We start from the raw sequence: 119,191 nt of genomic DNA on the forward strand, positions 1-119,191 counted from the left end.
AAAGGGGTATTTCGTTACAGTTACTATGAACATTGCAATTGTACAGTTGTATTCTCAATAAACGCGTTGTTAAATGGACTGACGCCAGAAGAGCAAACCACAGGCACCAGTATCGGACCTGGGACAAAAATATGTTTGTTTTCATCCTAAATGAGTTAAAAATGAAAAATATGTAGTGAAATATGAGCCCCCATCAAAATATACATATGTCTACTGAAGGCCAGAATCTCGAGAATCGAGCCTGCGAGCAATGGGTTCACTTCTCGGGCCGTTGTGAAATAAATTCTCTAGACGATTAAACAAACTACCTATCACCATTTCATGTGTACATTTAGCTACAAAATGAGACCGACCCCAAGTCTCTAGCCCTACCCATTCATGAAATATCTATCAGAAAACGAGTGCCTTTCTGCTGAAAGTTCCAGGTAGACAGAAATGTGGCACAACGAAACAGTACGAAATCACGGACTAAAAAATGTTTGTCAGCCAAGCAAGGGTCAGATTCAATAAAAAATACTAAATAGTATAAATAAATACATAAACTAGGGCCACTCACAATCCTCAGTAGCTCCTCAAACACGCGATATTGGCGTTTCAAATTTTTCGACGGTCTTTCAATTGAATGCTACGCCATTGAACAGAATTCGTAAGGTATTTTTAAACACAATTTCTGATTGGCCAATAGCGACACACCTCCGACAGAACCGCATCGTTTCGCACAAAATTACTCTGATATTATCGTATCGGTTTCAATGGCGGATAATACAATTGAAAGACCGACGGAAAAATAAAAAAGTAAATATCGCGTGTGAGTGGCCATAATTTGCATATTTAGTAATACTTGTTATTAATGTCAAATGAATTTGACCCTTGCTAGGCTGACAAACATCTTTTAGTCCGTGATTTCGTACTGTTCCGTTGTGCCACATTTCTATCTACCTGGAACTTTCAACAGATAGGCACTCGTTTTCTGATAGATATTTCATGAACGGGAAGGGCTAGAGACTTGGGGTTGGTCTCATTTTGTAGCTAAATGTACACGTGAAATATTGATAGGTAGCTTGTTTAATTGTCTAGAGAATTTATTTCACAACGGCCCGGGAAGTGAACCCATTGCTCGCAGGCTCGATTCTCGAGATTCTGGCCTTCAGTAGACATATGTATATTTTGATGGGGGCTCATATTTCACTACATATTTTTCATTTTTAACTCATTTAGGATGAAAACAAGCATATTTTTGTCCCAGGTCCGATACTGGTGCCTGTGGAGCAAACTGGTTTACACTCAGAAACGTTGTACGGCAGATAATCTATCTAGTTATCAAATATCATTGAAAAACTTAAAAGTTATGAAGAATGTAACGTTTTGCACCTGTATAGACGTTCGCAAGGCGTCAAACACTTTTGAGAGATATTCAGTTTAGTGTAAAATAGAATCCTGTCCATAAAACATGCTGTGCCATCCTCTCTCAATGGACCATAAATGCAGTAGAAATAGCCACAGAAAAATTCCTTCCTTTAGGCCATAATAAATTAATTCCTAGATTATCATCCAAATTTTGTTTAAAAAGGGGGCGTTGGGGGAATTTTATTTTTTTTTATTTTTGCACATCAAACTTGTTCATCTGTGAAAGTTTGAAGCAAATCAGCTTATAGGTTGGCAGGAGTTGGACACACACGATTTCGGGACGTACGTACGGACAGCAGCAATGCAATATGCCCCCACATATATGTGTGGGTGCATCATTAATGGATGGTGTATATCTAAAATGGCATGTGTGGGACCACTAGTAAGACTAACTTTTTTTTTCATTTCCACCCGAAGTCAACACTGAAAACTTATTTACTTTTCACTCTGCACCTAAATAACGCAAGAGCTAGTAAACTCAATTTTCCATTTCCACATAGATCAGCTCTTGCATAATGCATGTGCAGAGTAGCACCTGTAAGTTCGGAAAATGCGTTTTATGAAAATCGAGCTGAATGCAATAGAAAAACCAATAGAATCTGAGTAATTGTTAGAATAGCATACATATTTCAAAGATAGGAGGTTGTTATTTGAAAACGCTATCTTTGTAAACAGAGATTTAAGTATACATAGCGATACATAACTTTTTTTTTTGTTGTACTGTGCATTAACGAGACTCTAATAAGAAAATAATAAATTATATAAATGGCACAGGCTAGCATATTGTTAACCTTCGAAAAACAGTAACGCCCGGCCGGGTGGACCTGAAAACAAGTTTCACAACTTAGAAGTGTTCGGAATGTAGTATTCAAAATAAATCCATATTGGGTCTATGCAAACTTTACAACGTTAATTAGTTAAGGTATAATAATACAGACTGTACTGGTATTTGTATTATATAAATAACAGATTCATTTTGTCGACATGAGAAAAGCAATAACACCAGAGGTGCTAGCGCGTGTTTAACAGTCATTTTTCGAAGGCTGACAAATTCCGATAGCAACCAAGCTGGTCAGAGCTATTATTATGATTATTCCGAAAATCACACCCTGGTCTAAAAAACAGAAGTTAGCTTCAACAGTAGTTTAGTTTTTTTTTCTCCAAAACAGGCTATAAAACTTAAATAGGAAGAACTCACTATTTTAGTTGGACTCTAGGTCTTTGTTTTGAAAAAGATGTTTATCTTAGTCGCCAGATTAACCGATTAGAATGCATGTCGCTTTCTGGTTTTGAAACAACTTACAGCTAGGTCAGGGCGTTATTAAAAATTTACTCAGAGGCTGGATCAAAGATTGGAATACTTGTCTGTACGTTTTGGAAACAACTGACACCCTGTCGGGTAATAGCTGGTATTTTTCTTTTAAAATAGTTTATTAACAAGAGGACCATGATGGTCCTGAATCGCTCACCTCTTCCCACATGACCCAGTTTTGAGTATGACGTCGTTTTTTTATTATTTGACATAGTGACCTAGTTTTTGAGCTCACGTGACCCAGTTTTGAACTTGACCTAGATATTATCAAGATAAAAATTCTGACCAATTTTCATGAAAATCCATTGAAAAATATGGTCTCTAGAGAGGTCACAAGGTTTTTCTATTATTTGATCTATTGACCTAGTTTTTGAAGGTACGTGACCCTGTTTTGAACTTTATCTAGATATCATCAAGGTGAACATTCTCACTAATTTTCATGAAGATCTCATGAAAAATATGGCCTATAGAGAGGTCACAAGGTTTTTCTATTTTTATACCTACTGGCCTAGTTTTTGACCGCACGTGACTCAGTTTCGAAAGTGACCTAGATATCATCAAGGTGAACATTCAGACCAATTTTCATGAAGATCCATTGAAAAATATGGCCTCTAGAGAGGTCAAAAGATTTTAATAAGTTTAGACCTACTGACCTAGTTTTTGACCGCAGTTGACCCAGTTTCAAACTTGACTTAGATATCATCAAGATGAACATTCAGACCAACTTTCATACAGATCCCATGAAAGGTATGGCCTCTAGAGAGGTCACAAGGTTTTTTCATCATTTGACCTACTGACCTAGTTTTTTAAGGCACGTGACCCAGTTTCAAATTTGACTTAGATATCATCAAGATGAACATTCTGACCAATTTTTATGGAGATCCATTCACAAGTATGGCCTCTAGAGAGGTCACAAGGTTTTTCTATTTTTAGACCTACTGACCTAGTTTTTGACCCCACATGACCCTGTTTCAAACTTGATCTAGATATCATCAAGGTGAACATTCAGGCCAATTTTCATACAGATCCAATGAAAAATATGGCCTTTAGAGAGATCACAAGGTTTTTCTATTATTTGACCTACTGACCTAGTTTTTGATGGCACGTATTCCACTTTCGAACTTGACTTAGATATCATTAAGATAAACATTCAGACCAATTTTCATACAGATCCCATGAAAAATATGGCCTCTAGAGAGGTCACACGATTTTTCTATTATTTGACCTACTGACCTAGTTTTTAATGGCACGTAACCCAGTTTCAAACTTGACCTAGATAACATTAAGATGAACATTCTGACCAATTTTCATGAAGATCTCATGAAATATATGGCCTCTAGAGAGGTCACAAGTTTTTTCTATTTTTAGACCTACTGACCTAGTTTTTGACCGCACGTGACCCAGTTTCGAACACGACCTAGATATCATCAAGTTGATCATTCAAACAAACTTTCATACAGATCCCATTAAAAATATGGCCTTTAGAGAGGTCACAAGGTTTTTCTATTATTTGACCTACTGACCTAGTTTTTGACGGCACATGACCCAGTTTCGAACCTGAACTAGATATCATCAAGTTGAGCGTTCTGACCAATTTTCATGAAGATCTTGTGAAATATATGGCCTCTAGAGAGGTCACAAGGTTTTTCTATTTTTAGACCTACTGACCTAGTTTTTGAAGGCACGTGACCCTTGACCTAGATATCATCAAGGTGAACATTCAGACCAATTTTCATGAAGATCTTTTGAAATATATGGCCTCTAGAGAGGTGACAAGGTTTTTCTTTTTTTAGACCTACTGACCTAGTTTTTGAAGGCACGTGACCCAGTTTCAAACTTGACCTAGATATCATCAAGATGAACATCTGACCAACTTTCATAAAGATCCCATGAAAAATGTGACCTCTAGAGTGGTCACAAGCAGAAGTTTACGGACGCACGCACGGACGCACGTACGGACGACGGACGACGGACACCGCACGATCACAAAAGCTCACCTTGTCACTTTGTGACAGGTGAGCTAAAAATAAATCTCTGTTGCTCTACGGAAATTGTACATCGAGTGTTTATTTGAGGTATGATAAACATATTTACGGCCTGGAGTAAACTGAATCACCGTGACTTTACTTTTATTTACAATAATTACAAATAAAAGCACGTTCTTAGGTTAGACAGAAAATATAAGAATCGGGAATAAATGCACTAAATTCATGTCCACAACTTGGAAATATTCAGATACCATAGCTGTCTTAAACTAGATATCTTGCAATACACACAACTAGACTTTCTCGTCTTGGTCATTTTGTCGTTTTTACTCCTTGCAAAATCAGACTGAGTATTTTAGACACATATTAGCACTTGAATTATATGTTATTGTATGTGAAAATTAAGCTACGTTTCTTTGCGGATATCTACTGTTATTACATCTCCTTTAGCATATACACCGGTGCCATCCTCCAGTGCAACACATGGCCAGACCACCTCGAAAACACTATCTTTTTCCATGTCCGAAGCTTCTACATCATCTTGTGTAGAAAACTGTTTAAAACGTTCTTTGATAGTACCAGTATATGGCTGACCAATGACGTCAAATATTAGCAGCAACTTTGGATGAGATATTGTCATAAGCCAACATTTGTCAATATATATCTGCAAAAATCCTTCAAGTTGTTTCATCGCCTCATCCTTATTTTCTTCAGTAAAAAATACTTGCGTCCTCTTTGGGTCAAGAACCTTACACATGACTTCCTGAAACAAAATCATTTATATGAAGCAGTGTACAGCTTATAACTTTACTCACAAGAACTCGAAGATATGAATACATACAGTGTGACATCGGCCATTGAGCAATGGGTCTGGGAGTTGCACATTGCATATGGTATTTACATTGGAAATAAGTATGCCAAGGCCCTAGGTAACACTATTTGTTCCTCCAACATGGAATAAACTATATATTTTAATATTTGCTTTTCTGTCAAGTTAGTATCTGTTTACAAAGAAATAAATAGTCAAAATGCATCGTTTGTATGCAAATAAATCAAATGGCAGACTGGTTAGCTTTGTATAAAGCCACTTTTCTTTTATTGAATATCTGTTACCTTTATAACTGAATCTCTTGTGCCAGGTTGTTGACCACTAAGTCGTCTGATTTTGAACAGTGCAGCTTCCTAGTAATACAAAAGTTTGACATAGAGTTCAAAAGAATTACATGCACTCTAGAAGGAAAATGGCGATTTTATTTGGTATTTTATTTGAAGTTTTCTATACGATTATATTATGATAACGGCGGTCTACTGGATAAGGTGTCTACTAAAGGTCGAGAGCTCAAACTCTTTCTTGGTCACAATTGCACTTCCTAATTCGATATGTGTCCGTACAATGACACAGGCACAGTGATTTGAATTTTTTTAAGCTTTCTGAACAATGCAGTTAAGATTAATAAATAACGAACTAAAGTAAAGTAAACCATAAGAAAGTATGTTAAATGAACTTGCCTCTTTAGAAGTAGGAATTTCATCCTCCTTGTTTAGAAACAGGAACCTGCGTAACTGTTCGTCCGCTAAACGCTGGCACTCCTCGTACGCATTCTGAAATTTGATAAAAGAAGTAATAGTAATGGTTACATTGCCCAATTGCTGCAAAGATCCATGTCGAGCTTTCATTGCCAGATCGGGTTGATTTTTATGACCAGCTATAGAGTGAGAACTTCTGTTCTGTTTATATTAGAACGACTTCTCAGAAGTCTCACCTAAGATACAGTATGCCATCCTACTGGATCGCTCACCTGAGTAATATGAGCTACATGTTTCAAATGTCAAACTGATGATAAAATATGAAAAAAGTCAGTAGATCACATTCATGGTCAATGAAATTCAATTTAACGATTTGTCACATTCATGGTCAATGAAATTCAGTTTTACGATTGGTGTGCAAAACTGTGTATGTCATCAAAATTTCAAGGCTGTATCTTAAAAAACAAGAAAGTAGGTCAGTAGGTCAAGATCACAGTCAAGTGACATCATATTACTTGGGGTCATCAGGTAATTATAATTAAACATTCTTGGAAATATGATCAAATGATTTTTTTAAGTTTTTTTTCTTATATAACTCGCATAGTAAATAAGTGACCACAGGGCGGGGCCTCTTTTAATCCCAGGGGCACAATTTGAACAATTTTGGTAGAGGACTACTAGACAATGCATCATACAATATAAAAAGCATAGGTTGTATGGTTTCAGACAAGAAGATTTTTAAAGTTTTTTCCTATATAAGTCTATATAAAACTTAGGACCCCCAGGCCAGGGCCTCTTTTCACCCCAGGGGCACAATTTGAATAATTTTGGTTGGGGACCATAAGACAATGCTACAAACCAAATATCAAAGGTCTAAGTGTTGTGGTTTCAGACAAGAAGATTTTTAAACTTTTTTTCATATATAAGTCTATGTAAAACTTGGGACCCCCTGAGCGGGGCCAGATTTGACCCTAGCGGTATAATTTGAACAATTTTGGTAGAGGACCACTAGATGATGCTACATACCAAATATCAAAGCCCTAGGCCATGTGGTTTTGTACAAGAAGATTTTCAAAGTTTTCCCCATATAAGTTTATATAAATCATATGACCCCCGGGGCGAGGCCATATTTGACCCTAGGGGTATAATTTGAATAATTTTGGTAGAGGACCACTAGATGATGCTACATACCATATATCAAAGCCCTAGGCCGTGTGGTTTTGTACTAGAAGATTTTCAAAGTTTTCCCTATATAAGTCTATATAAACCATGTGACCCCGAGGGCGGGGCCATATTTGATCCTAGAGGGATAATTTGAACAATTTTGGTAGAGGACCACTAGATGATGCTACACACCAGATATCAAAGCCCTAGGCCCTGTGGTTTTGGACAAGAAGATTTTTAAAGTTTTTTCCTTTTGGTTGCCATAGCAACCAGAGTTCTGCATGGAATTCAATTCTTTGAATAATTTGAAAAGGGGCCACCCAAGGATCATTCCTGTGAAGTTTGGTGTAATTCTGCCCAGTGGTTTTCAAGAAGAAGATTTTTTTAGAAAATGTTGACGGACACATGACGGACGACGCACGACTGACGACGGACATTGAGCGGTCAAAATAGCTCACCATGAGCCTTTGGCTCAGGTGAGCTAAAAAGACTGCCACACTGTATGTTTGGCCAAGTGTTATCATTTACAGCTTCAAAATACAACATTGTTGTCAGCATCTTTCAACATCCTGATATAGAAGGGTGCTTATGCTTTTCTGGTCATAATTTATTTAGTAATATCATATCAGAAAGTATAATTCAGAAATGAGATTATTTTACTCTTGAAATGGTAAAACAGGATACTAGTATATGCTACAAAGTTTACAAAAACTTCCGACTTCTAATCAGCGTTTTATCACTGGGAGAAAAGGAGAAGGGAATGTTGTGGGTGTATGGTTTTGAAAACAAGAATAGCTTGTAAAAATGTTTTGAGGTGGCTACTTTGATGCGAATGATATTTAATTTGAGACAAAAATACCAACAAATTTTAATTCAAATAGATCTACGTGTCATGTGTATTTCCGCATTTCAAGAATGTATTTCATTTAGAACTTTTTTTATCCATTTTGACACTATTTTCATATTCAAAAAGATCGTCTCTAAAAACCAAGTGTAAACATTACCTTCATCAGACCTGTAATACTTTTTATTCTCTCTAACTCGTTTAGATCAGGTGTGTTCTCGTCAAACCATTCCGACAATTCCGTCCACTTGTTATCATAAAGCTTCTCAAAAGTTTTCGCTAATTTTGTATTAGCAAACTCATCATTGACATTCTCCAGGTCACCCTTAGTTTCCAAAATGTTGGCCATGGCGGAGGTAATCTCCTCTGATCTGTACAAATCAAGACGTAGCATGTAACAGAAATCACTCTTACTAATTAAGTTCTTATAACAATCGACAACAGTACATGCTGTTGCAAGCATAATTAAGACTATTGACAAGTGATGTATACTTACTATAAGATCAATTAAAATGTGGTATATTGACTTTGACTTTGCTATTCAGGTGTCGTACATGAATAGTCCACCTCTTAGCATCCATGGCATTGGCATTAAAATCATTCGTGAGTTCAATAAATGTCACTATGATTAATTAAAGCACGACATACGCAAAGTATGCAAACATTATATGGGTCAAGTAGGAAAGTTTATTGAAAAACCTTTTTTGGATGGCGGTATTTTCTTTACTAAGACGCTCATTTTCTGCTAGAGTCTGATTTAGCATTTTAAACATGCGATCATTCTCATCCTGAAATTAACAAACGAGTCAATTAATTATCATTCCATGGCAAACAAAAAGAGATCTTTAAGATTAAAACATTTCCAAGCACATTCTTGGAACTGGCCAATTCTTCGCTTCTGCACTAAACTCCACTTTATTACATGTAATATAGTCTCGGGAGCATATCTACATTGTATATTGCTTGGAAGAGACGCATTCGACTGGAATTTGCGGCATGAAGCTAGTATTCGACCCTAAATTGTTTCCATCTTTATGCAAATACAGAGAAAAAAATGCGTAATAAACAATTGCGACATGCTGGTTTATGACGGAATAAGTAAATCACTAACAGACGAATTACATTAATAATTTAATGAAGATTTACCTTATATTTAACACACCCTGTGCATACAGGTTCTCCTTTTGGCTCTTTCGGGTCTCTGTAACCGAAAATCATACAATATTAATCTGTGTAATATATCTGATGCTCAAAACATATAAACATGGTCAGTTTATAAATAAATATTCAACGGAAGAAATTGACAATAATTCGGGTTAAGGTTTTTCGTTTGACGTTTTAGTGACCAGGGTTAGCGCGGCGATGGCTTATCCACCCAACCAAGCATCCCTCAAAGTTATACGCTTTCTCTATCGTATAGCATTAGGAGGACTTTTTTTTAAACCCTAACCCTGCTAAATTTCTATTATGAACTTGTCCATCTTTCAATTTGGACAGTACCATTAACTGTTAAAAGGGATGCATCCCAAAAAGACAGTGACTAAATGGCGAACAGTGCTGGTAATATCAGACGGCACGGATGTGTAGGCTGTGGAGTAACAGTTGAATGAATGTAAACTCATTTACTTTTTAGAAAAATTTAAACAAAGACGTTTTACAAGGGTCAGCCAACAACTGAATGGATGTGTATTAATCAATCAAACAACTTAAAGAACAGTTGAATAGCTGTATATGTAATAAACAACAGTTGAATAGATGCTGACCGTTTCTATATTCAAAAAGAAATTAAGGAAGCTAAACAACAAGTGTGTAGCCCTGCGCATGAACATTAAAACACAAAGAAATAACTCCAAATTCTAGCGGTATTTTATTAGATCTACTTCCCGGAAAAATGCTCGTGCACATACATCTACTAGCACTTTGCCAGTTTTTCGCAACATATTCATACTTCGGAACAGAATTTAATACAAACAAGACGTGCTTAGAATTTTTGAATTTATAAATAGCATCTAGTAATGAAATCGAAAGTAAACATTATAGGAACAGTGGTTTGCTATTGGTCTTAAATTTTAATAAAATTATTTAAATTCTAACCTCCTACAGCAAGCCATGATGAATGTAGACAACGTAACCCATACACTAATTAGCAATCTTTTTGTAAATATTAAAACACGTCTTCCAATGTTGAAAATCATTTTACAGCAATAAACTGAAACTAGACAAAAAGTTAAGAAGATGGAATGTTTTAATAATATACAATGGAAAAATGACCCTATGAAATAATGTCTTGCGTGTCTTTCGTGATCAACAAATATCTACATCGTTAAACCTGCTCGACAGACCATGTTTATGAAGAGACTAGTTGCATTCATTGGCCACTAAATTTTCAGTTCCTTTTTGTATTTTTTTTTCAGAATCTTTTATTAAGAGACCATAATTATGTGTTCAAACGAAACACTTTTTTCAGCACAGACAACCTGAGGTCATGTCGCCGCCACCCTCCTCCGTTCTTACCGAGAGCGGAGGAGACGGACAGGGTCCTGACCCAAAGTGTCTGTGTTTTTGCCCTTCCTTAGGTGGACTTTTAATGCAAGCTTTGCTGTAGGTTCATATTATAACGACAACTCGTAAGAGAAATCACCTCTCCACAGCGGCCAATATATTCTGTCTAATCAGGATTTTAAAAATACAATAAAATGTTGTTGTTAGTATGTTAAGCGACCCATTCAAACGTCTTAGGGGTCCGTCTCTAAATAGATAAATTGGTGAATTGCTGGGTTACAAACGTAATCGATATAAGAATTTGCAATTTTTCTAATAACTTAACAAATAATAATACAGAAGGCTGTATATCGTTGTAACGTTTAAGAAATAAATGAGAACATCAACGTAATTATTCTTGCTTTTTTTTGTCAACATCTAACACTATCTTTAACCCACTGTATCGTCTTTCAGTGTCATATGATTATACCTTGTAAGCCAAACGTAGTGTAAACGAGCATGTTGAGAAAACAAAGAAACTGTGCTAGGCGCCCTCTTCGCTCAGTACCGAGGGCAAAAGGTCTACGGATCTTACGGTCGTGAGTTCGATCCCGATTGAGTCGTATGTTCTCTGTGACGATTTGATAGAAGGCATTGTGTATAAAATTAATCACCATCCACCTCTGAATCATGTAAGAAGAAATAAGCAGTTACTTACGGAGAACAACAGGTTAACTGCCCGCCATTACACAACTGGAATACTATTGAATAACGGCTCCCCAAACTCCCCCCCCCCGCCCCTCCCCCCCCCAAAAAAAAAAAAAAAAAAAAAAAAAAAAAAAAAAACACAGTGAGCGTTTTAACCTCTCAGAAGCAATAGCATTATGTACGCAGTCTTTTTACCTACGTTCCCTATTCAGAAGTTGCAATTTATATAAAGAACGGTCACTACATGGCGGTAGAAGTATCAAAAATGTATGAAAAATTTAATAAGAGGAATATTTTAGCAATAGACGGATAGTCGTTTAAATTCGCGTTGAATAAAAATGCGGATTATAGGAAACACGTGGATGTGAGGCTACATGGAGATGAATAAAATAATAAATATGAAGGAAATTACAAGTGGCAAAACAAAAACAGTTATAGAAATAAATTGGTGTAAAGGGTAAAGCATAAGAAAACCCCTACTTTATGACTTAATTAACCAACACATACTTACACACTTGATTCTCGTCCATCTTTGTTTATACCATGTGAACTGTCTTCGCAAGTTTCTGGAGGATTCGACTGAACTTTTGCAACATCTGAAAAACGTTCATATGTCAAATTTCAAATATTTTTTTTCATGTCAGATTACTTCATACCATTAAAACACATTTTATAAAATTTATACTGGGAAAAAATCAAACATTTCTGCATGTTTAGGAATAAAGATCCAAATTTCTTGAGTATTACTAATCTAGTTGTTAAAAAACAAAAAAAAAAAAACAACAAAAAAAACAAACAAATTGCATATCCTCATGTTGTATATCATATACCTTGGATGAATAAAGTATCTGTCTGTCTGTCTGTCTGTTACGCTCTTTATGGTATATTTGTTACAATGTATATCAAAAGAAGCATCCCATCATAGTGCCCCCCCCCCCCCACTTGATAACTGCCCGATAATATTGACTGGTATATGTTTGAGCATACAGAACATAGAAACTTTTTTCAATGGTGAATTTCAAGTATGTCCTTTAATTTGTGAACAATTTAGCAGATGTGACAGTATACATCAATTTCTTCTCTCCAGTGTGATGTTATCTTTTTTATTCAAATCTGGAACTATTTATTATCTTATGGGACAGACTTTCTTTTTTCTATGTATCTTAATTGTCATGAATGTATATTTGTGAGGCATAGAATTCTTTTTAAACTAGTTATGTTTATAATTACGTTTATTTAAGACTTCTTGATTGGAGACGTGTTTGTCGTTGAAATTTAAGAAATTCTGATATGTGTATTTTTGTATAAATGTTAAATTATTAATTGACTGTATGATTGTGTGTATGTGTGAATGTATTCAGTTGAGGCCATTATGGTAAATTAGTTGTAAAATATATGTATTTGTACACTTAGTATGTCACCTTCAGAAAATAAAGTTGTTATTATTATTATTATAAAAATATTTATTCTAATTGAACATCTTCTTGCTATTGGTTTAAATCACTATTTTATTAATCACAAAATGTTAACATACATGGGTATATAATCAAAAAAAAAGCATTCTGGAGTGTGTTGGAAGCTGAATGCTTATTTGAAAAAATCTCTCCTGAAATATTTACGTTTTGCATGTGAAATCACGGTAAACTTATAAAGTGATTGTATGATGTTAAATTGATTGCAGTTTATTCATTACATTTGTTTTGTTCTTATTATTAGGTTTTTAGTTATAACCACGTTACGTGTATGAACGCAAAAAACAAAATAGGAAATAATTATAACTTAAAGATCATAGGTTGGCAATATATTAATTGTTATAAAATGTGAGTGTCTATGTGGCATAGAAAAGAGGATATAGGAGGCGAAAAAAATAGGAAATTAGAGAAGAAATGAGTTTGAGTGGTCGCTTAGAGACTAGCTGGATTTGAACTTTGTCTGTATACCGGGTGTAAATATATATGGGTTAGTATGGCAGTGCATAGTAATTATGTTTCGAATCTCCTTGTTTTTTGTATGTACTTCCCTCTTGTATGTGCATTGAATATTGTGCTGTTGTGTGTGTTTGGAATAGAGGTGTCACATAAAGCAGTGTGTGTAAAGTAATAGTTGGTAGTGGTCTGATATTTTAAGCGTTCAGTGCGTTCATGATATATTTTGGACAAGAAAGAAATAATGATAGTTGGCTTCGCTTCAACCGCATGAGCATAGAGGACTGTTGACAATATTTTTGGAAGAGGTGTTCGTTAAGAGGGGCTACAATGCGTCGAAAGCCTACAGTTGCGTATTTGATTTTTGCGATTCCTATATAGTAATGACAAGGAGGTTTGTGTATTTCAGCAATAGTCTTCTTTGAGGTTGACAAAGTTGGACAGTTCGAATGTCTGTTGGTAATTGGTTTCCAATCAGTTATAGTTGATGGAAGGAAAGAGTTAGCAAAAAGGTGGGTATTCATTGAAAGTTTCTGGTATTGCTTGCATTTCTAGATTGTTGCAGAGGCCTGTCCATCCGTGTGAGGAACAAGTGTGTTAGAGAGATACTCAGGAGATAGAAGATTATACATTTATAGATTAGAATGAGTTGTGTTTTTGTTCTTCTGGTTTTTCAAGAAAAGCTCGAATCCAGTGTCTGTGTAGAGATTTTCATGAGGACTAGCTTTGTTGCGCCGGTGATAATTCGACAGGCTTCTAACTGAATTTCTCAGTTCTGTCTCTGGTTGTTTGAGTTATATGCTCCACACAACGTCCGAATACTCCCAGAAGTGGCCTTATGATGATAGATAAATAGTTTAGTGCCTTTCTATCTAAAACGAATTTAGGGATTCATGACGTTTATTCGTTCAATGGCCTCTCTTTGGATGTGTTCTTGATGTTCGTGCCAGCTTCCATCGTGCGAAAATGTAACTCCAAGATGCTTATGGGAATCAACTTCGTTTATTTGGAAACCATTTTCATAGAGAGGGGAGGATGGATAGGTTTGTTATGTTTGCGTGATATAAGAAGAGTCTCTGTTTTTCTTGGATTTGAAATCGACCAACCAATCATCCGCCAAGTTGGTGATTTTCAGAAGATCATAATAAGAATATCCGCAGCTTGCAGTTGGGTTTAAAACAATGATGTATAGGCTTGTGTCGTCTGCAAACAGTTTGATAGTAGGAGTTAATGCTGGACAATGTCGTTGATGAAAACGATGAAGAGAAGAGGACCAAGAATAAACTTGAGGGACACCAGCAGAAATAGCAACTGTGTCGGAAGAGCACCAGGAAGGGACCCACTTTCTGACTTCTATTGTAGATAGTCTCGGAACCCATTCCAGGAGACTTCCAAGAAATTCTGTAGACTCGAGCTTATGAGAGAAGACCTCTATGCCAAACACGGTCAAAAGCTTTGGAGATATCGCAAACAGACTGCCACGGGACTTCTTTCCCTTCGTCTAGAGCTGACAAGAATGTATTTGTATTTGGATACTAATTGTTTGTTGTTGAATCATTAGGTACCAATCCAGACGGAAGAGAAGAATTGTGGTATTCTGTAAGAGAAATTGAATACCCGCTTATGATAATTTTTTCATAGTGCCGTGCTAATTGTGCTAAAGTAAGATATTGGTCTGTAATTTGAAACTATTGAGGGTCAGTTCTTTTTGAAACAGCGATGACATGTGCTAGTTTCCATTGTGAGACTCTGCCGTTGCTTAGTGATTTGTTGAAAAGTTTGCAAAGTGGTTGTGGACAGTTGGTGCGATAGTTCCTTAGAATTCTATTATTTACATTGTTCCGGTCAGAAGCATTTCCAATTGGATAATGATTATAATGTAGTAGCTATTATCTTCTGTTATTGTGATTGATCTGAGTTGCGGATGATTTGATATGTTATGTATAAGTGGCAGTTGCTTTGTTAGTGTCATTTAAGATAGTTTGTGATTGGAAGAAGTTTTTTAATATATTAGGCCTTTTCTTGAGTCAGAGGTGATAGCTTCCATTGTGGTTAGAGTTTGTACGTTTGTATTTGGCGTTTGTTGGTGCAATGAATTTTTTTTTAAGATTTTCCCAAAAGTTGATGTTTTATAGGTTTTCATTTTTTAGTTGATCTGACAGGTTTTTGTGAGAGCTGTGAATTTTGCGGTTTCTGAGTAGCTGGGTTTTGTTTTATTTCGTAGTTGTTGTATTGTGCCAATGTTGTTCATTTTGCGTTTGTTTTGCTTTGTCATATGCCCGTTTTCTTTTTCTGATGTATTTGCGTTTGTCGTTGTGCATCATGGCGGATTGTTTGTTTATTGTGGCTATTTTGTTAGGTATATGCTTGTTTTGAAATAAATAGTATGTGTGCAGTCAGATTGTGTCATGTGCATTAATGTCATGGTGTTCAAAGGAAGTCCCAGTCAGTAGATGCAGCCTTTGTCTCAGATGTCATAGTCAGCCGGGTCAAAATTTCCCATACCATTCGTTATAAGACCCGAGATTTAGGTTTAGAAGCAGCTCTAGACAACAGAAATAGGACAGTGAAATCTAACATGTGGATCAAGGAAAGGGATCACCAACTCTGATGTGTAAAGACACTACACGGAAGAAAGAGACAAGAAAAAGACAAAGAGAGAGTTAGAAGATTCAGTGTAATGAGTAGGTCAGAAATCCTTGTAGTCATATTATTATTGTGCCGCGATGTCGTGATTTTTTTTTGTGTTGGAGTTTTTCTTCATGTCTAGATTGAAGTCCCCGGCGCTGACAATATTGTTTATGTTTGTGTCAAAGGCAAGTCGATTGCGTTTTCTATACTAGTACAAGAAAGAGGAGAGAATTTGGGGACGCATAGAACGTTCCATAAAGAACTTTTTATTATTAATTCGGAATTTCTACCAAATGCACTCAACTCCGTCGGGTCAAGATCCATGTGCTTCTCTCAGCGGAAATATAGTTTTTCACGTAGACAAGAAACACCGCCATGGTTATCTCTGGTTGTCTTTCTAAACGGAGGGCATAGTTGTGTTTTAAAGTCAAATGATTCGGATTGGTGTTGGTGGACCGAGCCAGGTTTCGTGAAAGAAAATGACGACACATGATTGAGTTCACCTTGTAAGGTGTCTGTTTGTTAGTGAAGCTTGAAACATTATAGTGTTACAAAAGATAGAGATTGACTGAAGTTTTCCATGATATCAGAAACCGAAGAGGCATTTGATGTCGCGTTGTGGAAATCAGGACCAGGATTTTCGTGAATATCTCCGGCTTAGCCAGATGCGGAAATGCATCCAGGTTATAGTTAAGACCGTTGCCAGGCCCTTTGTTTTCATTTGACAGATAGCAAAAAGTCCAATCCTCACCGTACGTATAAATATCAGCTGACTAGGTTATTCCAGGATGAAAAAGTAATTGGGCGAGGATACCAGAACCAGAGCCTAAAGTGACCAACTACTGAGATAGAGTAGAAAAAGTAAAAGAGAGGATAGTAGTTGAGGTAGAGGATTGAGGTATGTGCGAACTCTTAATGTGTTTGGTATGTTTGTTTGGGTCATAACACCCGACCAGAACTAAGATTTATATTTCAAGTGTAATAAAAAAAAAAATTTTCATACAGTTGTGTAAATCATGTTTTTCTTATGGCGATTTTTTTTTTGTTCCCATGAACCTATGTTACTTAATATGACAGTTCATTTTAGTTGAAAGTCGGGTTGATTGAGTATGTATATTTATTGACAATAAAGTGACAGGTCAGTTGAGGTAAAGCGATGATTGGTCAATAAAAGCGGGTATCACAATAGATAGGTGGTTATTTCATTGATTGTAACGCTTTGGATTAATTAAGTGAATTTTTACACATAATTGTGAATGAGTATTTCGATGGGATGATTTACTATTTCATTTACTATGCGTTCACGTGTTTTAGTAAAAGTGTATTTTAAAAATACTGTTCTTGACAGTTAATTCATAAATGGAGCTACTTAATTTGGAACATGGGAATTTATGTTTTTAATTCGAACGTCGCATCAATGTGGACTTAAATAGCCAAGTTTTCGTGTTAGTGTTGTTCGAAATTATAGACGTACAGTGTTTTGGTTACTATTGACAACTTGACCAGTGATGCAATCGTTATGTATATTTCATTTTGTTTACAAGTGGGATTTACTTTTGCGAATTTCTATGCCTAAAAGAGTAACTTGGAGAAGGAGAATTCTTGAAGATGTACAATGGATAAGCTTAAAAGTAAGTGTATAGAATTTTCATATTTTGTCCGTTTATTTTGAGAAGAATATAGGTAGGTGATGTGTAGTATCTAAATATATGGATTATACTATTCTGTCAGATGCGCAGTTGAGAAGACCGCACGGTCTTAAGACCACACGGTCTTGATTTTAGAGATTTTACTAAACTTTTTCAACAATTAAAATTGGTGGTGAAATCTATAGGCAGCTTAAAGGCGGTATTTTCTTTACAATCAAGTTGCTGTAGGGATGGAGTTTGATTTCTACTCATACAAGAAATGCATGCATTTTAAACATTGGTATTGTTCTTGAGAAAATTTGTTATAAATAATTACGTACTTCAATGTAATAAGCAGCGACAAATTTAGATTTACTAAATTGAAGCATAGCACTGTTACTATTGTCCTAAGACTGATACCGGGTATATGGCTACTGTATGTTTGTAGTACTTTAAATCAATTTGAGAAAGTTGTTTATAAATGTGTGGTAGTATATATAAGAAGCAGAGCAGTTATAAATAAGCTGTTACATAGTTCCCATGCTGACTTATTTCTTTTAACGTTACTTGTACACAAAACACTTATACACATACAAACTGTAGCAAATTACAAGAATTCTAAAATTTACATAAAAATGCATATTTTCACAATTGTTTTGATTGGATTCTGGTACATTTTTATCCAAATATATTCGTAATCCTGTTTCTTATAACTCTGAAAGCATAAAGGTTGCTTTAGCTTGTGGTGAAAAAACTTTTTCAAATTTGGCTGGTATACAAATGTATTTTTCAATGGAAAAATTGATAAAATGTGACAACAGGTGCATGAAACAGAACAGGATGGATTTTGACCCATGGTAGGTTTGGATGTTGATCTAAATTTGATACTATAGGAATTTAATTTGAAGCTTGTTTCTTATTTATCCCAGTGGGCAGGTATTTCAAACAAAATATATTTTAAGTTTAGTGTAGGTATTACTGCCAAATTATTTAATTAGGACTATGCTCTGTGTGAAATTTAAGTATCTATGCATGTAGATCAATTACGCAAAATTGCCATCATACAGACAGCTAGGAACATGTAGGTAAATTACAACATTACATACACTGCAGTAATACTTATACAAAACAGAGTAACATTGCAGTGTAGATCATTGCATGTTACATCAATACCAGTTGGAAACATGTAGGTCAATACGTAGTAATACACTGCAGTAAATAACAGGTACAAAACAGAGTACATTGCCTTGTGTAGATCAATTACAATTGGATCAGTACAGATAGGAGCATGCTAAGGTCAATTACAAAATAACATTTACATCTGCACTATAACAGATGCCCTAAACAGAGTAGCACTACAGTGTAGCTCAATTACAAATTACATCAATACACATGGTAGCATGTAGGTCATTGCAAAATACATAAAACAGTAGTAATAGCATTGGAGTGTAGATCAATTACAAAATACATCACTACATTAGGAACTGTGGCATTTACTAAATTATTATACATACAGTAATGACAGATACAAACAGAGTAGCAATGTAGTGTGGATCAATTACATATTGCTTCACTACAAATAGGAAAGTGTAGGTCTGTTACAAATTACATGCACTGCAGTAATAGCTGTGTTAGTGTGATCAATTACAGAATACATCACTACAAATAGGGAACATGTAGGTCAATTACAAATTACATGTACTGCAGTAATAGCAGTGCTTAGTGTTAGATCAATATACAAATCATCACTGCTGATTGGAACCATGTTGGTCAATTACAAATTAATGCCTTCAGTAATAGCAGGTGTAGTGTAGACAAAAATACATGACTACAGATAGGAGCCATATAGGTTAATTATAAAATACATTACATGCAGTATAAATAAGATTCAAACATATGGGTCCCCCCCATTTAGAATTTTCACTTTTGTTTGTTATGTGTGGGGTCAGTTACATTAATATATGTTTTAAACATAATGACTGAGAATACATGTTGTTTAAAATACCTGTAATTGCATCTTTTAATTCATTTTCATTAAATTGTATATTCATTTAATTTATTAACTCACATAATACACATACATATATAACATATGGACAGACTCAGGTACATGTCAGTATCTAATATACACTGAAATTTAAATGTCATATTAATAATACTGTATAGAAGTATATTTGAGTGATATTAGTGTCTGACCAAGCCAGTTAAGTAGCTTGAACTATCATCATCATCTATATCCATTTTATACTTGCATCATTATCATCATCATCCCCATCATCCTCATCCATCATCATCAACATTATTCATCACCATTATCAGTGTTTCAGATGTTTATGGACACATGTGCCACATGTGTACATGCTTGTAAATTATTGTATTGTCAGAGAGAGTGTTGAGTGTTAAGTCATATTGCTCATGTTATTCAACAAAATTATAAACTTTTCTAGAGACTGTCAGACTGACAGTTTTCTCAATTTTTTTTTAATATATAATTATTTTCCCTATATGTGGTTATTAGGAACATTTGATCACTTTGCCATGATTACAGTTGGCCAATATGAATATGAGTTGTTTGAATCACTCCTTTTGTAACTGTCTCAGATTATTATAGTTTATGGGAGACTTTATACTTTTTAGTTTGATAGAACAGTTTATTCTGATTGTTTCATCTGACTGGGTGAGGATATAAATATTTCACTGAATATCCAAGTACTTTTTGACATCTGTTTCATCTTTATTTCATGCAGCCTTGCTTGATAGGCTATTTCTCTCCTTTTCTTTGTCACATCCTCTGTTAGATATATATTTTCTTTCTTATCTTTCAGAACTTTTCTGCCTTTATTAAATTCTGTTCTGGCTCTATAACTTGTGAACTTTTACAATTGAGTCTCTATCATGTCCTTCTTATTCTGAACCTAATCTGAGAAATTGTCAATATCATGATGTTTATATTTGCCCCACACTTTTTGCTACTCTCGAACTATATCAGCTGGCTTTTCATCTTTCTTTTTTTCAATATTCCTTTTCTAACACTATTTTTTTTCTATATACTGCTCAGATTCATCCTGTCTTTGTTCTAACTTGTATTTTTACTTTTCAATTTCTAAATTTCTCCTTAAGTTCAGATAATTTCTGAAGTTATTCTTTTCAGTTGCTTCTTCAACTTTTGCAGCAAACAAGCAGGTTGTGTTTTTTTTTTTTCTGCTCTTTATTTCTTCTTCACAGCTGTCTATACCTATAGCGCTAGCTTCACAAGCTCATGATCTGGGATGCTGGCTGAGACAACACCTGTGGAGCCAGGGGTGGCATAAGGCCATTGTGATCCAAAACATTGATGCATGTGAAAGAGTGGCATATTGGGCTGAATGTGGAGAAATTTCATTACCATTGTTGTTCCATGTAGAGACATTGGATCACATTGGATCAGTCATATTAGTCATATCAGTCATAGGATCAGGCTCACTTGTTTCAGCTTTATCAGCAATTTGTTCTACTGCTGCCATTTTGTGACTATCTGTATTTTTTTCTTTATTGACTACTTTAATCTCTTCAGGATCTTTACCCTTGTTATTCTTTAATTGTTTATGTTTCTTGCTATTAAACGTGTCACCATCACTTACATTGAGCTCTTAGCAACAACAACAACAACAACATTACATTTATTAAACTCAAATCACAAAGTGACACAAGAGTATACAGTAAGACATTACATGTATCTGAAAAATGCGACATGGTGTATAAAAAAAGAGAAAATTTACGTTGACTTGAAATATAATATACAATAGAGAGAGAGAAAAAAAAGAAAATGCAAAAGTATTAAAGAGCGGATTTCAAGGAAAGGAGGGGGAATGTGTACTTTGACTTTTTTTTAGCGAAAACCAATACTTTCCTTTTAGAGGCGCATATTCAGGTGTTATTAACTTTATAAACAATATCTATTTGGGTCGTTCCATGAGAATACATGTATTAGTGACATGGTATAATGACTACATACTAAATAGTTTAAAATAGCGGACAATTTTTGTTCTTGTTATGTTCATACAGAAACTAGTACATTGTAATTCAGTTACCTAACGTAAATAAAAGTTTAGTATATTTTACACAAATAAATGTTATCTGTGTTCACACCCTATAAACGACTGTATTCTCCCTCTTCCTGTTGCGACCGATCAAAACAATAAACTGGCCGCTAAAAGTTGAAAAACACCATTTTAATGCGACTGGTTTGTTGGTACGTATATTTATAATTTATTGGAAGTTGAACATACAGTATGATTTGTTTCTTTATATAATATGTTAATCTGATTACAGGTAAAACTCATGATAGCAAAAAACTCGATTGATCTCTGATTTTGTCCAGAAATTATACATTGTCGGCGTCGAAAGTGCATGTATTCTTGCTTGAAGAATGATCTACATGTAAATCCCACTGTTTCATCGATAAAGAAACTAGTTTGGTAAAACAAAATAAAATCATTGCTCAAATTTGTTTATAACCGTCAATGAAAGAAGATTCGATGTGATGTCCTAACTGTATGCATATTTGCTTGCAGTACTGTACAAATGTTTGCGACTTTCGTAAAAAAGACTGTATGCCTGTTAGCAACTGACTTATTTATAAAATATCGGATTTTCCCTTGCTCCTGTAGTATTTCTTCATAATTAGAACCCGCAAACGAAGTTTGAATGAGGGTAGAATATAGGAGTCACCATGCGGTCTGTCTGTTCGGTCTGTTTGTATGTGTGCCCTCATAAATTTGTTAATGCAATTACTTGAATTCTATTACACCTACCTCTCTCAAACTTCACACACAAGCATCGGCAATATGTTGTAAATGCCGGTCCTAATCTTTTCCTTTTCTCTTTAAAGTCAATGTGACACTTAAAGGTAAAACAGGGTCAATTCATTTTTCGTGCCCGTGCCATAACTTCTTTATGCATTAAGGGATTCTGAAATAACTTGGCATAAATGTTCATCATCATGACCCGATGTGTCGCGCACAAGACTATACTTTCTGGATTTCCAACCCATTGAAACCGATATATCATTACAAACTAAAATCAATAAGCTGTCAAAATATTAACAGAAAATGGGGGTGATTTGTAGCAAATGAAATAAGCCCCCATTGTACAAGCAGACGGAAGCAACTACGATGCATTATTATATTATAACCTACAGGGGGTCCATCTGAAATCTGAAATCTTTGTGCAGACTATTTAATGCTTCTCACACTAATTAATGTTTTTACCATTATTAACACTTTTACTGTACTTCATGTGTATTTTAAGGGGGTCTGTGATACAATCTGACTACTGTGCACAGTCGTCTTGCTACACGATGATTTAGGATATGACTTTAAGCAGATTGCAGAGGGTACTGTTGTAAATTTAGCAGCTAGTCTTATTAAAGTTGATTTATTGATTGATTCTACTGATGTGAAACTTTGGCCTCTGCTACTAGAGATGTCATTCACCAGTTACCCTCATAAATTGCTTGGGTCTGGAGTGTGTATCATTTTGTATCATTTTATCTGGGCATGTTGTCATCATGTACCATCGTAAACATGTCTGGTTTGTTAGAGTTAGAGGTGGCTCCATATTTGGGATGGTACCATCAGTCAACGGTTATCCTCATAAATATTAGGGGTAATCTTTGTCTTTCATCACTATGATACACTCCAAATATGGGAGGGTACCTGCTTTTGTATATAAGCCTAGGTCAGAACTTGGGAGGGGGGGATTCTTTACTTTTGGCTCGGACTTTGAAAATGTGAGATCATAGAAACAAGAAATGAAGTATTTTACAGTTATAATTATAAGTGACTTTAGACCAGAGGAATGAGAGAATTATAATTTTGACAACATTATTTCCATCATTTAGACTATTTATCCATCACATAATAAACTGATGTAGTAAACTGGATTTTAAGTGTATTTTATCTATGGAGTATAAACACCCTCACCCGAACCTACGTTTTTCAACACTGGTGGCAGCGACGGAAACGGACTTACACACGTGCTTATCAGAAATTTGGACATATATTTCTATTTAATATATTTGTGGTGACAATTAAGTGACAATCATGGGACCTAAAAAGCAACAAGAAAAAGATTCTGTCACAACTGAAGATGATGACAGTCATGAACATGCAAGGGGTGTCAGACTTGTTTGAAGAAGCACGATTCCTGGTCAGATTTTGCACAATTCAATGACGTTGTTCCATTATTCGATAAAAACTTGAATATGGGGAATCAGAGTAGGCCAGTCATATTACGAGTGAAGGCTCAAAATAGTGGATTTTGGAGCAGTATTTTTGTGCTCATGCAGCTGCAAATCATGAAGTTGATAGGTTGTTTCAATACACTTTTCCATGGATTAAAACAGACTGGGAAGTACTTCCGAAATCGCGTTCAAACGACTTCGATTCCATAATAGTCTGGATTTAAATGGTGTACAAAGTGGAAATAGCTTCAACTATGGTGACAATAACGAGGAGGTGTTGAACAAGGACGTAAATGCTATACTGGATGAACATGTTGCATTATCCGAGGATGCAGCACAAACATCTAACTTAGGTTGTCTCAAACAGTTTAACACAGTTAATTGTTCACCTGTCAAAATGGCCAAATTACAGAGAGCAGACCCAGATTTAGGAATTGTGATACAGTGGCTTGAAGAAAACAGACGACCCCTGAGAGATAAGGTAGCAGGGAATTCACCAAGTGTGCGGAATTATTGGCTAAATTATGACCTGTTAACTCTGATTGATGGAGTGTTATTTAAAAAGTACATTGTCAGTGCGAAGAACCATCAGCTTTTGTTGATAGTGCCTAGAGTACTATATAAGGAACTTTTGATATCTTGTCATGATTCAATTACTGGAGCACATTTAGGAATTTCAAAGACATATTCAAAATTACATCTCAAATATCACTGGTATAAAATGAAGGAATACATCCAGTTGCACATCAAAAGTTGTGAAAAGTGTGCATTCCGAAAAAGGCCGAAAAACATACCGAGGGCACCACTAACGGAGTACACAGTTGGCCATCCTATGGATCGTATACAAACGGACATAATGGGGCCACTTAATGAGACAGAATCCGGAAATCGGTATATTATCGTGGTCATTGATGGATTTACCAAGTGGGCTGAGTGTTATGCAACCAGAGATCAGCTAGCAAGTACCGTTGCTCATAAGATTGTATATGAATTTTTGTCCAGATATGGTATGTGTTTGGACATACATTCTGATCAAGGGACAAATTACCAATCCAAGTTGTTCAGTGAAGTCTGTCGGATTTTGGAAATTAATCAAACTAGGACTAGTGGATATAGGCCAATGGCAAATGGTGGACCAGAGAGATTCAATCAAGTTTTGCAAAATATGATATCTACTTATGTAAACTCCAATCAAACAAACTGGGATGAAAATCTTAATTTAATCACCTCCGCATACAGAGGATGTGTCCACCAGGCGACCGGATTCACGCCAAATTATTTAATGATGGGACGTGAAGCTATTATCCCCGGTTGACATTTCACTTGGCTGCATTTTAGAGAACAAGATAAGTTCAGTGGACTATGCCATTCAACTACAAGAGAAGTTAACAGAGGCGCATCATATAGCACGAACTAATTTGCAAAGAATGCTGTCAGACAGAAGCGTGATTATGACACCCGGATTTCAAAAACACATTTTAGTAAAGGACAGTTAGTTTTGTGCTTAGAGAAGTCTAGACATAAAGGAATCAGCAAGAAAATTGACCCTAATATTTGGAAGGGGCCTTATGTTATTACAAGGAAGATCACAGACCTTTTTGTATGAGATAAGACTTTCCCCCAAATGGCAAATCAAGAATAGTGCATCATGACAGATTGAAACCGTTTCATGGAAATAAAACGACCCATTGGCAATCAAACATGGTGAAGTCTAAGGAAAATAACCATAAATCAAAAATGAAAGGGTTCCAGCAAACTTCCAAATCCTGCCTGGACAGTACCAGTCAACAAGTGAGGAGAAGTTCAAGGAACAGGACACAATACAGACCATACCAACATGGTACACAATAGTAATAAAATATTAAAAGTGTTAATTGTCCTTCATCGTGAGGGTACTTCAAAGGCTAAGTGTTGGTATATATAAGGGACTTGCACATTTGGGCAATCATTTCTAGACATTTAGCATTTCTGAAAACACCAAAATATTGAAAAATTAAACCTGGATTTTTAAATTTTAATGAACACGTGCACAAGCTGCAATAGGAATTTTTTCTTTTCGTTCGGGATTAACCAGGCATGAAAGGCAGTGTTCATACGTCATGAATGACAATATTTTTGAGAATCTCACAGGGGGACAGAAAAGAAGTTGCATCGTCCAGGATTCGTGCCAATTTCTCCAATACCCACCGGAGCAGTACCACAACCACCATACATGATGTACCTACCACCTCCAGGACATACAACATTAAAAATCCGCTAGCATGCACTTCCAGCAACCATCAATTGGAAATGTGGACATACCAAGTGCGCCTCTTGAAACAATGCCAGCAAATGCCAAGCGGCCAAGGTCAATGCCAGAAAATGAGGACATTTCTTCTATGTTACACCGACTAAACGATCACCTAGTAAGCATAGACAGGAAGCTTGACACTATGTCAAGAGACATACACGTCATAGCCCAGAATGTACAGGGGAAGGATATACCCTCAGATCTACTTTCTGAGCTGGATTGTCTCCGGCAGAAAATTCTGGATTTTAAGAAATGAATTTGTATCAAGGTCACTTTTGGACTTACTTCAAATTCCTTCTGGATTTTAAGTGCTAACTAATATTCATCCTGGATTATAAGAGTGTAATTATTAATTTCATTCTTTGTATGGATTTAATTAGTGGCTGCATTGGTAATAATAATCCCATTCAGCCTAAGTGTATACAAATGGATTTATTATTCTTTATATGGATTTAATTAGTGGCTGCATTGGTAATAATAATCCCATTCAGCCTTGGTGTATTCAAATGGATTTATTTGTGGGTTTCATTTTCAGATATGAAAATTTGTGCCATTTATTAAAACCATTTGTTGTATAATTAGATGTTCTTGGCACATAGGACTTAAAACTTTGGTAGAGACGACTACCATAGCCATATAAAATCAAATATTGTGCCCATTCCTTTCTTTTTTCAAATTAATTTAAATAAATTAAAGGCACCAGGACTTACATTAGTAAATGGTAAAGACGACTACCATAACAATGAAATTAATCAAAATTGTGCCTATTTCTATCATCATACTGTGTTAATGTTAAAATAAATAAAGGCACCAGGACTTAGTGTGAGTGAAATAAACATTGTGTGAATGTACTTACAAATATATATTCACCTTATTAGATGAACTGAATTCAACACTGGACTTTATTTTACATGTGTTTTACTAGGACAGTTGGCGATTTTTTTTACACTTTTAATGTTTAATACATACATTAGTATAATAGTCATTTTACATGTATACTACTTTGAGAAGTATTTAGTCACATAGTTCTTCCGAACTATAATCATGAGTTTTATTAAAACATAGAGTATATAGCATGTTTGCTACTATACATGACACTTAATCATTTATATTGAGGAGCAATTTCAATGATATAATAGTTTAGGTATTCATATTCTTATGTATCTTCTCATAGTATTTGGGAGTAAGAGTCTGGCTCAGTAGTCACTTATATTTTAATGTTAAAACTTAATTGGGGACAATTAAGAAGCTAAGGGTGGGGGAGTGTTGTAAATTTAGCAGCTAGTCTTATTAAAGTTGATTTATTGATTGATTCTACTGATGTGAAACTTTGGCCTCTGCTACTAGAGATGTCATTCACCAGTTACCCTCATAAATTGCCTGGGTCTGGAGTGTGTATCATTTTGTATCATTTTATCTGGGCATGTTGTCATCATGTACCATCGTAAACATGTCTGGTTTGTTAGAGTTAGAGGCGGCTCCATATTTGGGATGGTACCATCAGTCAACGGTTATCCTCATAAATATTAGGGGTAATCTTTGTCTTTCATCACTATGATACACTCCAAATATGGGAGGGTACCTGCTTTTGTATATAAGCCTAGGTCAGAACTTGGGAGGGGGGGATTCTTTACTTTTGGCTCGGACTTTGAAAATGTGAGATCATAGAAACAAGAAATGAAGTATTTTACAGTTATAATTATAAGTGACTTTAGACCAGAGGAATGAGAGAATTATAATTTTGACAACATTATTTCCATCATTTAGACTATTTATCCATCACATAATAAACTGATGTAGTAAACTGGATTTTAAGTGTATTTTATCTATGGAGTATAAACACCCTCACCCGAACCTACGTTTTTCAACAGTACATGTGTCATAATTTTGTGATCTTATAGTGAGAATTCTTGTTTTGTCGGTTTCAGATCAAATATATCAAAAAAAGAATATCAATGCATAATACTGTGAATACGCATCACACCACTTCGATTTCACAATAGATCATGTGATTGCGCATCATCCAGATGATAACCTTACAATAAAAATACGAACCATTATCATGACCTACAGGGGGTCAATTTTAAAGTCGTCAGGTAACATTTCTTCACGTGACTTCCATAGGGAATCGACAGACGGTCATTTCTTGTGTGACACAGTAGGGGCCCTGTCTATACTTTCAGTTTCTATTTCTGTATTTTTGTATTTTATGTTAGTATATGTCTGTAAAACCAACATGAAATACTTGCATGTAAACGATTCTGAAGCATTCAATTTATTATATAATTAGGTAGGATAGCGAGTCACAGACCCTCAACCCCCATCCCCAATGGATTAGTTCATGCATAGCACGAGGGGTTCGACATTAAATGACATTATATACATGAAGATTGATCAATAGAGACAATTTGGTATCTATTTTCATTTCATTTACGTCCTTACAGGACATAAATCGCCTACTGCGGTCGCAAAATGAAACAGTGTCAGTCGCAAATAACAGTTCAGATCAAATATCAAAATTGGCAAGTCAGCATACAGTGAATGTTTAGATAAAAAGTAATTTCTTTCAAAAACGCAACAGCTATGCAACATCTTATTTACATAAATGTATGGAGTATACATGCTTATTTCAGAAAACAACATGGATTATTGGATTACATATCAATATGACGTGTTTTTATCAGTTTCGTGACTTGGTCGAGTGAATTTTCATGCAATGAGTGTGACCAGTCAACATTTTGTAAACATTACTTGTCTATTTCATCTACTACATCACCATATACACACATCTATGTTCGACGTATCGTTAAACTTAAATGCACACACCGTGTAAAGCAAAATAATTGATTTTAAGACGATTTCTGATCGGTCGCAACTGGAAGAGGAGAAGTACAGTCGTTTATAGAATGTGGTGTTGGCTATTGCAACTGAAATTCCAAAGCGCCCGTGCACCATATGAGAATATAAAGGTGTATAGTTACACTTTCCATCATGAAAACAAATATATAGTTAGACAATTTTTCAGTAAAATCATTTTTAACTGTTTCTGAATATTCCAATTATGAGGTTTACTAATTCTCCGCGCTCGCTGTCCAATCAACGTTTGTTCGGCAAACACATATACATGTTCATCGCCAATTACAATGTGGCGGTACATACACATATCACACATGTACGGTATGACTTGAATGAGCAATCAGCTATACATATATTTACCATATTAGATGAACATATAAGCACATGACATTTCATTCATTACATTATTATAAAAGTAGTCATTCAATTGCTTCATTTCTTTCAAGCGTTGCGAAATAAATATATTTTACTAAACTGAAAAGTTTTCGACTGAACTCTTAAAAGATTTGAATTTATGAATACTAGGCCACATACAATAATATTTTGACATATACTGTTTCCTTAATCGTAATAAAAAGGAACAAGAGCACTGGCTTGCGGGTGCAGACGCTCATCTGATTATTTTTTTGTCTCTGTATAATAGAAAATGTTGTCCTACCCATGATTTTCTAAGTCTAAGGGGTCATAGTTCTTGCACACACACAAAAAAAATGTTACGGTACTTGCTGTACAGAGTCAGCTTTTAATGGCGAATAACTGTTCCAAGTTTTAAAGCAATAGCTGTGACCGTTAAGGAGAAAAGTTTACAATATCTGACAACAGGAAAGATCAATCAAATTAGATGTGCGTGCGAACTTTTTCTACAATGTAGAATTTGATTAAACTCTTATTTTTCAAAATTTCAGAATATACCTAGAAAATTCAGCAAGTAAAATAGATAGGGTCGTGTGCTTGATTTTTTGCTAGACTGATTTGGAAAATATGGACCTAATGCAATATTTCATAATGGGAGTCTATGGAAAAATCATAACTTTCATAACATTTTCGCGAATAGAAATTTTTCTACAATGTAGATTTTGATGAAACTTCTCACAGACATGACCTATAATTTGATGAAATAAAATGTATAGGTCCGTGTGCTTATTTTTAAGATATATGACAATGATTAAAGTGAACCGGATATTTCACGCTAATTTTAAGACATTATTTCGAATTATTTAGCGTGTCATATGTTTAATACCATATTTTGACTTTAGAAATATAGCAACAGTGCCATTCTAATAATTTTACTCACAGGTTGCGATTAATTCATAAAATGATTTTCATTCATGAGGAAGAATTGACCTCATGACCGATATTGCAGAAAATCGATATCAGGGGAGACAACAGCTATTTGGTATTGGTAACAGGTAACCGGTATTGCGATGTCGATATCTACTGCCTCCGGGTATTGTCACCTGGATGTTTATTTCAATATCAAGTGTAATAAAAGAGAAGGTTTTTCATAATTATTATTATTTTGATAATAACTATTACTTAAATGTTATAATAATAATAAAAATAAAAATATCATAATAATAATTATTATTATTATCATAGTTATTATTATTATTATTATATTACATATAGGATGATAAAAGATACAGTAATGATATTGAAAATAATAATGATAATAAAACACACAAGTATAGTGAAAACTTCATGAGTTCTTTGTGCTGACAAAAAAATTAATATAAAATTATTGTGTTCTATACTCAATTTTCATTTTCAGTTTGTTCCAAAAGTGACTTTTTTCATGCTTTGCTTTGTAACTTTGAAATGCACATACTGTTTTCAATTTTAGACAAATGTTATCTACAGTATTCTGCCAGCTTTAGATGAGTGAAAGTCACATTTTTCTGAAATATCACAATTCTCCAGACAGAATTTGAAAAAAATAAAAACTTGCATATTTCTTTAAGAAAGTTTCTCATTATTTTATTGTTGTGAAAATAAATTTCTCATTATTTTATTACTGTGTTTGATCAACAATATTTTTCTTTACATAGAAATCCAAAAAAAAAACCTAGTATAACTTTAAATGTTATTAATTATTCATTAATTTAAAATAAATTACTTTGTTTCTCCTTCTCACTAACTGATACACTTGAAAGGTAGACTGACTCTCCAATAAACAATGACCCTTGTTTATTGGAACCATACTGTGATGGTCATTAGCCCCCAACTGTGCTGGTGAAGACAGAAATCCCTTGGCCCACTGCCAAAATCTAGGCCTTTAAACAAGCTTAATTGAAATGTCACTGGAGTTACAAACTATGAAAAAGGGATTTTTCATTAGAAATAAAACAAGTCATTTTTATCAAAAGAATGTTTAATATGTAATTTTCTGAACCATAGCATTTTTAACATGTTATTTTATAATAATTAAATTAATTTTTGTATCAGTATAACATATCTATCAGCAATAAAAACCATATTTTCATATAAAATTATTTTCATACGTATTCTTATATAAGAAGAATGCATATTTTAACATGTTTCCGAAAAACAAGGTAACAAATCGGGTGAACATTGCTATCTGTAAAACATTTAGATTCAAGTTAAAGGCAAATATCGATGAAGACGTATACATGTATATTTAAGAAATATGATCTGATTTTACATTGTTTTAAATAACGCTGTCTTTAAGTATAATATGTGTAAAAGACCTAGGTACCGCCCCCACCCCCCCCCCCCACCCCCTCATAACTACACACATTCCACCAATATATGAAAACTGCTTGCAAAATAAAAAATATGCGAAAGATTAAAATCGCATGATAATTATACCTTGTAATTACAAAAAGAAAATACCCGTAATTCAAAACGCAATTATAGCATTATCAGTGATATAAACGTCTGTGTTGTTTTAACGTTCCTTATTTAGAGGTAATTGGCAAGTTTTATTACAGGTCCAATAAAAAGGATTTATGCGTGATGCATATAACATTTTATTACTTCCATAAACTATCATTCAATAGGATTACAGTATAGAAATTAGTTTTATGCAAAATTATCTTGAATTGAACATGTACAATAAATTATGAAAGTAAGTTAATCACGACGACATTTATGATAACTGAAAAGATCATGAAACCAGGTAAAATTTTCACGAAAACAAAAATATATCATTAAGTTACTGAAGTAAAATTCAATTCTGTTTGAATTTATTTACTAAAAATTATTAAGTAAAATATATACAAAAAAATCTGTATTTTACTTTTTTACGACAATTTGCATTTTTGACTCAAGGGTCGTTAGGAAAGCTATCTCTTTTAATGTTTAATTGACATAATTGGCATAATTGACACTGATATTTAAATGTATATGAAATAAGGTGAGAACAACAACATAAGAAGAAATGCGCGTCTCTTTCTTTTTAGAACCGAAATATTAATTGCAATATTTAATTGCATTTCTTATATTGTTAATTTGTGATATTTTTTAAAGTTATATGCTGAAAAGAATAATAACTGTATTTTATCAAGCACTTTAAACGTCTTAAGAAATGATGCTGAAAATAATAATGTTGTAAATTGGGCTTCAAAAGTAAGGGATTTATTACAAAGCGCAGGCTTTCATGAAGTATGGATATTTCCGTCTTCCATAGATATTAATATGTTTGTACCCGTCTTGCGCACTAGACTTATAGATATATATATAAATAACTGGAGACAAGATATATGTTCAAGATCTTCTTTGTTTTTATATAAAGAATTAAAACAAGATTTTGAAATGTCAGAATATATTAGTAAAATGAATTGTCATAGTTTAATAAATATTTTAGCTAAATTACGTTTATCTTCACATCAGCTTTCTATTGAAACTGGTAGACATAGAAATATAGATAGAAACGATAGAAAATGCATACTTTGTCAAAGTAACGACCTTGAAGATGAATATCATTTTGTTTTAATATGTCCAATGTATGCCTTATTAAGAGCACAATATATTCCTAGATATTACTATAAACACCCAAGTATGTTAAAATTTATTCAATTGTTAAATTCTACAAATGTTAAAGTGTTGAATAAATTGGCTCTGTTTTGTAAAAAAGCCTTTAAGCTAAGATCAAATCATGTGAATTCATTGCAATAGATTATAATTATATTCTTTTTACTTGCATTAGTTTATTGTCATTATTTGGTATTATTTATTACATTACTGCGTGCATGTATGATTTTATTTGTATATAACGATGAACTGTAAATGTTCAAGTTAGATATAATAAAATGTCTGTTCTGTTCTGTTCTGTTCTGTTCTGATATTAACACAAAATGAATTACTCGCGAAGTAAAACTACATTAAATGATTAAATCATTACTTTAACGTTTTGATCACAATACCGCATGTTCACGCGGCATACTATAATATCGTCTGCTTATGACGCTACAACAACAACTTCGCGCTGAAGTTAATTTTTCTTCGAAATTAGTGAAAATAAACCGTCTGAGAACGAATCAAATTTTTATTTCACAAAAATGAAATAAATATCATTCAAAAGATAAATTCAATGAGAGTAGGAAAGTTCTTGCACCTAAGCTTTCATATCAATGGTTTTATACAAAAAATGCTTTGAAGAAACGCATGTATGAGATTTTTGCACATTTTATATGGAAAAAAGAAGGGAAAAAATGACGAAATGATGGCATCAAACTTCATGCGAAGAACGATTCAAAAATTAAGATAAAATTTAATTTAAAAAAACCTTGTGATGAATCAAATGTTGAACTTTGGTAATCTTTTTGCACCTAAGGTTTCTTATTTTTAGTAATTTTGTTATTAAGTAAAATGTGTACATGCCCTTCTTATTTCTATATAGAAAATCTGACCGCTATCGATTAGTGGCCGGAGGAATATTCTTCGGTATGTCCGTACGCCGAAATAAGGCTTTATTCTACGTTTTCCGGATAAATGACGTTACGCAATCACTTCCGGTTTATCAAACGTGCAAGAACTACCTTAATTTACTTACATGCGCATTGCAAATGCTTATGTCAAATACCGTATTTTCCTGTTTATCATAAAGTTAAACAGAATTACTGTATATTTATACCTTCTTATTAAACGTTTCATTCGACCTTGCGGTGCTGATTTAATCTCTGACTTATGCAAATAACGGTAATCTAAAAATAAACGAGCAAAATAGACCTGTAGAGCAGTGTAATTGTACCGTAATCTTCGATAACCATCGACTAATTGATTACATAATATTATACTAAATATGCAGCGGACCGTCACGAAACCCGCCCCGCCAGGTCGAATAAATATCCTGCACTGTATTGCAGCGGACCATCACGAAACCCGCCCCGCCAGGTCGAATACAACGAACAATATTAGTTTCGGTTTTGTCGAGGAAGGATTTCTATAAATATTTTCATTTTTTTTCGAAAAGGTTCGCACATGACATAATTATCGGCGGTCAATATTTAGCCGTCGTTTTATGGTGAAATTTAAAATTTAAAAACGGAAAGAAATTTATCAAAGTGTTTTTATTTTCTGTTACATGAAAAACACAAATTCCTTAACATCATACGTTAACATAATGCTTTTATGGTGTTTTTTTTACAGATATTTTTTGAATGTTTTAGATTGAAAATATTTTAAAATGTTTTAGATGAAATTCAAGATTTTATAATGTAAAAAACAGCCTTAAACAACATAAACAAAAGCCTCTGTTTATGTTGTTTACGGGTGATTTTTTTTTTACATATAAGTTTTATGAATTTTATCTAAAACATTAAAAGAAATTTTCCCCTCTATCATAAAAATGTATCTCCTCTCATAGCATGTGACGGGTCCCTGTGGTGGTGGCTTATGTAGAATTTTTCAGGTTCTTGTGGTCATACATACATAAGGTACGTTTACGTGCCAAACATTTTCCCTTGGGACATGCCCTTGGATCCACCCCAGTACCTGGATCTGCCCCTGATATAGTTCAGTTATGAAATATTTTCATTTACATTTTCATCCGTTCTCGAATTAAATTTTTGCATATGTTTTAAACTTCCTCTTTCGTTTTTGGAAACGAAACTATTCCTGTAAAACATGCAAATAATAATATAGATCGACCCAGTTTAAACTAGAATTATAACAAAAAGTCAATTTACATACCTGCTTCTGCTGGCATATTTGACGATAGAAAAATCACTTAATTAAATCTTCAAATTTATTGAATCGCAGGTAAATCACAACAAAAAAATCCCACTGACATTTAACCTGAAGTCACGTGACAAACTTTCAATCAATCGTATGATGTGTACTTTCGATATTAATTTTAGAAAAAAGTGGTGAGATATTTCGTAACACGTATTTTCAAGTTTTCTTGTATTTTCAGATCTTTTAAAAAATCTAAACAATTTTATTTAAAACAGATACAGTTTAGATTTATACATTTATAGGAGGAAGTATATTGTGATTATTGGTTGTTTATTGATAGAGACTAGTTTCGGTTTCGTTTTAGCATAACAAACAATGGCAGAAGGAGGCAATGTTGTGGACCCGCAGAGGATAAATCTACGATTTAGAGAAGAAGCTGTTGATACCATTGATGAAGGGCCAGCCTTTAGTTTTTCCGTAAGTAGTTTAACATTATCGCGTTTATTTTGTACATCCTGACACATTCCGAACAACAGACACTTACAGGTCAGCCCCTATCCCTGTCCTTTTCTCCACTCCTGCAATATGTCAGCCAATACTTTAACTGGGTGTAGGTCACCATCAACAAATGATTTGTTACAATTCCAGGCCCGTAGCTACACTGAGGCACAGGGAGGCCGGTGCCTCCCTGTTTTTCTGCCAAGATTATGAGAAAAAAGGATATGTTTTGAGTCGCCATCTTAAAAAGCATAATCGAACTGAGGCACTGCCCCGACAGGCATTAATTTGGAAGGTTGTGTCCCAGCCTCCTCCATAGGAGGGTTTGTGGGGGCTCCCCCAAAAATAGGATATATGATATGAAAAACACACTTTGTTGCGCTGTTTTTATATTAAAGAGAAAATCACCCTTTCACTCCGCGATCTACCCCGGGTACTAATACCGATTTATGGTTCGTTTGTAATGTCTCACTTGCGATGGAGGTCTCGGATGCAACACAGGACTTACTTTTTGGGAGGTGTATGTCTATAATATTCTTCTTGATGGAGCTGCTATTTTATCTCATACGAGTAAAATTAAATGTAAAAATGTTCAAACAATTTTCCCTAAAACCAAAGTTCCGTCTAATGTTGCTCTCATGCTGAAAAGGACATTAGTTTTCTATAAAAAAAATCTTCTTTCATACAATGACAAGGATGTTGCTACAAAGACTGGATATCAGTATAGCTCGCCACAGAGGTAAGAGCAAAATGCGTTTTAACAAATTGTTTGCGGCGTGAAACTAAAATAAAACTTCATTAGGTTGAAAAGAACATTCAAATCCATAATAATTACAGCATAAATGGAGTTTCATCAATTGCTCACGATACCACATGTTCTACCTATCGTCTGCTTCAACAAGAATTTCTTCAAAATAAATGAAAATAAACTGCGCCGTTCTCCATCAATGATATTTTGATAAAAATGAAATACATATAAACTATAATGATAAATCATTAAGTTTCAAATGATTTTGCTTTTGGCACCAACAAATTCATCGATTTATTTTGAATCTTAACCATACTTTGAAATAAATTAGGTTTGAAAAAGAAATGATTTATATTGTAGGAAATTAGACATAAAGTAGCTAGAAACGTAGGTATGTAAACTTTTCTAGTGCCCCTACCTCCCGATCCCGAGGTTCCATAAATCATTGCTCCGGCTATAAGTGCCCAAGTACGAAATGACGATGGGAGAGATGCGAATATTAATTCGGGATCCGAATGTTTCACGAATGAAAAATGCAGTCCTTGTGAATGTTTAGAAATAGCTATTTGGTTGGTTTAACAGGCCTATTTTATCACATATAAAGGACATTTTATGTTTAACAGTGATAGACGTTTACAGTACATTTTGCCTTAGCGGTCACTTACAGGTATTAATCATTAAGTAGCCAATCAAGAAGCTTCGCAAACTGACTATTCTATTGTGCCGAATAAAAAATACTAAGACATTGTTTTGATATACTTATGGGCAGATACTACAATACTGGAGCTTATTTGAAACTGAATAGGAAAGATCAAAGTTTAAACTAGTATCTACAATGTTTGACATAATTTGTTTTGGCACTATGGATATATATATATATATATTTTTTATTTGGGTGTTACAGCGCACCAACACAGTATAGGTTATATGGCGCCAAACAGGACTTCAAATTTTGGTTTCACATCTCATTTACATTAAAATAAAAACATGAGGTATGGAATGAAAATTTGCATACCTGCTTGAATCAAGGAGTTACAGCAAAACCAAGTGTTAAGACTCTATTAGTCGCCTCTTACGATCATGCAAAGGTAAGGCAGTGGTTCCAATTCTTTTCATACACAGATCGACCCAGAACCGCATGGGGCCTACGGATATATTTAAAGCTGTAAGACTTAAAGTGTACTACACGAATATAATTTTTCTAGTATGATAAATATATAAATTTTTATTCGTATAAAATACTCACGAGTACAATTTTGAAGCAATGGTAAGGGTAAACGTGTAACAAGAAGTGATCATTAGGTTCAACACATCTGACCGAAAGAGTTTTGCTATTGATCATTTAAATTCTAAATTTGACTGGAAACTTATTCTGTCACGCTCTTTGGAATAAAAGTAGCTAAATACGTCTCTCATTGGTATAAGACACTGTTTTTCCTGCTATTTTTGAATTACCTTACATTTACAGTATTATGGTTTCTTTCTGTTTATATTATTCGAACGCAGTTATTAGGAGCTTTTTTCTCTCATTTGTTTTACAAATGCAATGACACCGCAACTTATGTCCATATTACCAAGTATTGAGATCCAAGCAACTAAAAGGGGAAAAAACTTACCTTGTGGGTATGCATTTCGCTATTTACATTTGAAAGCAGTTTCACCATTTTTTTCATAGTATTTTAGATGCTTTTTTGCATTTAGCGGCGTTTAGATTATGACGAAAATGTATCTGATAACATATTATACTTTTATTTTGATACAGACAGTAGACATTTTTTGACCGGTAACTTGATTCAGTATTATATCTTATAAATCTTTTGAAGATAATACTAAAATTTCTTTACTGGCGTGTCTGAATCATGAAACGACCATGAAAGGATATCAAATTAACCTGACATCCATTTCTTGTAATAGTGGTAAAACTTTTGTTGGTATTAACCAGTATGGTATCATCTACATTTAAGCAAGATGAACATTTACAGTGAAATAAAGGTCTACAGTAGAAATTATTAAATGAATTACAGTTGTGAAATATTTACTAAGCTGTAGGACTAGGAATACCAAAATCTGCATTAAGCAAATATAAAATATTTATTTTGACTGTATCCCAGAGTTTCAGATATGCATATGCAACAGAAGTGTTTTATCACTCGCTGCACTTGCTAATAAATTTCATTAAAATGAACGTCTTAACTGAACGACTGAAACGTCGAGGTCTGATAAATCTACAAAAATACAGTTTACTAATATATGCGCAAACATTGACACTAGCCTCATACCCTGCCCTGATCTGTTTTATTGCTTCTTTCGATATTTGATAGAATTAAGCCCAGCTCTAGCTGAGAAAAGTCGAGATTGAGCTTTAATGTAATTTTAGGTCTTAAGTTATATCAGTTTTTAACTAATGATTGGCAACTTTTACAACATCTTGGTTTTAACACTGTAATTACATGTACATGTGAGAGGTAGACATAGTGTAGTATCGTACAATCTTGAACAATACATTGTATGTAATGTAGCAATGGTAAGTGTATCCTCCACTCCGCTGACCGAAGGAGGTTTAAATTTTAAATCGGAAAATTGTTTCGCTACTCTTCGTGGTATAAAAGTAGCTAAATGCATTTTCCCATTTCTACAAGACGCTGTCTTCAGGCAATCTTTTGAATTTCACATCTTCCATTAAATCATTTCATTTACATATGAGGCTGATGTCTGTTTCTATTATTCAAACGGAGTTATCAGGTGCTTTTTATTCCTATTTTATTTCACAAATTCAATGACACTGCAACTTATGCCCATATTACCAAGTAATGAGATCCAAACAACTAAAAAGGCATAAAAACTTACTTTGCGGCATTCACTACGCTTTATACATTTTAAAATCATTTTTTCCACAGTATTGTATATATTGTTTCATTTAGCGTGTTTAGATTACGATGCAAGTGTAACTTAATGAGTAACTTTTTTGACTGCAAAACTTGATTTAGTATTATATTTGGTAAATCGTTTGAAGATTATTAAAATTTCCTTTCTTTACTTGCGTGTCTGAATCATGAAATGATATCTTAATATGTCAGCCTGACATAGCCTTCAGTGCTATACTTAGATTTTTAATTTTAAGTACAGTCAAACTTGCTTGAGAGACCACAACACTCAATAACTCAGATAACAATCCTACCTTGCATCCATCCATACATCTGTATGTCACAGCTTAGTGAAAAGTCATTTCAATGTAATGTTAATTTTCATGGTAAATATTGAATAGTTTTTCTTATTTTTATATATGATATATGATATGGTTCGAATAACATTATATCTAAATTTCAGAATAAATAGTCGATCTGAATTTATTTTATTAGACTTACAACATTTTCTGATATCATACAATATGCATGTACAGTCAAACCTGTGAACAAAGACCACTCTTCAGAACAAGCAGAAGTGGTCTTTGTTCACAGGTGGTCTTTATTCGGGGGGAAGGGTCGCTTCTCATTTAGCCATTATCATGCTGATAAAAAGTATTTTTACAACTTTTTGCTTTCTTTAATTCGAGGGGTGAATGCGAAAGAGTGCTTCTTTATTTATATGCACTTAGAACTCTTTCGCATTCACCCCTCGTTATGTTCTATGTATAAATTCGGCCGGTGCAAACTTGAAAATTTTCAATCAAGCAGTAATTATTATGTAAGTCGTGAAAATTCGGCGGATTTCAAATATATTCATGCCGGAACGGTCTAGCTTGGCCGTTATTGGGGGGCAAATATGACCCTTGGGAATGAATTAGGCCGGTCGCTGGTCGCGGTCGCCAGATGGTCGCTATTCACAGCCTTTTTATAAGCATTTTTCTATGGGGGGACCAGAGACCGGTCGTTGTCGACAGGTGGTCGCTATTCAGGGGTGGTCGCTCTTACAATTTCCCGTCATTGAGAGAAGTTATTCCCGTAATAATTATCAATAGCTTGATAGGTAGGACTATCTGCAGGAGCGGCTACATGGAAATTAAAAAACATTAAAACAACATGCTCAAAATGATCAATTCAATTTTTTTTGGTCTTGCATATTATGTATAAGCAAGAAACATGAATTTTTTAATTGCTTTTCATAATTTAAAATTTGGGTACTATCTCTATAATATGAGACCACTTGCATTAAGATGTCTGAAATGCGCGCACCAACTGAACTATGATACTGAAATATCTCACAAATGCCACATAATTATAACGTCGTATCGTGTTTTTAAGCTGTTGTCATATAACATACCTATTCGAAAATGAAAATTGTAGACATATTTGTCATACCCCATATAGCTCCCTTCGGATATAGCTTCCCGGGGAGCTGTATTCGGCACACGTTTTCGTATATAGCTCCTTGGGACAGAGGAGCTGTATACGACAAACCCGAATATGACTCCTTATACATGGAAAAATTAAAATACTATAACAGTACTGTTCGAGTAATAAAAAGCATAAATACAAATGTATTTGGCAGAGTGTCATTTTGATATACGATTTTCCACACCACTTGGGAGACAGGTGGGGATTTAATAAATGTTATTTCTCGTGACATTCATACGTATGAGCTAGAGAGCGAGAGTGCGTAGGTACACAGTCCCGAAAACGGATATAGTTAGACCAATAATCGCCAACCTGTACAAGAAAATAATAACTGGCAATTTAAGTTAGAAACATGGGTTTAAAATTTTGTATCTGGTCTAGCAAATATGACCTCGAGTCCAAATACATACTTGATCATACTGTGACAGGCACTCATCTTCTGTACTATGTGACAGAATTATCAAATTTGGAAGGAACAAATGTTAATTAGGTGTACCTGAAGATTTTAGGGTTTTTTTGTCGGACTTGACGAAATAAGGTAGTTGCCCCAAAGTTCCAAGACTGTCCAGAAATATATTGGTTTAGTACTAGTTATGACCCTTGCATCAGAATTAAGGCATCATGTTTGAAATATTTGACACTATTTGGTCTTTAAAAATGCGACATAACGAAATGTCCTAAATAAGCCACGTAGTCCATGTTGCATAAAAACCCCGAGGAGCTATAATTATACGGAACAAAGCTACAGGTGTTCCTTTTATAGCTCCAGTTTAAGCAAGGGAGCTATATACGGAGATATATACGGAGAATACGAAAAGGTGCCCCGAATATAGCTCCCCGAGGAGCTATATCCGATGTGACACATATTACTAAACCTAGATTAGACACTACCGAAAAGCCTGGTAATTCATACAGCTGAGGCAAACTGAAAGACGGAGACTAAAAATAATAAAAACAAGAGGGTCATGATGACCCTGGATTGCTCACCTGAGTAAAATGAGCTACATGTTTCAAATGTCAAACACATGCTAAAATATTAAGAAAGTCAGTAGGTCACATTCATGGTCAATGAAATTCAGTTTTACGATTTGTGTGCAAAACTGTGTATGTCATCAAAATTTCAAGGCTGTATCTTAAAAAAACAGGAAAGTAGGTCAGTAGGTCAAGGTCACAGTCAAGTGACATCATATTACTTGGGGTCATCAGGTAATTATAATTAAACAGTCTTGGAAATAGGATCAGATGATTTTTAAGTATTTTTCCTATATAACTCACATAATAATAACTAAGTGACCCCAGGGCGGGGCCTCTTTTAACCCCAGGGGCATAATTTGAACAATTTTGGTAGAGGACTACTAGACAATGCATCATACCAAATATCAAAAGCCTAGATCATATGGTTTCTGACAAGAAGATTTTTAAAGCTTTTTTCTATATAAGTCTATATAAAATTTAGGACCCCAAAGGCAGGGCCTCTTCTCACCCAAGGGGTACAATTTGAACAATTTTGGTAGAGGACCATAAAACAATGCTACAAACCAAATATCAAAGGTCTAAGTGTTGTGGTTTCAAACAAGAAGATTTTTAAACTTTTTTTCCTATATAAGTCTATGTAAAACTTGTGACCCCCGGGGCGGGGCCATATTTCATCCTAAGGGGATAATTTGAACAATCTTGGTAGAGGACCACTAGATGATGCTACATACCAAATATCAAAGCCCTAAGCCGTGTGGTTTTGTACAAGAAGATTTTCAAACTTTTCCCTATATAAGTCTATATAAACCATGTGACCCCCGGGGCGGGGCCATATTTGACCCTAGGGGGATAATTTGAACAATCTTGGTAGAAGACTACTAGATTATGCTACATACCAAATATCAAAGCCCTAGGCCATGTGGTTTTGTACAAGAAGATTTTCAAAGTTTTTCCTATATAAGTCTATATAAACCATGTGACCCCCGGGGCGGGCCATATTTGACCCTAGGTGGATAATTTGAACAAACTTGGTAGAGGACCACTAGATGATGCTACGTACCAAATATCAAAGCCCTAGGCCATGTGGTTTTGTACAAGAAGATTTTCAAAGTTTTCCCTATATAAGTCTATATAAACCATGTGACCCCCGGGGCGGGCCATATTTGACCCTAGGGGGATAATTTGAACAATCTTGGTAGAACACTACTAGATTATGCTACACACCAGATATCAAAGCCCCAGGCCCTGTGGTTTTGGACAAGAAGATTTTTAAAGTTTTTCCGTTCGGTTGCCATGGCAACCAGAGTTCTGCATGGAATTCAATTCTTTGAATAATTTTGAAAGGGGGCCACCAAAGGATCATTCTTGTGAAGTTTGGTGTAATTCTGCCCAGTGGTTTTCAAGAAGAAGATTTTTTTAGGAAATGTTGACGGACGGACGACGCACGACGGACGCCGGACATTGAGCGGTCACAAAAGCTCACCATGAGACTTTGGCTCAGGTGAGCTAAAAATACAGCCTCTATCGCTTACACAATGTTTTTCTTTGATTTGACCTAGTGACCTAGTTTTTGACCCCAGATGACCCATTTTCAAATTCGGCCTAGATTTCATCAAGGTAATCATTCTGAGCAAAATTCATGAAGATTAATTGAAAAATACAGCCTCTATCGCATACACAAGGTTTTTATTTGATTTGACCTAGTGACCTAGTTTTTGACCCCAAATGACCCATTTTCGAACTCGGCCTAGATTTTATCAAGATAATCATTCTGACCAACTTTCATGAAGATCAGTTGAAAAATACAGCCTCTATCGCATACACAAGCTAAATGTTGACAGACGACAGACGACGGACGCCGAACATCGAGCGATCAGAAAAACTACCGAGGCAAATGAGGCAGAAAAATGACCGAGGCAAGTGCAATATAGCATAGTTTTCGCACAACCTATGCGCCCGTTAGTTTATATTCCAGCTTACACTGTCGCTGTCAGTTGGTTCATGTTCTTGCGAAAGAAGTTTTATGTTATGCATACCTAAATAAAACGTGGCGCTTATCTGACTTAATGTTGATATATTTTCTAAATTGATTCATTTTGACATTACAACAGAATGAAGTCTTGCAATCATGAGGTTTTGTTCTTAACACGCTTCTGAACATACCATTTCTAAAAAGTGACGATTATAGATCTACGTACAGCATTTCAAAACTTCGTTATAAGATTTCTCTCAAAAATATATGGTCACTTAAAAGTTAAGAACTTATATCAGATACACTTATTAATTGTTCGTAAGTATGTAATCTTCCCGTTTATACTTTTTTATATAAATGTGTGACATTTTAGATTTTGATTAACTTATAAGTATAACTTTATGACTACATTTGATCTTTTAGATCTGACATGTCATACGCACTATTTATCCTAGTGCTGAATTTCAAAAATGTAATAGTATTTTAAGAAGATTGACAAAATATATTGTGTACTAAGTACATTGATTTTGTATTACGTTTCTGTATTGTATTTGTATATGCATAAACTGTGTTGCTTCTTTCAAATTTTCGTTTCACGTCAGCCATGCTAAAAAGTTTATAGCTCTACATGAACATATATACATTTACTCAACTGAAGATGTAAAAACCAAGCAAACATGACCATATGCCTTTAAATTAGCGTTTTAGAGTGACAATAATCGCAAATACGTTGGCTAATTCAAAACTCTTATTTTTCTGCAGATCTATATTAACTAAAATGTACGCGAATCTTTTTAACGTCATTTATTTTTTCCGAAATCGGTATCTTAAAAGTAACAAAAACATGTTTGAAATGAAGAAAAACGCACGAAATGGCACCCTCGAAAAAAAAATCCAGGGGAGCATGCCCACGGGCCCCCTACCAAATGCCTCCCTATTTTTTTACCTCTGGCTACGGGCCTGAATTCAACAAACTTTTCAATTTTCCATTTTCTATCAATAAATAATTGAAGAGAAATTCTTTATTGAATTGTAACATTACTAGCAAACATACTTAATCCTACGCTGTTTGTTTTGAAAGCTGATATCTGGCAGGGGCGGTGAGGATCGGGAGGAGTGGGGTGGGGGGGGGGGGCTGACCTGCAAGTGTCTGTGGAATATCAGTTTTTGTGACAATTTCAGCAAAAGATATTGGCTGGCTAACAGTTTGCAGGGGCCGGAGGTGGGGATGGACATCTTTGTATGGTAAGAAATATGGTTTATGCACTAGATACCTTTCTTATACTCCGGGACAGTTGTCAGAAAGTGCTCTTATTTTTAAAGATTCCAATATTTGTTTTATGTAGGAATACTCTTTTTCAAGTGTATACAGTGCAAATAAGTCAGCGATAGAATTGGTTTAATGATTTATGCGCTTTTTCGTCACCAGTTAAAGTAAACTTGTATCAACCAAATGTATTTCCTTCCAATCTAGGGTCAGTCAGCTCCACGTCTTGTGATTGCAATTGATTTTGGCACCTACGCTAGCGGCTACGCACTGCAATGGCGTTCAGATTTTACCAACGATCGCCTGAAAATCCACTGTAACACCAAATGGACGTCTGGTGGGTTTTGCACCTACAAGACGCCAACATGCCTGTTGTTAAAGCCGGACGAAAGTATTGCAGAATTCGGGTACCAGGCAGAATCCAAATTCAGCATGCTTGGGGCAGAAGATGAAAACGAAAAACCAGAGGACTGGTACTTTTTCCGTCACTTTAAAATGATGCTATATCACAGAGAGGTAATACTAACTTCTACTTTTATAATGCAAGGATCATAACACTTCAGTAATATTTTTCTTCGTGTTTCCATGCTTCAAACGATTTAATGCCTTGATATTGAAAAAGCAGTAGATTACTAACAGTCTTTCCATAAAAAGAGCAGTTAAAAGCTCAGTGAGGTTTTATCAGTAATCTGATGCGTCATAGTCATGAGAAACCCAATCTTTTTTACTTTGGTATGACATAATAACATTGAATTATGTTACAAGGCATTTATCAAATAGTTCTATGTATACTCAGAATGTAGGAGATGATACGCCCGTAGAAGCAGCACATGGGAAGCACCTGCCCGTCATAGAAGTTTTCTCAAAGTCTATCGAATATATGAAAGACCACGTCATTGACCATTTGAGACAAAATGGCATCACCTACCCGGAAGCGGAAACAAAGTGGGTCATCACAGTTCCCGCCATTTGGAATGACCCGGCTAAACATGTGATGAGACGTGCAGCAGAAAAGGTAATCACTTTCGATTAAATAAACTCATTATTATGTTACAACAAAAAAGTGATAATCGAAATCAGTATACAATTTTACAGCAGACTAATAAACGCTCATCTTATTTTACAATGTTAAATCAACAAAGTAATAATCGAAAGAAATATTTGTGTAGCTATGAACACTCACCTTATTTTATTGGGAATATTTTCAACTCCTGTTACAGGTAGCTTTTTTATTTACCACAGTCGTTGATCAAGTACAAGGTGAGGTCTGATCGCATATACACATAATATACAAAACATGGCAGTTTCTTTTTACATTTTTCTCGTGTCCGACAAAAATTGGAACTGTTTTAAAAGCAGTTTCAATTTTCATTTTACAGTAGTCGAAATAACAATAATAATTTTTGTCAGTATTTTATGTATTCATCCCTCATTAATTGTAGGCTGGGATAATTGGCACAAACTTATCAATAGCTTTGGAACCAGAATGTGCCGCCATATACTGCAGCCAGCTGCCGGTGAATCAGCTTGAGATACAAGGAGATAGCGGGAAACTGAAGTACGTGGCTGCACCAGATTCTACCATTATGGTTGTCGATTTGGGAGGTAAGAGGGTAAATTTGATATATCACAGATAACATGAACCAGTTGAAAGGTACATGTACTCGAAATTTGTCATGGGAGACTATTGCTTCCACCTTTAAGCCCCAGCGTATTCTTTCTGAAATGCCTACTCTTAATAATGTCAATTCGTAGTCTAGCTAAACATGTAATATATAACTGAGATGTTGTTTCTTGAATAGGTGGAACTGTAGATATCACGACAGTGCAAATCAACAAAGATTCCACGATGAAGCAAGTGTACATGTCAGGTGGTGGACCTTGGGGCGGGATGAAGGTTGACGAACAATTTATGATGTTGCTAAGGAATATAGTAGGTCCTGAGGTGATGCAAAAATTTGTTCAAGATAATCCGATGGATGAATATGACCTGAGGATGGACTTTGAAAGCCGAAAAAGAGAGGTAAAGTACATCACTGGTAGCGTCCTTAAAAGAAAATGTTGCCAATGATGGAAATCAATTACATGTAATTGCAATATATGGGTACCATTGAAAAACTTGAATCATCATACAGTAAGCAAACATGTGTATTTCCGTAAAATTACATCACCTTAAAACTATTTGCAAAATATTTGTAATTTAATGACATTATCATTTGTCTTCTTCAGGTGAAACACTTTTCAGAACCGAACTCAAACGAACGTTTCAGAATAAAACTACCACAAACGCTAAAAGATCTCTGGGAGAAAACTGAAGAAAAGAAAGTTGTTGACATATTAAAAAGTAAAGAGAAGTTGAAAAATATCAAGTTCATGAATGGTCGACTATCATTTCATCCAGATGTAATTCGAGCGTTCTTTCAAGAGACTGTGGAAGGGATTCTTAATTATATAGCTGAAGTAATGAAGAACCCTGAGCATGATGGAATAACCATTGACTCGCTTATTCTTGTTGGAGGATTTGCTGAATCAAACTTCGTTGTTCAAAGTTTGAGAGAAGGCTTGAAAGATCGTGGCGTTCCAGTCGTCAGGCCCCAGTCGACAGAACTGGCTGTCTTAAATGGTGCTGTACTTTTTGGACAGAATGAAGAAATTCTTACTTCAAGAATCATGAGATACACATACGGCGTCGCAATGATTATGGAGTATGACAAACAAAAACATAAGAAAGAAGAGGTATTTGAAAGTGACGGAAAAGAGTGGGCCAATAACGTATTTCGAAAGCATGTCACTAAAGGCCAGGAGGTCAAACTATGTCAGTGGGTCTCAGACAAAGAATATTATCCTGCAGACGAAGAGCAAAAATCGGCAACGGTTTTGATATTTTCTTCTGATAAGAAAGACCCTATTCACACTACCGAATCTGGATGTAAATGCATTGGAAGCCTGGAAGTGGAATTTCCTGATGCAAGCTCACCAGGTAAAGAAGGTAGACCGAGAAGCAGGAGAGCAGTTGAGGTTGCAATGAGTTTTGGAGGAACAGAACTGAAGGTCAAGGCTATTAGTAAGACTCTCGGAAAAGTGTATAAGAAAAGTCTGAGATTACAGTAAATCTGTTTGTAATAGGCGAAACAAACGTTGTAATTTCTAACAAGGACAAATTAGTTTTAGCACACGAAAATGTATAGTTATACATAAATGTTCAGAACTATTTTTATTTTCCTTGTTCCTTCTCAAGGGAAGGAACACTTAGGTGAACATGTCACACTTGACTGAGCATGTAATGGATACAAGGGTATCGTCAAAAGAATCCGATTTTCCGTAGGGCGCCGCCATTCTGGACTCATGCATATTCATTACAAATAGCCTCTAGCCCAATATGTTTTTACGCATAATCAGGCTTTAGTTCAGTCTATAGTGCAATACAACTACGTAAAATGACAGAACAACAAGACACAATAATAAAGTTTAAATCATGTAATTCCTGGATTGAATATATTATAGTAAAGAATAGAGATTAATGAAATGAATATGCATCATCTAAAAATAGACTCCCGCCAAAAAAAAAATACGTAATGAAATTGTCCCTGGTCACGTGATTTTTTTAGCTTCTAACGTTTCAGATTTGCAAGTGCTTTCTTTTGCGTACATTTTTACACTTCCTGATTTGTTTTTCGAATCGTAAATGCATGTATGAAATTTCTTTGTGTTAAGTGTGCAGGTACTCGCTGGTGTAGTCGCGTGATGAAAATATCCGGAAGTGAAATACAGACTGCAAGACAAATGCTTCCAAATAGCATAATATGTACTGCACTTGCTTATATTAAAAAAAAACAACTTTGGGTTATGATAAAACTGTTAATACTTAGATTAGTTCTTAAATAGTTAAGTTTGCACCAAAAATGACAGAACATATTTTTCTCATTGCATTATTAAACATTTTTAACATTATGCATAATATGTGTGTTAAAAACAATATCCCTTAAAAAAGAATATTTTATATGCGCTAGAAGGAACCTTTTGGTAAGCTAAATCTTGTATTATCATTATTGTAGTTGCGATCTGACTTAAGTGAAGTATGAAAATAGCTTACATGTATAAACAGCAGGTGTTAGTTTTTAAATTTTTGTGAATTTTTACAGTTCAATAGTTATATTTTTAAGGTTTGTTAAATTTATTGTACAACGCCATTTATTATGTCATTGTATAGAAATAGGCGTTTAATCAAATTAATCAGTTTCAGCTAAAATACACTTGATATTTAATACCAATGTTATATTTGACAAACTTTGTAACACGTTTAGACAGGACTGGTTATTCTGCAAAATTTGATATTTGAGTCATTCTATATTTTCGTCACATTTTTGGGCTGGTAACTTTTGAAAATTAACCATCATCATTTGTTGTTTTCATCTGATGGATTTAATAAATAGATCATATCTCAATGTAAATTTAACTAAATGCAAGCTTAATACCTCTTCGTTTTACCAAAACAGAACATAATCTGAAGACAGAACCAACGTGTTTTCCCTCCTGTAACAATAATATCAGTGACTGATACTTTATCATAAGATACAGTAAACACATCCAGATCATAACAATATGACAGTTTGAGATTTTTCTTTATAGAAAAAATAACATCTACGTCCTATATGTATCACAAAACAAAATTACGATGTATTTCAGGTGATATTTTAAAAAAAACTTATTTATTTCATAGTTAAAATATTATTTGTACTTTTAATTCGGTCAATGGATCAAATTTCAACCAGTGCTTTTGTGAAAGGAAAATCTGTAGTTCCTTAGTACTAAGGTTATAGGGATAAGAAGATAATAGTAAAAATTATAATCGAAGATATCTACAATGTTACAGCAGGGACATAGGTGTAACAAGAAGGACACCTTTCTGTTATGGCAGTGACATTTAAACAGAAAACTAAGAATAGTTACTATGTTTATTGAACATAAAAATAGAATAATTGCTCAACAAATGTGAAACATGTCCCGGACTGAAAATAGAGAAAATGTTTTTTAAAAAAGGTTAACAATCTCGAGTTTTTTCATAACTGCAATAATTATGTGTTACGTCAAGGACACTTTCTGTTACAGAAGAGAAATTTGACTAGAAAAGCTAGACAAAATGTCCTTTTTTTAGAAAGTCAAACAATATTTTGATTAGTTTTGAAAGATATAACCATTCTGTAAAACATAACAAACAAAATTTATGACCATGTTTTAAAAACATTTAATATAACTCTTCCATATACATTGTTATGTAACAGGAGTGAAAAATATGCAGAAGTAGTACGTTTAACACAATTCTGTTGTAACAGAAATCCGCAAAATGATATCAGATTGAAACGACATCAACTGTAAAAAAAGATACTTATCTTGTTTAACTGTAATTTAATTAATTATAATGATTGTACAGGTAAATAAAAATGATTACAAGATGACATGTTTTTTATTGTAACACTAGTGACATATTACTATCATTATATTTTCCCAGATTTACATAGCACTCTTTTAAAAAAAATACGTTTAAGTAAACTTTACATACAAAGATAGCAACCCACAACGACAAATTCGTATATTCTACTAGTACAGAAACATAGCGAGATAACGAGAGAGACAGAGAAATCTGGCTAACATAGCCTAAACCGTCTAGTTCTTTAACATGTCCGGTTACACGCAAATCGGATTCTCCTGGGAAGAACCAGTTACTGGACTCTTTGGTAGGTGGGGGACTCTCAAGAACATCTCGGAGAGTTCGAGTACTCTGACCATGATACGAACGACTGAGCTTTGAAATGACGATTCAAAGCATTACCTTTGGACTGCTGAGGAAGTACTCATGGCGGTCGAAACTAATGAACGAGTCAACGTTAATGACAGGTAATCAAGTTTCAACTTTGCATCAACGCTGAATCAACATCATGTGTCCAGCAAGATAGCATTAAATGTTTAAGTATGATTAATCTTCTTTTTAATGAACAAGAAAGAAAATTGAATAACCAGCTCAAATGCGCTTAACAATCACCATATACTGCTTATATATTTACCTTTTACCTCTTCATGATTTTGTATGAAAGATTACTCGAAATGTTTTCATTTGTTTTATAATAAATGTGTGTTACTTATTGCAAATATGTTTTCTTTATAAATTAAAGTCCATCACTCCCTGAAGCTAAGTGAAAATGTTGTTGTTTCTTTTCAAATCTTTGTTCATATGATGTTTCACAAGCTTTTTCAAATACTCGTGATTAAGGTCGTTTATCATACTTTGCCATAACATATTTTATCCATCACATGACCTTAAGTCTTGGATAACGGCGATATGTTTACTTTGGATATGTTCAAATTCAGCGTCTTGTTTTTCTCTTGTGCGTGTGCTATTTCAATGTTTGCCTTCTTCCGCCAAACCGTGTTATGTTGTTCTGTTTCTTTCCATGTTATTCTGCAGGCTATAGTTCTTCAGACATTGAGCTTCCATGTGTTACAATTACCTTTTATCTCTTTGGGCTCTATAATATCAGATGCAACTGTTGCATTTATTGTTTCTGGTTCATCTGTAAACGGTTTTGGTTTATACTTCCTGGAATTTCTGATGTATCTGACACCACTCTCTGCTAGCCCATCCATGTGTTGTGTCAACTCTGTTTTCTGATTTTCAGTCTTTTTAAATGCAAGTACAATGTATATTTGTCATCTCTCTACTTGTTGTACATCTTTTAAGTCCTATGTCCGGGTTCTTCGTGCATTAAGTTTAAGTGTCAACGGTGTTTGTTAGTGATCTACAGGCATATTAATCTGTTTATACCTACTTCAGGAACTACTTTGTGTTCTCTAACTGATTTTTTCTGCAAGATAGTCTAATTTTGATCGTTATTCTCACTGCTTGTTTATGCATGGCTTTTGTTTTGCCCGTACTGTATCTTCTTGCACTTCTACAAATACTGTTCGACCTGTAATATTTATGGGTTTTTGATCTTCAAGCTCTACTGACCCGTGTTACTACGCAGTCATCTGCCGACTCACTGGGAAAATCTTGTTCATGTGTCTCCACCACTTGTGTACATGATGTCTTTCTAGGTTCTTGATCTTCATGCACTACTTTATCATTAGTCTTAATTGGTTCATCATTTAACTTTATGGGTTTATAATCAATTACACTCGCCTATGACCTGAATCCGAATTCAATTGGAGGCAGAAACTTTTATGTAGTTCAGCATTTGACATTACCATGTCGTCTCCTGTAAAACTATATTAATCAGTTAGTTTTTGACGTTAATTTAGCAAATTAGATTATTTAAGACTGCAAGTAACCTTTAAGAACACTTATTTCAATCATTCATCTATATGCCTGTCTGCCCCTTGTATTATACGTCACAGTTTAATGGAATGCTTCCGTACTGTTGTCAATGTTGCGTATTTAAACGAAATTAAGAGTATCTTTTCAGATATGCACTCAAACTATAAATGCAAATTGTCATTTACATAACATAATGTTGTCTCTCCTGTAACAGTTACATAAAACACCGATAGTTTCCATGCATGTAAAGATAACTTTTCTGATTCAAATTTTGAAATAGTCAAATACTCACTGGTTATCATATTGTAAATTCAGTTTGGTTCAGATACAATCAGTCGTATATTATTCATATTTACAGACTGGACGTCTTTCCTGTTACTGCTCTGGACGTCTCTCCTGTTACAATTTTGTTGTAAATACAATTTAAATAGCAGACATCCCATTGTAAAAGTGAAACTTAACGGTTATCTTATAAGGAGGCAACACATATTCAAATACAACTTATATACGTGATATTGAGGTGTATATCAGTTAAAATATAAACAGTTTTCTTTGCTGTCACACAACATGTCTCTCCTGTAACAACAAAACTAAATATATGGCAGGAGAATTAAAGATATTAGTGCTATGCTTGCTGATGTATGTTTTTAATTTGGATTATGAAGTAATTGAAACAATGTTTGAAGTTAATTAGATCTACTCTTCATATAGTTTTATTTTATTCGTTGTTTTGCAAATAATTTCATTACTGTAACAGTTTGCTTCTTTACTGTTATAAAAATGGCCGTTACATGAGTGACTGTAACAGGAGTGAATTATTTTAAGAATAAGAACAATTAAAATAATAACAGATCCCCTAATGGATGCCTCATGTGCTTTTTTTAAAACCATTCCAGTGGATACACTTTCCTTCTATTAATGCAAATTCAAGCCTTATTCACTACAATTAATAATTACTGTAACAGGAGAGAAGAGGAATAAAATTACGCATCCACTTACCAACGTTGAAATGTTAATTCCTCTATAAACAAATTAAAATGTATCACATGACACATCACATGTTATGTGGAAATGGATACTCTTCATACTGGAGGTAATGCTTAGATAATATTACAGAGGGATCAGCTGTTATTTTTATCAAACAGCAGTCTGTTACAGGAAAGACATAAAAGTCAGGTACAAACTTTGGTATTAATTTAAAGAACGAATTATTACCGGATTTGTTGTTCTTTGTACTCTGTCACTTAGGACATATGTTAAATAAATTTTGATGGTATAGTGTTTAGCAATAGAACTGAGAGGTTTCTGGAAAAACAGCTTCAAACATCAAAAATACAGCTAGGGACAGCACAAAACGTCAATTTTACACGTTTCAACATGCAATTAAATATATTAATAACATTAATTGGGTAAAACAACTTGGATAGGTATGCAGAATAAGTCCAATATTTTCACCCAAAACAGATTTAAAAGTCATACATTCACACTTCTTCGAAATATTATTCTTGGACAAAAAATGTGACGAAAATATAGAATGACTCATTTACCTAAATTAAAAACCTTTCCAACGCAACACTATATATTTTGCCAATATTAAATTTCGTGTAATATCCATACTTCTTTAATAAATAATAAGGTATCAAGTTTGAAAATAAAAACGCACTTATGTAATTGATTATCATGTAAGTTTTTTTTCGCTAAAATATACCCAAATAAAACATTTGAGTTAGGTTGTTTTGTTTCTTTTTTTCTTCCTTTTATGAAATGAGCTTGTTGATTATTTCGGTACACGTATGTGTTTTGTCATGATGTTTTAAAATCTATTTCAGCAGACTAAAGTCATAGATTTCTGTAATTATTTATCTTTTTTGTGTAATACACACAGCATGTAACAGTTGCTATATCTGGTAAACCAAAATTTGTTTTTGGAAAACCCAAAATGAAAATAGATCTAGTTTCCGACTGACGTGAGGTCATAAATGGATTTCCGTCTCATGTGATTATGCGTATTGCGGATGTAGGGCAGATTTAATGAGTTCAATATACCGTAATGTACACGTCTTGCAAAACCAAAAACATACCCAACTTTATTCTGCACGTTCGGATCTTTTTTTTTCAACAATGTAGGATGTGATTAAACCCTGATGTTTTAAAAAACTTCAGAAAATTAGGTTAATAAAAACGATAGGGTCATGTGCTTAACTTTTTTTAAAATTTGGATCCCACACAAACTTTCACAATGGGAGTCTATGAAAAAAATCACATTTTTGATGACATTTTTGCGAATATAATTTTTTCTACAATATACATAGATTCCTGATAATAAACTGACATATGATCTATAATATGGTGAGATAAGATATTTGACCATGATTAAAATGACTCGCACTATTCAAGCTGATTCACGTTGAGGCATTATTTGGAATCATTTAATGTGCCAAACTTTTTTTAATATCATATTTTATCTCTAGAAAGATAGTAACGTTGCCGTTTTAATAATTTAACTGGCAGGTTGCCATTTATTTATAAAATGATTCCAGAGTCCAGGCTTTACTATATAAATGACGTTATGCCATTACTTCCGGTTAATCAAATGTGCAGGGCTACCTTTAACGATTTAAGCCCGCCTGCTTAGCTCAGTAGGGAGAGCACAGATTTACGGATCGCGAAGTCGTGAGTTAGATCCTTAAGTTAGATCCCCGGGCGGAGCGTAATCAATTTAGTGTTCTTAGTGAAGTTAGTCGTACGTCAACCATACCGTTTATCGACTCTTCCTTCAGTCCAAACAGCATTCAGTAGCCCGAAACAGCGGAGACTGATTTCTTCTCCTAATACCGCATAACCGTAAGCAAAATCTATGGACATTAATCACTAACTGTCAAAGTATTCATTATAAAGGAATACAAATGGCGGAATCAAGACATAATCATTGGCTCAGAATCTTGGTTAGCAAATGACACGAAAAATCCTGAAATATTCCCTGAAGGATACCAGACGAACATTCATCGAAAAGAAAGAAACAAAAGTGGAGGAGGGGTCCTCATAGTGATAAACGATAACTTTAACACGTAGTCAGTCGACAACAGTGATGCAGAGTGCGAAATAATTTGGACTGAACTACAAAAAACTATGAAAAATGTCGTCATTTGATCATTTTATCGTCCACCTAATGCTAGCATTCAAGCACTTGAACACTTAAACGAATCAATATCCAGAGCTAAAGGAAAATGTAAGGGCAATGTCCTCAAACTAGCAGGCGGTTTTAACCTATCTCATATAGACTGGAATCCACTGGTGCAATCAAAGTAACCAACATCATTTCCTCCTAAATATAGCTGAAGAACATGGTCTTGAACAAATACAAATGAACCAAACTAGACAAGACAATAATCTGGATCTATGCTTCACATCTGACCCCAGTTCTGTAAAAAATTGTGACACCGTACAGGGCATCTCAGATCATGAAATGGTCATCGTGGACTCGGATATAAAACCAAAACGTAACAAGCCAAAAAGACGCAAAAACTATCACTATTATAAAACTGAGAAAATATAAAAGCAAAAATGTGTAAATTATCATCTGTTCAAAGTATGTAACGTTGGGGACTGTTGGAACAAACTTAACAGCGTTCTGGACTCTGAACTACTATCCAACAAACACAGTCATGCATGGATCACATCATCTTTGAAAAAGATAGGATTCAAGTTTTAGGCAAACATCTTATTCAAAAGAATAAGTAAGAGATAGTTTACATGTGGAACATTTTGCACTAATTTTACAGCTATTACAAGTCAACTATATTTAACAGGATTACAGTAGTTTCACTCATTACGGCAGTTGCGAGTCCATTTATTATCTACAAAAATTCCCGCTCTTTAACTTGGATTAATGGCAATGTGTTTTAGTAGAAAGAATATTGTTATGTAAGTGTAAAGAGCAGTATGATATGAATTTTCATTAATAGTTTATATACGCATTGATACTGGTGGCCTCTGTGACCGAATGGTTAAGATCGAGGACTTCGAATCACTTGCATCTCAACGATATGGATTGGAAACCAGTCTTGAGTTGTAGAATTCCTCATGTGAGGAAGTCAGCAAGCTGGCTTAATGGAAGGTCGGTTTTTCTAGCCAGGTACCCGCCCATGCCTTAAACGGTGCTTGAATTTGGCATCTGCGGTCTTCCTCCGCCATCAAAATCTGGAAAACCCGCGATATGACCTATGATGTGTCCTTGTGACACTAGACCCCACAAAACAAAACAAAATGTATTTTAACAGTCGGAGAAGCGTACAGGATAGTGAATTTTTGTTTTTGACTTACTCGTAAAATTATGACAAAAAGTGTCAAACTATTTTCGCAATACATAACATTAATCCATCTCCCGGTGTGAATTTATTTCAGTTCGGGATTTTCACATTTATCATCTTTATCAGCTTTCACTTTCCCACAGTAATGACATCCCCTTTAGCGCAAATTCCTTCACCGTTCTCTAATTCAACACTAGGCCAAACAACCTCAAAAATAGCGCCATTAGGCAATGTTTCGTCTGACACCGTATCTTGACACGAGTATTGCTTAAATCGTTCTTTTGTTGTACCACAATAAGGTTTTCCAATTACATTAAAATTTAGGAGCATCTTTGGATGAGAAATTGTCATCAGCCAGCATATGTCAACAAATTCTGTGAAAAAGTTCTCAAGTTTTCCCTTTACTTCGTTCAGTTTATCGGCTTGAATGAAACTATAAGCGTCTTGGGTATTGAGAATGTCTTTTGTAATTTTCTGAAATGTAAATACATATTTTATCATGTTAGTCCTTGGATCTCGAATCACTAGTTTTGACTATTGACTGGCAAGCTATTTATTAAATGTTTTATTATATAGCATACAATTTTTTCCTGATTATTTTCTTCAAGTTTTAATTTTATGCCAGATAAATCAAGTGGTAACTATGAACCGACCAACAGCATATACTATGAACCGGCAATTTATACAAAGAGTAATGTAATAAACAATTTTATATCCAATTGAAACATTTATTGAGTAATTTTATTTGTTTTTTTTCCCGAATACATGTATCTGTAATTTCAGATATTTTACTCTACTCAAGCTCTTGGTATTTCATATGAAACCACCAGTGTTCTTATATTTGCCTAAAAATTATTTTCTATTTAGATAATGTTAGTTATATGTTGCAAATATTTACGAAAGATGTCTAATTGGAAACATGAACAACTTCAGTTTCTAGACAAATCACTTACAGGGGGAAGCGGAGGTCTAGTAGATAAGGTGTCGGCCGCTCGAGATCAACCCGAAGGTCATGGGCTCGAACCTCACTTGGGTCACAACTGCGGCTTCTCATATGACACCAGTACTGGCTTTTCCAGGAAGCGGACTCGAGAGTGGATCAAATAAGAGACATCACAATCGGGCTTAAATAAGTAAGTATAAACTTAATCACTTACACGTTTAAGCTTCCCTCTAGTTTTTTCCTTCTGACCATTCATTCTTCTACTTTTAAATAATTCTGGATCCTGTGAACAATACAATAGTTAAACATATAACATATTTCTACATTATATTTTTTATATCTAATGAGACAAAGTAACTTGTTTTTATCTTATTGCTTTATATGAAGATAATTATATCTGTTGGAATTTGCTTTTACCAGTATGATAGTGACTTTCTACGCAGAGACTTTTCTGTTCTCAGAATCCTGGTCTAGATAAAGTCCTCTCTACGATAGTTTATATAGATTTACTCTCATTGAAAATACAATTCTCATAAAACATTCAAATGTTTAAAGCCTTTGCCAAGAAGATGCTTTGCACAGTTCAGGTTAAGAAATTTTAAACTTAAACATTAACGTGTATTTTGTATAGAAATTTTGTTGTAAGTGTAACACAAGTTCTTTGTCATTTCGACAAATACAAAAACTGACATATTTACATTGAGTTTACCTTTGTAATATATATGCTAATATTCAAATTAAAAAGAAATACAATATAATGGATATCTCGAAGAAATATAGGTAGTTACATTGAACTAACGGAAAACAGGAATTTATATATAGAAAGTGGTTTGCAGCCTCAATAAGAGCAGTTATTTCACTTCTTTTGTTTTGACAAAAAGACCTACCTCTTGTGGTGATGGAAGTGGCTCATGTTTGTCTAAAAATAAAAACTGTCGTAGCTGATTTTCAGCAGTTTCTATGCATTCTTTATTAGCAAGCTGAAATTATACACGATATCATTTGAATATATATTCTTTCTGCAAAGTGATACATTTTAATGAAATAATCATACAATTTATTTATTTTGATATTTCTAATACTGTAAAATATTTGATTATTTGAATACGGTATGCACCTATACGTACCTTCATCATACTCGTAATAAATTTTATTTGTTGAATTTCTGTCATGTCTTGGACGTTTTCCTGTAGCCATTCTGACAGTTCAGTCCATTGTCTATCATACAGATCCTGAAACCTCTTGGAAAGTTTCGTATTAGCAAATTTGTCATTTACGTTCTCTAGATTGCCACTAAGTTCTAACACACCAGCCATTTGAGCGGTAATATCATTTGACCTGCAGAGGAATACAGAAACGTGAGTACATTCACAATTGTAAAAATAACTGTGTTCGTTGTTCTTTATTCAATACGAATGCATTTTCGCCGATGGCATTTCGGACATAGCGCGAATGATGTTCAACAAAAGGATGTTTAGAAGTCAAGAAGTTTACAACAATCATTTAAAATTAAGCTGCATTAATATGAAATCCTTATAATTTTGTCTGTGCGCCATGTGTCCGTTGGTAATGTATCAAGGGGCATAAACACGATTGCAGTCTTGTATGACATCTATATGAAACAGGCATATAATGAATACAATAAGGTAATTGTAATAGTGGCTTGATCTGGGATGCTGTATTCGGCTCGAGTGGATTTTGCAAGATCTGATCACAAGAGGCGCGCAAGCGCGTAGTGTGATCCAGCCTGACTAAATCCGCAAGAGCCGAATACAAAATCCCAGATCTACCTACTGTTATAATGACCCTTTTATTACAATGTATATACCTCCATCTTTTTGTTTGTTGATTTGTTATCGAACGAAATCTTTAATGTTTATCGATGTTAAAATAGAACTGAGCGTGGTTTTTGTTTGCGCTTTTACAGATGCATATTAAATGAAAGTAGTCCTGCCACATACAATACAAAAGGTACAATACGGATTCTTGCTGTTCGTATTTACTTGTGAAATACAAGCCAAGTTTTCAACAGAATTTATATACCCATAATGATTACCGTTTTTCCAAAGAAGCGTATTTCCGTTCACACTCTCGAATTTCATCACCTAATCTTTTAGTAGTTTTACGCAAAGCTTCATTATCTGAATCGTTTGTTTCCAGTGCAATCTGGTATAAAAAATACAAGAAACATCATCATAATAATTATTTTGATCTCCTAGTATTGGTATTGAATTCCATCGTTAACATTACTTATATTCCCTTTGTGAATAGTCTGAAAGCCAGTTGTTGATGTCGCCGTGTTTTCCTGTCGTAGGACAGTGATATGAAATTATAACAATTGTATGTAGATGCACAAAGAATAAAACTGATAAACTTGTATCAGTTTTTTTTTCTTTAAATAAAGCTATGCTTTTGACGGCTCTACTTCTAGCTAGCAAATTTTGCATAAATATATGAAATGTAGATTTCTTCATAACATAGACAAACCATCATTAAATCTATAATCAAAATATTTTTTGATACAAACGTTTGACATTGCGTGAAATTTGTTACGGATAGCCAATGTATTATCAAATGAAGCAAAATATAACTTTTCATACGCAGCAACCTTTAAAACTTGGAGCAGCTTGTATCTGGGCATTAGAAATGTGATGAAGAACAATAGTCCATATGGAGTTTGAAATACTGAAATGAAAATTCACTTAAGAGGTGGTAACAAAACACGCTGCATATTACTCGTGGTAGGTACTTTATTATATACCAAAATTAGCCTAAAGAAAAATTTAGCTTTAGTGTTATATATTCCTCTCATTGTATAAATAAACCTATAAATAGTTTTAGACACACCTTAAGGTTGAAACAGCTACTGCATACTGTTTGTTCTTTGATTTCTTTCATCCCTGTATCTCTGTAAGACAAACAGTAAATCGTGTTACGCTATTTGCATGGCTAACGACATGGCCTATAATTCGTATAAAACAAATAATTTACATGAGACTCATTCTCGTACAGAAGAAAAAGCATTTTCAAATACATTGCATTTTGCAAGTAATGAGAAAAAAATGATATCATTTGTCACATTAAATATTCTATAGTACTAACAGCTTTTTAGAACATTTCATTTACATGGCCGTACTTGTTGTTGAGAAATGAAAAGTAATAATTGCAATACACTTTGATAACTGAACACGAAAATGAAACTGGAAGAATGTCTATTGGAGTCTTCATTTTTTATCAAATCATAATTGATATTTATCAAAGCTTCCTGATATCGTAAACTCAGAATTTCAGTTGACAATACTGTTACAAGTTAGCATTAAAAGATTAATATAAGTCAATGCTGCTAACCTGAACGTGGCGATGGTATCATAGGGAAACGTGATAATAGAACTGTGGAGATAGTATCCGTTATTGGAAAGATAAAAACGGACAAAGGCCTAATCACAGGGCTTAGTGTCACGACAATAAGTCTACTGAATCGTCTCACTGAAATGAGACGTACATCTTGTTTTATTTTGCTGTATGATATGATCTGCTGTTAAACAATAACCGTCTGGCACCACATTTTCTAAATCAGAATTTGGACAGTGCTTATGAAGTTCCGCTGACCTTTAGTGTTATCAGCCCCGAGAAGTTATCTGCATGTCGCCTCTTTTAAATGTAATATGAAAATCGACGACTGACACAGAAGACACAATTCAACAGGTAACAACTCGTTTCGCTGCGCAATGCCTTGTTCTTTATTGCGGGTCAGCCAAATCGTAACAATGGCGGGATGTACGCGAAATATGATAATTATAGACATCGCAATTTTTTTTTTTGTTTTGTTTTGGGTTTAACGCCGTTTTTCAACAGTATGTAACGGCGGGCAGTTAACCTAACCAGTGTTCCTGGATTCTGTACCAGTACAAACCTGTTCTCCGCAAGTAACTGCCAACTTCCCCACATGAATCAGAGGTGGAGGACTAATGATTTCAGACACAATGTCGTTTATCAAATAGTCACGGAGAACATACGCCCCGCCCGAGGATCGAACTCGCGACCCCGCGATCCGTAGACCGACGCTCTACCTACTGAGCTAAGCGGGCGGGTTACATCGCAATTTATTTCTGTTATATGTATTGTATAGATTTTGGATAAAAACACAGAGAATGCGAGTACGGAGCAATTTTGTACTGAACACAAATATTAGAAATAACTGGAATACAGTTATCTGTAGCAGTCAATAGAACACTGACAACAATCGTATGCTGATTTTTGTAATCGCGAGCATCTTTCATCAATGTTATTCAATGATCATAATTTTGTAGAATCAAATTGAAAACATGAACTATGTTCACGTTGAAACAAAAATGGTTATAATATGCTTCTAATATTGTTTATTAACTTTGAAAATCACCTTTCCGGTCATAGTGTTATCAAATTATAGTGTTGACCCAATCTTTCAACATGAATGTCATTGTTTTAAGGATTGTTTCCATAACAAAAATTGAATATTTCTATTGACTCGGATGGTCAATTTAATAACCAAATACACACTCGGTCGCGTTAGTATCATGAATCGAGGATATTCAGATAGGTTGCGATTTCAATACCCGCATATACATGTAAGATATATATTAATTAATATAAATATTGTAAAAAAAATCTACTAAATTAGTCCGAGTCGCACCTGAAAGTCAATGAACATGTTTAAATCTTCAATGTACTTGTAACGTTTTGAGTTTTGACAGCTCCGAATCTGTATGAAATAATACGTGTGCCCGTACAGACGTACAAGTATGAACTCGCCATGTCTCAAAAAATGAAAATCCGAGCATGTCTTAATGCACTTACACTTTGTGTGGTTCATCAACACAGGTCTGTTCCCTTTCCGGATTAATTGCGTTGACAGCCTCTAGAGCTAAAAAAACACAAAAACAACGTAAGTTTGTTAATATAGAATAAGGGGAGTATCTTCGTTCTTGCATGTCGAACTGGGTTTTCCAGTGATTTCACGAGTGCTCGAAAAACCATCTTCATCTAACATTCTCCATCAGTCCCGGGAAAGTAAGATGTCTCTCGTATAATACATGGAGTAGATTCTTTTAGTATTTTTTATCTTTATGTACAACAAGATATCTGAATAGTTGTTCTTTGTTCATAATAGCAATGTTCTTGATTCAAGAACAGTCATTAGGTGAGAAAATAATATAGTTACTTTTCAGAAATAAAACTAACCGGAGTCTTATTTTGTAGGTCACGTCTGAAACGGCATTACGTCTGCCTGGACGGAATATATCCAATGTCATGGACAAATTAGATAAGTTTACGAAAAGGGAGTCATTTTTACCTTTCCAATTACAGTTGGATATCTTTGACAAAAAAGTCTATGAATAAGTCATCGCACTGTGCTTTTATAGAATACGAAAATGTATTTAATACCATTGGTAGGAACGCAATGGTATCACTTACGCTACTTAAAAAAGGTGTAAGTACTAAATGGTAAAAATGCCACAATCTGTGTATGAACATATATTGGCTTGTATAAAGAATTTACTTAATGTTTCAGATTTTTTTCAAGTTTAATTCGGCATAAAAGGCCTTGCTTTTACCTCGCTTACCAAGAATTAACCATCTTATTTGCAGGTGATGCACTCTGCATGCCTAGTTAGATAGTATGTTTGTTTATTTCATAAAATGGGGACATGAAAATGCTAATAAAATGAAAATATGTGTTATATTAATTGTTAACTATCAATGGTGTAGAAATGATACATCGTTAGAAAAAGTAGATTCATTTTTGTTACCTTGGTCTGATTTTTAATGGTTCAATCTTAAAATGACAATGTAAGAAGCACGTACAGCTGTAAATAAATTTGATGTTAAAACGAAATTTTAACTGTCTGACCGTATGGTTGAACCGACACTTTTATACTGTATGTAAGTCCGAGGTGTATATGATACAAGATTTGTTGATATAATGCATATGACAAATTGTAAAAACTGATTGGGGTCAAACAACAAAAGGCAAAAATGGCGTTCTAGGAAAACTATTAAGATATCCTCTTTCAGTTTTATATAATGAGATAGTTAAAGTATTGGTTACAACTTATAAATAATCACATATTTTCACAATTAAAACCCACCGTATTGAAAATGTTAACACTCAAATTAAAAAAATAGTGTGTCATTTATACCGAAGATATAAACTAAAACTTATCCCAGCTAAGACAAAAGAATTACCGGCGATACAGATGTTTTCTAGTGTTTAAGATAAAGGAACAAAAACAGCACCAGTTTTCAGAAATTTTGTAAACGTACCTATCAGATGATCATTTGAGCCGTGCCATGAGAAAACCAACATAGTGGCTTTGTGACTAGCATGGATCCAGACCAGCCTGCGCATCCGCGCAGTCTGGTCAGGATCCATGCTGTTCTCTTACAGTTTCTCTAATTGCAATTGGCTTTGAAAGCGAACAGCATGGATCCTGACCAGACTGCGCGGATGGTCTGGATCCATGCCGGACGAAAAGCCACTATGTTGGTTTTCTCATGGCGTGGTTCATTTTTTTAATTAATTTCTTTATGACGTTTGAAAATTACTATAACAATTTGTTCTGAGTCTGCGCGTTACGTTCAGTTTCTGTACGATTCTTAAACATTGAACTAGTGAATACGTGTGTCATGAGTTTAAACACTGGCATATAAAACATGACTTGAAATATTATAACCTACAAGTGTTAATTTCATGGAACACCAGGGCGGCATTTGCGAGCTTATTTTCTAATATTATAATTAACTTCCTCTTTCGGTTTCAAAAAGAAAAGAAAAGATAGTTTAAAATATAAAACTGAAGTAGTTTCTTACCCCCATCAACCATCGGCATTTCGTGTAGTTCATACGTGTTTTGATGTATAATTCCAGTTTCAGAATATAAAGTATCGTAAAACAAATCCATATGCTTTTAATCAGTCATATATCACGTGGCAGGCAATCTCGAGCAATAGGAAATTATCTATGTACGTTATTAACTTTGACAAAGAGTCATATGATGTTATTGATATTTGAGAGTTTTGTCCTCTCAGTTGTGTTAACATTACATACGCTTTATGTTTTAAACAACTTTATGTTTTAAACAACCTTTTGTTATGTATAAGCTTTTGCGTTTTCTGTAAGCGTTTTATAGATTTGCTAAACCCAACGCACTGACTTACTTGTGTAAATAATGTAGTTTTCGTAACATTGTAATGCATACCCTTTTGTCTATATTCAGATCTATTTTAATGAAATGCAAATTCTTAAAATGCTAACAGTTTTAGATTTAATATATTTAGGAAATATATTTCTTCATCGTTGCTAATCTTTAGAAGGGACAGTGTTTTATAATTATGTTTTAAAAGGGACGGTGTTATATGCTGTTAAAACGGACAGTGTTTAATCATCATTAATGTTTTAAAGAGGTCAATTTTTTAGCGTTTTATGGTTTAAAAGGAAAGATGATTTATGTTTAAAAACTGTACAGTAATTTGTGTTATAAAAGGGACAGTGTTTTGGGTTTTACAAGGGATCAGTGTTTACGTTTCAAAAGGGAAAGCGTTTTAACTTTTAGAAGGGCCGTTATGGTTTAAAAGGAATGATGATTTATGTTTAAAAAAGGGACAGTGATTTGTGTTTTAAAAGGGCAGTGTTTTATAAGGGCTAGTGTTTTATATTATAAGAGGAAAAATGCTTTAAAAGGGACAGTGTTATATGTTTTAAAGGAACAGTGTTTTAAAAATGCAAGTGTTTTATGTTTTAAAAGGAACGGTGTTTATGCTTTAAAAGGACAAAGTTTTAAAAGGGCTAGTGTTTTATGTTTTAAAAGGGACAGTGTTTATGTTTTAAAAGGGACAGTGTTATTGCTTTAAAAGGACAAAGTTTTAAAAGGGCTAGTGTTTTATGTTTTAAAAGGGACAGTGTTTATGTTTTAAAAGGGACAGTGTTATTGCTTTAAAAGGACAAAGTTTTAAAAGGGCTAGTGTTTTATGTTTTAAAAGGGACAGTGTTTATGTTTTAAAAGGACAAAGTTTTAAAAATGCTAGTGTTTTATGTTTTAAAAGGGACAATGTTTTATGTTTTAAAAGGGACAGTGTTTATGTTTTAAAAGGTACAGTGTTTATGCATTAAAAGGATAAAGTTCTAAAAGGGCTAGTGTTTTATGTTTTAAAAGAGACAGTGTTTTTTAAAAGGACAAAGTTTAAAAAATGCTAGTGTTTTATGTTTTAAAAGGGACAGTGTTTATGTTTTAAAAGGTACAGTGTTTATGCTTTAAAAGGATAAAGTTTTAAAAGGGCTAGTGTTTTATGTTTTAAAAGGGACAGTGTTTATGTTTTAAAAGGACAAAGTTTAAAAAATGTTAGTGTTTTATGTTTTAAAAGGGACAGTGTTTATGCTTTAAAGGACAATGTTTTAAAAGGGCTAGTGTTTTATGTTTTAAAAGGGACAGTGTTTATGTTTTAAAAGGACAAAGTTTTAAAAATGCATATAATTCTTTTCGCTTAAACGTAGTGAATTAGAAAAGAATTGTTTCCCCTCGTATTGTTCCTGACGGACCACTGCGGGCGCTATTTCGCGCTCTGTTGAGCACGATTTTCTCACATTGCGGAGTGGTTAGTTCACTTCAGCGCTTGGTCACTCGACTGTCAACATGTCCGTAGAAAATTCTTCTTCGTCAAATCCGGCAACAGATAATAATACTTTGATAACGGAACATTTGGCTGAGATTTCCCGACAACTTTCACAGCATAGGGAAGAAGTTACAGCCTTGAGAGAAGAAGTACGTGGTACTAACGCTACAGTTGGAAAAGAAGTCAAAAAGTTGAAGTCGGACATTGATATTCAGTGGAAACGCCAGGGAAATAGAATACAGTACGTATTTAACTCTGAAATTATTGACTTTTTGAAACAAGCTGTTTGGGCTATTGACAATAGCAAACCACAATATTGCCGAGAAGTTCTAAATGAGGCATTGGAAAATGTCGCCAAACGCCAGAAACTTATTCGTATCGCCGACAGCTCTGAGGGAGGCTGGGACACCGTCAATTGCTACACTTCTAACCCACTGGCTAGCGATTCCGAAGACGAATCTAAACTACGAAAGGCCGAAAATCAGGCTCTCAAGAAACGGAAATCAAAGTCGGTCAAACGTTTGCAGTCAGCACGTAAAGCACCTCCAGCTACTGTTACTTCTGGTGCTTTGTTCAACTATCCTTCTGCTTTTCGTAACTACACACCAGAAGGGAATATTTCAACATTTCCAACAAGGGGAGGAAGGTTTTTTCGAGGCTCCGGCAACTTCTCAGCTAGACCAGTCGCCTACGGCTCATGCTTTTCATGTGGCTCCTTCAAACACTTCCGACGATCATGTCCCTATGCCGCTACAGGGTTCGACAGCGACAGATCCGGTCAGGTTCCCGCCAAAAAGTAGAGATTCTCAAGATTACACTATGGAAGATGAGTATTTTTCACATTCTGTTAGTTTCCGTAAAAATGCAGATTCAAAATTGACAAAAGACTATTTTGAATATGAATCTGGACAAAAAGACATTTTGATCAGAGGTCGTTTGAGAGATAATTTATCTTTTTGGCAGTCTATAGGTGCAAGTAATTTTATACTTGATACTATTTTTCAAGGCTATAAAATACCTTTCTATTCAGAACATTTTTACATTTTTATGTAACAATAAATCTGCTTTAAACAACAGCGATTTTGTAAGTGAAGCTATATCAGAATTATTGGATAGAAATTTAGTCGAGCAATGTGACTGCATTCCTTACATAGTTAATCCGCTCACGGTTTCAGTCCGAGATAACGGTAAGAAACGTCTGATCCTTGACCTTAGAGTAGTAAATAAACATTTATGGAAACAGTATTTCAGATACGAAGATATCAAAGTAGCGTTATCTTTTTTGGATAAAAACTTTTGGATGATTAAATTTGATATACATTCAGCTTATCATTTCATTGAAATTTTTCCATCACATACAAAATTTTTGGGTTTTTCATGGAAAGACGAAAACGCAATTACCAAGTATTATAAATTTTTAGTATTACCATTCGGATTATCAACAAGTCCTTATATATTCAGCAAGGTTACAAGACCATTAATTTCAAAGTGGAGAGCAGAAGGTAAAAAAGTACTTATGTTTCTAGACGATGGTTTTGGGTGCGATTCTAGTTACGAACGTACTTTATCTCTTGGGGTTTCAGTCAAACAGGACCTCATTCTTTCAGGGTTTGTTCCCAAGTCAGAAAAATGTATTTGGGTACCAGTACAGCATTTACAATTCCTAGGAAATGATATTGATTCGGTATATGGAATGATATCCGTACCTCAAACTAGAATTGACAAATGTCTAAAGACATTGGATAATTTGTCACATAGCATTGTGAAACATAGCAGAGTCCATGTTCGATCGCTGGCTAGTTTTGTTGGTCAAGTGATTTCAATGTATATCGTCATAGGTAAAATTTCTCAAATTATGACCAGATTTGTTAGTATGGACATAGCTACAGTCCTTCACTGGGATTATTATGTAAAATTGTCTTCAGAGAGTAAAGACCAGTTAGAATTCTGGAAAAGAGAGTTACTTCATTTGAATTCTAGAAAGCTTTTTGATTGTTTTTCTTCTACAAAAATTGTTTATTCAGATGCAAGCTCTCTAGCTTACGGTGGTTACGAAGTAAGTGCATATAATAATGTAGCACACGGTGTGTGGTCACCGGTGGAGTCTTTACGGTCCTCCACATGGAGAGAACTCATGGCAGTTTACAGAGTTTTGAAATCTTTAGATCATTTGCTACGGTATCAAAGAGTTAAATGGTTTACAGACAACCAGTCAGTGAGCAAAATCGTAGGCAAAGGTTCGATGGTTTACGATTTGCAGACTATAGCTTTAGACATATACAAATTTTGCGTAAATAATTCGACTATCATTGATATTGAATGGATACCTAGGTCAGAGAACGAAAAAGCAGATTTTCTTTCTAATATTTGCGACTTTGATGACTGGGGTATTTCTTATACCATTTTGGATTTAGTATAGAGTAAATGGGGCCCGCTAGAAGTTGACTGGTTCGCTTCCGATCACAATGCTAAATTGCCAGTTTTTTATTCTAGATTTTGGAATATTAATTCAAGCGGTATAGACGCATTCACAGAAGATTGGTCCGAAAAGTTCGGACTTTTTGTTCCACCTATATCATTAGTTCATAGAGTACTTAAGAAAATGGTGACAGACAAAGTTCAAGGTGTTCTTATTATTCCCCACTGGACATCTGCTAATTACTGGCCAATTTTATGTCCAAATGGGGTTTTTACGAACCATATTCTTGAATGGACGTATTTGCCAACAAAAAAGGAATTTTATAACTGTTGTAAAAATGGCAAAGGAATTTTCGGGAATAAAGATTTGTGCTTTAATATGCTGGCTATCCGGTTTAGTTATAATACGGGGAATTAATTCTGGAATAACAAGTTACTTAACAATTACGATTTATCCCCCTTTCCCTTAAAAAGGTTGTATTGTTGAAAATGGTATCGACTGGCTTTGCAGCCATGATAATAGCCTGATTTTGCAGCCTTGATCATATTTTGGCTTTGCAGCCATGAGAATAGCCTGGCTTTGCAGCCATGAGAATAGCTTGGCTTTGCAGCCATGAGAATAGTTTGATAATAGCCTTGGTACACTGCTGGTTTTGTCATTTATACATTAAAATAAATTATAAAAGTTTGCAAATTTAATCAAATAAGAAATAGAAAAATAGTGAATTTTTTTCTTATGTTATAGACATCTTTTGTTTCGGTGTTAAGCTATAACTGTTTTGTTACAATGTTAAAGGTTACTTATATCGTAACGGTTGATTTTATATACATGTACCATAATGTACAATATTAAGTTACTAGAAAAATGTTGAAACATATAATTTAAAATTATGTAACACGTTTATTTTTACAGTGTCACAAGAACGAAATTGAAGCATTGCCGGATGTCCTGGTGGACAAAGTGACCCTACTGCCTGAGATATTACAGCACTCCAGAGCTGATAGTACGCGTAAAGGTTACAACAGTGCGTTTAATAGATGGAAAAAGTGGGCTTTTTCAAATAGTCTTGGTAGTGGGGACATTTTGCCCGCCAGGGCATTACCGGTATCCATTTATCTAACTTCATTAATGCAAAGTGCTTCTTCGGCAAAACCGATTGAACAATCTTATTACGCTATAAAGTGGGTTCACGAAATTAATGGTTTAAGTTCTCCTACTAATTCTTCATTAGTTTATAATGTATTACAGGCAGCAAAGCGTTTACTTGCTAGGCCTGTCGTAAAGAAAGAGCCTGTAACCGTAGATCTTCTTTCTTCAGTTTATAAGAGTTTATATACGCATGGTAATATTATGTCTCAGAGAACAATATGTGCTTTATTGTTATCATTCGCTGGATTTTTAAGAAGTTCTGAACTGTTGAAAATAAAAAGAAATGATTTAGTTTTTCGCGATACTCATTTGGAAATATTTATTGAATCTAGTAAGACAGATCAATACAGAGACGGTGCATGGAGCATTATTGCTAAAACAGGAACATCCTTGTGTCCAGTTATAAACACTTTAAAATATCTTGAATGGGCAAATTTCGAAGAGAATTCAGATAATTTTATATTTTGCAATTTGAGTGCTACAAAAACAGGTTTTAAGTGCAGGAAAGTTAACAAGCCTATGTCCTACAGTACCTTGAGGGATATTTTTAAAAATGCTCTTGCTCCACATGTTATAGACATATCAAAATTTTGTTTACATTCATTACGTTCAGGTGGCGCCACCGCCGCTGCAAACAAGGGTGTTAAGGACAGAATTTTTAAAAGACATGGTCGTTGGACCAGCGAACAAGCAAAAGACGGTTATGTTAAAGACAATTTGGAGGAACGTCTTATTGTTTCGCAATGTCTGGGCTTATGAACATTTGAATTATTTAGTAGATCTATTGTGTTGTCATGTTTTATGTTTTTAAGGAACACGTACATCACATTTAAGCAAGTAGATCATTAATTCTTGAATTAAGTATTATATATCTCTAGTCTATTTAACCTAGGTTTTCCCGTTCTTTAGGTTCAGTTGACAACCAAGTCGCTTACAACAAATTAAACTAGTATTCATTGAAATGTTGTTCGTATTATATTATGATACTTAACATTATGGTAACGTTATATTGTGATAGCTCATGTCCGTTGGGTACGATTTGAGGGGATAGTGTTTTATAGGGACAATGTTTTATGTTTTAAAAGGAACTTTGTTTATGCTTTAAAAGGACAAAGTTTTAAAAGGGCTAGTGTTTTATGTTTTAAAATGGACAGTGTTTATGCTTTAAAAGGACAAAGTTTTAAAAATGCTAGTGCTTTATGTTTTAAAAGGGACACTGTTTATGTTTTTTAAAAAATGCTAGTGTTTTATGTTTAAAAAGGGACAGTGTTTCAAAAGGGCTAGTGTTTTATGTTTTAAAAGGGACAGTCTTTTAAAAGGGTTAGTGTTTCAATAGTATGTTTTAAAAGGACACAATTTTAAAAGGGCTAGTGTTTTATGCTTTTAACGGGACGGTGTTTTATGTTTTAAAAGTGCTAGTATTTAATGTTTTAAAAGTGAAGGCGTTTTATGTTTTAAGGGAAAGTGTTTCATGTTTTAAAAGGGAAAGTGCGTAACGCTTTGAAAGGATCAGTGTTTTATGTTTTAAAGGTGTAGGCGTTTTATGTTTTAAATGGCACAGAGTGTTTCCTGTTTTAAAAGTGCTAATATTTAATGTTTTAAAAGTGAAGGCGTTTTATGTTTTAAGGGAACGTGTTTCATGTTTTAAAAGGGAAAGTGCGTAACGTTTTGAAAGGATCAGTGTTTTATGTTTTAAAGGTGTAGGCGTTTTATGTTTTAAATGGCACAGAGTTTCCTGTTTTAAAAGGGAAAGTGTTAAACGTTTTGAAAGGCACCAGGCAAAATCGAAATTCAGTATGCTTGGAGCAGAAAAAAACAACAACAAAAAATACAACAACCGAGGACACACTTCAACATGATGTTTTATTACAGAGAAGTAGGTGATTATTGATCCCAAATACTACGAAATAAATATTTTATAATATCATGCCAGATGTGTTCTTCGTTTACATTTAATCTGAATCGTAAATTTCATTGTAAGATCTTTTGAGTAAATATATCAGACACTAATGGTATTCAATTCTTTTTTTAATTTTCTGTTTTTTATTATTTTTTTTTTCCAGGCCCCATATGAGTAACCCCATTTATTTTTCCCGCATAATAGGGGTCGGGGATCATCCGCCTATTAGCCTTACAATGTTCAGTGAGTTATTATAATGAAAACAATTCGAATCTGTATAATACAATTATAAACAAGTAGTACACATATTCACAATAAAGTTATTAATGTACAGTAGACATAGTAAGCTCTAATATATTTAAAAAAAAACAAAAAAACAAAAAAAACAAAACATTTGCTATATGATATCAGTGACTTGTCCGAAAGCGAAAGTTGACAAGGTTGAGAAGCGAAGATTGCTTTCTTGAATCAAAATCTTTTCTGAGTTACGTCTCTTGCCTTAAACAATATCCGTCACTACAGTGTTTCTGTTATTAAATCAACGATGAATGCTGGATGTAGCTCATTCAATACTATATTTACGTCGGAATTCATAACTACATATCCATTAACTCATAAGATATATCATTATTAGAATGTAACAGTTGGGACGCCTTGTGAAGCAGCGTATGGGGAACACCTGTTCGTTATAGAAGTTCGATTATACGAAGAACCACGTCATTGATCACTGGCAACAGACTGGAAGCGGAAACAGTTTAAAGTGCGTCATCACAGTTCCCGCCATCTGGAATGATACAGTTTTACACGTTATGAAACGTGCAGCAGAAAAGTTAAACATTTTTTTTATACTCATTATAGTATCAAAACAGAAGAAGTTGTAACATTTTCGTCTGATAAGAAAGACCCTCTTCACACTATCGAAACGTGAATGCACTGGAAGCCTGGTAGTGGAATTTTTAGGACCGAGAAGCCGGATCATTTGAGGTTGCGATGAGGTTTGGAGAACAGAACTGAAGGTCAAGGCTATAATTGAGAATCTTGAAAACATCTACAACATGTCTGAGATTACAGTAAACTACAACAAGTTGACGTATTTGCATAATTTGGTTTGTTAGTTTGAGCATATAAGAAATGTGGGTATGCAGAAGTGTTTGCAGAGTTTATTTTCTACAATAGTTATTGGTGATACGTTTGACTTTTGTGAAGTATAAGTATACTGTTTATCTATATCACATGATAAAAATAATGTCTATACCAAAATAAATTTATGAATAATATGGGATAATATTGTTTCAAAGCAACTTTTGCTGTAATCTAAAATGTAGCCTATCATATGGTGACATAGATATATCCTAAAACTATATAGATTTCAATCAGAAGCACCTTCTGTTTATCTGCAAACACTTCCAAGAAACTGAGACTTTTTATTTTCGTTAGTGTTTGTAATTACAGGATATCTATCATTATTGTCAACTGCATAATAATTAAACAATTTGCATTCATGTGTTAGGCTATATTTAAATTTAATATCTAATCATGGATGTTCTTCAAAATATAACTTTGGTTTTTAGATTAATTTGAACAGTGCTATACGACATTTTGATATTTTGCCATTGTCAATTTTCGCACATGTTGCATAAACAGACTGTTGTATTGTGCTTTAAATATTGATTTCTATCCCGTTGAACCATAAAATGTCGTGAATTCGCATCCCTACGCCCTAATCCTGAAACAAAAAGCATTAAAGAAACAAGATAATGCTGTTAGTATCAATTTTTGTATGTAACCCTAGCAAATATTAGCAAATATTTTTGGCCACTAGTATCTTGGAAAACTGCAAAAAGAAGAAATAAGTACAGGAAATAACTGTTCCATTAATATTAATGCCAGTCTTTGCATTTCACTTTTTTTGCTTGATTTTTTTTTAATTATGAAAAACATTTAAGTTAAACATATACATGTATTTTTATACAATTATTTCGCCTACATTCCTGTGGTTTGTTACGCCCTGACTAATAAAATATATATATAATCTTACAGGGTAGAACAATAAAACACACATAACTGCACCAAAATATAGTGATATATCATTTGCATTTGCTAAATAGATTTATTTCAATAGACTTTTATAGACAGGGAATTCAAAGGTTTTTATGTGATTTGTTCAACATATATAGTACACACTAACATTGGCTATTTCATGCATTAACTTATACTATTTTTATTAAGTGTACATGTAAGAGGTATACCAAAAAAACTGAAATAGATCACGTGTATGTATCCCGTTGATTGATTTCAATCTCATGTGATCATGGGTATTTTATCTTTTAATACTTCACAAGCGCTCTTCATATCTTATGCGTTTATTATATTATAATGAATGTGTCGCTTCTTTTAGAAGAGCGGGGTCATCCATGGCTGAGTGGTTAGCGTCACTGACCTCGAACCACTTGCTCCTGGGATATGATAAAACGGCAGATTAAAATAGATTATGTGAGGTCAGAAGTGGTTTTCCGCCTCATATGAAAATGCGTTTTGTATCTATTAATATCCCGTTTAATGTTCACTCAAGTTTAATGAACTAGTAGTTTTGTAAGTCAAACAAATTTTAACGCTACTCTTGTTTAAATATTTTTGGTTTCTCCTCTAAGCTGTAAAATTTGTTTTCAAATATTTCACAAATATTTCTACTATTAGTGTAAGCTACTGAAATTAAAATTAAATCAAACTATAATGTTCCCCTTGTAGATTTGCAAAAGTGTCATTAATAATAACCAGCGTTGTATGATTTGTCAAATGAGTAAGAAAACAACGCATCGAACATGAATTATGCATGTTTGCGTGCAAACTCAAATGTCCTCTATAAATGATTTCGCTTGATGCCTTTAAGAGGCTGCTAGAGTAACACCTTCACATCACGAACTGCTTTATTGATCTCCATCACACTTGGTCTGTAACATCATTTTAAGTCCTCTTTCGAATTTGTTAAAGTAGGGGCCATTGACCCCTTTAGCAGTCACTAACGCTAAAAGCAGAAAAACCTGTAAATGACTTCTTGATATATCTTCATCGCACTTGGTCTATGGCATCAATATGAGGCCCTCTTTGCATTTTTTGTTCAAATGGGGGCACTTAACCACTTTTGGGGGGCCACTAGAGTTAATCTTACTACATGTCTTCCGTTCGTGTAGTTTATTTCGCTATATACAGATATACATTTAACTGTGTATCTGAAGTCTTACTCAAACAAAGAACATAGCATACACTGTAAATAACATGAAGGTGTGGCTTAATATCATTAAGCTACAGAAAGCTTATCAGAATCCTAAACACATCCTCCTTCGACAAAAGCAAACGTTGCATTCAAAACCTGTTTATCGCTTAATATCTAATTCCCACTGCAATTAAGAGCCTTGTAAAAGAATAGTCTTGATATCATAAGTAGTATTGAAATGTTCCATGTGTTTGTATACAATATACACTTATCATAAATAAGATAAATGTAATCACATCTTTAAATGTAGAGTCTGCTAGGATACTGTCCCGTCTTTACTGTGCAATTCCTAGCAATAGGAGGAAACATAATCAACGTGTGTGTTGACTATTGAGTACACTGATTTTATTTCGACTTAAATAATTTTATACACCAGCTATATCTGTTTTATCTTTAGACATTTCTGGTACACCTTTCCAAAAATTTTACTGATAGCATTGACCTTCACGTCAACTCCAACAAAACTCAAAGCAACCTGAACAATTCTTTGTCCTCCCCATGGTTCAGTTTCCACATCTGGATTGCATTCACCGGCTAATTCATCTATTTCAATGCTTCCAATGAACCTACAACCCGAATCCGTTACGTGAATTGGATCTTTCTTGTCGGAAGAATACACTAAGACAGTAGCTGACTGCTGTTTTTCGTCGGCAATGTAGTATTCTTTGGTAAACACCACGTCATGATGATTAACTTCTTGACCTTTGGTCACATAGTTCTGGAAAACGTTTTTTGCCCATAGCTTTCCGTCTATTCTACAGGTTTCTTTCAAGTCGTGCCTCAACCTGTCATATTCCGTTATCATAGCAATTCCGTATGTATATGGCATGATTCTTGATGCAATGATACCCTCATTATGTCCAAATATTACAGCTCCGTTCAAAACAGCCAATTCTGCAGATTCTGGTCTCACGACAGGGATTTCATATTTTTTCAGACCTTCCCTCAAACTTTGAACGACAAAATGTGATTCAGCAAATCCTCCAGTAAGAATCACTGAATCGATATTGATCTTGTTATGATCCGAGTTCTCCATAAAATCACCAACATAATCTAAAACCTTTTTCACAGTTCCACGGAAGAACATACGCATGACATCTGGATGGAATGACAGGCGTCCACTCACAAACTTTAAAGAACTGTAGGGGCCTTCACCTTTCAAGATGTCTGTAATAGTCTTTCCTTGAAATTTCTCACAAAGGTCTTGTAGAGTCTGAGGCAGATTTATAAAGAAGTGTTCATCTGAAGATTTTTTTAACTGAAAGAAGGAACAAGAAAAATGTCATCAAGCTACAGAAGTTATGAAAGAAGAAAAAATACCAACGTGTTTTATTGTTTCTTGACTTAAATTTCAGTTTATTACTATGGTATAAAGAAATGATCATTCTGTTAGTATGCGATGCCTTCTTTAATATAAGCTTATGCATGTCATTAAGACGTTAGAAAGTATTAAAAAAAACTATTCAGTGCATTTCAACCTGTCCCATCACGCGTGTTTTGCCGTTGACAGATGCGAACGTGCCTCATTATCATACAAAATGCACATTTCTTTTCATACTGTACTGTAAAGAAAGAGGCTACTTCAATTAAAAGATTTTATCTTCTTGACTAAGTACCTCCCTTTTCCTGTTTTCAAATTCTATTCGTAGTTCATATTCGTCCACTGGAAAATTTTCATAGAAACTCTCCATCACATCATGCCCTACTATTTCTTTTAACATTGCCATGAAACTTTCGTCAACGTTCATTCCACCCCAGGGACCACCACCAGTCACAAAGACCTGTTTCAGCGTTGAATCCTTGTTGATTTGTACAGTGGTATATTGACGGTTCTGCCTAAGGGACAAAACAAAACAAAATCAATTTTAGAACCTAGAAAAGCAGAAATCAGACAAAAAATCTTGTATGAATTTAATTTCGTAATTTATAATTTCATAAAGGTTTACAGTTAAGATAAGAAGCATGACTTCCGTTGATGAGTGGTTAAGGTCGATAGTTTTGAATCACTTAACCTTCAAAGAGAGGAATCATTCAGCTGGCATACGAAGAGAGACAACCGTGGCCTATCTCAACCATTAACCCTCGGAAATCGCCATATAACCTTTATTGTATTAGTGTGACTTTAGGATAGAAAAGATGGCAACCTACAAACGGCCCAAAACGGCAAAAGGAATATGTTGTTTGTAAATTCCAAAAACAAAAACAATTATATTTTGAAATGAAGAAAGAAAGAAAGATATAAGGCAATATGAATATATGGAAACAAAGAAAACAGCATACCTCCCATATCAATAACCATGAAGGCAGAATCTGGTGAAGCTAAATATTTCAGTTTCCCACTATCATCCTGTATTTCAAGTTGGTGTACAGGAAGCTGACTACAATATATAGCTGCACATTCTGATTCCAAAGCCACTGACAAGTTTGCACCGATTATTCCAGCCTGGAATATTAATTTGTTAAATTCTTGTTAAAAATCCGAATCCGCTAACAACTTTTATACAGAATAATTAATTTCTACCTACATGCTTTTTTTTCACAAATTTTTATCGATTTTTACATGTATTATCAATACTGATTTTATTACTGGTCTCAGAGTTGTTATTTTTCTGGTACATTGGGATCTTTGAGATCATTCTATAGATCTACCATAATTAGCATTCTGCAATTTTATTTTTCTATAGCTGCAAAAAGATTTTGTAAAAAGTATTGTCTAAAACTGGTAACCTTTTCCGCTGCATGTTTCATTACAAGTTTAGCTGATTCACTGCAGATACCGGGCACTGTAATAACCCATTTTGTGTCTACATTGGAATCAGAGACACCATTTTGCTTCAGACATTTAACTGCGTGCTCTTTCAAATATTTGATCGTCTTTGAGAACACGTCAATTGCTGATAAAGTTTTCCCGTATGCACCAACAACAGGTGTGTCATCGGTTACAGCCTGTATTGGAATAAGAGAACAAATATACTTTTACAAAGTTATTCCTACATATTTTTAATTGAACGTATTAACAGCATATATTTTTGGATCAACTAATTGTATGTGGAAGTTTAAGACATTATGCAACTGAAATAATTATTTAACCTGCTCAATAAGTAAACATCTGATATCGTCTGAAAATGACTCGGTCAAATCTAAATCGATTTCAAAACTACAAGATGCAGACTTCAATATTTTATTTGTACCTCTTTAACAATGGTATCTTTACTATTATTTGACTTAAATATGAAATATTATTCTTGTCCTTTGGGATCATAACGTTCATTCAGTGTAGCTGTATGGTAAGGTGTGAAGGTGATGCAAATTTTATTACCTCAGAAGAACAGACTCAATCAAACCGAGTGTGTTCTAATAGTAAAACGCTTGGCTGCATTCTATGAATTCACAATATATACGTTAAGATTTATTTAGAACATTTTCTTAAGTCTTAAGCTTGTTAACATTGAATTTTATTTCTAATTTTACTATCTCTTATGAAATATAACAAAAGCTGATTTTCCAACTGACCTCTTCTTGATAAAGTACCATTTTGAATTCTTTGAAGAAATACCAATTCTCTGGATTTTCATCTTCATCTTCTAATCTAAGCAAGTTAAATCTAGATTCTGCATGATATCCGAAGTCCGCTATGCTCTTGTCAGGATTAAGAAGTAGGCATGTCCGTGTCTTGTATGTACATAATCCACTGGAATCACAGTTTGTGTTACAAATAACTTTCTGAGGGTCATCGAGAAAGTCTGAGCGCGTCAACGCAGCAAACCCACTTGCGTAGTTCCCGATATCTAGGGCAATGACAAGATTCGGTTTTTCCTAGATTTTAGTAAAAATATAAATATAATCAGCAGAAATGGCGTGTACTCTCAAAACTTACGTTTAAAATCTCAATTTGTAAATCCAAACTTTAAAGATTATGTACCGTAGTAAAACCAATATAAATGACTTAAACAGTTCAGAAATCATTCCCTAGACATGTCTAAAGAATGAGGTTTATTTTCGAAGAGGGGTAGTTAGTTTATGGCTTGAGTTATGGATCTTGGGTACTGCGGGCACTGCACATCGTCTTATAGTGCTGATTATAGAAATAACTGTGATATTTTCAAAGCTATCTACCAATTTATGTAAATTATGTTTTCAGAAAGGGGAATAGTCCAATGATGAATTAAGCAAGAGTTCTGCAATAATTAATGATTCTTTGGACAAGGAAGCGGGTCGGACAGACGTATAAACAAAACGGCAACTTTAAGGTCCTCCGAAATTGTTCAGGGAACATCGAAATAAAGAAACCTATTATCTTAAGTTTGATACTAGATGAGTCCATGTGTATAAATATATTCAGTTGACACAATTTATAAAATAACTCAAAATATCGTTTATCGTTTTTATGCTGACGATGAGCAAATAAATGTCTTTATCTTTAAGTAACATGTAACATGTTGTAGTTAGGATTTTACCAGAGACGAATGTTTCTCTTCATTTAACCAATTGTCGATGCCGTAACCTGTCCCTAATTTTATGTTTTGTTTCCTGTTTCTTGTAAATTCAGCATTTTCTTCTTGTAGCGCCACTGCAGTATCCTTATCTTCATTGAAATCTGCTGTTTGATGTTCATATGCTGATTGCACTGATTCTGCAGTAAGTAATACATATTTCAATAGCTGTAATTTAGTAAATTAAAAAGTTTCCGGGATATAGATATTTACATATTTAATATACGTATAATTTGTCATGTTTTATTCTGGTCGTTTATTACATTCACAAAATGACAACACACCTTACATAAATACATATGCGTGCAAGCATACATACATACAATTATTTTCCACTTCGCAATTAAATGATGAACCGGCAAATATATTATTTAGAAACCTACCGTGTTTGTTTTCACTGTAGTCTTCAATTAGATGTGCAGTAACTAAAAGATCTGGAGCATTAAATCCACTCCTAACGGCTCCCTGAAGAGTTTTCATTGCGGTATCTACATCAACGCAGTCGAAAAGGTTTTTAAGCATCACCATATTCTGGGAGTGATCACTTCTGAAACGCAGCGTCATCCCTTTTGAATCTTCAGATGTATCCCCTTCACAGAAATTCGTGTACTCATCGACTTCGCTTTTTGGGTGCATGACCATTTTTTCAGCTGCGAGAAATTCTTCAATCATTGTCACTATAAAGCAGGTATTGGAACTTAGTAAGACATGTCGTTTATTCAGCTTTTTACCATTGAAGTAATCAGTAAATATGCATGAAGTAATATTATATCAACTGTTCATATGATACTATTAAGAGTAGTTTGGAGTGAGGTTGGGTCCGCACCATAAACCGGTTTAAGCTCCCCAGTAGTGTTTTTGCCACTGATCGTTCCAAGGCGGTGCCCCACTGTGTTCCTTTGTTTGTTCGTTTTGTCCTCGTGTGTTGGCTTTGTGTGCGAGTGTGAGTGTGTGTGTGTGTGTGGTGTGCACGTCTGCGTGCTGTGGGTTTCGTTTTGGGGAGGCTGCGTTTTTTGGTACGTGGCATTCCCTGCTTGATATTTGTCTTTGTTTTTTTTATCACACTAGCTGGAAACCTAGCTTTTAAAATCCTTTTCCAGTGAGGACCGATTGATAACATTAGGATCGAAAATCGATTGCTTTATTGTTTTGAAAATGTTTGGAGGCAGTCATTTTATGTATATATGTGTTATCACATGTTTAAACCATGAAGTACATACACTATACGTGACCTCCCTCGAAGTGAGTGAAAAATACTTTAGATACAATTTCTTTTGTTCTTTGGATATACTATGACCAAAGTCAACCAACATTTTGATGAAGTTTATACATAGTAAACTCTTACCAATGCTGTCTGCAGTAACACAAAACGCATCCACATCTACTACGGCGGTCAGTGTGACATCTTCACAGCCATCCAGCGTTCGTACAGCTTCTGTCAGTGTATGTAAGCTTTCGTTCAGTTTTCCAGTCATACAGTCCTGGTAAAACTTTATCATCAGCATCAGCGACGACCATTGCATAGTGAGGCAAACACATCCTTCGTTTGCGTCAAGAATTTTACAACCAGTGGACGAAAACATTTCGTATGTCGTATATACCGCCTCTTTGATTTTTTGTTGAGACTCGGTAGATATTTCCGATAATTCTTTGTGGAGTACTGGATCACGTTTAATAACGTCGGCAAAATTATCTACTAAAACTTTAGAAATGTTGCTTTCCTTCTCTTTACTGCAGTTTTTTATTGCTATTTTCACACCGGAGTCTGTAAAACCGAACAATTTACATGTAGATAATTTATGATGTACATTTATTGTTACTCTTTAGTATATTTATTTCCAGAGTTGTTATTCACTGAATTATGTTAATTTTGTAAGTTTTTAACCATCTTGTTCTTTGTTTAATATGAAACCTTTCAACGATTAAACTTTTCTTAAGAAAAGTAATTCACTTACCAGGCACTCCAAGAGTATTTAATGCTGGCTTATTTTCTGTTAGCAGCCGTATCCTCTCTAATACAACGTCTAGTTTTGCATTGGTCAGTTGCTGTCCTGTAATGCATTCATGGAAATATTTATATTCATTAAGTGTCACAGAATTAAGTGAAGATATAATAAACAATTATTTATGCGATATTCAAATTATTAAAGATGATAATAAAATTACGTAAATGTAATAAATCAAAATTAAACCCGTCCTCCTTGAACAAAAATACCATAAGATACTTGTTTGTAGCTTGACAATCAGGAAAATGAATTTTTAACAGGCCCGTAGCCAGAGGTAAAAAAATAGGGAGGCATTTGGTAGGGGGGCCGGGGGCGTGCTCCCCTTGATTTTCTTTTCGAGGGTGCCATTTCGTGCGTTTTTCTGCATTTCAAACATGTTTTTGTTACTTTTAAGATACCGATTTCGGAAAAAAATAAATGACGTTAAAAAGATTTGCGTACATTTTAATTAATATAGTTAATACAGATCTACAGAAAAATAAGAGTTTTGAAATAGCCAACGTATTTGCGATTATTGTCACTCTAAAACGCTGATTTAAAGGCATATGGTCATGTTTGCTTGGTTCTTACATCTTCAGTTGAGTAAATGTATATATGTTCATGTATAAACTTTTTAGCATGGCTGACGTGAAACGAAAATTTGAAAGAAGCAACACAGTTTTTGCATATACAAATACAATACAGAAATGTAATACAAAATTAATGTACTTAGTACATAATATATTTTGTCAATCTTCTTAAAATAATATTACATCTTTGAAATTCAGCACTTGGATAAATAGTGCGTATCACATGTCAGATCTAAAAGATCAAATGTTGTCATAAAGTTATACTTATAAGTTAATCGAAATCTAAATTGTCACCCATTTATATAAAAAAAGTATAAACGGGAAGATTCCATACTTACGAACAATCAATAAGTGTATCTGATATAAGTTCTTAACTTTTAAGTGACCATATATTTTTGAGAGAAATCTTACAACGATGTTTTGAAATGCTGTACGTAGATCTATAATCGTAACTGTTTAGAAATGATATGTTCAAAGGCGTGTTAAGAACAAAACCGCATGATTGCAAGACTTCATTCTGTTGTAATGTCAAAATGAATCAATTTAGAAAATATATCAACATTCAGTCAGATAAACGCCACGTTTTATTTAGGTATGCATAACATAAAACTTCTTTCGCAAGAACATGAACTAACTGACAGCGACAGTGTAAGCTGGAATATAAACTAACGGGCGCATAGGTTGTGCGAAAACTATGCTATATAGCATGGCCGTAGCGACTATTGGGGCGACCGAGGCACTTTGCCTCGGTCATAGAAATGACACTCTGCCAAATATTCATGTTTTTTATTACTCGAACAGTACTGTTATAGTATTTTAATTTTTCCATGTATAAGGAGTCATATTCCGGTTTGTCGTATACAGCTCCTCTGTCCCAAGGAGCTATATACGAAAACGTGTGTCGAATACAGCACCCCGGGAACTATATCCGAAGGGAGCTATATGGGGTGTGACAAATATGTCTTCAATTTTCATTTTCGAATAGGTATGTTATATGACAACAGCGTAAAACACGATACGACGTTATAACTATGTGGTATTTGTGAGATATTTCAGTATCATACTTCAGTTGGTGGTCATGTGATATATTACTGAATGTATGTATTATAGAAATGTATATGCTGATGCTGCCCACATAAAGTGGGACTCATGCTTATTTGTAAATAAACTAAACTAAACTAAACTGCGCGCATTTCAGATATCTTAATGAAAGTGGTCTCATATTATAGAGATAGTATCCAAATTTTAAATTTTGAAAAGCAATTGAAAATTCTTGTTTGTTGCTTATATATAACATGCAAGACCAAAAAATCTTGAATTGATCATTTTGAGCATGTTGTTTTAATGTTTTTTAATTTCCATGTAGCCGCTCCTGCAGATAGTCCTACCTATCAAGCTATTGATAATTATTGTGGGAATAACTTCTCTCAATGACGGAAAATTGTGAGGTACATGCATATTGTATGATATCAGAAAATGGTGTAAGTCTAATAAAATAAATTCAGAGCCACTATTTAATCTGAAATTTAGATATGATGTTATTCGAACCATATCATATATAAAAATAAGAAAAACTATTCAATATTTACCATGAAAATTAACATTACATTGAAATTACTTTTCACTAAGCTGTGACATACAGATGTATGGATGAATGCAAGATAGGATTATTATCTGAGTCATTGAGTGTTGTGGTCTCTCAAGCAAGTTTGACTGTACTTAAAATTCTAAGTATAGCACTGAAGGCTATGTCAGCTTGACATATTAAGATATCATTCCATGATTCAGACACGAAAGTATAGAAAAGAAATTTTAATTATCTTCAAACGATTTACCAAATATAATACTAAATCAAGTTTTGCAGTCATTAAGTTACACTTGCATCGTAATCTAAACACGCTAAATGAAACAATATATATACAATACTGTGGAAAAAATGATCTTAATATGTATGAAGCGTAGTGAATGCCGCAAAGTAAGTTTTTATGCCTTTTTAGTTGTTTGGATCTCATTACTTGGTAATATGGGCATAAGTTGAAGTGTAATTGAATTTGTGAAATAAAATAGGAATAAAAAGCACCTGATAACTCCGTTCGAATAATAGAACAGACAGCAGCCTCATACCATAAATGAAATGATTTAATGGAAGAGTAGAAAATTTAAACCTCTTTCGGTCAGCGGTGTGGAGTCAGCGGTGTGGAGTCTAATTACACGCTTATACACTTACCATTGCTACATTACATACAATGTATTGTTCAAGATTGTACGATACTACACTATGTCTACCTCTCACATGTACATGTAATTACAGTGTTAAAACCAAGATGTTGTAAAAGTTGTCAATCGTTAGTTAAGAACTGATATAACTTTTGACCTAAAATTACATTAAAGCTCAATCTCGATTTTTTCAGCTAGAGCTGGGCTTAATTCTATCAAATATCGAAAGAAGCAATAAAACAGATCAGGCCAGGGTATGAGGCTAGTACTAATGTTTGCGCATATATTAGTAAACTGTATTTTTGTAGATTTGTATTTCAGAAGAAAATACAGGACCGTAGCAAGGTTGATATTTTTTGGTCTTAAGCACCACATACCTCCACCTCCTCCCCTTCATAAAAACTACAAATCATTTGCGCAAATTATTTAGATTTCATCTTTTTCGGTCTCCTACTTACGAGGACATGTTTGAAGAATTATCAGACCTCAACGTTTCAGTCGTTCAGTTAAGACGTTCCACTTTTTAATGAAATTTATTAGCAAGTGCAGTGAGTGATAAAACACTTCTGTTGCATATGCATATCTGAAACATACGGTCAAAATAAATATTTTATATTTGCTTAATGCAGATTTTGGTACTCCTAGTCCTACAGCTTAGTAAATATTTCACAACTGTAATTCATTTAATAATTTCTACTGTATACCTTTATTTCACTGTAAATGTTCATCTTGCTTAAATGTAGATAAATACCATACCGGTTAATACCAACAAAAGTTTTACCACTATTACAAGAAATGGATGTCAGGTTAACATGATTTGAAATCCTTTCATGATCGTTTCATGATTCAGACACGCCAGTAAAGAAATTTTAGTAAACTTCAAAAGATTTATAAGATATAATACTGAATCAAGTTACCGGTCAAAAAATGTCTATTGTCTGTGTCAAAATAACAGTATATGTTATCAGATACATTTGCGTCATAATCTAAACGCCCCTAAATGCAAAGAAAAGTATCTAAAATACTATGAAAAAAGGTGAAATTGCTTTCAAATGTAAATAGCAAAATGCATACCCACAAGGTAAGTTTTTTACCCTTTTAGTTGCTTGGATCTCATTCCTTGGTAATATGGGAATAAATTGCAGTGTCATTGCATTTGTAAAACAAAATAAGAGAAAAAAGCTCATAATAACTGCGTTCGAATAATATAAACAGAAAGAAACCATAATACTGTAAATGTAAGGTAATTCAAAAATAGCAGGACAAAACAGTGTCTTATACCAATGAGAGATGTATTTAGCTACTTTTATTCCAAAGAGCGTGACAGAATAAGTTTCCAGTCAAATTTAGAATTTAAATGATCAATAGCAAAACTCTTTCGGTCAGATGTGTTGAACCTATTGATAACTTCTTGTTACACGTTTACCCTTACCATTGCTTCAAAATTATACTCGTGAGCATTTTATACGAATAAAACTTTATATATTTATCATACTAGAAAAATTATATTCGTGTAGTACACTTTAAGTCTTACAACTTTAAATATATCCATAGTGTCTGTCTAAAACAAATTATGTCAAACATTGTAGCTACTAGTTTAAACTTTGATCTTCCTTATTCAGTTTCAAATAAGCCCCAGTATTGTAGTATCAGCCGAAGTGTTGCCCATAAGTATATCAAAACAATGTCTTAGTATTTTTTATTCGGCACAATAGAATAGTCAGTTTGCGAAGTTTCTTGATTGGCCGCTTAATGATTAATACCTGTAAGTAACCGCTAAGGCAAAATGTATTGTATACGTCTATCACAGTTCAACATAAATGTCCTTTATTATGTGATAAAATAGGCCTGTTAAACCAATCAAATAGCTATTTCTAAACATTCACAAGGACTGCATTTTTCATTCGTGTAACATTCGGATCCCGAATTAATATTCGCATTCCCCCCATCGTCATTTCGTACTTGGGCACTTATAGCCGGAGCAATGATTTACGGAACCTCGGGATCGGGAGGTAGGGCACTAGAAAAGTTTACATCACTACGTTTTCTAGCTACTTTAGATCTAATTTCCTAAAATATAATTTTTTTTTCAAACCTAATTTATTTCAAAGTATGGTTAAGATTCAAAATAAATCGATGAATTTGTTGGTGCCAAAAGCAAAATTATTTGAAACTTAATGATTTATCATTATAGTTTATAAGTATTTAATTTTTATCAAAATATCATTGATGGAGAACGGCGCCGTTAATTTTCATTTATTTTGAAGAATATTAAGTGCGAAATTTTTGTCGAAGCAGACGATAGATAGATCATGTGGTATCGTGAGCAATTGATGAAACTCCATTTATGCTGTATTCATTAATTAATATGGATTTGAATGTTCTTTTCAACCTAATGAAGTTTTATTTTAATTTCACGCCGCAAACTATTTGTTAAAACGCATTTTGCTCATTCCTCTGTGGCGAGTTATACTGATATCCAGTCTTTGTAGCAACAGCCTTGTCATTGTATGAAAGAAGATTTTTTTTTATAGTAAACTAATGTCCTTTTCAGCATGAGAGCAACATTAGAAGGAACTTTAATTTTAGGGAAAATTGTTTGAACATTTTTACATTTAATTTTTCTCGTATGAGACAAATCAGCAGCTCCATCAAGAAGAATATTATAGACATACACCTCACAAAAAGTAAGTCCTGTGTTGCATTCGAGACCTCCATCGCAAGAAAGACATTACAAACGAACCATAAATCGGTATGAGTACCGGGGTAGATCGCGGAGTGAAAGGGTAATTTTTCTCTTTTAATATAAAAACAGCTCAACAAAGTGTGTTTTTCATATCATATATCCTATTTTTGGGGGAGCCCCCACAAACCCTCCTATGGAGGAGGGTGGGACACAAACCTTCCAAATTAATGCCTGTCGGGGCTTTGCCTTTACCATTCAAATTTACCTAACAACCACGAACAAACGTACATACTCGTTTGCCTCGGTAAAAATTTAGTCTCTCGCTACGGTCATGTATAGTGTAATTATTCGTGATATTAAGAAAATGACGGAAAATAGTTTAACAAATTAAAACGAAATAATAGTGCCTCAGTTCGGTTATGCCTTTTAAGATGGTGACCCAAAACATATCCTTTTTTCTCATAATCTTGGCAGAAAAACAGGGAGGCACCGGCCTCCCTGTGCCTCAGTGTAACTACGGGCCTGTTTAACAATGGTATAATTATACTTTGTTTGTGTACTTCTTACCATGACCAAGTTCGGAAAGTCTGTCATTTGTTTCTTCTTGCATCGATCTTAATTTGTCCATCACATTATCTATATCATTCTGTTTCAAGGTCACTTCTTCAAGAGTTTTAACCATCCCGTTGATTGTTTCCGAGAAACTCACATCTTGTATTTCCGATAGGCATTTCTCAAATATCACTTTAAGTTTAGTTAGATAATGCTCATACTTGTCATCGTCGATCGTAGATTCACTCATGTGGAACAGTTTATTGCGTAACTTCCGCAGTTGGGCGATGTAAAGTTTGATGTTTGAATCGAGTTGGCAGCATTCTATAAGCATAGAAGTGATCAAGTACAGATCCCAGTTTTCAAGATTTGTAACATCTGGTTTCATAGAATAGATTATCGTTTTCTTGTTCCTTCCTATTTTTGATGATGTTATCTTGCCCCTGTTTGTTTGTAAGAACTGGGTCACTGTCCATGTAGAAGGAGATTGGTCCGAAGGACGTAGATCTATGACTCTTTTCTCGAATAATGCTTTTGAAACGGGTGTTCCTACCTGAACAAGTATTGTACAAAGACGATTATGTCGCCCTGTTCCAGCTGAAGCCATGACTTCTACTTACGCCCTACCTATGTAGAAACTTTTGACTATTCTCAATGTTAAGTGTAGTGCCTGAAATGTAGACCAAAACTTATTCATGAAAAATTCGCTATTCAACTTTGTATTTTTTAAAAAATATTTTGCACAATAGAAAGTTGTTGCATTATCTTTGCAAAAGAATTCTGAATACGGTGGGTGACTACATTGAATTTCGATACAGCGTACTAGCGAATCTTCATTGTTTTATTTATTTAAAATTGCAATCTATTATTTTTTTTTGTTCAAAACTTTAAAAATAGATACTTGATCACAGTACTAATTTAAGCTATTCAAACAAGAACGGGAATTTCCCTAGAGTCAAAGTTCATTCGCGCCAGGTTTCCCGCGGGATGATAATAGGGTAAATCTAACTTGTGTATAAACTATCTACCCGACCTATTTCTAGCCCTGTTTTGTATTTTATTATACACACGAAGCAAGTTATTGTCTACATGACACGTCATTTTAGTCATACATGTACTTGAATAATCCGACGAACCGAAACTGACTTGTATTGGTGCATGTACAAAAGATCGATCTTTATTGTTTTCATATGATCCTGTTTTTCTATTACTTTTAAATGGAAAATACAAAACTATAAAGTTTCACTTCAAAACTGCAAAACTGAAAATGACCAATGCCTTCCATAAGTTCTGTATCATAGAACAGAAACTTACCTCAAAATGAAGCATTCACCTGTTTGCTGCCACCTCACTAGATAGACCACCACTTAGAATACAGAATTTTTCTTCATAGGTTACATATTAAAGGAATCTACAAACTATATCAGCAGAAAATGAAATGAGCCGCGCCATGAGACAACCAAAATAGTGGCTTTGCGACCAGCATGGATCCAGACCAGCCTGCGCATTCGCGCAGTCTGGTCAGGATCCATGCTGTTCGCTAACTGTTTCTCTAATTGCAATAGACTTTGAAAGCGAACAGCATGGATGCGCAGGCTGGGTTGGATCCATGCTGGTCGCAAAGCCACTATGTTGGTTTTCTCATGGCGCGGCTCAAATATTCTTAGACTTTTAATGTGTTCTTAAATTTTTTACAAGGAAGCATCTAAACTTGTATTAATGAATGCATCACCTCCTTATATTCGTCTTTCAATAACCAACAATCAACACTACCACGAATTCAATATCCTCTATCAACTCTGCAAAACGAAACTAGTCAATAAAAACAAGAAAACGATATTCAAATTTTTGATAATGATAATTACATCTACGAAATGAAACTTATTCCTCCTCACGATATTTGTAATACAGTAAAGAAAAATAAGAAAGTGTAAAAAACAAAGAGAAAGAGAAAAAAGAACAAAGCGGGGTAATATCCATAAATTCGTTCAAACCGAAACAGGAAGTAAAGTTTCGTTTTTATCGCTTTTAAAGGTGGCGTTACAACGTATATTTGTTAAAGATTGTAAATATTAAGTGTAGAAAAAGAACAAGGGTTTAAGCAATATTTCCCTTATGAATTGAGCTTGCGTCATATATGCTGATCAAAATACGAAACATGTTGTGTACAGTATATTGTTTCATTGTTAGTTTTGGGTTTACTGCCGTTTTTCAACAGTTTTTCATTTATATAACGGAGCTTGTGCGCCAGAAATAACCTGTTCTCTTCAAGTAACTGCTAACTTCCCCACATGAATTGGAGGTGGAGGACGAACGATGTTTGGAGAAAAAAACGCCTCGCCTGGGGATCAAGCTTACGACCACGCAATCCGTAGTTCTGCACAAGCAGGAGATACACTGTAAATCATTTCTCTATCTCGAAATATTAATGGGATATTTGAGTTGGAAATCCATCAAAAGAAAAATAAACTATTCCGAAGAATGGTAACAAAATTGGTACATATTATTATAATATTCATTATTATTCTATCATCATCATCAGCAGCAGCATCGGCATCATCATCACCATCATTTCTTCTAACATTATATGTATTATTATATACCTTACTATAAATAGTAACAAAAAGCCGTTAAAAACTTTTATTACGGCCGCTGTTGACGGTGTGTCTCACGTGTCGTAATCATAATGGCCCCGGGTAATCGGAACGTCAGCGCGTTCTGACGTTGACGTCATGTAGCAACGCCATTATGGCGGGTAAAAGGGTGCTGAATCATTTTCAAATCAATTGTCAAAATACCGTTGTCAAAACATGATGACATTGATGATGAGGAAGGCAATACAAATGATGCTTAAGCCCTGTACGTTTGTGGACAATACGTAAAATGAAAATACGAAGACAAATTTGAAGTGAAGGTATATACTAAAAGGTCAGTATACGGCTGGATGTGCCTTTAAGCCATAATGGCACACCTAGTTTCATAATGAACCTCGGGCAAAAGCTCTTGGGCAATTATGGCACTTGGTGTGCCATTATGGCAAGAAGGTACAGCCAAGCGGTGTATTAACATTTTATTATTGTAATTATCATTATTATTATCATTATTATCATTATTACTATTATTATCATTATTATTGTTATCATCATACATCACTATTACAACATCAATGTATTATAAACTTGTTGTTTTTGTTGCGGATGCCGGGTGAGTTCTATGGTTTTGGAGCCAAAGTTGTTTATGCTATTTTTCCTTGATATGCTACTTCCCTAGATCATCCCTCGTCATGCAGAATTCCCTTGTCGGCTCGATCGATCACGTATACGAGGTCATGCCGAGTAGAACTGCACATTAAACCTATACCATAGGACAGCAGGTACTAGTAACGTGGTGTACAGTGCTAATGTTTACCCATATGAATAGTAAATGAATGTCCTGCCTATTTTTGGCGGTATATAGAATTATTACATGCATATATATATATTAGCAACATGATATACATTTTGATTGTTTTACCTTGTTTTTTTTTCAAATATGATTAATACTCTGATATTCTGTTTTATGTTTCCTTTTGATAGCATTATGCATGTTTATACATCACAAAAAATAAATGATTGCTACATGTCCATACCAAATGCTTCGTGTCATATACGTAATGCTAAATGCAATATGTTCAGTGTCACTTGGAAGGCTGGTTATTGCCAAATGCTAAATGTCAAATAGTTGATGCAAAATGCTATCATTTATTCATTAGACTCAAAGAAGTTGACGATTAGCATTTAACATTTAGTACTACGCATAAGTCATTTGACATTTTGCATTTGGCATTTAGCATTAAGAAAATGACATCAAACATTTGGTATTTAGCATTTTCCATTAAACAACTGACATTTAGCAATTTAGATAATTAGCATTTAAAATTCAGTAATTTGAGTTTAGCATCAGACAGTCGGCATTTGGCAATTAGCATATCGCGCCGGTCTTCCATAATGTCAAATAGCTTATGCTTAGTGCCGAATGATGAATACTAATTTTGTTCGGACAGTAAGGAAAAAGTTTCTTTTTAAGAATATTGCTGTGTCACAAACTGACATACGGGCCTCATTGTATCTATAGTGTAAATGCAGGTATTGCATCATCTTTTTGTAAATTTTTGAGTTATTGAGGTAAATGTCTAATTTTTCGCATAAAATACCTCTCATGTTTTTCTGTATTTCATAACGTAAATTTCCATGTAAATTTTATTAAATTCGGTTCAGTAATAAGAAAGTTGGTATTTTATAAACTTCAGTAATTCATGTTTTTATCCCCAAAACCACTATAACGGGCCTCAAATTGTCAATTTCAATCCGCGCCAAAGTAGTCAGATTTCCCGGCTATATCATGATTCCCATGGAAAAGCAGATAGTCGGAGTTCACGCATAAGCCGTGAGTCCCATGAAATTTAGTATTTGGCGGGACATTACCCTACAAATAGACTGGACTAGATATGCCAAGCGCACACCACATTTCGACATTAGACGAATCTATGTCAAATTGATTTTTCTTGCTAGAAATTTATGAACGATCGAGGTAAGAGGTTTATTTGTTAGATTTTTGTATAATTTTTGAATAACGATTTTTATTTAGTAAATTTTTGTTCATTCTGCATAATTTAGCAACATTTACTTTTCGGCATGTGATTTTGGCTAGTTTCGGTTTGTCAGGATTATTTATTAATTTTTTTAGGCTTTTGTAAATTATTTCGAAAGAGGAGTCTAAAATGTTTCGTTTTTATAAACTGTAAGATTTGTATTGAAATTTGTGTAACATGATAATTGTAAAGTACTCTTTTTCAAAAACATATGTCAAACCTTTCGTTAATTATGGAACGCCGATATTGTATTGCATTGTAATGTTAAATCTATGTGGCAAGTCTAGTACCATTATTGTAATTTGAAATTGTGTGCCAGTCTATAGCATATACATACAATGTCCGTTTTGTTGTATGGCATTAGATATTATATTGATGCCAACTATGGTATAACGTTTGATTTGCATTGAGTTTGTTAATTTGTAGTTGTAAATAATAGCTGCAGTTTATCATTTCCGTATAATGGAAGTAATAAGTGACGTGTTTTAATCACTTGACGTATGAACTTAGTAGCACATATATTTTGTATAAATAGCACGTATATTTATGGGAGCCTACGGAGGTATGGTGTACCCAAAGGAGCAGTTTTATGCCCTGACGTATTTGTTTTGCTATGGTGCTTACCATATGTTATATAATTTAGCTTCTTCCGCCAGACGATTTTTACCTGGTGATGATGTCACAACCCGGAAGGACAATACCCGAGGTTCACTTGTCTTCAATAGCCTGGATGTGATTTTCCCAGCGCAGAGCTTTCGTCCCATGGTTGTGCCGTAAACCGCAAAAACGATGATTTTTGTTATGCTCTGAAGTCAGCTCAGGGATGCAATCACCTACCATCATAGGGAGTCAAAACGGAGTCAACGTATTCACGGCTTAAAGGGACTTTACATGAAGATATGTTGTGTTTTTTTTTGTGCTACTTAAAATTCGAAATTAACAGAAACAACTGTGCCACGTCACGTTAAAATGGAACTGTCAGTGTTAGAACTTTATTTCTAGAGATACTGAGCTCAGATTTTGTTTTCTTTCTTATAATCATTATTTTTTATTTTATCATTTATTCATTGTAAGTAATCATTTTATGTAAATAAATTTGTAAATATTGTAAAGGGTGTTGATTTGTTCTGATAGTTATTGTCCCCGGTACGTCCATCCTGTCACATGCTGATCCTTCACAAATTAATACTTAATCTGTCAGAGGACCTCCGTTGCCTTATATATGATAAATGATCAACTACTGGTTTACTTGAATATAACAAAATGCAACATGTGAGAAAATCTATCAGGGTTCAAAGGGTGTTTTTATGTGTTTGTTTGTAAGTTTATTTTTATTTGCTAACGGTGATCCGTATATGTGACCACTTAGAGACCACTGCAACAGTGCAGGATAGACAAGACACTCTTATTCAAGAAACTACCCTGTTGTTTGACATGCTAGATATAATTCATTTATACACAAGTCTTAAGGCAGGTCTTTGACGTCGTCGAAACGCGAGTCTCTCAATTTGTTCGTGGTGGTGGAGCTTGTCGGCAAATTCATTCTTTTCACCATGACAACGCAACAGCCCATACGACTTACCAAGACAATACTACATCTCCTGTACGCACAATGAAATCTTTGGCTTTTCCCCACCATCAATTGAGAGGCTCAAGTTTCAAGAGGCTCAATGGTTGTTCGGGAGTGTATTAAGAAAATACCCACAGAAAACTTCAACAGCTGCCTTGGGTTCACAGACACGAGTACTCTGGGGAATATTTTGAGAAAATTTGACATGTGTATTGTGTCCGACATTGCGATAAAGACTTTCTACAATTATTTATACATCCGTTTACCCAGCTCACGTTTACCTAACGTTGCTATGGTAATTATAATTAGCGTGTTATTTTTGATTTTGAGAATGAGTAAAAATTATATGGAGCTATGTATGTTTAAAGAATTGTGTAAAAATATTAAAACGTAAGAATGTAAAGGCAATCGTTCCGAAACTTTTCGATCACCTTTGTACCATGTGAAACTGCCGAATGAGCTCTGTGTCAAATCATAAACTTGACAATGCATAAGCCCTTAAAGACACCGATGTCTATTGCACAATAAAATACCATTTCTCTAACTATCGACCATTGCTTTGTAATAATAAACATTTGAACTGCAAACAACTTGTTATGCTTTAATTTGTCAGAAGGTAAAACGTACTGACATAAATGTTATGTAATAAACAAATCCTTTTTATTTAATATGACAAGAAATATTACGGAGACTGATGCTGACGAATGGTATTAGCACAATCACTGACCGTCAAAATCGAACTTCTATTTTCGAACAATGCGCATGCAATGTAGCATATTTAACAGTAATATATTTGTATTTCTATAAATGTGTAGCTAATATGTACACCTAACACAATCACGAATAATGTAAGCATTTTGTTTGTCCTTTAGCCTTAATTGTATTTAATAATATAATCTTTTAGTACTTGCTATATTCCCCTTACAATACAAACAATGCATTTAGTAGCAAGTAGTTAACACAACAGAAGTGTAAGTCACAAACCGTTTAAAACATATGTAACTTTTATCAAAATTAATACTTTTTAGCTAGCTTTCAATGTTCACTGTGACATAGTCTGCAACTGTATGTTTCGAAACGCTCAACTGAACATTTCATTGTTTTTGATTTGCAGTTCCTTTACTGATGTCCTACCAGACGACGTCGTCACCGCTCTTATGCGTAACAAAGTACCTCCAAAATTAAATTCAATCTTTACAGACTTCTTGCCTTCAGTCGTGTCATTTATGCTATCTGCAAATTTCACGTCAAAATGTCCAATACATTTGCACCCCTCTTCAGTTGTGTGAATGGGATTCCGTTTGTCAGATGTGAAGACATAAACTTGAATTTCCGACTCATCTTCATAGGTTGGGTAGTACTCTTTGCTGTTAATCCATTTGTCCAGTTCAACACTGTCACCCTCTGTTACATGCTTCCTAAATACGTTGTTTGCAAATACCTCATCGTCGATTTCGTATTTCTCATCTTCTGAATGTAGTTGCTCATTAAATTCCATGGTCATGGCGATACCATATGTATGTGTCATAATTCGTGATTCAATTATTCTACAGTTTTGACCAAAAAGTACTGCTCCATTCAAAACGGATTTTTCAGGGTCTTGTGGTCGCAGAACAGGAATTCGTTTTTCTTTCAGGCCTTCTCGTAAGGTGTCTACGACATATTCGGATTCTGAGAAGCCTCCGACAACAATTACTGCAATAGGTTTAATTCCCCGTTGTTGATCATTCTGTAGAACTTTAGTTACATGTTTTAGTATTTCTTTAATGGTTTGCTCAAAGAAAGCTCTGATTTTGTCGAGTTGGAATACAAATCTTGAACATTTAAATTCTACATCATATTTTCTCAATAGCTCTTTATAATTTTCACATTTTGACTGCCACACTGAGATGAGAGAGTGTGGAGCATGGATTTGAAAGCCTTTTTCCTCTGCACTTTGACTTTTTACCTAAGAATAAATCAATTATACTTTCATACGAGATTAAATAATACTATTTTAACTGGACATTTACATTACACTTGAATATTAAAACGACTTTAAAATGTGATGAAGCCATACAGTTTGACATGAAACCTAACTAACATTATTATACATTGCAAAAGAGACAATATTCATATAAATACACAATCATTAACAGAAAGTGCAAACTAAACCATTAAAATGTATTACATTTAAATTTAATTGAATTGTCAAACTTTAATAGCGTCACCTATTTAGGTAAATTTTATGGATAGCATGGTCATGAGTTCGATCCCTGGGTGAGGCGTATGTTCTCCGTGACGATTATAAAATACATTATGTCTTAAATCAATCGCCCTCCACCTCTGATTCATGCAGGGAGATTATCAGTTACTGATGGCGAGCAGGTTCATGCAAGAACTATGGTAAGGTAAACTGCCTGCAGTTACAAAACTTTAATACCATTGAAAAGACGGCAACAAATCCAAAAACGGACTTTAATAGGACGTGTGTAACGGACCAAGAACCAAACCTTTCGCTTTGCCACTTCAATTTCCATTCGTAAGTCATATTCATCATTTCCATACTTTTGAGAAAATTCGGACATCACTTCTCTACCGATCATGCCACTGAGAAGCTCTAGGACTTTCTCGTTCACCTTTACACCACCCCATGGACCACCACCAGATTTGTACACTTGCTTCATGGTACCATCGCCATTTATCTTCATCACTGATATGTCAACTGTCCCGCCTGAAATTAATACACGTTTCAGTAAATAATTGAAATCTAGTACTCTGTGAAATATATCCAATATATCTGTCACGTTATTATTTCATTTTGAAAATTGTTATTTCCTTAATAATAATAATAATAATAATAATGATAATAATTATAATAGTAATACAATTATTATTTCCTAAATTTTCATGAACAGAACATTTTTGGCCATAAAATTGAAATTCTCCAAATAATTAAGATAAATAGGTTCAATCCACCATAGCATAAGGAATTAGACTTGTCACAGGAGTGACGAATTATACTCCCACAATACGGCCTTGTCACAGAACTAAGCAGATGTTAAAGCCGAACTTGCTTGACCTTTGACCTACTGACCTCAAAATCAATAGGGGTTATCTACCAGTCGTGATCAATCCCCCTATGAAGTTTCATGATCCTTGGCCTAAGAGTTCTAAAGTTATTGTCCGGAAACGGTTTAATGTTCCGGGTCGCTCTGACCTTTGGCCTTTTGAACTCAAAGTCAAAATCACACTTGACCTGTATTTTATCATGTTAGACCTGTTTACCAAAAATTATGATCCAAGGTCTAAGCGCTCCCAAGTTATCTTCCGGAAACCGTTTGAATGTTCCGGGTCATTGCGACCTTGACCTTTGACCTACTAACCTCAAAGCCAAACTTGACTTGTACTTTACCATGTAACACCTGTGTACCAACATTTATGATCCTAGGCCAAAGTGTTCTCAAGATATCATCCGGAAACCGTTTAACTGTTCCTTGTCATTGTGACCTTGACCTTTAACTTACTGCCCTCAGAGTCGAACTTGTCCTCTATTTTCCGATGTTACACATGTGTTCCAAAAATTATTTAAATTTGTCAAGCCTTTCTTGAGTTATTGTCGGGAAACCATGAAAAATAAGAAACCCATCGACAGACCGACAGACCGATCAACAAGCCGCAAAACACACTTATTTATACCCCGCCCCCACCCCGACTTCGTTTGTGGGGGTATAATTACAGACTTTGTGTGTCAATCAATAAGCCTGTATAAATTCAATGCTTTCGCCAGCACTTTGAACACAGAGACAGCTATCCATTTAAGTAGCCATGTTCAAATAACGCAGCCGCCAGAAAAAAACAAAGCATTAATTATATGGATGTGAAAATCATTTACGTTTACATAAAACTATAAAACTACAAAGACACAGTATTACTCTTCAAAACACAGTTAAAGTAATTTGAATTTGTTAGTAACTTCCCTCCTATATCTACTATCATTATCGTTGAACCAGCCCGTACAGCTTGGATAATTTTCTCTCCATACGTATCATGTACCATTGTCTGACTCCTGGAAAGTTTGGAACAATAAATGGCCGCACACTCTGGTTCGAGAGCAATATCTAAATGTTGCCCACAACAGCCGGCCTGAAAAGTTAGATTTACCAAAACATATCACTTCGGAGTTATCAGTTGAGCCATACACATTGTAAAAGAGAATTTAAAAATTGTAAATTTTACTTTTAAACTGAAATAATCATTTCTTAGACAAGTATTGCTATTCAAAAAGTAAAAAAAGATATACGAATATGTTTTGGACACGAAACGTAAATTATACCCCAGTCACACATACGGCGCGGATAGCTACGTTTAGCCATGGATAGAAACGTAGTAATCCGTATCGATCAGTAATGATCCGTATCTGAGCCGTACCTTAAAGTAGTAACCCGTATCAATTCGTACCAATCCGTACGGCTCAGGTACGGATCGATACGGATTACTACGTTTCTATCCGTAGCTAAACGTAGCTATCCGCGCCGTATGTTTGACTGTGGTATTATATAAATGTACTTTTAAATTTCAAGTAATATGAGGAATTTTGCACACGATCAAGGTTTCTATAGAGTTATTGTATATATAGTTGTATTATATGTATATTGCGTTTAAATTGTACACACTTATAGTGTAGCCGGTTGTTTTCTTATTCATTGTATATATGTCTGTCATTATTATATACATAAACATGAAGCACTGTAAAGTATGGTGTCTTATCTTGTATATTCGAGCTGACCTGGACTGGCAGGTTACCTTGAGGGCTGCTCGTTTCATTAACTGTTTCGCTGATTCGTCCCATATTGCTGGAACAGTTATGATCCACTTGGTATTCTCTTCAATGTATACAGTTCCACATTTTTCGAAGTGATCTTTAACTTTATTCCGGAAAAATTCGATAGTTTTGCTAAAAACATCGATAGCTGGCAGCTGTTTGCCATCCACGGTCTCAATGGATGTTGCATCAGAAAGCATCTGAAAATAAGGAATAGAAAGGCTTGGTAAGGCTTGTATACGGACTCGAGTAGTTTAGGTAATACAAAATTTATACTGGGAACAAAAATAACGTCTAATATCTGAGATAATCAATGTTTATGTTTCTTTTCGATTTACAGACATTTTAAGTGCAGGGTTCTTCAGTATTTATATATAAAGAACCAGCATACATGTTTCTGACTTAACTTACACAATCACGGTCTTTTCATCTTAAAACGTAGAAATGAATGTCCTAACTATATTTTACCCATGTGAAACAATGTATTTCTAGTAAAAGTATTACATATTAAACTACTTAGACATGTTCAGACTAAACAAAAAGTACAATGACTTTTCTGTTATAAAGGGCCATCTTGAAATGACGAAAAAAGTAGTAATTTTCCCATCCATCAGGCTTTTCCGTTTCCTCCTCTGTATTACAATTGCTGTACAACTTGTCTGCGTCAGATCCAAATTCCTTAAAATTTCCATCTTGGTCTAGGAGTAAGCATGTTGGAGTTTTGTAGGTTTGTAGACCACTACCATAACACTCTGCAGACCAGTGTTTATTCCCATAAATTTTAAGAGTATCGTGTTCGAAATCTTCACGCCATTGGAATGCATATCCGCTCGCAAAGGTTCCAATATCTACTGCGACAACAAGGTCTGGCGTTTGGTCAATCTACAGAACGACAAATTAAGATGTTTTATGTATATCAGTAATGCGTGTCACAATTGAAATATGTCCAACTAATGAGATACATCCTTTAAACACAGCCAACCATATTCTAGACAACGTTTTCTATTTCTTAACTAAAGTATATTTCGAACGGCCTAATAGTATATTTAGCTATAAGCTTGAACAAGAATCTTATGTTAATGCGATGTGTCTAGCTCGTTTGCAACCTGATTAACCTTTTCATAGAAAGCATTAAAAATGTAGTAAAATTACAATATATGTAGTAAAATGCATAAAACATTTGCGTTTGAAATAATGGTATAAAAAGCAAAACTGGAATTGAATGAATTTAAATGGTTCATTTCCATCTATCTATTAATAATCATGTCCCCCATTCCCTACAATTTGTTGTTGTACTCACCGCTGTCCACTCTTCCTCACGGTTATTAAGTTCATTAGATAAATCATCCATTGCCACTGTTAGAGACGTTTTGTGTCACAAATCTTCAGTTTACTATTGATATATTTTAATTTTTGACTGTCGCATGAACGTGACTAGGTTATCTTCTATTGGTAGGTGTCAACAAGTTAGATAAATAGTAACAGTCTCATATATGTTTGGATATTTAGATAAAATCATATAATGATATGTAATCATCAAATAAATGTAAACAGTTTTTTTTCCCTGTTACATGTTACATTGAAACGTAACATTGAAACGCAAGTATTTAAGATTATTCAAAATTAGGATCATCAGTTAAAATTGTGATTTGACAAGTGTTATATTTTATGCATTTACATTACTATCTTCGACAGGTGCCCTATTAAACTATTTCATTATTTTTATAAATGATTGCAATACACTTTTAACGAAAAGTTAAACCATTTTGAAATATTATTTGTTTGGCTATTAACATCATCACATATAAGGGGTGTTCAATAAATTCTGACATTCTTTCATAGGTCTTTGGAACCCTAAATTACAAATCAGATCAAGAAAATATTCACGTTATGCCTACAAAATATTCTCCCTGCACAGAAGCACACTCTTGAGACTTGTTATCCACGATCCGAATACTGCAAAGTAGTCTCCTCCTGGTATACAGTTGAGAGTTTTAAAACTTGCAGAACCTAGGGCTATCCTAGCGGCAAAGCGTAAAGTTGCGAGTATTTTATAATAAGAGAAATGGGATTTACATTACACTTTAATATTAAAACGACTTTAAAATGTAATGAGAAATGGGAAAAAGCTACAGGTACTAAGGTCAAAAGATTAAGGTGGGTGTTGAACCTGAAAAACATTTCCTTGATGCAATAAAAACTGTACTTTTTCACTTTGGTAGGCGGACACATTATCACGAATTAGTTCTGTGTCTCTCAAACCGCTACTTGGGGGCGTTTCTTTTGATAAAAACCGTTGACATTGGTAAAAAATATACTATTGTAGAACTTTCCCTTAGTGGTGGCGCTACCAATCTTTGCAAATACAATGTACAACGCAGTCACTAGAATAGAAGAAAGTGGCATTCAAAACGTTATTGCACTTTCAGTCCCTTTTACAATGTCTAGCAATGGCTGACTGGAGCTAAAGAATAATGAAACCAAGAATTACAAGTTTTCAACATTGCTTTTGGAGCAATATAAACGCTTGGACTTTTGATCTGGTGTCGGCAAATGGGGGAACCGTCTAGCATAAAACTTCTTTAATTTTAAAAGGTCAGTCACAATATGATAGGGACAGTTGATAGACTGTCCATTCTTTAATGCGTATAGTGTGAGCAATTTTGGAAATAGTATATCGACAATTTCTTCTTCGACAATACTTCTTACGGTAGCAAAGTTTTTCTTTGTTTCTGCAACAACAGGCCTGCCTAGACGGTTATTGATTTAAAGCCTATTAAGACAACCTTGAATATATTAAACCAACGAAATATTTTCCTTAACACTAAAGGACCATGGATACAACACAGTTCAGGAAATATCTCTTCTGGAGATACCCGAAAATAAACCCATTCTTTAATACCAACGTTAATATTGAAAACGTTTTGATCACCCCTTCTGATAACATAATGAAAGCTGTTACAGGTACGTGTGTTTGATTTTTAACTTATGTCAAAACTTCGTTAACAATTACACTTATCGTGACATTCTTAAAACAATATAATGATACATAAATTTGACAAAGGGGAATGATGTTTATCACAACATGTAAGTACTATTCATGTTTTCTATCAGGTCATTGTAAATTTACCTCTTGAAGTTGTGTTGTACTTAGGCACACCTGTAGCCGCGCTTTTTATACACATTTCAAAAAGTATCATCAAATTTCTTAATTTTGATAACTCAACAGAAATTGTTTTCTTGAGACCATCTACCAAAAAACAGGTGAACCCAAAGCGTCCTCAAGTCTCCATATTTTGAGTAGGAAACGCAGGATAATATCGTGTTAATCATACACATTGCCAAACAGTCAAATAAGTGGGTATAAGGTCATCATGATTCTCGTTTTTTCGTCAAAAATATATAGAAGTCTTTTAAATTTCGAAGAAACAAAACACACATCTGATTTCATTTTCCATCACAAATTAGTTTACAGAACAAAATTATGTCAGGTATGTATGTGTTCCACCTTTTCAAAGAGTCAAATCTTCCATTAGACCAAATGCAAAAAAAAAAAACAAACAAAAAAAAAAACAACAAAAAACGTTGGCTTAGTTACAGTTAAATGAAACTCGTTGCGGTGAATGTAGCTTTTGGAACATTTCCTCAGCCATTATTAGAATGATTATCAAAGGAAAGTTTAAGCAACATCTGCAGGTATAAATATGTTTACATTTTAACAACCATTCACGTGTTTGAGTATATTAGATATGTTTTGTCTCCATTTTTGATAAATCATATGCCATTCTCAGTGTGGTTATATTTCCTGGTCCTTTGGGATAATGGAGTCCATTTAATTTTTGTTTTGTATTAGACTTTCACTTAAACCGGTGCTAGGGGGTCTTGAGGGGGTGTTGCGCATTCATTACCTCTAATAAACAGACTCAATCAAACAGAATTCCATTCTATACTTTCAAAGGATCGTCTTGTAAAATCTATTACTTGTTCTATAATTTCTAGCTCGTTTCTATGATTTTTTCTGTCATTTAAAGTATCTCTAACTGTATTTTATTTACATGATTGTTTTCTAAATAACTATATCTGCATCCTACAATCAGGTTTCGACATAGGAAGGAACCAAACGTTTAAACAGTCTGATCTTAGTTTCAGAAAGATGGACGAATTCCAGCTGCTGCTCTCTTTCTTCTTACCTTGTTTAGTTTGGACATTGTCTACATTTGTGATCATGGGGTGTATACGTTCCTGCTTCGCAAGGTACTCTTTAACTGTTCATTTATCTGACTTTGATTTAATATCCAGCAACTGGTCATATTTGATCAGAATGCGAACGTGGAATTTCTAGTTACCATAAGTAACATTGGCAGCTCCGATATCTTTTTTGACAAAGTCGATCAAAAATCATGGCTATTTTCTCGTTTAAAGTGAGATTAATATCGATGGTTGAAAATATTCGCATAGTCAATACTTATCGACGTATCCGGTTCCTTAAGTATTAAGTAACGAAAAGCTGGTACACGATAGAAACACTTCTAGGCAAAGCGACACTTTAAAGTGAGTCTGGCTGTTTTGTTTAAATAGTATATCCAATCTAGTGTTTTCCTAGTGTTTCCTTTAAGATATGTGTAAATACAATTAAGTATGTCATATATGTTTCATTCTATATTACAATTTAAGAAATTGTATACAGCAGGGCTATGTTCTTTTATATTTTGTTTTGGCTTTGCAATATAATATTTAGATTGTAATATGTCTTCTGTGTTAAATAAATAAGTAATTAAATAGCGAATAACTGGTGCTTTGCGCATCTACTGCGTCAAATAATACAGTCGGCGTTATATGTCACGGGGAATAATTAAGAAGAACGCAGACAACTAGTGAATCATTCTGTGCGCCTTGCAGAGTATGTGAATTAAAAGCAACACGTCCAGATACATCATTTTGATTCTGGAATGTCTCTTATATAATATAATAAAAATATCAAATAAGGTAGCACTCTTTTTCGGCGCCTATATACATATAGTATATTAACGTGACATCAATTTTGCCATTTTGTATGACAGACTAGAACGATATGTAGTGGACCTTTGATCAGCATTTGTTGTGTTGATATGAATAGTATGGATAGCAAAATTGAGACGAACTCGTCATATGCACCACCATTCCCTCAGGCAGATCCATACAAACATTAATGTTTTTAAGTTCTCCTTCTTTCCGTACACCGTTACCGTATAGAATCAACTGCCACCCCTGATCGTTAATCAGCCTGATCCTGAACATTTCAGACAAGCTGTTAACGTATCGCACTACTACTAAATGACCACACCCTGTTTTTATCCTGATTTTATTCTTGTTAATACAGTTTTATCTTGCACTATCTTCCTTTGACGTCTTACTGTCATTCTTGTAACTTTTATTCTGAAACAGACGCGCACCTGCTAGTTATACCCGAAAGGGGCGTCAAGCAGTATTGACACATACATACATACAAAAAACTAAAACAATAATAAAAAAGTAATCTTAGAGAAAGAGAAAACAATAGAAAGGTTCGTGAAATAAAAGGAGACGGGTCTACTTCAAAAATACGATAATACTGAGAAAGTTATGTGCTATACATTGGCTGATATTCTTTTCCATTTTAGAGATAACCCGCAGTTGGACGTATGCAAGCAGTATAATGCTGTTACGGTATGCTACTAATATAACTTAGTAACGTCAATCTGAAAACATTTCGGCAAACACTATCAACCAATCAATATGAATTTTGTTTAATATTTCTATGTTTAAATTGTATCTGTTGTAAAACGCTAAACATTGCGTCCACTTGGATGTCTCTATGACATATGAAGTTATTTAATAGTATCTGTTTCAGGCCGAACAATGCTTTTGATCTAGTAAAAGAGAAATTTGTAGTGGCATTTGTACTGAGATGATTACATAGTCAGTAGAAATATTGCTATTCACTGAAAAGTAGAACATTTATCAATGAACCTCTTATAGCAAGTAATATTTGGAAACAAAACTCAGATAATAGAACAAATACAGGTTGATAAAAAAAGCCCATTCGGACAATGAGTCACTCCACAAGTGCTTACACGATTTGATTGACGTCGTAGAAGCATAGAAAATTGATGAGTACAAGATGCGTTTAGTTTTACCAGTATACACAAATGTACTGATGCTACAAATTCTATTTTGAAATGCTATGCCTCAGTTAAAATATGCTTACTTATGTCATCTGTCAAATGTACGTCTAATGTAAGGCGGTCAAAACATTACATCTAGTTATATAAACATCAAACGATGACATTTACCATTTAATGTAGGTTATACCAACCAACGAAGATATTCAACGTTTAGAAAATAAAGAAAGTCTGAAGCAAAACTATGATGATAAGACAAAAGAATTTGGTTATATCTTGCCAGAAGAACGCAAAGGGCTTTTAAATTCTGAAGTCAGTTTTGTCGACGAGGAAAACGACACAGTCATGAATAGACCTGAACCTAAAACCCACCAACGCAAAAAGAATGAAGAGGAATACAAACTGTTGGAAGTACGTCAACATTAACTACATGTACTTTAAGAATAAGCAAATTACTAGCGTTCCTTAAAGCAAGTTTTCAACGACCAAAAAATTGGATATTATGTGTTATACAGGCACGAATGTAGTATGTTTGTTCTTCTATGTTTTTTTTTATAATACATACTGATATAAATAGTAATATCATATGAAAATGTGATAAAATTGAGACTTAAGATGTTCTGTTGGCAGTAGGTCTTATTCCTGGTTCCCGTCCATGCAGGAAATAATGCATTGACAGACAAATGTACATATGCAGAGTTTTGAGTGTGCATTCGCCAGATGACCGATAATTGCGTCATTGTCATTTACTGATTTTGTTGAATATCTATTAGACCGATGTCAACAAACTGTACTTGATTTTGTTTTCGTTCCCTTTAACGTCTCACCGACATAGCTTTTGATCATGTGGCGACTTTCCAGCTTTTAATGGAGGAGAAAGACCCCAGGCGCCCATCTGTGCAGTATTTCATCACGGGCGGGCACCTGAGTAGTAGAACCATCGATCTTCCGGACTTCCTCACATGAAGAATTCAACGGAGCACGAAATCACATCGGTGAGGTGCAAGTGATTGTAAGTCAGCGACATTTACTAATCGGCCACCGAGGTCCAAGACCAAGGAAATGTGAACAGATACCTACAAAAAAAAATTCAACTGCTTTTCGTACTATTCGTCAGCGAATTGGAAAAACGAAAATGATACTGTATAGCAAAATGCAGTAAAACATAATTGTTTCGTACCTTTAACACAATTGTACACTACAAGTCTAAGAGATATATAATTGGATTTAATAAGCACCCAAATGTACTACTCGGTTATCAACACTAAAATGATATGCATTTTGTACATATATATACATATATTTTGTATTTATTTCAATTATTAAACTTTTTTTTACTTTAGATATTTGGAAAAGAAAATTCTCAGATGAAGAAAGATCAAGATGAACTGTACAAACAACTTATTGATCAAAAAGAAAAATATGAAAATGAACTCAAAGTAAAACGGGAACAATTATCCAGTAAAGAAAACGCAGTTGTCACAGAGAGAAAGAAAATACAAGCAATAGAAACCGAACACATAAAAGCTGTAGAACAAATAACTAAAGAGTTAATGGTAAGAATACCTATTCATATATTATTAAAGTTCATTTAAATAAAGTATTTCAATTACACATATTTTAGCATTGAACATGTCTGAAAAATGATTTTAGTGGCATTTAGTACAGACGTACATACATGTGTCATTGTTACAAAATAGATACCTTTAAAATAAAATTCATTGGTGGACACATCTGTTCAGACGTCGCATTTATGTATAATTTTGAGTTAGACAATTGCCAAAGGACCTATCATTACGTCATTGTCTTTTATTAACTTTTGTTAAGTATCTATTAAACGATGGCAACAAATTGTAACACCGTGAAATTATGCACAGAAACATACACAAACAATTCAACTACTGTTCTTACTACTCGATAGTAAACTGAAATATCGAAAATAAATCTATATAACAAATAATAGTAAAACGTAATTGTTTCATACTTTTAGGACACTGCTGTACGCTAATAGAGATACATATCTGGATTAAATTAGAACCACGAAGTCAACAGATGTCAACAGTAGAATGATATCTATGGCATATTTCTTGGTAGCACACATATATTTTATATTTATTTCAGTAAAATAAAACAAAAATATTTCGATTTAATTTAGATATTAGAAGAAGAAAATTCTCAGCTGAAGAAAGGTTCAGAGGAATCGAAGCAATACCTTTTTGACCAAACAGAAAATTATGAAAATGATCTCAAAGTAAAACAGGAACAATTATCAAGTAAAAAAGAAGATGAAGTTGTCAAGGAGAGAAAAGAAATGGACAGGAAAACACAAGAACTACAAGAATTGCAAGAATTAGAAACCAAATACAAGGAAACTGTAGAACAAATTACTAAGGAATCAAAGGTAAGAATACCTGATCCAACATTAAAATTAATGTGTTTCGATTATACATATTTTGACAAAATTGAACAGTCCTGAAAGATACTGCTTTTTTAAAGTGGCGGTTGGTACAGATGTACAGACATGTGCCACCGTTATTGAAAACATCTATATAAAATGAAATGTCGAAATCGTGTGCAAGTTTGAAATGGACATTTGGCAAAGGACTGACAATTCTGTCATTACACAAACCATTTCTATTCGTTAGTGAAAAAAAAACGAAAATGATTCTGTATAAGAAATTGCAGTAAAAACGTAATTGTTTCGTACTTTATGACACTATTGTACGCTAGTAGACATACAAAACTGGATTTAACAAGCACCACAATGTACTCCTCTGTTATCAACAATAAAATGATAACTCTGATATCTCTTTGGTTAGCATTCATATTTATCTCAGTGAAAAACAGACATATTTTGTTTTAATTTAGAAATTAGAAAATGAAAATTCTCAGCTGAAGAAAGATTTAGAGGAACTGAAACACCTTTTTGATCAAACAAAAAACTATGAAGATGATCTCAAAGTAAAACAGGAACAATTATCAAGTAAAGAAGACGAACTTATCAAAGAGAGAAACGAAATGACCAAGAAAATACAAGAATTACAAGAATTAGAAACAAAATACAAAGAAATTGTAAAACAAATTAAAGAGTCAAAGGTGAGAATACCTGTTCCAATATAATTAAAATTCTTAAATATAAACGCATTTCGTTTAGACATATTATGGCAAAATCGAACGATTTTATAGATGTTAGATTTTGTAAAAGTGGCATTCGGTAAAGACATACATACTTGTATTATCGTTATGTAAAGCATGTCATTAAGACAAAATGCAAAGAATACTATTCTAAGGAAACTGTTCCCGACGCTTATATACTGATGAACAATGTCAATATTATACATACGTTTATGTGTTTTTCTATATCATATTCAGAAAAAAAAAGAAAACAGAATCCAAAGTAATGTGTAATTCGCGATTTCTATAATACTCATTCATAAATCCTTATGACGACGGACACATTTTTATGCAATCTCGTCAGGTGTACGTATGTTTTTAACAAAACAGAAAATGACGTCAGTCTACCTTCTTTAAGTAAACAGACTAAACTCGCATTGACATTGGTCTACTTGTGGACATTTTTTGCTAATGGGGAGTCAACTTTCAGGGCTTTCTTACAATTTGAAAACACCTGGGCTTTAGCACGACATGTGAGTTTGTCATCTACGAAAAATATTTTAATTCTGAATAAACACCGATCCCAAAGGGGTCCGCAACGGAGGAAGGGTATATGAAGATTTTTAAAACTTCGTCAAATCGTTCAAACGGTCCTTTTTGATGTTGTCTGAAAGTGTCAGTATATACCTCGTATGTAAGATTTTTCCGTATTTGAGAACTGCTTGAGAGACCTACACATTTCAGAAATATTCTTAAAATGAATTTCGTTTAAAAAATGTTGGTTCTACGGAAGCATGAAAGGGCCATCAGGCGCTAACACGTTTTATAACATTACAGACGCGGAAGGATATAATGATTATAAATTTCATGCAAATTTGGGATCACAGAGTCCATACATTATTTGAGTTCTAATTCTGAATAATAGTGTTTTTCTTATGCCAGTGCTGGTGTGTGTGTTTGTGCGCGCGCGCGCGCGCGTGTGTGTGTGTGTGTGTGTGCATTGAGGGGGAGGGGGTTGTTGAGGGGGGCAGGGCATGTGTTGCACTTTTATGATCTTTCATGCATAGACTCAACCAAAACTGGACAATAACGAGTATTGATTTGTATTGAATTTCACTAGTAAAAGTGTCCGCCCGCTTAGCTCAGTAGGTAAGAGCGTTGGTCTACGGATCGCGGGGTCGTGAGTTCGATCCTCGGGCGGGGCGTATGTTCTCCGTGACCATTTGATAAACGACATTGTGTCTGACATCATTAGTCCTCCACCTCTGATTCATGTTGGGAAGTTGGCAGTTACTTGCGGAGAACAGGTTTGTACTGGTACAGAATCCAGGAAAACTGGTTAGGTTAACTGCCCGCCGTTACATAACTGAAATACTGTTGAAAAATGGCGTTAAACCCAAAACAAAAAAAACTAGTAAAAGTTTCTTGTTTTTCCTTTAGTTGGTAATATGATCTCATATCAAACTTTAGATATCGTTCAATCGTTTAGAAGAAGAACACTCTAAACTAAAAGAAGATTTTGCGAAAGCAAAGCGAGACATTGCAATTTTGACAGAAAAATATGAACATGATTTGAAAGAAACCAAGGATCAGCTGTCAAGTAATGAGGAAGCATTTAACCGGTTCAAAGAAGAAACAGTCAAAGAAAAGCATGAACAAAACTCCTCATTCAAGGCAAATGAAGATAAACTTAAGAAACAGTTACAGGTATGGATAATGTGCCTTTAGTTGTAGAACGTGAAGAGTGCTTCAAAATGAATTTAGTACTACACACGTATTATATTTCTGAACATTAGCAAAATGAAAATGTCTTGATGAGAATACGTAAATATATGGAATGTCTTTTGCTGGACACTATTCTGGTTTGCAGCGCCAAATTTTCTTATTATAGATTAATCATCATGTAATGTTTTTGCCAGGCTAAAATTCATTGGTTATATAGTCTAAAAACTTTTTTCTTGGTATTTATAACAGGAACATGAAGAGGAAAAGATACGACTGGAAAAAGAAATTGAAAATGTTAGAAATTCCAAAGAGAGTGAAATCAGGGCCATCGTAGCAGAAAGAAACAAGATAGCATATTTGTATAACGCAATCAAGAGTCAGTAAGGAAAACATGAAATTAAATTCAAATGGATAATCAGTTTTGTTAATGTGCAACATGCAGTGCACCATTTATTAGCACTTTTATCAAAGCATTATCTTCAGTTTTTATTTTGTTTCATGCTTGTCTTCTTTGCGACACCCAATCTGACTAAAGTACATCTCCTATTACGCTACGCTTAGAATCTGAAGACGTGCTGTTGATAGCTTCGTTCTGACGACCCTTCCGTTGGCCAATCAGACGGCTTCTTACAACATTTTGTAAGCTTAAAAAATCTAAATTTAGCCTGGGGTTTTCTCATTTACAAGTCTTATGACTACCACATCGCGGCTACGCCCTCGTGTTTTAAGAGAATCAAATGTCATGGTACGTAAAGTGTCAGATAGCCGGTTAGCTCAGTCGGTAGGGTACTTGCCTTGTAAGTGAGGGGCCCCGGGTTTGAGCCCGGAATGACTGCACATTTTTCTTACTCTTTGATATTCGGAGGTATATTTTGATGGTTTAGCCAAATGCTTGTTGAAACAAGTCGTCTGATTGGTTCAAATAAAAATAGATATGCGAAAATAACAATAGCAATATTGGAAATCCAAAATATACAGAAGACAAATGTGAATGGGTCATTCTCAGATCTTCGTGTAGAAGATCAAGTAGTTTAGTCAGATTGTGCGACACCTGTCTTTTCTTTATCACATACGCGATATATGACCGTTTTGTGTCGATTCGCCGTAAAACCCAACTCACTCGCTCACATATCGTTTTGCATACTGAAAAACTCATTTTAAGGAATAGGATGAACAGCTAAATTTCTTAGAGATTTCCACGTACTTGCACTTGTATCTGCATTAGTTGCTTTTTGTAAAATTTTGTAAATGCACTGTTAAACGTACGAGAGGTCTTTTCGATGCCTCCCCGGTCCAATACGTAAATAACAAGATTATTATATCATTCAAAAGTCCACGAGTTTGATCTGTCTAGTTGACGGAATTCAATAATCTTATCTCATTAGCAAGTACTGAAGCCATTCGTACTTCTTCGCTGATTAGTGGAAACATTTGCAAAGTAGTACGGAATAAAGAAAACAACTGATCGGAATAGCTAAACAAAGCTACAAAAATTGCGTTTTATTCGAGGTAACTGTTTGCGAAACTGCGCTTATATTGCCCCTTTAGTTGATTATCATTCACATTGTTTGACTCATTTTCACAGTCATCTACTAATATATAAATTTATTTACCAACAGAGTTTAGAAATTTGGGCTATTTGTTTTTTGCTTAATATCTCAATTGTGTTATGTAATGTTTATGCTTACCATTTTTTGTTTTCTAGAAAGTCAACCCATGAGTCTGCAAAAAATGCTTATGAGCGTGAAGGTGTAGAGAACATGAATGACGAGTTTTCTAATTCAAAACTTGCAGCAAAATTTACCGAAATTGAAAAGGAAGAATGGCTTAACGCGTTTGAGTCATTACAAGGTGCCCATGGAGAATTGTCTGCGATCAAGAGAATTTCTTTCTTAATGTCAGTAAGTACAGTAACTACTGTAGTATTTTCCTTTTTTGTCTAACACAATTTACCCAGGGATTTCGTATCTTTTTGATCCTGTACTTATTGTTATTATTAACATTATTATTTTAAATAATGTTTATAATCTTACTATGTATTAAGTAAAACCACTATTGATTTTTATCACAATATACTTCGGTACTTTAGATATAAACATTATGTAGCCTACATTGTACAATGTAATTTTTACGCCAAAATGTAATGTAACGTCATCTTCTATGACGTCATATATTCATGACGTTATTTATTTCATATTTGTTGACTTCCTAATGAAGACAAAATAAATCGTCGAAACGTCGAATAAAAGTGGAGTTTGCCTTGTAACTGTCCTGTTCTTTTAATGTTTTGTTAATTGAGGTAAAATTGACATTTCTCATTAAACAGACACGCTATTCTTTAACTATACTGGCTGGGAACCATTTTCCGGACGGAACCAGTTTCCGGACACATGTAATATCCGCTTTATTTCTTTGTTATTCATGTAATTGTTTCATCTATATCATTTAGATGTTTGTTCCTCATGTCTACAACAAACCATTATTTTATAAGGCTGTATAATGTTTGGGTTTTTGATGATAACTCACCTGCGTTTACAAAACAACTTTCCGTCTTAACGGGGCATGAAGATAGCATTGCGCATGCGCAGTAGTTAACACATGCCGAGGTATCCAGTAGGGAAGAAATAATCAAAGTACATAATGATTGTCTGCTGATAACATGTTCTACTTTTATTTTCACGCTAAAAGTTACGTAAAATGCAGGGCTGTTGATTTCTGCACTGATTTTATTCTATATCTATTGGAATTATCAAGAATTTGTATAAGACGAAATCGAGCTTTTATAGTCAACCTCGGTTTGCTTTCGTAGCTGCAATTGAACGTCGGGTTATGTTTCATGTGCAATTTTGAAGAGATGAATGATAAATAAATGTGAAGAAATAGTTTAATTACTTATTTTGATATCAAATTAACAACAAAACAGCGTCAAAATATTTGTCCGGATACTGGTTTACCTGACGGGAAAATAACTTATTTTAGTGACCCCATTTGAGGCCCCATGGAACCCAAATTTTACGTTATAACGTGATGCTGATTACTACATCGGATGTGGAAGGAGCTGAAGTTTGTACAGTGTGGGCTTCATGTATGTCAAATATTTTTTTAGGGAATAATGGAGCCAAAATATGAAAATGTGTCCGGAAAATGGTTCCTAACCAGTAGTCTAAAATTGCGAATGAAAACATACTTTTTCGATCTAGCTCTACACAAGTAGTAAGCTTGCAGTTTTCTATGAATATTTTTGTTTATAGTTTTTTTATAAGTATACATTTAGTAATTAATGGTGCACAAGTGCTTACCTAACTTACTTCAAAGTCATTGATGTTTATACCCTGTCAGTCACACCACACTGTTTCCACTTGATAAGTGTATGAGTATTTGTTACTGAATATAATTACTAGAAAGCGTTGACATGGACACGATTTTAATGACCGTATATAACATTAACATACAGCTAGAATTCGTCTTGAATACGTGACGCCAGTCATCAAAATGAATGTAACCGTTTAAATTGGCCATATCAATACATGTATTTGGAACATAGCCAGCTAGAATATCGAGAGGTAGAGTGTTTTATAGTATTTAGTTTTTATATATTTTCAGCAAGCGTATCTGTTATGTATACAGTCCTCAGACAATGCCACACGTGTCTTGCTGGGTCTTGATGAAAACGATAAGTTGCCGCCTCAGATCGTAAGTTATCTTTATTTAATCTAAACTTAAAACTTGAAACGATACCGATCCTATTCTGAGTAAAATATACGATACGGTGACAAAATGTTATCTGTATTGCCTGTTTATCTCTGGCAGTTATAACACTAGTGTTATCTGTGTTTCTAAAAATAAATGTAGCACAGCAAATGGCTGCCTTTTGTTCTTTTGCCTGTAAGTGAAACTGTTTCAACAATTAGCATCAAATTATGCTTTACACAACATCTGTTGTACATGCAGGTTTTAAAAGTAAACTAATAATAGCTGATTTAGGGCATTTCATCATGCCACGTTTGGTCGTACGCGGGTTATGAAGCCGTCCTTGTGCGTGCGCCAACGCACCAAAAAACATTTCAAAGTTTCATATGTCATTTTGCGCGAGAGCTAACGCTACAGAACGAAACTGACAATGCGACATAACGATAATTTCATTTTGCACGCATCTAACAAAGGTTTCGTTTGGCATTTTTGTGCGCGCGCGAGCAAAAACGAATTAAAATGTTTTCGCACGGCTATGTAGTACACTTCGTTGTGTCGTCTTGGTACCAAAGTGAGATTACGAAACATTTTATTTCGCCGAGGCGCGTGCACTCACATGCCGAAACGATATATTTGCTAACGAATTGCATGCCAACGCAAAACAATGAAACATTTCATTTCGGTGTATGAACAAACAAGCAAAATAAAACAAACCAAAAAAAAAAAAAAAAAAACCCCAAAAAACAACAGAAATCTTTGTTAATACTGTACATGCCAACGCAAAGCAATGAAACAATTATTTCATTATTTCATTTTAGCGCATGACAGAACATGCCAATGCAAACGCAAAGTAAAATGAATTTTCTTTCTGTAGCGTTCTGTATTTTGTTAAGTTGAGGTGAAAGTTTCAATACAGTTTCAGGCTCGTGCGCCATGACGACACAACGAAATATGCTACATATAGGACCGCGCACACGCAAACGTTACATAACGAGTTGTCCTAAATCAGTCACCATATAAACTAAACATACTCTTACAGACATTGACTAATACTGACAATAGTCGCAGCTATGTTTTGATCAAGATAAAAAAAACTGAAATGTTTTTCATTGTAGCATTATGGCCGTATGTTTATTTAGTCTTTACGGCCTTGAAAATTTCCTCTGTAAATTTAAATAAGTATTATTTCAAACAACCGTCGTCTGCTTTCGTTTTATATCATTGTACAGGAGACAAATGTATCTGAAGCAAGAAGGGAGCAGCTACAACATGAGCATATGAAAAAGGTAAAACGAATGTCGAATTGATATTACAAACACCATAAAAGCTGTAACATTTAAGTCAAACAGGACAGTTTCAAAAAATTGTTTAACTGGCTATAGCACAAAGATGAAATAACGTCTATATTTCTGAAGACACTTAACGTTGTAGCAGAGAAGGCCCATTTAATTAAAACTAAAGTCTTAGATATATTACAAATATACATCTTAGGTGATAGCATACGGTTTTATACGGGTTGCTCAAACCCTGATAGGAGCCATCGACCTGTACTTAATTCAAGGATTTTAAATATTTTGTATATAACTATACCGGATTCAGTCTTAAAAGTACACAACACTTGACTGAATTAAGTGACATGTCACCTCCTCTGATTTGATTATTTATTCCCATTTAAAACATTATATCTCTTTTTAAGGAAATCGTGGAAAGCGTTCTAAAAGACTCCCAAGACCGTTCTACAGAATTACGGGTATTCCTCCACAAGTATGTTGAATGTTGTCTACTTCTTGTAATATCTCGACCCGAGATAAAACTTTACTTTGACGTAAAAGGAATGTGTTATGATGGAGAATTGAAGCGGCGCTTCAGGAAGTATTGTACAGGTTCTCCGGTCGTGAAGAGTGGTGTACAAGCGGACACAGTGATTGAGGTAGTATGGCCAGAACTAAATGATCATTGCGGCATACACAGAAAAGGAATAATTGTTGCTGTTGCCCAGAGACTTGACTGTTAAAATGACTAGGTGGGTTAAAAGGGACAGTAAACATGTCTATGGGAAACAAGTATACACTTTAATACGAACATCATCCACACTCAAAACAATATAGTGTGACTATCCATTAATGCAGTTTGAAAATGTCTGGAATTCTTTAACTTGCGAAGGCTTTCAAATGGTAATATGCGATGTTATTTATAAGGAAAAGAAATTAAAATGTAATGTTTTATTCTTTCATATTAAAGGGAAGTAATAAATAACGAATGATTTCATCGCTATATTTGGTCTAAAATAATATATAAACGCGGATAATTTAATCATTTAAAATTGTATTTTACACTATTAGAACATAAACCAATAAGCGCTTAAATACTTTTCATCGCTATAAATGTTCCATACCTGTAGCAGTGTAGTTCTGGGAGGAGGTAATGATGTTAAATTTTAAAATAACACGGTGGAAAATGTTTACCCCTAAATCTGTCTGATTTTCTATCAGGTAAATGACTAATCTGCTAAAATAAACGATTTGTCAGTAATAACAAATGAGATCAAATAGATAGAGTATTATGATTTCAACATGATTTGATTAACTTTTCGTGACATTGTCGACATTGTCACGTGTTTAATCTTTAGTTGCAAGGGATGTCATTCGTTTTTATGAGCGAGACATACTGCCGGATTATTACGAGGCGATGTCATTGTAAAATTAAATTTCCGATGTCACTTTTTAAGAATAAATTACTTATTAGGCCATAAAAATTCTTTGTTTCCGGTAACATGCTCAAAAACATTTTGGTAGGTAGCTCGGAAAATTTTTTTATTAAGGGAGACTTTTCGGAAATTATTTTTGTGTCAAAAAATGATACAAATAAGGGGGTTATGCCTTTAGAGCATCAGTAAGTTTATTTCTAACACCACTGGCATTGATTAAAGCATAAAAAGTGCATTTTTGCAACTTTTTGTTAAAAAGTTGAATAAAAAAATTCTCCGAGGCCATAAAAACATTTAGGGTCAGGCCAAAGATTTAGGGTATTTTTTACGCCTTACTGGACCATATCCGTGCGACATTACCGAAATATAGTTTATGATTCAATAACGAAATAAATATGCTAGTTAATATTTTCTTCGGGTGTTTTATTACAATCATTGTCACAGCGCATATAGTAATTCCTTAAGCTTAAGATTAGCAGGTCGCGCGTGATGCTATAAATACATATCTGAGTAATATGGCCCCGCAATGCCTTAACGTCCTTATATGCAAATGAGTTATTTTAAATAGGAAAACTATGGCGGCGATTACATAAGATTACGCAATGTTTACAGCCATTTACCACTTATATATACTGATTTCCGGAACGGGAATGCATGAAGGGGTCACACTTCTGGACAGCACAGTGCCTTTAAAAATCACCATTTTTAAAAAAGCTGTTACATGTGTTCGTTTTGATGAATTTGCAATAATGTAGCAGTGTTTATTCCTTTACAAATGGCATTCCTTTTTAAAGGGGACATTTATTTTAGAATAATTTATGTATTCAGTTCTTTGGGATAGAACAGTAAAACATGTATTGGAAAGATAAGTTGTTCGTCACGATGTTGTTCGTTTACTAATAATTTCTGTTGTTTGTGATATACTAGATATACTTCTAAACCTGAATTTACCAATATACTAGTAATAAAGTTATAACTTGTACCCGACTTTCTTCTTTCAACCTACAATTGTGAGCCTTTTTTCATATCAATCAATACCAATCATCTTACTTTAAACATTATTTCATTTTTGAATTAGTGGGAAAACTGATGACTAAACAAACGTATTGTACTTAATCATATAAAAGGGAAGTAATTTCACGTGCTAGTAGAAAAAGAAAATTAACTTGGGTGCCAGAGACATTGACCTTTAAAAAAGGGATCTTGGTAATGCACGTTACATGTAATCTTGTTATGGCGAACTTCTTTTGCAACACGTGAGAGCCAAAATGGCCCTAAATCGCCCACCTGAGTTACACCACTTGCTGGAAAAGTCTTGATCGATAGTTATGCGAGGGAAATGTCTGTGAAATTATTTTAAAATAGTGTCTGTGTTTTCTGACAATAATTTTCTAAAGGTTTTACTAAGTAAATAAGGACGGTTAATATTTTCCTTTGTGTTGGAAGTGAGGTAGGTTAGGAAAGAGGCTAGGGGAATGATGACATAGTATACTTAGAGAAAATATCAAACAAGAAGATTTTAAAGTTTCCATTACATATATATACAGGGAAATGTGATCACACTCTCTGGCGTCTATGCTTGTTTTTGACGAAACTGAACAAAAATGTACATTATTCGTCATGTTAACCAAAGTTAACATTTATGAATTTTTTTTTAAATCAGGCAAGCAGTTTCTGACATGGGCAATTTTTGAAGTTTCCATAATATACATAAAAGAAAAATTGACAACGTCCTCTGGTGGCCATGATTTTGAACGAATCATAAAAGTCTAAACGATCTTCTTAAAAGGTCACCAAAGGAAATTTGAGTAAAATTGTTTTTAAATGATAAAAGCAGTTCAAAAAATAAAATTTTAAATGTTTCCATGAACACGATTTGACGAATAAAAATATTTGAAAAAAACTTGGTAAAGTGTCACACAAGGGCCATTTGTGTGAAATCATTTTAAAATCGGGCCAGCAGTTTCAAACAAGAAGATTTTAAAACTTTCCGCTATATACATACAGGGAAAAATGATCTTGTCCTTTGGTGACCATGCTATTTTAACAAATCGGAATAATCTGAATAATCTTGGTAGAGGGTCACAGAAAGACTTTTCTTGTGAGTTTTCTTCAAAACCTGACTAGCAGTTGAACAAGGGATGCCGTTTGAAGATCTTTCTGTTTTCAGCTCTAGTGGCCCATATGTTCAACCAAGTGAAACCATGTGAATTACTTTGGAAGAAGACCGCCAACTGAACGTACAGGCCAATCAGTTTCCTCCAAACGGTTTTAGAGCAGATGTTGTTTGAAGGGATGTGGACGGACGGACGTAGAGTGATTACAACAGCACACCCTGAGCACTGTGCTCAGGTGAACTTACGTGTGACAACAGAAACTTTAACTATTTGAAAAAAGTTTTGTTTTGTTTGCGTTAGGTTTAACGTCGCACCCACACAAGTATGGGTCATATGGCGACTTTCCAGCTTTTAATGGTAGAGTAAGACCCCATGAGAAAAGTCATATGTTAGATTTAAAAATGGATAATTTCTGACTGTTACTATATATACTAAAATGTATAAAAGTGTAATACTAACAAATATTCATCAGGCTATTTCTAAACAATTCCGACGCACTCCTCTTTGCAAAGTTTGATATGACATAACTTAACTCCTTAGATTTCATAGATTATACATCGTTAGCTATTTCATTTTCAAGCTAAAGCAGAAATTGGTGTGCCATACCTACAATATTCCATTGTGTTTCACAGCTGCACTCTATTTTAGAAGTTTGTTAGTTTAATCTATACTAATTTGTTTTAGCCCGATTGTGATAAAAGCTTCAAGCTTATTAACCAGTACTAGTGTCATATGCAAAGTCATGGTTGTGATCCCAGTGGGGCTCGAACCCACGACCCTGGATTGAGCAGCCGACTCCTTGTCCATAGATCACCGCTCCCCTTAGTACTCTGTTAAACATGCCATGTTTGGATTTCTTTTCAGAGTGTCGAAGATAATATTACAGAAAATATATTAATGAATCATTAATATTTGCATGTGCCGGTAATAAAGTTTCAAATGTTTATTCCATGAAATGTAGATGAATAGGAATGTTTTAAGTTCTAACCAGTATTATCATAAGAGTTTCGGTGGCTGCTCCAAATAAGGCGTATTTTAAAGGACATAAAATGCAATGACTGTGACTCATTGCAGACTTGGAGCACCGGTATAAATTACAGACTCCGGTATATACCGGATTCAAGCAATTTGAACTAAAAGTACTTTAAATGTATATATTTTGTAACCATGGTGATACCAACCCTAACCTTTAGTCAGTATATCCTACATTTTTTACTCTAAATGCATGCGAACATGCAATAATTTGCGTACTTTTGCCGTGCGCTCCAATTGATAATCACTTCCGCTCCAACTTTGCAATGAG

General features: G+C 34.3%; 6 protein-coding genes and 1 long non-coding RNA gene across 18 annotated transcripts; 3 read left to right on the forward strand and 4 right to left on the reverse strand.

Annotated features, from left to right (window-relative positions):
* Positions 1 to 4,836: 4,836 nt before the first annotated feature.
* LOC123529932 (uncharacterized) lies at positions 4,837 to 35,281 on the reverse strand. 4 transcript variants are annotated; one of them, XM_045310531.2, is made up of 9 exons: positions 35,135 to 35,281; positions 11,940 to 12,024; positions 10,334 to 10,448; positions 9,386 to 9,440; positions 8,939 to 9,027; positions 8,400 to 8,610; positions 6,214 to 6,306; positions 5,818 to 5,886; positions 4,837 to 5,467 (listed from the first exon to the last, which is right to left on the reverse strand). In XM_045310531.2, the coding sequence occupies exons 2-9, from the start codon at positions 11,956 to 11,958 to the stop codon at positions 5,111 to 5,113; spliced, it is 1,008 nt and encodes a 335-aa protein (XP_045166466.2). In that variant the 5' UTR covers positions 11,959 to 12,024; positions 35,135 to 35,281; the 3' UTR covers positions 4,837 to 5,110. The 4 variants fall into 4 exon arrangements, with proteins under 4 accessions (XP_045166466.2, XP_045166464.2, XP_045166465.2 ...); XM_045310529.2 differs by having other exon boundaries at positions 10,334 to 10,454; XM_045310530.2 differs by lacking the exon at positions 35,135 to 35,281 and adding an exon at positions 34,874 to 34,894 and having other exon boundaries at positions 10,334 to 10,454.
* Positions 35,282 to 35,291: 10 nt separating this feature from the next.
* On the forward strand, positions 35,292 to 53,955 carry LOC123529930 (heat shock 70 kDa protein 12B-like). 2 transcript variants are annotated; one of them, XM_045310527.2, is made up of 7 exons: positions 35,292 to 35,310; positions 35,484 to 35,596; positions 45,121 to 45,429; positions 45,710 to 45,928; positions 46,356 to 46,518; positions 46,716 to 46,936; positions 47,143 to 53,955. In XM_045310527.2, the coding sequence occupies exons 2-7, from the start codon at positions 35,495 to 35,497 to the stop codon at positions 48,022 to 48,024; spliced, it is 1,896 nt and encodes a 631-aa protein (XP_045166462.2). In that variant the 5' UTR covers positions 35,292 to 35,310; positions 35,484 to 35,494; the 3' UTR covers positions 48,025 to 53,955. The 2 variants fall into 2 exon arrangements, with proteins under 2 accessions (XP_045166462.2, XP_045166463.2); XM_045310528.2 differs by lacking the exon at positions 35,292 to 35,310 and having other exon boundaries at positions 35,339 to 35,596.
* A 2,561-nt stretch (positions 53,956 to 56,516) lies between these two features.
* On the reverse strand, positions 56,517 to 64,544 carry LOC123530591 (uncharacterized). Of its 2 annotated transcripts, XM_045311370.2 has the most exons (9): positions 64,328 to 64,544; positions 62,315 to 62,381; positions 60,827 to 60,964; positions 60,326 to 60,386; positions 59,535 to 59,644; positions 58,606 to 58,816; positions 58,366 to 58,458; positions 57,693 to 57,761; positions 56,517 to 57,009 (listed from the first exon to the last, which is right to left on the reverse strand). In XM_045311370.2, the coding sequence occupies exons 4-9, from the start codon at positions 60,374 to 60,376 to the stop codon at positions 56,665 to 56,667; spliced, it is 879 nt and encodes a 292-aa protein (XP_045167305.2). In that variant the 5' UTR covers positions 60,377 to 60,386; positions 60,827 to 60,964; positions 62,315 to 62,381; positions 64,328 to 64,544; the 3' UTR covers positions 56,517 to 56,664. The 2 variants fall into 2 exon arrangements, with proteins under 2 accessions (XP_045167305.2, XP_045167304.2); XM_045311369.2 differs by lacking the exon at positions 60,827 to 60,964 and having other exon boundaries at positions 64,328 to 64,543.
* Positions 64,545 to 70,748: 6,204 nt separating this feature from the next.
* Positions 70,749 to 72,879, forward strand: LOC123530593 (uncharacterized). 2 transcript variants are annotated; one of them, XR_008366843.1, is made up of 2 exons: positions 70,749 to 71,574; positions 72,229 to 72,879. It is a non-coding gene; the product is annotated as an uncharacterized LOC123530593 (long non-coding RNA). The 2 variants fall into 2 exon arrangements; XR_008366842.1 differs by having other exon boundaries at positions 70,749 to 71,570.
* Positions 72,880 to 74,272: 1,393 nt separating this feature from the next.
* Positions 74,273 to 89,386, reverse strand: LOC123528769 (uncharacterized). Of its 5 annotated transcripts, XR_008366841.1 has the most exons (12): positions 89,124 to 89,386; positions 88,706 to 88,809; positions 87,407 to 88,061; positions 81,317 to 81,412; positions 80,707 to 81,126; positions 79,745 to 80,038; positions 79,326 to 79,501; positions 78,382 to 78,684; positions 77,596 to 77,814; positions 77,149 to 77,311; positions 76,485 to 76,704; positions 75,987 to 76,126 (listed from the first exon to the last, which is right to left on the reverse strand). XR_008366841.1 is itself a non-coding variant. In XM_053522134.1 (11 exons), exons 3-11 carry the CDS (start codon positions 87,996 to 87,998, stop codon positions 76,655 to 76,657), a joined length of 2,313 nt encoding a protein of 770 aa, XP_053378109.1. In that variant the 5' UTR covers positions 87,999 to 88,061; positions 88,706 to 88,809; positions 89,124 to 89,386; the 3' UTR covers positions 76,482 to 76,654. The 5 variants fall into 5 exon arrangements, 4 of the variants coding, with proteins under 4 accessions (XP_053378106.1, XP_045164684.2, XP_053378107.1 ...); XM_053522134.1 differs by lacking the exon at positions 75,987 to 76,126 and having other exon boundaries at positions 76,482 to 76,704; XM_053522131.1 differs by lacking the exons at positions 76,485 to 76,704; positions 77,149 to 77,311; positions 77,596 to 77,814 and having other exon boundaries at positions 74,273 to 76,126; positions 88,706 to 88,802; positions 89,124 to 89,385.
* A 4,793-nt stretch (positions 89,387 to 94,179) lies between these two features.
* On the reverse strand, positions 94,180 to 99,867 carry LOC123529882 (heat shock 70 kDa protein 12B-like). Its single transcript, XM_053522135.1, has 6 exons — positions 99,696 to 99,867; positions 98,948 to 99,277; positions 98,377 to 98,595; positions 97,550 to 97,716; positions 96,084 to 96,303; positions 94,180 to 95,539 (listed from the first exon to the last, which is right to left on the reverse strand). The coding sequence occupies exons 1-6, from the start codon at positions 99,744 to 99,746 to the stop codon at positions 94,673 to 94,675; spliced, it is 1,854 nt and encodes a 617-aa protein (XP_053378110.1). The 5' UTR covers positions 99,747 to 99,867; the 3' UTR covers positions 94,180 to 94,672.
* Positions 99,868 to 101,346: 1,479 nt separating this feature from the next.
* Positions 101,347 to 116,651, forward strand: LOC123530608 (trichohyalin-like). Of its 2 annotated transcripts, XM_045311390.2 has the most exons (13): positions 101,347 to 101,482; positions 102,539 to 102,649; positions 104,035 to 104,080; positions 104,719 to 104,946; positions 105,879 to 106,091; positions 106,691 to 106,936; positions 107,404 to 107,631; positions 109,120 to 109,356; positions 109,624 to 109,754; positions 111,080 to 111,275; positions 112,978 to 113,067; positions 114,294 to 114,350; positions 114,761 to 116,647. In XM_045311390.2, exons 2-13 carry the CDS (start codon positions 102,549 to 102,551, stop codon positions 115,076 to 115,078), a joined length of 2,091 nt encoding a protein of 696 aa, XP_045167325.2. In that variant the 5' UTR covers positions 101,347 to 101,482; positions 102,539 to 102,548; the 3' UTR covers positions 115,079 to 116,647. The 2 variants fall into 2 exon arrangements, with proteins under 2 accessions (XP_045167325.2, XP_045167326.2); XM_045311391.2 differs by lacking the exon at positions 107,404 to 107,631 and having other exon boundaries at positions 114,761 to 116,651.
* Positions 116,652 to 119,191: the final 2,540 nt, after the last annotated feature.

Source organism: Mercenaria mercenaria, chromosome 13 (assembly GCF_021730395.1).
Source record: "Mercenaria mercenaria strain notata chromosome 13, MADL_Memer_1, whole genome shotgun sequence".
NCBI classification, from domain to species: Eukaryota; Metazoa; Mollusca; class Bivalvia; order Venerida; family Veneridae; genus Mercenaria; species Mercenaria mercenaria.

Bases quoted from the DNA above. Each gene is read 5' to 3' on its own strand.
- LOC123529932 (XM_045310529.2), bottom strand. The intron at 8,611-8,938 runs GTTTTTCAATAA...TGATTTGTACAG, and splicing joins AATACCGCCATCCAAAAAAG to ATCAGAGGAGATTACCTCCG. The intron at 5,468-5,817 runs GTAACAGATATT...ATTTTGTTTCAG, and splicing joins CAAGAGATTCAGTTATAAAG to GAAGTCATGTGTAAGGTTCT.
- LOC123529930 (XM_045310527.2), top strand. From the start codon at position 35,495: ATGGCAGAAGGAGGCAATGTTGTGGACCCGCAGAGGATAAATCTACGA. The intron at 35,597-45,120 runs GTAAGTAGTTTA...CTTCCAATCTAG, and splicing joins GGCCAGCCTTTAGTTTTTCC to GGTCAGTCAGCTCCACGTCT. The intron at 45,430-45,709 runs GTAATACTAACT...ATGTATACTCAG, and splicing joins TGATGCTATATCACAGAGAG to AATGTAGGAGATGATACGCC.
- LOC123530591 (XM_045311369.2), bottom strand. From the start codon at position 64,418: ATGGATTTGTTTTACGATACTTTATATTCTGAAACTGGAATTATACAT. The intron at 62,382-64,327 runs GTAAGAAACTAC...GTGTTTTTTTAG, and splicing joins AATGCCGATGGTTGATGGGG to CTCTAGAGGCTGTCAACGCA. The intron at 60,387-62,314 runs GTAAGTGCATTA...TTTGTCTTACAG, and splicing joins GTTGATGAACCACACAAAGT to AGATACAGGGATGAAAGAAA.
- LOC123528769 (XM_053522132.1), bottom strand. From the start codon at position 87,998: ATGGCTTCAGCTGGAACAGGGCGACATAATCGTCTTTGTACAATACTT. The intron at 81,413-87,406 runs GTAAGAAGTACA...AATGCATTACAG, and splicing joins ACTTTCCGAACTTGGTCATG to GACAGCAACTGACCAATGCA. The intron at 80,039-80,706 runs GTAAGAGTTTAC...CCTGCTTTATAG, and splicing joins TGTTACTGCAGACAGCATTG to TGACAATGATTGAAGAATTT.
- LOC123529882 (XM_053522135.1), bottom strand. From the start codon at position 99,746: ATGGATGATTTATCTAATGAACTTAATAACCGTGAGGAAGAGTGGACA. The intron at 98,596-98,947 runs GTCATTGTACTT...CCTTATTTTCAG, and splicing joins TGGCCCTTTATAACAGAAAA to ATGCTTTCTGATGCAACATC. The intron at 96,304-97,549 runs GAAGTTACTAAC...ATTAATTTCAGG, and splicing joins ATGATAGTAGATATAGGAGG to CGGGACAGTTGACATATCAG.
- LOC123530608 (XM_045311390.2), top strand. From the start codon at position 102,549: ATGGACGAATTCCAGCTGCTGCTCTCTTTCTTCTTACCTTGTTTAGTT. The intron at 113,068-114,293 runs GTAAGTTATCTT...ATCATTGTACAG, and splicing joins ATAAGTTGCCGCCTCAGATC to GAGACAAATGTATCTGAAGC. The intron at 114,351-114,760 runs GTAAAACGAATG...TCTCTTTTTAAG, and splicing joins AACATGAGCATATGAAAAAG to GAAATCGTGGAAAGCGTTCT.